Source organism: Oncorhynchus clarkii, chromosome 4 (genome assembly GCF_045791955.1).
Source record: "Oncorhynchus clarkii lewisi isolate Uvic-CL-2024 chromosome 4, UVic_Ocla_1.0, whole genome shotgun sequence".
Classification (NCBI taxonomy): domain Eukaryota; kingdom Metazoa; phylum Chordata; class Actinopteri; order Salmoniformes; family Salmonidae; genus Oncorhynchus; species Oncorhynchus clarkii.
Window position 1 is genome coordinate 61648561 of NC_092150.1, and position 114400 is coordinate 61762960.

The 114400-nt window shown below is 42.7% G+C and overlaps 1 protein-coding gene across 1 annotated transcript; it reads left to right on the forward strand.

The window, feature by feature from the left end:
- Positions 1-37637: 37637 nt before the first annotated feature.
- LOC139407764 (heparan sulfate glucosamine 3-O-sulfotransferase 5) lies at positions 37638-107871 on the forward strand. The gene is made up of 3 exons (XM_071151622.1): positions 37638-38163; positions 105369-105510; positions 105622-107871. The coding sequence occupies exons 2-3, from the start codon at positions 105404-105406 to the stop codon at positions 106553-106555; spliced, it is 1041 nt and encodes a 346-aa protein (XP_071007723.1). The 5' UTR covers positions 37638-38163; positions 105369-105403; the 3' UTR covers positions 106556-107871.
- The last annotated feature ends 6529 nt before the right edge of the window (positions 107872-114400 follow it).

A 114400-nucleotide genomic window follows, 5' to 3' on the forward strand; every position in this document is an offset into this window, starting at 1 on the left:
TCTATGTATGTCTTCCATTAGGACCCTTTAAATTGACAGTGCAGGGCATTTGAGAAGCTACCGGAAAGGATGTGTTTAACGATGAGCTTTACTTGAACCGAGGTGGCTCTGCCGAGTTTGCCTGCTGTGAAGACTAATCTCCAATCATCAGCTTCATTCGAAACCATTATACCCGTGGGCCTCGTTGGAAAAGCAAGGTGCCAATTTCTACATGAATCATTATACAATGTCCACATAAGGTTGGCCAAAGGGCCACGGAACTGATGTTTAACTTATCACATAAATTGTGCAGCAGCATTAGACGATGGAAGCATTGTTTTGTACTGAGTGGGTGGTGCCGGGGAGTAGATTCTGCTTTGAGGCACTAATTATGACCCATCCATTCTCCCCCCTCATACTCTACTCTATGGTGAGGAATTCATTTGCAACTTTAAAACGTGCCAAATGACCATCAGCAGGTTGCTTGAGAAAATATTTTGATACGATTTACACTTTTTTGTACTATTCCCACATTTGCATGAAACTCAATGCTTTTCAATGGACAGATGGACTTGGAATCTAAAATTGTAAACAGTGATCTCATCGTTTAAGCTCTCATGTTGAGATGTTCAGACCTCATCATACTTAGAATAAAAAAATCCTTTGATAAGCAATCTATGTATACTTTTTAAAATGAGCTTAAATTAAGAATAATAATTTGTTTTTAACTGACTTGCCTAGTTAAATAAAGCTTCAATATATATATATATATATATATATATATTTAAATAATACATTAACATGGGTTTAAATGAGAACCAGAGGAATACAGTGATCGCTATTCAAAATGATCCTAGTCCTTGGCCAATTAAGCTATAAAAAAATGACTTTAAAAAGTTCAGGCTATGATAACTTCACATTTTTTAAAATTATACACATTTGCATGAAATATACCCACAACAGTAACTCTTGAACTGTTCAAACTAGAGACACCAAACCAACTTACACATGTCCAGGTTATCCTATCAATCATACAACAAATAAACTTTAAACTTTAAAGCATGCAGACTGGCTGGCACTGGTACTGTTGCTCGAAAATACTATGTATACTTTTCATACTAAACTCAGCAGAAAAAGAAACGTCCCTTTTTCAGGACCCTGTCTTTCAAAGATAATTTGGAAAAATCCAAATAACTTCACAGATCTTCGTTGTAAAGGGTTTAAAAACGGTTTCCCATGCTTGTGCAATGAACCATAAACAATTAATGAACATGCACCTGTGGAACAGTTGTTAAGACACTGACAGCTTACAGTCGGTAGGCAATTAAGGTCACAGTTATGAAAACTTAGGACACTAAAGAGCCCTTTCTACTGACTCTGAAAAACACAAAAAGAAAGGTGCCCAGGGTCCCTGCTTATCTGCGTGAACGTGCCTTAGGCATGCTGCAAGGAGGCATGAGGACTGCAGATGTGGCAAGGGCAATAAATTGTGAGATGTCTAAGACAGCGCTACAGGGAGACAGGATGGACAGTTGATCATCCTCGCAGTGGCAAACCACGTGTAACAACACCTGCACAGGATCGGTACATCCGAACACCACACCTGGGGGACAGGTAGAGGATGGAAACAACAATTGCCAGAGTTACACCAGGAACGCACAATCCCTCCATCAGTGCTCAGACTGTCCACAATAGGCTGAGAGAGGCTGGACTGAGAGCTTGTAGGCCTGTTGTAAGGCAGGTCCTCACCAGACATCACCGACAACAACGTAGCCTATGGGCACAAACCCACCGTCGCTGGACCAGACAGGACTGGCAAAAAGTGCTCTTCTCTGACAAGTCGCAGTTTTGTCTCACCAGGGGAGATGGTCGGATTCAGGTTTATCGTCGAAGGAATGAGCGTTACACCGAGGCCTGTACTCTGGACCGGGATCGATTTGGAGGTGGAGGGTCTGTCATGGTCTGGGGAGGTGTGTCACAGCATCATCGGACTGAGCTTGTTGTAATTGCAGGCAATCTCAACGCTGTGCGTTACAGGGAATACATCCTCCTCCCTCATGTGGTACCCTTCCTGCAGGCTCATCCTGACATGACCCTCCAGCATGTAAATGCCACCAGCCATACTGCTCGTTCTGTGCGTGATTTCCTGCAAGAATGGGATGTCAGTGTTCTGCCATGGCCACCGGAGAGCCCGGATCTCAATCCTATTGAGCACGTCTGGGACCAGTTGGATCGGAGGGTGAGGGCTAGGGCCATTCCCCCCAGAAATGTCTGGGAACTTGCAGGTGCCTTGGTGGAAGAGTGGGGTAACATCTCACAGCAAGAAACGGCAAATCTGGCGCCGTCTATGAGGCGGAGATGCACTGCAGTACTTAATGCAGCTGGTGGCCACACCAGATACTGTTACTTCAGATTTTTACCCCCCCCCCCCCCTCCTTTGTTCAGGGACACATTCAATTTCTGTTAGTCACATATCTGTGGAACTTGTTCAGTTTGTCTCAGTTGTTGAATCTTGTAATGTTCATACAAATATTTACACATTTTAAGTTTGCTGAAAATAAACGCAGTTGACAGTGAGAGGACATTTCTTTTTTTGCTGAGTATACAATCATATTTTCATAAATCATATTTGCATTTCAGGTGCCATAGACTTGAATGGGAAACATTTGGATCACTACTAGTCTCCAACCGTTTCTGCTAGAATTGCTAAAATGTGGAGACCGGTCTAGAATGGTGTGCTTGTACACTGAATGCAACCACACAACCATCACTGAACTACTGACAACACAACCACTTAACCACAAATACTGACCACAACCACACAACTACTGATCACAACTACTGACCACACAACTACTGAACCACACTAATACTTACTACAACCACGCAACTATTGACCACAACTACTGACCACAACCACACAACTACTGACAACACAACTACTGAACCACGCCAATACTGACTACAACCACAAAACTATTGACCACAACTACTGACCACAACCACAACTACAGACCAAACAACTTCTGACCACAACCACACAACTGCTGACCACACAACTGCTGACCACAATAAAACAATCACTGACCACAACTACTGACCACATCTTAAGACCACAACCACACAACTACTGACCACAACTACTGACCACACAACTACTGACCACAACCACACAACTACTGATCACAACTACTGACCACGCAGGTACTGACCACAACCACACAACTACTGACCACAACCACTTAACAACACAACTACTGACCACACAACTACTGCCCACAACCACACAACTACTGACCACAACCACACAACCACTGAACCACACAACTACTGACCACACAACTGCTGACCACAATAAAACAATTACTGACCACATCTAAAGACCACAACCACACAACTACTGACCACAACTACTGACCACGCAGGTACTGACCACAACCACACAACTACTGACCACAACCACTTAATTACTGAACAACACAACTACTGACCACACAACTACTGCCCACAACCACACAAATACTGACCACAACCACACAACCACTGAACCACACAACTACTGACCACACAACTGCTGACCACAATAAAACAATTACTGACCATAACTACTGACCACATCTAAAGACCACAACCACACAACTGCTGACCACAACTACTGACCACACAACTATTGACCACAACCGCACAACTACTGACCACAACCACACAAGTACTCACCACAACTACTGACCACAACTATTGATCCCAACTACTGACCACAGCTAATGCCCTGGTCTGCACTAGCTCTGGTCCTGGGCATAGCTAGTAGCTAGCTAGTTCTGGTTCGCACTAGCTCTGGTCTAGCTCTGGTCTGTATTAACTAGCTCTGGTCCAGGGTGTAGAGAGTAGCTAGCAAGCTTTGTTCTGCAAAAGCTGTGGTCTAGCTCTGGTCCGCACTAACTAGCTCTGGTCCAGGGTGTAGCTAGTAGCTAGATAGCTAGCTCTGGTCTGCTCTAGCTCTGGTCCAGTTCTGGTCCAAGGCGTAGCTAGCATTGGTCTAGTTTTGGTACATATTAACTAGCTCTGGTCCAGGGAGTACAGAGTTATTTTTGTTGTTGTTGTTGATTGTTTCATAAAGCTTCTTGCTAGAATTTACCACAGTCACGACTAATACCACTACTATTGAAGTAACTACCACTACTAATACTACTAATACTACCGCCACCACCACTCCTGCCACAGTCCCCACTACTACCACTACCATTAGTACAAGCTATAACCCACTATAATAACTCTTCACCCACAAACCACCCCCAAGTAGGTCACTATAACTGTAGACTATGACAACCATATAACTACCATTACTACTTATACTATTGCCTTCACTGCCACTACCACTTATCCACATGAATACACTTAAACAGGAATGAGCACACCACATTTTCTTCCGGAAATGTCCTTTTCTAGTGTATTCATTGGAACGTAGTGGTGTAATATGTGAGTCACTCTCCTGCTGATTTGAGTGCTGTTAGTTTCTCCCCTCCGGAAGCTTGGAGCCCATCACTTGCAGAACACACCACCATCCAGTCCAACAGGGCTTGCAGGTTTTATTAAATCAACTACCAGGTTGGCCTTACCCAAACAAAGCCTGTGTGTCATCGAATGGAAGAGACAGGGAAGTAAAAAATGGAAAGCCTACATGCCCTCTCTCTTAGCTGTAATAAAGGGTAGAATTAACAGGCACATTGGAGGTATTTTGACTGTCGCCTTCTCTATGTTCATATTCCTGCCAACCCTAACTCGAGCCTCATGTCCACATCCCAGTTCAACCCTAACCTTCAACCACAACCCCAACCCTAACTCTAGCGCCCTTGTCCACATCCCGGTGCAACCCTAACCCTCAACCACAACCCCAACCCTAACTAGCCTCCTGTCCACATCCCGGTGCAACCCTAACCCTCAACCACAACCCCAACTCTAACCCTAGCTTCATGTCCACATCCCGGTGCAACCCTAACCCTCAACCACAACCCCAACCCTAACCCTCAACTACAACCCCAACTCTAACCCTAGCTTCATGTCCACATCCCAGTTCAACCCTAACCCTCAACCACAACCCCAACTCTAACCATAGCTTCATGTCCACATCCCGTTGCAACCCTAATCCTCAACCACAACCCCAACCCTAACCCTACCTTCATGTCCACATCCCGGTGCAACCCTAACCCTCAACCACAACCCCAACCCTAACCCTAGCTTCATGTCCACATCCCAGTTCAACCCTAACCCTAAACCACATCCCCAACCCTAACCCTAGCTTCATGTCCACATCCCGGTGCAACCCTAACCCTCAACCACAACCCCAACTCTAACCCTAGCGTCATGTCCACATCCCGGTGCAACCCTAACCCTCAACCCTAACCCTAGCTTCATGTCCACATCCCGGTGCAACCCTAACCCTCAACCACAACCCCAACTCTAACCCTAGCTTCATGTCCACATCCCGGTGCAACCCTAACCCTCAACCACAACCCTAACCCTAGCCTCATGTCCACATCCCGGTGCAACCCTAACCTTCAACCACAACCCCAACCCTAACCCTAGCTTCATGTCCACATCCCGGTTCAAGCTTAACCTTATGTAGAGGTCATGGTCACATGATGAGGTAGCCCCGCATGCGAACATCAAAACCAGTGTCAGCCCTCAGCCCAATAGGGAATTTTCTATTGGTCTAATGGTCTAAAATGTTGGTTGCGCCTGTGAGAAACCTGGGTTCATATCCCGCATGTTACACCTAGTCTCAACCACAACCTTAGCTTCATGTCCACTTCCTGATTCAACCCTAACCTGAGCTTAATGTCCCCACCCTGGTTCAAGCCTTAACCTAGCCTCGACCACAACCCTAACCCTCTCTGCAAGGACAACCCTCTCATTGTCCAATGTAAATGAGAGGGGACCAGGAAGTGTTGTGCAACTAGATCCCAGAGGGCCTGTATAGGGCCATCTAGGACCAGCTCTGCTGTTGACACAAAGTTGTTATGAACACAGTTATGTCATCTTAGTATTTAAAATGTATAAGTGTGACAGTGGCCAAAAGCGTTTAGGTATTATTACACATTATCTCATGACATAAACAGAGCAGTCCTAGCTGTCACTACGGTGGTAATGAGTTCATTAGAAGAAACATTATATATCATTGGAGTCACAACAGTCACTGGTCCAGATCCCAAACTGTGTTCCCACTGTGTTCCCAGTTTAAGGGCAATTTGGATTCCCGAAGTATGTCTGCTTTATTGTCATTTTTGTTTCTCTGGTCCACCAACATCTCTACACTTGCGGGCAAGCAGATGGTAAATTGGGCCATGTTCACTCACAGTGCCTAATCTATTTTGGCAAGATTAGTTTCACTTGCACGCCATTTGCAAAAGAACGTCTGACAGCGCTTCACCTTCACACCAGCTTTAAGAATTGAAATATGCAATAGGCTTTGCTGACGTAGCCCTGCAACCTAATGTCAACCACGTGTGGATTAGTAATACTCCCAAACGCTGTCTCATCAAAAAAGTCATTTATGCTCAGCCATACCTGAGAAGTATTTGCTGCGGCTACTAAAAGGGTTAAATAGGCCACATGGATAGTGTTTGTTCTTACTGAGTTTGACCCAAATTAAACATATAGTGAGTGATATGCTCTCTTTGAAAACTTTGGTTCCTAACCTTTCTCCCTGAGCTTAGAGTATAAAGTAGCTATGGTATGCAGAGGGAAAAGTACCTGTTTTTTATGGTATTATATGTTGTTGTTGTCCTTGTTGCTGTTGTTGTTGTTGATGTTTTGCATTGTTGTATCTCCCTGGTTCTTCTCTTCTACAGTACCCTGTTGGGGCAAGACGTTCTCCTCAGGGAACTCCACCCCCCCGTTCAGCTGAAAAGGTGGCGCAGGGAATTCAAAAATATTATTTAGAAATATTTAACTTTCACACATTAACAAGTCCAATAGCTCAAATGAAAGATAAACACCTTGTTCATCTACCCATCATGTCAGATTTTAAAAATGTTTTACAGCGAAAACACAACATATATTTATGTTAGACCACCACCAAACCAAAGAAAAAACGCAGCCATTTTTCCCAGCCAAAGATAAAATCACAAAGGCAGGATTAGAAATAAAATGAATAACTAACCTCTTGAAAATCTTCATCAGATGACAGTCATATGACATGTTACACAGTACATTTATGTTTTGTTCGATAATATGCATTTTTATATCCACAAATCTCGGTTTACATTGACGTCAATTTTCAGAAATTCCTCCATAATATCCGGAGGAATTATAGAAAGCTATGCCAGATAACAGAAATACTCATCATAAACTTTGACTAAAGATACATGTTCTACTTATAATTAAAGATACAATGGTTCTTAATGCAACCGCTGTGTCAGATTTTTTTTAAACGTTACAGAAAAAGCCTAACATTGCAATAATCTGAGACGGCGCTCAGACGTAACCGCCATGTTGGAGTCAACAGAAATACGAAATTACAACAGAAATATTCCCTTACCTTGGATGATCTTTCATCAGAATGTAGTGCAAGGAGTCCTAGTTCCACAATAAATCGTTGTTTTGTTCCATAATGTCCAATACTAGTGTCCAAGTAGCTGCATTTGCTATCACTTTCAGCTCACGTGCCCAAAAACTGACTGCTGGTCCAGGATAACTCGCACGAAAACTTCCAAAAGATATATTCCAGATCGAATAAACTGGTCAAACTAAGTACAGAATCAATCTTCAGGATGTTATATGTTTGGAAGATTGCCTTCCCTATGAGTTCTGTTATACTCACATACATAATTCAAACAGTTTTAGAAACTTCAGAGTGTTCTCTATCCAATAGTAATAATAATATGCATATATTAGCAATCTAGGACAGAGTTTGATGCAGTTCACTATGGGCACGCAATTCATTCAAAGTGAAAATACTGCCCCCTATCCCCAACAAGGTCTTTAGAGGCTGTTGGATCTAATTTCTGTGCTGGTGATTAAATGGACACTCATGGCTAGCTGGGCTGTGGTGAGGGGAAGGCCCATGGTTCACCTGTGCTGGATTAAGAGTTGCTGAGCACAGCAAATATTGGAAAAGTCAATCCATCACTAGGCCTCTACACAAAAGGGAACAACCCCCCCCCCCCCCCCCCTCTTTCTATCCTCTCAGTTTACTATCGGAGAACCGGGTCTGAACATGCCTTCTTGAGTGCCCATCCACCTTTCATAACTCCCCCCCCCCCCCCCCAGAGGCGATGGGTTTAATCCAGGGTCGATGGGTTTAATCCAGAATCTAAGGGTTTAATCACCAAAAGAGGGACACATTCTGCAAATTACAGCAGTGGTATGTTGACAGATGGAGATGAGGAAAGGAGGCCTTCCAGGGAAACCATACTCTCCGTTTACAGGAATGTCATGTATATCCTCACGAGCATGTGACTCCTTCCTCATCAAAATCCACTTGCTAAAGTCAGTTTGTCTCCCTGGAGTTCACCACAGGAGTCCGTGTAGCAATACGATGCACAATGAACCATTTTTTTGCTTTCGGGAAATGATTTACATATGCTGTAAGTGTATGTTTGCCACATCAGCACATACAGTTAACAACAACCTGAAGAACCATGGGAGCATTCTTAGAACAGTGTGCTTGAGGAGTGAATGACATATTTCTCCCTAGCGGTAAAACATTGACACATCCCTGCTCACACTTTCACTCATATTTCTCGCCAAATGGCGAGACAACAGACAAACATGACGGCAGTTTGTAAAAGAGATTCTCCATTAAGGTCGGCACTGAAAACCTGCCCGACGGGACACTTATAGAAAAGAGCCTAGTCAAGGGGCGGGAAATAGTCACACAGAGATGCTGACTGTAGCAGCCTGGTGAATGAGCCGTTCCATGGTTCCTGGTATGATTACATTTATGGAGATAACGATACGTGTTTTTAAAGACAGCACAAATGTTAATCTATGCCACCTCGCATTGAAATCAGGGGCAATCCATCATTTAGTACGTAGGCTCGTAGAGCAGAGCAGGAATGTGAGCACAGGTCTTTTTTTCCCCTCGTGATCCAATACTAATTCCAGAGGTCGTGTCCCAAATGTTACCCTATTCTCTATGTACTGCACTAGTTTTGACCAAGGCCCATACGGCTGTGGTCGAAAGTAGTGCACTATATAGGGAATAGGGTAACATTTGGGACACTGTCAGAAAAGGAAGCCCAGCTGTGGATAAATCACCTGCAGCCGCTTTCATTTGTTCTGTGCAATGGGACATGGATTCTGTAATATACAATTGATCAGGTTTTCTTCTCCATTTTATCAGCATATAATAAATCTGCATGACGTTTTGGGGACGAAATGTGCCTGTGAAGGGATGTGTTTATTATCCCGGAGTAAAGTGGGAGTAGATTTTAGGATGTGCAACGTCGCCTCCCGGTTCAACTTCATTTTTTACTCAGTGCTGCAGAGGAATTTATTTGATTTGATTGCCGTCTTTACAAAGTCCACCATTCTTGTATGATATTACGTTGGTGTTCACAGTGTAGGGGGGCTGACTACCTCCTGGGGGGTTTGTTTTACTGTCATCATGAAAATTAATTCATACATAACATGCAGAAATGAAATTGGTCTATAATGTGCCTTATCAATTTCTGTAGCACAATGAATAATGATGATGATAAACATATTCATCTCTCAAACGATTGCACACAATGAATGGACCAAAAGCATTCACAGCACACAGACAAATATTGGAATGATTTTTCATTTGGTGCTGCTCATCTGCTCTCCTACAGAGAAACCCAGATAGAGGGAGCATGACTTTCCCTCAAGCTGATGTCCCGGTTTCATTCATCACTTTATTACAGGCAATAACAGCACGACCAGATTGATGAAACAGAAGATGGTATCTTAATTGATAATTCAGATGCATTGCCAACTGTCCAGAATAAAATGAACTATCATTCATACATGTAGACATGTAGTAATTTCACAATGGAATCAAGAATCCTTGGCCTCACAATATGAGACAAGACCTCAGTATCTACAGTGCCTAGTGAAATTCTGCACACCCCTTACACAGTGTTCACATTTTGCTGCCTTAAAATGTTATCTAAATTGGGATTCAATTATATGTTTTTCATAGCGATCGACACAACCTACTTCATATTTTCAAAGCGAAGGAAAATGATGGACAATTTAAAGATGTCTTGCTTGGGTATGTCTTCACACCCCAGATGTAATACTTGGTGGAAGCTATTACAACTGTGAAACATTTTGAATAAGATTCTACCAACTTTCCATAACTTTTAGAGCATATATCCATTGTTTTTGTCAAAATCACTCAAGCTCAGTAAATTTGACCAACTGGCTTAATTCGGACTTATGTAGAAACATTTGAAAGGGTGTTTTTTACAGTGGATAAAAGTAGAGACTCGGAGCTAGAAAATGGTATATCATACAAAACAGTTGAGGAACAATGGGATAGTAATTCTGCTTTGAAAGTTGATAAACTTTTAACCCCACTTTTGAGAAAATGGCCCTTGAATGTTTTGGTACACCTACTGGAGAGCTCTTCTTTGTCTTAGCTCCACCCAGCTCTTTAAGGATTCACATGTGAGGCCATGTACTAAACAACCAACGTTATCAAGACTAAAGGCTGGTTTTTACTACGTCTATCGACAGCTGTCATGAACCTTCTATTGTCGTCCGACGACATCAAACTTGTTGTTGTCTTTATGAAAAACTATAAACAGACAAAAACTACAGGCTGCATGACATTAGCAGCCCGGTGATCCAAAACCCACCCATTTAAAAATGAATTTAGTATATGTCAATTTATCACGCCATGCAACTTCCTAAACAATGTTTTGGTTCATTTCTTATGTCATATGCTCATTTGACTTGGTGCAGGTCATGTTGTTTTTCACATTACCATCTCTGGTAAACACATACTGTATCAAATAAAATCTATGTTTATTTGTCACATGCACAGTATACAGAAGATGTAAACGGTACAGTGAAATGGTTACTTGGATAGCGTCCGTCTTTTGTTTAGATATGTAGCTAGCTACTTAGCTAGCTATCTAACTAGCTAAACAATGACTCATAATCCCAACTGATAACATTATTACCCTGCTTGAATCTGCAGGTAGCTAACCAGCCAGGTTCAACATTAGCTAACTAGCTAACAGTACACTTTAACTTGCAATGAAAATGACTTTTGGACAAAATTAGAAACACATAATAACTCTCTTACCCGTATACATGGATGAACGCTTCTCCCTCTCTGTCACGGATGCCATCCTTACCCTTAGTTTGAAGATGTAATCCGGAGACAGGTGTTTGACACAACAGCATTCTGAATCTTTTTGACTCCCTCTGCATATTTGCAATTAAATGCCAGAATACTCTCCATCTCCTTAGCAAATATATTTTTACTTCAACCGGGCATTCCACTGATTTCAAAACTCCATCCTCCAGAAAGTGGAGAGCAACACTTTTGCAGTTCTACTAGGTGATATACTTGAAAACAAAAGCTACATTAGAAAGGATTACCTACACCAGCTCATGTTAAAGACAGAAGCGCGCTACATGGCAGACCAATCCGAACTCATCTCTTGGCATGTCCAGCCCATATATTATCTCAGCCAATCATGACTAGCAGGATGGTTCCAGTCTTTTTCCGTGGCTAAACCAACTAGGCTCGTAATTTAACAATTGTATTCATATTTACAGATGGCATACAAGTTTGTTATTAAGGCACATAAAAGTTCACATTTTCCAGAAGGCATTAATGCCAAAAAACGCATTTTGATATGTTCAAATGCCTCTCCTGTGAAGTAGTGATGTGCCTAGTTTCCTGAAACGAGTCACAAATGTGGTTGGGAATCATTGATGAAAATCAATATTCAAACCTTGTCTCTGATTTGCAAGAAAATTTAAGTCAGGACTGACACTGGGCCATTCAGGAACACTCAACAGCTATTGGAAAGCAATTCTGGTGTGTCTTTGGCATTAACGTTTTTAAATGGTCCTGCTGAAAAATACAACTCTATCCCAGGGTTAGGTTTTCATAAGACTGATGCAGGTTTTCCTCTCACATTTTATCTGTGCTTTGTTCCTTTCATATTTATTTTGATCTTGACAAACTCCCCAGTCCTTGCCGGTGACAAGCAAACCCATAACATGATTCTGCCACCACAACACATGCAAATAAAGAGGATTTCACTCTGTGTTGTGTTGGATTTGACCCAAACCTGTAGTTTTTCATTTAGAACAAAAAGTTATTTTCTTTGCCATATTGTCTTGCAGTATTACTTAATGGCCTTGTTGTGAACAGAATGGATGATATGGAGTGGATTTTTTTGTTACACCGGCTTCCTTATTTTCCCCTCGTCATACAGGCCAGTAATGTGGAGTGAATTCAATGTTGTTAATCCTCTGTATTTTTTAAGTATTGTGGTGGCAGCCTCAAGTTATGGGTAGGCCTGTCACTGGCAGGAACTGTGGAGTTTTTCAGGATCAAAAAAATCTGAAAGGAACAAAGCCCATGTAAAAAGTTAGAGGAAAACCCTACTTAGTCTTCTGAAAACCTAACCCTGGGATACATTGGCATCTTTCAGCAGCACAATTAGACACATTTTGATGTCAAAGACATACCAGAATTGCTTTCCAATAGGTTTTGATTGTTCCTGAATGGTCCAGTCTCAGTCCTAACTTAAATCTGCTTGAACATCAGAGACACGGTTTGAATATTGTTGTTCATCAATGATTCCCAACCAAATTTACAGAGTTTGAGCAATTTAGACAAAAACAATGGATATATGATTTATATGCAAAGTTAATAGAATCCTATTATTCACAGCTGTAATGGCTGCCACAGTTGCATCCACCAAGTATTAACTCTGGGGTGAAGACATACGCAAAGAAAGACATCTTCGTTAAAAAAAAATAATAATCATTTGGAAAAGTGTCTATATATTTCTTTCACTTTGAAAATAGGTAGGTGTGTAAGATCGCTATGAAAAAATTAGAACGCAATCCCTTAAGGCAGTAAAGATGACATTTTAAGGCAGTAAAGATGACATTTTAAGGCAGTAAAATGTGTGGCGTGTGTAGACTTTCACTAGCGACTGTATTCTACCTCTTGGCCTGCCAATCACTGAGAACAAGCAGATCACATCCTTTATAAAAAAAAAAGCAGTGCCCATGCGGCTAACACAGCATTTCTTACAATCAGCCCAGGTCTGAGGACGTAATATACAGTAATTCCAATCAGTCCCCTGGACTATAAAAGTTCAACGAGAAATCCAGTCTTCTCAACACACAGAGGAATTGGAACCATTTATAGCGTAGGACCTGTATAAAAATGGTAATGACCATGATTTTAAAATGCCACTCTGTCAATCGTTCTCTTCTCTCTGTGGGAGAGCGGGGCACATTGGAGAATTGAGACCAGGGGGCTTTTTCACTATGCACCATCAAGAATCTGGATGGTGCATAGTGGATCTGCACTAGAGATGCATGTGGACAGAGAGAGCTGTCCCCTGGGCGGGCGGCTAGCTTTCATTAGCGGAGAGCACACACAGACTGTTGGCGTGATTGGATTCAGATCAGATGTCTGAGAGAATTCAGGCTCCACCGGTGGTAGGCAACTTCCTCAGAGACTGTAACTGTGCGCCTCCATCTCTCCCGGCAACCATCTGTGTGTATATAGACACACCCAGAGCAGAACAGACAGAAGAGACAGAGGTCTCGGAGTTGAGACTCTGACCCTCAGGCTTTCTCGGGGCATTAGAGTCACCTCTCTGGTCAACTCAGGCTCCCTGAGGAGATGTCAGGGCCACAGAGTTATGCTGTCCTTAACCATATGATAGGTAGGAATCAAAATATGGGAATTACATCAGGGAAAATATGCCAAATCAACAGGGCAGGGAATTTAGGGGATATGTAATTTTCCTGCTTGGCAGAAATCATTTCATACATACATTCATAGATTTCAGTCCAGGTATAAACATATTGCAATGGACATGAGGTATTACACTTTGTGTTCGTTGATACTCTCTTTATTCATAGGCTTCAATGAATGTTTCCATGTAGTTTATTTTCCTGAAACGTTTCAGCTTTGCCAATGCTGTGTATCTGTTTTAATTTACCTCTATAAAACCACACAGGAATATCAACAGTCCAGAGAATCCTAATCCTACAGCAGTCCAATTAGAAAGCTACTTTTCTTCCCTCTAATTAATCCAACTTCCTGTAGATTGAACTCAATTAGCCTTCCCTGTTTTATTGTTATCATTGATTCTCAATTTGAGACGATGCAGTCATTGTCTTTCTGATGATAACAGTACAACATTGCAGTTGCACACCACCATGAAGGATTCAACACAAATACCTCCAAGACATCTTCATATGCAGCTATCGCATCACATAAAAACAGAAAATGTGTTCTATTTTTGGAAAGTGCTTGTGTTTGCTTTTCCAGATAGGATCAGTATTCCTTCACAGTGTGACAGTTACGGTTCAGATAGCTTTCTCTCCTTCCCTCTGTAAACCCTGTCATTCCAGTGTCACCTAGGAGGTCAAATTAAATGACACGTGGGTCACTGTGGTGTTTTTAGGAGGGATACACCGTGCCCACACATAGTGACAATTCCATTAACCCCCCCCCTAAGAACGCTCACATCACTGTCAAAGCTGTCACAACGGATTCACATAATTTCGGAATCCACACGGCCATCATTCCTTTCTTTAAAGAAGGAGAATACTAGATGTACAGTCAGATCCAAAATGATTGGCAACCTTGATAACGATGAGGCAAAAAAACGGTACAAAATAAATAATACAACTATTGAGCTATATTGTATGCTACATTTTTATTCATACTCGCAAAATTGCTAAGATAAAAATATTTAACAAGATAGGGGTCAAAAGTATTGGCACCCCTGTTTTCAATACCTTTCAATACCTCACCTTGTGAGGATATAGACATTTAGTCTTTTTCTAACATGTTTTATGAGTTTTGAGATCTCAGACCATTCCTCCATACAGAATCTTTCCAGATCCTTGACGTCCTTCGTCTGCGCTTATAGACTGTCCTCTGCAATTCAAACTACAGGTTTTCAATGAGGTTGAAGTCCGGAGACTGAGATGTCCATCGCAAGATGTTGATTGTGTGGTCAATTAACCATTTCTTTGTGGATTTTGATGTGCGCTTGGTGTTATTGTCTTGCTGTAAGATCCACAATCAGTTTCAGCCTACTGGCAGAAGCAACCAGGTTTTTGGCTAAAATGTCCTGGTACTGGGTAAAGTTAATGAAGCCATTGACCTTAAGAAGGGCCCCAGGACCAGTGGAGACAAAATAGCCCCATGACATCAAAGATCCTCCACCATATTTTACAGTAGGTATGGGCTTCTTATGCATCCTTATTTCGATGCCAAACCCACCACCCACAAGCACACATGAAAATGGCCATCTCAGTCTCCGGACTTGAACCCCATTGAAAACCTGTGGTTTGAATTGAAGAGGGCAGTCCATAAGCACAGATGAAGGATATCAAGGATCTGGAAAGATTTAGTATGGAGGAATAATCTAAAATCCCAGCCAATGTGTTCTCCAAACTCATAAAACATTATAGAAAAAGGCTTAGTGCTGTTATCCTCCATACAGGTGACTTATTGAAAGGTATTGAAAACAGAGGTGCCAATACATTTTTACCCTTATCTTTTTGAGAGAAAAAAAGTATTACTTGATAAAACAAATATATTAAAAAAATCTGAGCAATTGTATTAGTATAACATAATGTAATCTCCCCCAAAAAATTAAGCATACAATATGCTCATCTTTTTTCAAGGGTGCCAATAATTTTGGACCTGACTGTATATGGCTGTTTGAATGGAAGTGGTAGGAATAAAATGCAACCATTCAATGACATTCAGTTATGACAATATCAATATACATATTGTTAGAGTGCTGCATTTTATATTTAGAGGAAGAGCAAAGTGAACCCTTACAAAGTTCCCGTTGAGGATAATGAAAGTGACTGAGATGTCAGAGTTGGGGAGAGGAGAGCGTAAGATGTGACAGCCAGGTCCAACGGAGTACCCTTTCAACAAAAAATAACTGACAAGCATGGCAGTCTGGGGAACAGAAGAGGAGAACAAATGTTTTCTGGAAAATGTATACTTTTATATACTGTACCATCTTTTGTTTTTGGAATATAATTTCTTGATATTCAGGTAGTTGTTTTTGATAGCATGGCATCATAGTTATTGGCATATTACAATAAAAAGTTATATCCACTTTATATAACAAAATGTGCCTTGGCATTCAGAAACCCAATGGTCCATCCACTTTGACTGCCAATAAAATCTCACGTTATCATTTCAGGAGCGTTTCTTAGCCAATCAGCATAAAGAACTGATTTCCGATCATAATATCTGTTTTGGATAATGGTTTATAATATCTTCTATCTGCGTTTATTAGCACTTTGGTTGATTGCCACATACAGTAGTTCCTCTTATTGAGTCATAATAATATTTAGACCCAAGTTTAAGATTCCTCAGCATGTTTCCTGGGAGAGGGTGCTTGTTAAGATTTACAGGCCATTTCCTGGTCCCATTTCCTTTAGTAGGTAATATGTGTCAGTTTTTTATAACATTGAGGAGTTGAAGTGTCGAGGTGAAATGTTAAGTGATGTTTCGGTGAAATGCAAATCGAAGATTGGCTGAGACTTAAGTGGATATTCCAACCCTCACAGTCGTAGTCCTCGGATGGTCAGGATCACAGCCCCTGGTCTAACTAGGACTAAACATGAGCATCATCTTTGTCCTTGAGGGGTCTGGGTGATGTACACATAGAATTACATATATAATTCCTATAGGGACGTCTAGGATCTCTATGGATATACAGTTTAGAAAAGGCATGTACCGGCAACTGAAATGCCATGTTCTCTTGCTGGTTTACCTTTTAAAATGGTCATTGCTTTACCATTTGTTCTGTGTTGGTTTATAAACTTGATTAGTTGATCATTTTCTTTGTATTGATTGGGATCCACCTGTGTGAAATCTTAAAATCATAGTAGCTTATCAGCATCCTTTTTATTGTTGCTACAACAATAGGAAGTATATTAGCGCCTGTTCATGTTAGCATCAACAACATTCAATCCTACATTATAAATGGCCCTAAAACACATCCACTTCTCATGGTGCCAGTTGGATGTTAATTATTTTTGATTGAACTAGATAGCCTGTGATGTTTTGATGAATGCACAATGGGGAACACTCTCAGCATTTTCTTCAGCTAATGATGCATTTTGACAACACTTAATGAGCATGGAGTCATAAGATTCACTTGCCATTTTCTTCCTTTAATAAAGAATTACCATTTGGAAATTCATCGTGCTACTTCCACTTCCACCGAGTGACAAAACAAAATCCATTAGTCTATTGCGCCTCGCCTTGCCAGCCAGTGTGTATGTGAATGTGAATACTAATGTCTCATCTTCAGCACGCTACATTCATTGATGTTTCAGTGTGCTGGTTGCCTTCTCCTGCATTACTATACAATAAATCCAATGGTATATATTTTTTCAATGACATCATATACTTCACTTCAAATATACACGTCATACTTGTCGTGACTTGACTTTAACATTAATCTGAAGACTGTTATTTATCTAATGACCTAAATATGTTTAATTGTTACCTGATTAAATTAATCATGTAACAATTAACTCATCAGGATCTTGGGCACCACGAGAGCGGTTCTTTAAAGAGTTACCATCTCCCGAATTAAACTCTAAAGGTATTTACCTATCACATCTATAAACAGTCAACTTATTAATCATAACCTCGTATCATATCATCATTAATTCATAACCTCCTTGCATCTGCAAAAACCAGAGCCTTACTTATGATTCAGTACTACACAAAGTACTATTATGGCAGCGTAGCCTAGTGGTTAGAGCGTTGGACTCGTAACCGAAAGGTTGCATGTTTGAATCCCTGAGCTGACAAGGTACAAATCTGTCATTCTGCCCCTGAACAAGGCAGTTAACCCACTGTTCCTAGGTTGTCATTGAAAATAAGAATTTGTTCTTAACTGACTTGCCTAGTTAAATAAAGGTAAAATAAATTAGTAAAATATTTATTCACTAGCTAATTAAATGGTAACACAGGATAAACATACACTATGGATAATATGGAAACTTTGTACATGTAGTGGGTATACTTCCAAGTTACAATATTTCCTTCATAACATTTTTAATGACATCACAAAATAACAAACAAAATGATATTAGTGTTCTATAGATCGCCTCTGACCATTCCCCACGTTCTATGTTAGAAATATTGTTCCAGTAGTTGCTTTTGAACATGTTAGAGTTTCAGCATGAAAAATAATCTTGAAACAAAGTGCATTTCTTTGGTGAATATTGGAGAGGGAGACGGAGGGAGAAGTTATTCATTGCAAACCTGAACTGACCTATTTAGATTCTCGTGGACAGTCATGACATGTTGGTTACCGGTGTATGGATGACCCAACACAGTTGTAACCTTAAATATTTTAACCAAATGAACGTAGTTACACTATCTTGCTATCTATACATCTTCAACATTTCAACATAGATAGCTAGTTTTAGTGTTAAATTACATTGTGTATGGGACAAGTTGAATGGAATCATTAGAAGGGTTCTATGACAACACTCTCATGTTTAGTTACTATTTCTATAAGTTTTACAGTACGATGAAACGTCTAGAAACTTGCCGGCATTTCAGCCATATGCCACTCTCAATGGGAGTCAGAATTTGCAGGCTCTTCCCTGAACTAACCTTTCCTTCTCTTAGCCAATTAAAAGCTGAGCCGAGTTTCTCCACCCCTTTGCTAATGAAAATGCAAATAAACTCATGAATTATGGAGATGGTTGACGACGCAGGTTAATTGGCTTACAATTTGAGGAGATGTTGTAACAGATGCAACACTCTCGGGAATGTGAATTCATTCCCGAGTGAGTGTGTCGGTGTGTACAAAATTGGGCATTCAACAACAATAGGTAGCTCTACAAATTACATTTTTCAACGTGTGTGCACTTGTGCATGTGCGTGTGTTGCATCTGTCCGTCATCACTGGCACTTAACTCATTTTTGTGGGGACTTTTCTAAGCTGTGTGGAGTCATCAGATGAATTTACAGCCGCTGATCAAGGACATCGTTCACAGGCTAATTGAACATCAAGTCAGACATCCCACTCATTTGATTTATGGGGATGGCCAGTGCCATCTATGTCTTTCATCTCATTTTAGATCCTAAGAGGAACCATGAACAAGGACTCTATGAACCTCAATGACTTACTGTACCTCTCCATCCTTTATTTTACAACTTTTACAGATTCCTTGTTAAAATATATGTATTGAGGGTGATCAGTCTCACACCCACTTAGACACAACAATCCCTATTTTGGTTTAAAGCTTGTTGATTGCTGTGGATTTTGCTTTTGCAAAACAAATCCAAGAAGCCGGAGTGTGGGCAGAAATTTGTTGGGTTGTTGAGGAGTATTTTTATAATAATAATGTATAATCTTTTGTTTTTTGCTCAATCTGATTGGGTACAACCCTGCCAAGAAGTCCAGCCTGAAAACGCAATTTAAAAAGAAATACATTTAATCGTGACATATCAGTTTGAGGCTGTTATCATTACAATGGCCTCTAGAATTTGCTTGATAAATGTGCATGAGGTGACCCCTGAACACATTACAGCTCCCTGCTATCAGATTGTCAAATGAGGGCTCCATGAAAGATGGAGTGTGCCTGCTACTACACACAGAGGCAAAGAGACAGCGAAGGGCTTCATCATTACTACCTGTCACCAGTATTTTTGTCTTGTATATTTCTGTGTAACCGGTGCATGTAGTACATGTACCTGCACCATTTATCAAGCCTCTCATATTGGTTCTGTTCTCAAGAAGGACATTCTACTGTTTCTCTCTCATGTCCCCACAGGGTAAGTATTTCCAGAACGTTGGTTATGACTGTTTGCACTCTCCTCCGGCCAATGTTCTGAACATTTATTTATTTGTAGCAAACTACACCACATCACCTCCAGCAACTGAAGTAGTTGGGCAGTATACAACACTAAAAGCACTGGTCAAACAAGGAGTGTGAACTCAACCCGGTCCTTAAGGTACAAATGCTTTGGTCTTGACACACTGTCAAATCTGATTCAGTTTTATGCTCATTTGAACTGTCCAGGTCAAAATGGAACATTATACCACACACGGCTCCCACTTTTCACAAGGTCGTGACGAGGCCCACCAGGCTACACCAGAGTGGCTGCTTGATATACAAGGCCACAGTAAAAGGAAATGGATCTTGATTGCCACGCTCCGTTGCCCCACTACCAATTTCCTAAGCCGTATTTCTCTTCAATATTGTTAAGAGCCAATAACTCGAGGGACAACTGACAGGGGCCGGCGGAGCGGAACATGATGCACCAAACATGATGGCACACAATACTGAAACAACTCATGCCTGTTATTTATTTCTATCTTTAAATTCGATAATATAATATTCAGATGGATGAGAGTGACAATGCTGAAAAACTGCGGTCATTGTCTCAGTGCAGATGTTACATAATGATACAACTTAAAGAGACCGTCAAGTACTGAAGGTCACTTCTGGCATTCATTAGCGAACATGTTCCTATAAGAATATATAATTATGATGTATTTAGTACATGTTTGGTCATAATCAATGATCCCTCTAAGCTGCGCACAGCTCCACTCACACTGCCACGCAGAAGAAATATCAGCCCGCCCAGAGAAGCACGAGATTGAACTTCACTCAACTTTCTAGAGTTTTCCCCTTTAGTTAGACTATCAACATTTTGCTCTACTGTGGGAATTGTTCTCAAATCAACGCAATATTTGCCACTTTCAATGTAACATATCAAAACAAAACTAACTGTGCAAGAGATTTTCTGGTAGGCAGAGCTCATTGGAGTAGGATTCTATTGCATTGACAGGAATGACTCAGGCCCATGCTCTACACAGACCGGTGCGCCATAACCAATCAGAACTGCAGTAGGCCTATATGCAAATAAACATTGCCATATATAGCTCTGTGCCATTCACTTTGAACAGGACTGTGTTTATAGCATTAGCGGTCAGTAGATGCACTTGAGAGCTGCATTTGCATTTGTTAATATTCTTTGCTAGTTAGTGAGTTAGTGAGTTATTAGCCCCGTTATAGCTATACTGAATAAAAATACAAACGCAACATGCAACAATTTCAAAGAGTTGACTGAGTTACAGTTCATATAAGGAAATCAGTCAATTGAAATACATTTGTTAGGCCCTAATCTATGAATTTCACATGACTGGGAATACAGATATGCATCTGTGGTCACAGATACTTTAAATAAAAGGTAGGGGCATGGATCAGAAAACCTGTCAGTATCCGGTGTGACCAACATTTGCCTCATGAAACGCTACACATCTCCTTTGCATAGAGTTGATCAGGCTGTTGATTGTGACCTGTGGAATGTTGTTCCACCCCTTTTCAATGGCTGTGCGAAGTTGCTGGATATTGGTGGGAACTGGAACACGCTGTTGTGCACGTCAATCCAGAGCATCCAAAACATGGAAGAACTGGGACATGTTCAGCTTCCAGGAAATATGTACAGATCTTTGCCAAATAGGGCCATGCATTATCATGCTGAAACATGAGGTGATAGCTGCAGATGAATGGCACGACAATTGGCCTCAGGATTTCATCATGTTATCTCTGTGCATTGAAATTGCCATTGATAAAATGAAATTGTGTTCATTGTCCATAGCTTATGCCTGCCCATACAATATCCCCACTGCAAGCATGGGGCACTTTGTTCACAACGTTGACATCAGCAAACCGCTCACCATATATGTGGTCTGCGGTTGTTAGGCTGGTTGGACGTACCTCCAAATTCTCTGGAGGCGGCTTATGGTAGAGAAATTAACATTACATTATCTGGCAACAGCTCTGGTGGACATTCCTGCAGTCAGCATGCAAATTGCAAAACTTGAGACATCTGTGGCATTGGGTTGTGTGACAAAACTGCACATTTTAGAGTGGCCGCCTTTTGTGTAATAATCATGCTCTTTAATCAGCTTCTTGATATGCCACAACTGTCAGTTGGGTGGATTATCTTGACAAAAAAGAAATGCTCACTAACAGGGATGTAAACAAATTTGTGCATATGTAACATTTCCAGGATATTTTATTTCAGCTCATGAAACATTGGACCAACACTTTACTTGTGTTTATATTTTTGTTCCGTGTAATTTCTAGTCAACAATGGGGGAGTGGTTGCTTCCTACCAGAGCACAAAATGTGTGCATTTCTAGCCATCTTTGAAAAGCAAGTCAGGTAAAGAGCTTTGTTTATGTCTTAAAGGGGCAGTGTTGTATTTTGAGATGGTCTTGAATAAGCTAGGTAGCCAATAGGCAGAGGGTAGCATAATTAGGCTGTTTCTCTTTAATAATGGCATGGAAATAATAATGATTTTTATTTAGTAAAGTGGTTTCTTGCATCAAATAACAACATTTTCAGTCACCTCCTTGTCTAAAGGATAAGTGGATAAACAGGTATAATGTCAACGTTTTTTTCAAAAGTCTCATGGAATGTAGGCCTACATTGAACTCCACACATTTGCTGCTACTGATAGAACAGCTATTTCCACATTAAAATGTTATGAGATGCATTTTTCTACATTGTTTTTGATAGTAGGCCGCTCTGGTAGGCCTACATTATGATCAAATAGTCACAGAAGCCTACTTGGCCACTGTTACAACTGTAACTTAAAGTCGGTACAGCCTCAGTGTTCACAGTAAACAGGCGCAGGAAGTGGCACAGAATTGTCACAAAGCTCAAGCTTGCGCTCAGCAGACCTGAAATTTGCTCAGTGCCAAAAATGTTTTGAGGAAACATTGCTCATAATGCTATTGAAATGTATCAACTGCAATCAACAGCCATTTTTCCAGTCTGAGCAGGAGTTACACTCAAGGCGTCCGCATACATATGTTCGGTTTGCTCCTAGCAGAACTCGGTTAGGTGAAGTGAAGGTCTGTGCTAGAGTAGTCCCTTAAAATACCTTCGCTTCAAAAACTGTTCGTAGCCAGCACACTTCCTCGAAATAGTCAGAATGAATCTAAGGAATCTCAAGAAAATGTATTTGTAATTCATTTGGACGTTTTTGCCGAGAAGTCCTTAGTCACGCAATTTTACATCGAGCTAAGATGTTTGGTACAGCATTTTTCAAGTGAAAAAATGTGCATGAAAACTAGTTGTCTGTCGTTGAATGACAACAAACACTTCATTGAAGAATCCCTACTGCTGACCAATCATAGACGAAGGGGCTTTTATACATTTTATTAGGTGTTTTACTTACAGACATTTACCATGCATAAGCTCCTAAAACCTAGTACTATGTGAACATGCTGGACCAAAGCACTCTGATCCACACAAGCACGCACTTGTTATCTCAATGGCTTCCTCAACTAGTGAAATCCTCTGAAGGTCCAATCATCTATTAAGCTAATTACCCTCCACCACTCATACACTACTGAAATGAGATCAGATGACATTAAGTCAGCCTACTTGAAAGATGGCAGGATCTTCAACATTAACTAGTGCTTGCACACCATTTCTCCCTTTGAACATCAATGTAATGACAACTGAATCCCCATCCATCCAGCCAATGGCCTCTAATAGTATCAATCCATGTTGTGACACCTAAATATATAATACTAACAATGTCCAATATGCTATCAAATGAACACGTGACACATACACTACATTTAATGCAATTGATATACTGAGAACTTCCAAGACATTAAGGTGAAATTATGCAAGTCAGCGGGTTTAAATGGCCTGCAGATCTGCAAACTATACTCTTTTCTCTGTGTGCGTGTCAAGGATCAAGTCTCTTTTCCAGGGTTAGAAGATCACTATCAACTCTATTGCTCCGCCACTGAAAAAACATCTGCACTGGCCCAGGCCATACTGAGCATATCCTCTCCCTACCAATGGCTCCTACAGTGCCTTCGGAAAGTATTCAGACCCCTTGACTTTTTCCACATTTTGTTAAGCTACAGCCGTATTCTAAAATGGGTTAAATAAAATAATGACAAAGCGAAAATAGGTTTTTAGATTTTTTTTTCTGATTTATTAAAAATTAAAAACAGAAATACCTTATTTACATAAGTATTCAGACCCATTTTTCTACGAGACTCAAAATTTTGCTCAGATGCATCCTGCTTCCATTGATCATCCTTGAGATGTTTCTACAACTTGATTGGAGTCCACCTGTGGTAAATTAAATTGATTGGACATGATTTGGAAAGGCACACACCTGTCTATATAAGGTCCCACAGTTGACCGTGCATGTCAGAGCAAAAACAAAGCCATGAGGTCAAAGGAATGGTCTGTAGAGCTCCAAGGCAGGATTGTCAAGGCACAGATCTGTGAAAGAGTACTGTACCAAAAAACGTCTGCAGCATTGAAGGTCCCCAAGAACACAGCGGCCTCCATCATTCTTAAATTGAAGATGTTTGGAACCACCAAGACTCTTCCTAGAGCTTTCAGCATAGGCCAAACTGAGCAATCGGGGGAGAAGGGCCTTGGTCAGGGAGGTGACCAAGGACTTGATGGTCACTCTGACAAACGTCTAGAGTTCCTCTGTGGAGATGGGAGAACCTTCCAGAAGGACAACCATCTCTGCAGCACTCCAACAATCAGGCCTTTATGGTAGAGTGGCCAGACGGAAGCCACTCCTCAGTAAAAGGCACATGACAGCCTGTTTGGAGTTTGCCAAAAGGCACCTAAAGACTCTCAAACCATGAGAAACAAGATTCTCTGGTCTGATGAAACCAAAAGGTGCAGGCCGTCATTGTAAAATAAGAACTTGTTCTTAACTAACTTGCCTAGTTAAATAAAGGTAAAACATTTTTTTAAAGATTTAACTCTTTGGCCTGAATGCCAAGTGTCACGTCTGGAGAAAACCTGGCACCATCCTTATGGTGAATCATGGTGGTGACAGCATCATGCCGTGGGGATGTTTTTCAGCGGCAGGGACATAGAGACTAGTCAGGAGCGAGGAAATGCTTGATTAAAATCATTTGATGAAAACCTGCTCCAGAGCGCTCAGGACCTCAGACTGGGGTGAAGGTTCACCTTCCAACAGGAAAACGACCCTAAGCAAACAGCCAAGACAACGCATGCGTGGCTTCAGGACAAGTCTCTGAATGTCCTTGAGTGGCCCAGCCAGAGCCCGGACTTGAACCCGATCAAACATCTCAGGAGAGACCTGAACATAGCTGTGCAGCAACGCTCCTCATCCAACCTGACAGAGCTTGAGAGGATCTGCAGAAAAGAGTGGGAGAAACTCCCCAAATAAAATACAGGTGTGCCCAGCTTATAGCATCATACCCAAGAAGACTCAATGCTGTAATCGCTGTCAAAGGTGCTTCAACAAAGTACTGAGTAAAGGGTCTGAATACTTATGTAAATGTAATATTTCAAATTTTTTATTTTAATAAATTAGCAGAAATGTCTAAAAAACTGTTTTTGCTTCGTCATTATGCTGTATCAGGTGTAGATTGCTGAGGGATTTAAAAAAAATACATTCTAGAATAAAGCTGTAACATAACAAAATGTGGAAAAAGTCAAGGGGTCTGAATACTTTCTGAATGTCCAATCATATAAAGTCATGTAAACACTCCTCTGTATCACTTCAGAGGATGTCTAAAACATAACATCAGCAACAGCACCATTGAACTTTACATAATGTGTTTGTATACTACAAACAAACATAAACGCAACATGCAACAATTTCAGAGATGTTACTGGAGTTACAGTTCATATAAGGAAATCAATTAAATAAATAAATTAGGCCCTAATCTATGGATTTCACATGGCTGGGCAGGGGTGGAATCATGGGTGGACCGGGGAGGGCATACTCATCTGGTAACCAGTCCCAGTCAACCAGAATGGTTTTTTCCCCTCAAAAGGGTTTTATTACAAACAGAAATACTCCAGGGATATATGGCACCAGGGACGGTGAGGGACAGGCAGTGGTTGGAGAAGACCAGCCGGAGCTTGCCGAGAAGTCTTGTTCTATGTGCAGACCGTGCAGGCGGCGACAAAGGCGGCAACATCCGGAACCATAGTAGGCCAGTAGGTTGTCGCATGAAGGCCAGGGTTCGACGAGAGCCTGAGTGACAGGCAAGCCTGGAGGAATGGGCCCACTCCAGGACCGCGGAGCGGACAGTGTCAGGCACAAACATCCGGTTATCTGAGCCACCCCAGGGTTCAGCTGGAGCCGCTGCACCTCCCGGAACCTGTTTCCCTATACCCCAGCTGAGTGCCCGTCGCCAGGCGCGAGGTGGGAATGATGGTCTCGGGCTCCGGGGTGGTAACTGCGGGGTTATAGCGGCGAGACAGGGCATCCGGCTTGACGTTCTTGGACCCCGGCCGCTAGGAGAGGTTAAAGTTGAACCGAATTAACAGCAGGGCCCATCTCGCTTGCCTAGAGTTGAGGCGCTTGGTGGTGAAGAAATACTCCAGGTTTTTGTGGTTGGTCCACACAATGAACGGATGTTCTGTCTCTAGCCAGTGCCTCCATTCCTCCAACGCCATCTTCACTGCGAGAAGCTCCCGATTCCCCACATCATAGTTCCTCTCCGTGGCATTGAGGCAGTAGGTTTAGAAGGCGCAGGGATGCAGCTTAAGGTCCAGGGCAGAACATCGGGACAGGACAGCCCCCACTCTGACATCCGAAGTATCGGCCTCCACCATGAACTGACTGGAAGGGTCAGGATGAACCAGGATAGGAGCAGTGGTGAAGCAGTGTTTAAGGTCCCGGAACACCCAGTCAGTGGCAGATGACCAAGTGAACAGAACCTTGGTAGAGATGAGTGCAGACAGGAGGGAGGCCAGGATGCTGTAACCCAGGATAAAGTGGCGATAAAAGTTGCCAAACCCCAGGAAGCGTTGCAGTTGCATCCTGGATGTAGGATGAGGCCAATCCAACACTGCTCTCACCTTCTCGGGATCCATCTGGACACTCCCAGCAGAGATTATGTAACCCAGAAAGGGAATGGTGGAGCGATGGAACTCGCACTTTTACACCTTAACAAACAACTGGTTCACCAGAAGGCACCAGAGTCAATGAGGACCCGGAGAGATTTGGACTGGTTTGCCCACAGCAGAATGACATGAAAAGGGGTGCAAGTGGGCCTCCCGGGTGGCGCAGTGGTCTAGGGCACTGTATCGCAGCGCTAGCTGTCCAACCAGAGACTCTGGTTTCGCGCCCAGGATCTGTCTCAGCCGGCCGCGACCGGGAGGTCCGTGGGGCGACGCACAATTGGCCTAGCGCTGTCTGGGTTAGGGAGCGTTTGGCCGGAGGGATATCCTTGTCTCATCGCGCACCAGCAACTCCTGTGGCGGGCCGGGCGCAGTGTGCGCTAACCAAGGTAGCCAGGTGCACGGTGTTTCGTCTGACACATTGGTGCGGCTGGCTTCAGGGTTGGAGGTGTGCTGTGTTAAGAAGCAGTGCGGCTTGGTTGGGTTTCGGAGGACGCATGGCTTTCAACCTTCGTCTCTCCCAAACCCGTACGCGAGTTGTAGCGATGAGACAAGATAGTAATTACTAACAATTGGTTAGAAAAGGGGGCAAATATTTTTTTTAAGGGAAGCAGAAAAGTTCTCCATATGGCCCACCAGAGTACTCACTCCTACCGGTGAGCCTGGTCTTTTACCAGACAAGAGGACACAAAATGACCAAAAGTCCTGCAATACAGACAGCTCCTTGTGTTGATCCTGTGGTACTGGACGGCAGGCAGGCTCAGGGTAGGCAGAGGTCAATAATCCAGAGGTGGGGCAAAGGTACCGGTGGCAGGCAAGCTCAGGGTCAGGGGCAGGCAGAGTGGTCACGCAGGTGGGCTCAGAGTTAGGACAGGCAAGGGTCAAAACCAGGAGGGCGAGATAAAGAGAGACTGGGAAAAGACTGGGAAAAGCAGGAGCTGAGACACAAAAACGTTGGTTGACTTGACAAACAAGACGGACTGGCAACAGACCAACAGTGAACACAGGTATAAATACACAGGGGATACTGGGGGAAATGGACCACACCTGGAGGGGGTGGAGACAATCACAAAGACAGGTGAAACAGATCAGGGTGTGACATATTGCATTGTTTGACAAAACTGCACATTTTAGAGTGGCCTATTAATGTCCCCAGCACAAGGTGCACCTGTGTAATGATCATGCTGTTTAATCAGCTTCTTGATATGCCACACCTGTCAGGTGGATGGATTGTTGTGGCAAAGGAGGAATGCTTACTAACAGGGTTATAAACACATTTGTGTACAAAATTTGAGGAAAATAAGCTTTTGTGCGAATGGACAATTTCTGAGATTTTTTATTTCAGCTCATAAAACATGGGACCAAAACTTTACATGTTGCATTTATATTTTTTTCAGTATAAATGCAAGTTATTTTGCACTTGAACACTCAATATTAGGAGTGGGTCTCCTTGAAAGGGTATAATTGTTGTCTGCATTCTACAAATGATGCATTCATAAGCAACATTAGGCAGTCTGCAAAGGCTCTTCCTGTGTCAATTACATTTTGAGCTGCTCTAAGCAGAAAGCTGCATCATTATCATTAGTCGCGAGGCATCATTCCTCAACAAACGTAAACACGTGTCAGCACCTTCTCACATAAACTGGTTTTATTAACAAATGACGTTGGGTGAAAGGAAATAAAAGAGAAGTCATAAAACAAAATGCTTGCAAAAGCAGAACGCTGCCAAAACAGAAGATGGGCACAAGGTGAAGGTAATAGAAGCGGATGAGTTTGGAGAGGATAGGGATAGAGACTCATTTGAAGTATGAGCACATTCTTTTAGTCTGGTAGCCAAGCCCTCTAAGCTAAGAAAGGATGGGTTTCAGGGTTGGTGCGTGACGTGTATGTTCCTCATGTAATCATAGAGGCAGTCACTCTCCTCACTGTCTTGTCCGGGGGAAGGGAAGACTGAACATCATTCCTGTGTGTGAGCAGCTTGTCATTCATGAGATCCCCTCCTCTCCAGGTTTATCTGCTCCCAGACTATTGATTCACCACCAAACCCTAACTCGATGAGGGAAAGGTACGGTCATCCATCAAGACGTTGGCTCAGGACAGGAGATGAAAAACACGGGCAACTCATCATGTCCTTCATTCCATCCCCAATCAGTCAGAGCGAGGGTCCATCCCTAAAGATGCAGAGCCTCTACTCAGCACCAGCACCAGCCCAAGGACATCAGCCTTTCACCGTCCTGACGCTTTCTACCTGGCCGCCTGAGGGATGACCCCAGGTGTCCCCGAAACAGTCCACATTAGTGCTCATCTGTCTTCATCAAGCACCGGTGGAGGCCTTTAGGTTGAGGACTACAGCTCGCCCACAAGACAAAGACCTGCACCATTAGTTTTGATTCCATTTCAGGTGCAGTGGTGACTTCAGGTGTCCTGCGGTGGTCAAGGACGGAGCCTCCTCTATGGCCTTCTCGCTCCCAGAGTACCTCCTCTGAGGGATGGAGCCACTGGTCTGCCTTCAATCTCTCTTCCTCATTGTCCACTCCCTGGAGGTTGGCTTGTCCATGAGGAACGTGGCCTACCATTCATCTTAGTCCCATTAGAGGTGTGTGACACCAGGTGAATGGATGAATTGTAATGGTACCTGTAGGAACCAAGGTTTAAGCCACAAACAGCACCAGTTCATTAGGGTTTAGTTAAGAGGTAGAACAGAGGTTTGAATGCTGTTGTGATTTTGAAGGGCTAAGGTTCTGCATTGGAAATAACTAACTAATCCTAAGCTGATTGATTCATTAATTTGGCAAATTGATTCATTAATTTAGCAAATATCTGATTGCTCATTCCACTGCAGTTTAAGATGTTATAAATAATAGACCTGCAACAGAGCAGAGAATCATCCAGAGGTCTCTGTCTGCAGCCCCTAAAGACCACTGCATTTTAGAGACACCTTTTAATTTGTCACTGCTTTAATGCTTGACTTAATTTCATGTCCAAATAATGGTTTTAATTACGCAATTAGGACAGATCTGTTTTCCCTCAGAAGAACCGCTCAGTCAATTTTCTCAGGAAGCTACATTCTGAGAGCCCTAAGAGAGCCCTAAATCCAAGTGATAACATAATGTAAATATAAATCGACATGAGAATTCCAAATTTGCCCATGGTCTCTGTCTTGTTGACTGATCTGGAGGCCGATCAGAATATTCATTTTGAGGACCTGCAAATATGTATTCTGGTCCCCTCTGGAGGCGTGATACCCTATGTTAGCAGCAGGAGGGGTTGGAGGGCAGACTCCATTGGGTGTGAGCATGCGGTTGTAATTAATCTCACCAATATGTACATTTCAATTACTTAATTACAAGCAGAATGGCAACACAGAATTGCCGACACCAAACCAAAAGCATTTTATAAAATATTTGATATTTAAATAGATTTTCCAATTCTAACAACACAACTGGTTTGAGTAAGACTAAGTTAAATGGTTTATAGATTGAGACAATCCCATTTTCAAGTTATTTTCCTCTTAATAAATGCCAAAAGGGGCCACATTTCCTGCAAAAAGGGCATTGCCAATTGCTGCTCTTTTCCTATTAAAGGAGAAGACAGAGCGGGTCATTTCATACTTGTCTATACCCCCACACGCCCCTCTCACATCAGGACAAATTGATTCACTGCTCAAATTGCTGAAATACTCTGGTTTTCTCCACTCCGTGCTGAAATGGAATAAGGGTAATGTTTCTTCAGTAACACTTAATTTGCATAGTCGATCTGTAGATGCTCCACGGGTTGGAACCAAAATTACTTTCCAATCGTTTCGTTTTTTGTTCCATTCCACCGTTCTGACCAGCAAAATAAAGTTCTGTACCGGTTTGAACCAAAAAAAGTACTGGTTCCAGTCTGTTCCTTTTTAACCTGTGAAATCAACAGTTTTTTTTTAAAATTACTTCACCAATCAGTGTGGAAAGAGCAGGCAAGCTAGTTGTTTAATGCGTGATGGACAGACAAGTGTAGCCTATAGCAGAAGATGCATTATCTGAATTAGGTCCCCAGAATTATACCTAGGAAGAACGGCTTCTATGGATGTCCTTTGAGCTAGCTGGCTAACAAGCTTGAACTAGCTAGCTAACACGATTGTGTGTGCAGAGTTGCACCAGAATTAAAAACACTTCTTACCTTTTTGTAGTTAATAAATCCAATGTGAAAAGTGATAACTACACTAGGCCTATAGTATCCTTAACTAGTTTTGAAAATGTTCAGTTTTTCTCTAGAAGAATGGAACTTGAAAAAGTTCCTTTCTTCTCTAGCTAACTAAAAATCTCTCTCCCTATCTTCTGAATTACGCTTGTAACATCAGTAGGTTAGCCTATGCTTCGAAGGGGGGAGGGGCAGGTTGCCTAAACACACACACACTTGCAAAGATTTGTAGCTTGCAGGCAGACACTGGAATACGTTTCTGAGTGACAGAGTGAGTGCTTTGCATAGGAGTTTGTTGCGTTTTTTTTGTGGGACAATAAAATCCTGATATGTTAAATTAACCATGCTTTTCAACGAACGGTTCTGTTCCCGGAACAGTTTGGATCACTTTTGTTCCCGGTTCCGTTTCTGTTCCATGAAAAATGTATTTATTTTTTCCTAGTTTTCAGTTGTGTTCCCTGAACCGGTTCCAACCCTTACTATCTACAGACTATAAGTAACATTTAACTAACTAATCACTAACCCTAATCCTAATCTTAACCCTTATCGTAAACCTAAATTCAACCCTTACCCTAACCTTCACCGTAACCTTAGCAAGCAATTCGCTTATCAACAGATATTTTGTTAATAGTATGACCATCTGTAGAGTATTTACAGATGAACTATCCAGACTATCCAAATAAAGTGTGACCGTTCCTTCTAAGTGAAAATAAAATAAAAGGTACACTGCCATACTGATCTAACTAATAATGGGGTATAAGTAAGGAGATGTGAAATCATTACTCAGCAAACATTATCTGTATTATTTGTACCCACTTCTCTGGTCCTTGTTGCATGGAAAGAGAAAATGTAGGGGCAGCCAAGGAGGAAGTTTGGGGCGGATACCTTGAAATGGTTCTGACTTTCAACAGGATCCTGAAGAAAAGCATTAAATAGGCAATTGGCCATTGATTGCTTGCTAATGCCAAGGGAGAAAGAAAAATCATTGCAACTATTTATTTCTTTAAGAAAGAAATGCCTGGCCACTCATGCATGTTATTAAAATCGTTGAACTGAAATCCCTGTTGAAAGATATGGGATATAGATGAGATCTTGGAAAGGAAACCTGAACTTGCCAGAGACTATGAATTAACATACAACTTATTGCATTCACGGCAACAATAAATGAAAATGACATGACACTAAAATCCCCACCAGTGATGTTAAGCAAATATCCCAGAAGAAAATACAGAGCACCTCCAGTCCTGCTAGGACCATGGCCAGCGCTGTGTGCATTAGAATTTCTCAATTGTTGATGCCTGCCTTTATGTACCATAGCTTGGTCTGTCCCTGTTCAGCAAATTATAATTAAAGGGGAAAAAATCATTATCGATAGCTAGTATACTGTATGTCTGTGCTATCTCAGCCCACATGGTACATGTGAGATAACACAGCACCATTTGGGAAATCATCCTATAAGAATGATTTCTATGAAGAAAAAAAAAGCCTAATTGTTTTGTGGCTCCACTGTAGCTAGTCCACAGACCTAACAGTGGACTAGTCAAACACAGTTTGGCAGTGTTTCTATTTGAATGGATTCTTTGGGGGCAATTATGAGTTGGATCTGGTGGAACGTAGGAAGAATCAGCCCGAGAGGATAATGACAAATTTCGGATTTTTCTCAGAAAACAGGCCTCGGCCCACGCCTGCCAGTACATCACTGACACACACATGCACATCTCAAGAGTTCATGACGCGTGACCAGTATCAGGGCTGGTGGAGCGGGGAAGGAGGAAGCAACATGAGCATTAGGGGTTAGAGCTGTCCTGATTTTTTAATATATTTTTTAACCTTTATTTAACCAGGCAAGTCAGTTAAGAACAAATTCTTATTTTCAATGACAGCCTAGGAACAGTGGGTTAACTGCCTGTTTAGGGGCAGAACGACAGACCTTGTCAGCTCGGGGGTTTGAACTTGCAACCTTCCGGTTACTAGTCCAACACACTAACCACTAGGCTACCCTGCCGCCCCAATTGAATTGATACCGGTTTCCGATACCATACAGACAACTGACACACACTACTGTATGATTATGCCCTGTTTAATTCGGGATACATACTATCTGTCCGTGGTCATTTCAGATAGCAATCGATTATGAATCTCATTATAAAAATAATACTGTATAGGACGTGTGCGTTCAAGTGCCAGTGTATACACACATTGGACATACAGCACATATAGACAGTATTTACAACAGTGTGTCGTTGTGGATTATTAAGGTATATCTATCACGTGGTCAAACTGATGACACACCACGGGAATTAAAGTGCCTATGGTGCGGTGTAGTGGTGTTGTGAAGAATAATGTCTCTCGAGGGGTTCATTTTGTTAGCGACAATAATAATGCTTTAAGGCAGTTAGGCATTCTAATCGGATTTAAGTTCCCCCGTGACAGTCTTTACCCAGAGGAGTAACGCTATTGTTAAATTTATACGATTAAAACAGATCAAATAAATTGCGCACGGAGGACTGAAATTAGACATCATGAGAGGTGACTCTGTCGCTGCAGGTTATTGGATCCCCCACATAAGAGTTTGGCTGATATTAAACATTAGGCAAAGACTTAAGTATAGATTTATATAATACCACATTACTTGAGATATGGTTCTACTTTGCAACAGGGGTAGTAGATGTGCTGACACTGTATGGAGTGTTTTTTTAAAACTTAATACTAGGTGCAGCAGCTTGTCCATAGGGCAGGATATAGATCGGGCATAGAACAGAATGGTTGTCGGTCTCGAGGTAGAAGTGGCCCTGCGCCACAAATCTACAGTAGAATCAGTCTATTCTCAATCCTGACCATTAGAGCATATGAACATACAGTATCTGATCCTATATCAGTGGTTAGGAGTAGCTTCTACCTTCTGTGGTTGTAGCGGTCAGATAGTTGTGGTCTCGGAGACAGACAACAGGCAGGTGGGAGTGTGAGCCCCTCTCCTCTCCTCACATGACTGAGGTTAGAGCAGTGCCAGTGCGGTCAGTCAAAGTGAATGTCATGTGTGGGAGATCAATGGCCTGACAAGAGCTGCTGTCGAGGTACACAACTGACAGCTAGTGAGCCACACATGAATATTTACAACTTGGTTGCCATTCTCTCTGTCTGTCGGTGTCTAACAGAGCTTGTCCTGGGGAATTTGACATGTAGCCTATATGGATTTCTATGCATGTGAGGAAGTCAATATGGCAACAACCATAGTATTCACAACAATTTGACCTCTTACATCTGTTTTGAAGTGCAAAAACGAATAAACTTTTGAAATATTATCTGAAATGTCATGATTTTCATTTTTGACTGAATTACAGTGCTGGTCTAATGCAGTGGTTCCCAACCCGGGGGTACTAGGACCGCTGGGGGTACTTGGCCTATCCACAGGGGGTACTAGGACTGCTGGGGGTACTTGGCCTATCCACAGGGGGTACTTGAGAAGACCCATGAGACCATAGGCTTACTGGTAAAATGAACATGGGGGGTAGTTCAGGGGTACTACGGGCAGAGCAAAAAACGGTTGGTGGTACAGTAACCGAAAAAGGTTTGGAACCACTGGTCAAATGTATAATTGAAAGGGTGATGTGAGAAAGCTAGCATCACATGTCACATCTGAGTCCATATTGAATCAAGATACATGGACCATTAATTCTAAAGTGTATAACTACCTTGTTTCCCCCTTGTTATAGGAAGCACTAATTTCAGGCACTTCAGATGATGATCATACATGGAAAATATAGCACATGAAATTAACCTGATATTTCAGCGCCATGTACAGTGTGATTAGCCTCTTGATTCAAGATGCAATATTACCCCATTCACACAAGATCTCTCCATTTTAATTTCAAGTCATTCCTAAACGACTGGAGGTTGAGAGCCACTGAGTGAGAAGAGAGCACCCCGCCCAACTGGATTAATGGGCCCTCCTTTCAGAGTGATTACAGCAAAGACACAGTTGTACAACACAGTACAACACCGCCGGTGTGTGTCCCAAATGTCACCCTATTCCCTATACAGTGCACTACCTGTGACCAGAGCTCTATGTAGAGCACTAGGAAAAGGGTGGCATTCGGGACACAACCCCGCCTCTCCACTGTGGCTTTCTTCATCCAGTTATAAAGGATTAACCAGCTGCAAGCAGACAAAGGAAATTACATCATCCTACACTGAATTCAGATCATTTCTGCACAAACAAAAATATGTATGTACAGTATGTGTACCGGTTGTCGTTGGTGGAAGAAGGAGAGGGCCAAGGTGCAGCGTGGTACATGTTCATGATATTTTAATTACACTGAACACTAGAACAAAACGAACAAAACGGAACAAACGAAACAGTCCTGTCTGGTACAGAGACAGAAAACAACTACCCACAACTCAAGGGTAGAAAACAGAGTGCCTAAGTATGGTTCTCAATCAGAGACAATGATTGACAGCTGCCTCTGATTGGGAACCATACCAGGCCAAACACATAGAAATACATAAACATAGAACATAGAATGCACACCCCAACTCACGCCCTGACCAACCTAAAATAGAGACATAAAAAAAGGATCTAAGATCAGGACGTGACAGTATGTGGATGTCCGCCTTATTGTAGATTTTAAACTGTTTTTAGTAGCTGATAAGGGAGGTGGGTATGGGAAAAATACTACATCTGAAATGATATACACTGAGGTGTACAAAACATTATGAACACCTGTCTTTCCATGACATAGGCTGGCCAGGTGAAAGCTATGATCCCTTATTGATGTCACTTGTTAAATCCACTTCAATCAGTGTAGATGGAGGGGAGGAGAGAAGTTAAAGAAGGATTTTTAAGCCTTTAGACAAATGAGACATGGATTATGTATGTGTGCCATTCAGAGGGCGAATTTTTGTACACTCAGTGTATATCACATAACAATATTTGGAGACTTATGTTCATAGTGTCAGTGGTTCTGTTAATGTGACAGGAGCAATCTTGTTAGTTTATGGGAATAATAATCATACCAGGCAATAAGTAAAACTTCAGTCTAATATCACTAATGGACAATATGGTAATTGTAGACCATTAAATGTCTTAAGCTTCACATGATGTCTCTTAGTGAATTTATGGCCAGATTTTGTTTTATGGCTTTTCACACATTCTTCAACTTTTGATAATTTCCATAATTGCATTTGACATAGCCTGACTTTATTTGGTGCATTAGTGAACGGACCAAACATTCCCGAACCTGTTAAAAGGAATAACATTATGTATTTATTTTATGTGCAAATAAGTGCTGTGTGGTTAGTCAAAGTTGAAACGGCTAAATAATTGATGGTTCTTCTCTGCAATGAAAACATAACACATGCTGCTCTCCAAAACAATTAACGTAGCTTAGCTAACAAACTCTTGAGCAGCGGCACCCGCATAAGCTTTATTAGTCAAACTTGGATCTGCAAAAAGTTGTTACCAACTCTCTAGTACATATCCCATGTTTCCCCAGCAGCACAGTAAGAAACCAGCCATGTTGTCTTACGCTTGACAGATGCAATCTGCTCTGGGATGACTGAATAATTTAAAGTTCTAATGCAGGACCAGCTGGCAGCTGTGACATCCAGACTATACATTCAAATAGCCTTTGTGACCAAACTAGGCTAACTGAGGAGCCTGGCTATCAATATAATCCTGAGTTAGGAGCTTGATCTTGCACTAATAAATGAATTGATGTTTGTGGCACTGTGCTGGTGTCAAAGTTACGCTGCCAATTTACACAACCCTATCTTGTCATTTGAGCCCAAGTATTATTGACATTGGTCCCCCCCCCCCCCCCCCCCCATCTTTCAATTAATCTTTATCGAATCTTGACTCCAGTGACAAATTAGTTAGGGCATTCTCTGCCTCTTATACGGGCTGTCAGCTAATTGCCCTATTATATAATGTCATTCGAGTGGCAAGCATAAAGCCCCTGGATAGTATTTAAAATATCAAGTGGTACAATTGGTTTTATGGAGGTTCAATGACCTCTCCTTGTCAACACACACACACACATGCTGTCCCAGTTATCAATTATGGGTAGTTGAAATGATTCCAAATAGTTAAAACCGAAATTTTACAAAGCTGGTGATTTTTATTTTAAAGGACCAAATCCTTTTATTTTTATGGTGGGCTAACGTGATTGACATTTGGACACAGAGGCTACAGTAGCCTACTTCACAAGAAACGTACGGCACTAGCTCCGACCATTACCTCTCTTGTCTGAGTTGAGCTGCATATCTTTTGCGCATCCACCTCTCTCCTCCAAGAAACGCCCAAACTCTCAAAATCAGTCGTCAGTCACAAGTCTGCTGCTACTGGTGGACGGCTGTGGTGGGCACTCCTACTGTATTTTGGAACTCAAAAGCTTGAACGCGCATATTCCAACTGCACAGTGCTTTGTCAAGGTGCCCTGAAAGCAGTGGGTACGCACTTACCGGTCTACAGTTTCCGCGGGCCAGCGCTGAGATTCACCATTCCCCACAGAGGTCCACGAGATGTCACAACCTACTTCATTACATTAGTAGCAGATTACCTACACCTGACTTCTTGGCGCCGACATTTGTGTGCACATGTGTTCCGTATGGAACCATCAGGATGACTGTTTAGAATAGTTTGATCGCATATAGAAACGTAGGTTACCAGAACATCTTCTCGACGAGTCGGTCCGGGACATCTCTTGCGGCAGTGCGTGTAGGTGCTTGAGACCGAGAAGCACCCGCTCTAGCCCGCAGGAGATTATGTGGGGGCGCTTTCTGACCTCTACTGCATCTTGTCGGTTCTTCTTGTGCATTTCGCCGCTGAGAGGATAGCCGTGTCCCGTTGAGGATGCCTAACAGGTAGGTTTACATTAACCTTTTGTTGGTTAAATTTTATTTTTTATGTACGTGTCATTCATTCCACCAACTAGGCACAGCGCTGTGTTCTGACTAGGCTGTGTTCTGCGGGCAGGTAGCCTAACTACGGAAGCAACGGCTGAATGGATACATTTTACGTTTTCATCCCAAAGTTTGAACAAGTCTCTATAACTTAGTTAACATAATGTATGTTTTTTTTTTTTACATGGGTAAACAATAAGCCTTTGCATTTCCCTCCATATTTTCACCTGTCAGGACAGAGCTAAAACTGACCCGCTAGGCGTCTTCTTTTTTTTGCCCATGTTTTTTTTGTTGACAAGTTTTGCATGCCAATCTTTCCCTCATGTCAGTCTTTAAGTTCACAGGTATGTTCTGTATTGCAGTGTTTCCCAACTCTGGTACTGGAGTACCCACAACAGTACACATTTCTTTGCTGTAACCCGGTGAAGCACACCTGATTCAACTTGTCAACTGATCATGAAGCCCTTGATGAGCTGAATGAGGTGTGTTTATCCAGGGCTACACCAAATGTGTGTACTGTTGGAGATACTCTAGGAATGGAGTTGGGAAACACTGCTGTATTGGATAAAGAGTATACTCTATTTACATCTAATAACTATGTAATAACCTACAGAATTTCAAGGATGTTTCCACAAAGTTCAATTGTAACTTTGTCACCTGTTTATAGGACATTATGTATTCTGAACCTGTGTTTATGCTGTTATTTGCTGCACATTGCTTTATGAATGCCTATAGCAAGTTGTACAGTATATTGTACTATGTAATATAGATGGAGGGCACTCAATGCATTACACAGGCAGCTCATAAAAAATGTTGATGGTACAAAAATTCATAAAGAGAGATTTTGAGATACATTAGTTTTGACATGCATCTTTGTTATAGCAAATCCAAATGGAATCTGATCTCTATGATGTGCAAATAGAGCTCTTAATGTCAGACATTTTCAGATCTTAAAACACATTTTTAATCTGGGCTCCTAGTGATTGGGTAGATGTTGCTCTAAGAGGGTCTGTGCTTTATACACACAAGCGTTAGTGTCCTATAATGTATCCCTCACAGATTTAGGTGGTTGTAGTGCGCCCTAGTTTCTTATCATATACTTCCTATGCCAATGGAATCCATGAGTTTAAAGTGATACCAAAATGCAACAAGCACCAAATCATGCATAACATCAACACTTGGTTTGCACCAAACTATTCTCTCTCTCTCTCTCTCTCTCTCTCTCTCTCTCTCTCTCTCTCTATCTCTCTCTCTCTCTCTCTCTCTCTCTCTCTCTCTCTCTCTCTCTCTCTCTCTCTCTCTCTCTCTCTCTCTCTCTCTCTCTCTCTCTCTCTCTCTCTCTCTCTCTCTCTCTCTCTCTCTCTCTCTCTCTCTCTCTCTCTCTCTCTCTCTCTCTCTCTGTGTGTGTGTAAGCTCTTCTTTGTTCTGTGTGTTCGTCTCTGTGTCTTCTCGTCTTCTGTGGTGATTTACTTTCATTACTGTCTACAGATGCTTTTTGCTGTGTAGATCAGCCTGTCACCATTACTCTGCATTTACTTTCTAATAGGGCTTTTGCAATTAGTTAAGTCTCCAACCTCATCTGTAAAAGTCAGTGGAAACAGACATAAACCACACGGAACAATACCACGTTAGAATCTACACATTGCAGCGCCATGTTGTTGAATGCACAACACGGGTAAAAAGACAACTGCATAACTTCCCTAAGCCATCTGCCTCTGTGTGTTTTCCAGCTCAGTCTTGCACGTACAATGTGGGCACCACTAGTCTTCACTAGAGAGCTCGATATCCTACTCCTCTGGTACTTCTTCAGAAAAACTGCAGAAACTTTAAATCAAGGACGGACCTCATAAAACGAGTGTCTCTCTCCACTCTGCACTCCATCCACTCACCCCCCCACATAGGCAACAGTGCACCACAGGGATGAGTTAGGGGCTGCTGTGTTGTCAAAAGCCTAATTTGGGATAATAAACGCCATGATGGCCGACATCAAGAGACAGCCAGGGCACTATATTGTTGCATTCATCTTAATGACTCCACTGGGTAGGGCTGCAGCAGGACTCCCAGGCAGGAGCTGAAAGCAGGACAGTCTCCGTTGACCTTCGGGAAGAAAAAAAATGGAGCATCCTGCTACTGGCTGATGAAACAACGTGGCTGGCTGGAGAGCTTGCCAAGCACTGTAAAAATCTCAAGAAAGAAAGAGAGCGAGAAATGGAGAATAGCCTTTCACTCAGAGTTTACAGTGTCCTTTACAGTGATTCTCTCAAAACCTCAAGCCAAAGTTAGCTATATTACATTTTATTTTGGCAACAAAAGGAGTACTTGAATGTACACTAGTGCTGAGCAATTATAGTGCTTTTTGAGGAAGTTTCGGTTAGGTTATAAAAAATAATTATGGTTTGCAATTTCGGCTTTTGAGTGTTTTAAAAAAAAAATTAAATGCAATATGTATTATGTGGGTTGAATGCTGCCACAGCACAGAATAAAAATCTGAATAAAAGTCCCATGATGGTAGTGACAGTCCATTACGGCTCATCACTTAACCATCATTTATTCACATTATTTGACTTTAATAAAATATTTTAGTTGTTGTGTATAGTACATTTGTTTAATTTGATGACTTTATTATTTCATTCCAAGTATCTCATCTCTGTAGAACTGCTGCATATGCTCTCAGACAAAATCAGTATTAGTAGTTCTTAAAAGTAAATAAGACATACTTTTAGGACTGCTGAATACTGACTATCAATCACTTAGATCATGTATTTTCAGGTAGAGCTCCCTCACTAAGCAACAGCTGCTCTCTATATAACCTCACAATCAGGCATTCTTTTGTCTCTTCTGTAGCAGGTATAAAATAAACACAGACTGGACAAGTGGATGTGCAATGGATTATGGTCATTGTAGTTAATTACCACATTTTATGCACTAAACTATGTATAATTTTGGCCTGTTGGAAACTACAACTCCTTGCTACATCACACAGTTCAGGCTGGATCTCACAGAAAAAAAAACGAACAAAGTGGAATTCATATAATTGAACTGCAGTTGGTCAATTAGTTGTTTTAAACTGAAAAATAACTGACATTTCTGTGAATTGCTCAGCACTAATGTACACTGAGTGTACAAAACATTAGGAACACCTTGAGTTGCACCCCCTTTTGCCATCAGAACAGCCTTAATTCGTCGGGGCATGGCCCCTACAAGGTGTCGAAAGCCTTCCAAAGGGATGCTGGCCCATGTTGACTCCAATGCCCACAGTTGTGTCAAGTTGGCCGGATGTCCTTTGGTTGGTGGACCATTCTTGATACACACAGGAAACTGTTGAGCATGAAAAACCCAGCAGTGTTGCAGTTCTTGACACACTCAAACTGGTGCGTCTGGCACGTACTACCATACCCTGATATCTTTTGTCTTGCCCATTCAGCCTAATGAATGGCACACATACACAATCCATGTCTCAATTGTCTCTAGGTTTAAAAATCCTTCTTTAACCTGTCTCCCCGCCTTCATCTACGCGGATTTGAAGTGGATTTAACAGGGGACATCAATAAGGGATCATAGCTTTCACCTGGATTCACCTGGTCAGTCTGTCATGGAAAGAGTTCCTGATGTTTTGTACACTCAGTGTATATAGTTTCCAAGCAATATCTAACTTGACCTTGACTACTGACTCTCATTAAGTAAACAAATATAACACACATACAGTAGTGGATATCTACCCCTATAAAGCACCGTGTCATCAATCCTGATCCTTAATAATGGTCAAATACCAACTAGCAGCGATGCCAATTTGAACAGACATGTTTGCTGAACAACAATCGAGATTAATTGCTTGCTTGCAATGCAATTAGGGAGAGAGAGAGAGAGAGAGAGAGGCAAAGGGGTGCTTTTTTTTATTGTATGCGATGGAAAGCTGCTGCGTATGGCGCGGGAATTTGTCACTCCTCTGTGCTGACACCCCTATCTAAGTCGTCTGCCTGTGGCTGGTGAGTTATAGCGAAGGTGACCGTGATCATTATTCACAGACCGATCTGCTCTTCCCTTGCACTCGGTTCCTCTTGGGTCTGATCAAGTGTGCTCTGTTACACCTCCCTGTAATGATTTGCGGAGGTCTGGCTGTGTAACATCTGAAGGACGGCGGCGCGTTTTAGCGCCTTTGAAAACAATATCGTAATCCACATCCATTAGCCATATGGGTTCGATTCTCAGGATGCGTCTGATGCCGTATAGACGCCCTTCCCGACGGTGTACCGCTGGAAACATTATGTTTGATTACATTAGATTTTGTACTTAGCTTTTTTTCCCCTTTTTTCCCTTAGCTTTTTTTTATTTTTATTGCTGAGCTTCCCTTTTAAATGTTCATTTCACATTTTGAAATAAACATGATTTAATTACAAACTGCACAAAATGCACACCATAGTATTGGTCATATGTTGTCGGGTAGCTTTTGCTTCAGGTTTCATAAACAATTGCACGGTATCAGATATTGTATCTATTTTCCTTTGTGTTCGGATGAAAAACAATGGAAGTTACAGCTCTCCCTCTGCGGTACTTGTGGTTTTCAAGCCGTTGAATGAAAATGCAGTATATTACCCCTAGCATGGATCCATATTTACTACCAGTGCTCTGTACTGTGTGTAATTGACTTTGGAATGCATAAATAATTACGCCGACTCGTCTCTGAGTGATGCCTACTCGCTTCCTCGCCATGTTCCTCCTCCCTGTTGCAAGCTCTCACTGCTCATTTGTTTTTCACTGCCTTAAGCCTTATCGTTCCACTAGTCTCTGTTGTAGGCTAAGCCATGATACTGCACCTCTAGCAGTGTTTCTGTAAAGAACAACAGATTTTCTGAGCTGTGGCATACAGTACAGTGAGTGACGAATAATGTGTGTACTGTACTGTACGCTCAGTGTAATGGAAGGTCCAATGCAGGTCAGTGTTTCCCCTAGGATTTTTTCCAGCAGTGGTTGCAAAGTTAGTGTAGGGAGAGCTTTGGCTTGGAAGTGGGCGTGGCCGACCATTTTAGAGGGCCTTCTACTGGCCACACAATAGCTAAATTCCTACAATTATACATATTTTGCCATGTAGCGGAGACAACATTTGACAGTTTTAAAGCATGCTTTAAAATTGTAAGGGCTCTACACCAACTTTTTCCACTTGTGGCACTGGTGCAACCAACTTCTTCAGTTGATGGCACCAGCACACGATGAGGTCGCTCCATTTCTTCCGAAGTTAATAACCTGACCTGTGTTCTATAATGTAGCTGCGTTCCATACAGAGCCAGGATGATAATGGCTAGCAATCTTTTAAATTAGCATGACCTTGCAGGGCTTGACATTCAGGTAAATTTGGGCCCACAAATGCTGATGCTCCAGATACTCAACTAGTCCAAAGAAGGCCAGTTTTATTGCTTCTTTAATCCGAACAACAGTTTTCAGCTGTGCTAACATAATTGCAAAAGGGTTTTCTAATGATCAATTAGCCTTTTAAAATGATAAAATTTGATTATTTTACACAATGTGCCATTGGAACACAGGAGTGATTTTTGCTGATAATGGGCCTGTGTACGCCTATGTAGATATTCCATATAAAAAAATATTCCATGTCCAGCTACAATAGTCATTTACAACAGTAACAATGTCTACACTGTATTTCTGATCAATTTGATCTTATTTCAATGGACAAAAAGGGGATAGCTAGTGTATCCCTCTTTCGACTCTTATTGGATGTACATAGATAATGTATTTTCACTTACTGCATCTGCATGCATGTTGCCTTCTCGCTGTTGCACAATTTCGTTCGTGTGCTGGTTGCTCGTTCTAAATAGTATAATCTAATCTGCGGTTTTGTAGTACTCAAGACTGGTCTCGAGTCCACATATTGAGTGTCTCGGTCTTGTGTCTGATACATTTGTACTCGGTCTTGACTCGGTCTCGGACAGTGAGGACTCGTCATTTCTTCCCTAGAGCAGCAGTGTAAAAAACTCAGAACTATCAGCTTCCATTTAGTCAGCGCATAAAACGGCTTCGCCAGGCCAAATATATACACTCTTTTCTTGAAACATTAATATGTCTGTAACTGATAAGGCTATTAAGGCCTTATCAGTTATAGACATGTTTGCGTAGTGGCGAACCTATAGGACTTCAGTGTGTGGCAGGTTGGTGATTCTGAAAGGACTGCAACCGTAATACCAGCGCACTCATGTAGGAGAATGCACTTTTTTTGTAAAACACAAAGAGCCAGTGTGTAGTGGAGGGTATACGCAGGTATAAACTGTATGCCCACTTTCTTTTCAGTGGATATTGCGTATATTCACTTCTTAATCATTACTAATGCATATCAAAGTAATGTAGTGGAGGTATACGACATCAATTATGTAGTACAATAGAGAAATTATGCACAAAGTAGGCTACACAATCGCAAAGCACGTGAAATATACACGCCTAGTTTCAGCGGAATATCCTCTACAGGCAGCAAGTGTTCAGCTCTCAACTGGTTTTGGCATGGAGCATGTAGCCGGTAGGGTAGGAAAGACCTTTCAATTTATTCTACCTACCAGTAAATGCTAACTAAGGCAACAATGGGTATTTAAACCAGGTATTGAAAAAGTTTAGTCCGAACTGTTGGTGAGTAGACGACTTGTGATGTGCAATTGTCATCATGTGCTGTTTGCATCAGGGGGGTAGACATGGATGGGCCTGGATGGACACAGGCCCACCCAGTGGAGAGCCACTATTACTTCCCATTGCAAAAAGCATTTCACATTTAGCACACAAAGTAAACGGTGACCTAAAGTTTAAACTGGAACTGATAGCATTTTAACTACTTTGTCTGTTTCATATCTACAATCATAATATCACTCAAAAATATCACATTTCCAGTTTCCGGTCCTGGACAAGACATATGTTTTAATTCTGTTTTATTTGCTGCAGTGTCTAACGATGCTGGGCCAAATGTGCACCGCCCTATGGGACTCCCAATCACGGCCGGCTGAAATACAGCCTGGAATCGAATCAGGGTCTGTAGTGACACCTCTAGCACTGAAATGCAGTGCCTTAGACCACTGTACCACTCGGGAGCATAAAGTGTCTCTTTTCAGCATTAGTTTTAAATAAAAGTTTAGATCTAGCAAAAAACTGTTGTGCATTTAAAAAATATATTTAAAGCCCTCCTTCCCCCTTCTAAGGCTCATGCTGTCTCATGCTTGTGAATTAACTGATAAACATCAAGTTCTATCTTCCTCTGCGGCTGAGTCCAGGGTATCAAGTCTCCAGCCTGACCTCTCTGTTGACAAAAATGATGAGAGCAGCGTCTGTTTGTTGTCTGTCAGAGCAGACAGACAGACAGACAGACAGACAGACAGACAGACAGACAGACAGACAGACAGACAGACAGACAGACAGACTATATGTGATGGGTTTTTCCCCCTCTGTGGCGTGTCGAGTTACATCAGGGTTCAGCAGTTTATATATATTTTTTGCATTACTGCGTCTCTGCCGAAGCTTGACTATAAAAAAGATAAAGGTTTATTGATGTGCTTGGAAATGATGCCATAGCGTAAAAGTTGATTTACTTAAGTCATTCTGACCAGAATTAGGGTAGACTAATGGCAGGCATAACTAAATGACAGTCAGGTTCATCAATTTCACGGAAAGCACTTTCCCCACCATGGCCACCGGGAATGAGGGCCGGGGAAAGGGACCACATTTCTCTTCTTCAACTCTGCTGTTTCATGCTTGTCAAATAATGCTGGCGAAGGAAAACCTAATGGAATACTGAAGGATTTCACCATCAACATATAAGAACTAACGTTACCTTACAAATGGCATCAAAAACAATACCAGCAAGTCATATGTCTGGATTAGTGTTTATTATATGGACTTGAGAGGATTTGTCTTGATTCATGCTACTGAAACAACATCCTATTCTTGGCAAAGATGACAGTTTTAAGGATGTCTGTCAGTTTCTTTTTTTATAAAGTGACAGAGTACACACGTAACTTGGGCCACACAGTCTGACAGCGGAATGCAAAACAAAGTGATAGAAAAGCGTGACTAATTTTGAGCTGCTATCCACCGCTATCATTTAGTGGTTGCATCTCCCTATAACATTTCTGTCTCTGGCAGGGCCTTGGCAACCACTGTCTCTGGTAGGGCCTTGGCAACCACTGGCAACCACTGTCTCTGGCGGGGCGTTGGCAACCACTGTCTCTGGCAGGGCTATGCATCCCCTGCAGGGCTGTGGATGGTGTGCTGCAAGATTTACTGCACTGTACCATTTTAAAGATTCAAAATCTTTAGCACCCAGGGACGGAGACAATAAGCATGAAATACTTAGCAGTGTTGGCAGAGCGTAGTGTGTGCCGTGGACCTTGTTTCTTTACCACTGGTTCCTCTCGGGTTCACCAGGATTGCTGAGGCTATTTCTTGTGAAAAGATCAGCGTTGACAATTTTCCGTTGAGTGTTTTCGGAGGCAGTCATACAGCGGAATTGGCTTCAAGCTCAAGTATGTTGAGTTTAATATTGCTATTCTGCAGCAGGAAATGACCTGCGATGGCATAGATGGATCCAGGCAAGTGAAAATGGAGGAGTTGACAACTTTATTAAAATCAAAAAGTATTGAGATACACAGCCAGTGAGATTCAAGTTTCTTGGGGGAGCAGTGTACTACAAATCTGCTCTGATTCAACCCTGAGTTTGCATCCACAGCCAAAGTCATCTAGGCATCTGCCTAGCTTATCGATCCATCTGGGAGACACTACTAGTGGCGGCCAGGAGAGGTCAACCTCAAACACGGAGAGACAGGGAGAGGGGCTTTGAGTGCTGGGTGTCAGTCAGTCTAGTGCGGCCTGGCTGAGCCACGGCGAATGACAGGGGTGAGGAGTAATCTGAATCGGTCCCCTGACAGAGAAAAACACACAGCAGCAGGACCTTCTCTTTCTCCAGTCTCTCTCCAGTCTCTCTCCAATCTCTCTCCACTGTGAGTTATAGGCGGCAGTTATCTGATGGAGCACTTAGTTGCTGGTGGAGCCTTGTTTTCAAGTATTCTTTTCACTCACGTTGTATCGATCCCTGTTGCCAAAGTGTTAATGATGAGTCATACTATTAAATGTTATGACCCACACCGTATTCAATTACCCCCCTTTCTTATAGAGATGGGCCCTTGTAATTAAGGTCTAAACAGCGGCACTTAGAAAAGAAGAACAGCAGGCAACACAAAATTACCCAGATAGCCTTCACACTGATACCAGAAGAGAATAAATTAGGCAGCAGAGCAGATCTAAGGCAGTGTAAGTTTATAGTTCTATTTTTCTTATTATCGGTTTCTTTCACTAAAAGAGACTAATGCTTTGGTGAAACTAGTGAAATAAAATACTGGTGTGAAACCGACAGGATAATCATTTACGGGATTTAATGAGAGGAGTATATACTTAAAAAATGTATACAGTGTGGCATTTGCTCAGTTGACTTTAGGTTGTGTAGGGAATGTGCAGTCACAGGGGTATATGTAATGCCCAGGGCCTCCGGTCAGACGAAGGGTTTTATTTACATGAATAATTGAATGTAACAAGGCGGTGTGGGACACAGTTGTGTAAAGGCAAAGTGCTGCTGTTATGAGCTTATCATCACTAGAGACACAGTGAAAAGATTGTAAAGGAGTTAGTTAGTTAGCGTCTTTTGGCTATACGTTTTTTTAAGTAAATGTAAAGAGTGTTAAAGTTCTATGTTGAATTCTAATGACTTGCTGTATGGAGGAATAAGACGATGAAGGCGATGGGATATTCTGTTCAGTGGGCTGGCCCACTACGTCTAGATTTGTTGTGTCAAGCTGGAGGCTGGGTTACGTTCATCTAATAATTCACAGGACCAGAGTCAACCAAGGGTGATTTTAGATTGAAATTGGCACGTTTGGATGTCTCTAGGGTAGTCTAACTTCTCACAGGAACAGAGTTGGAACGCCCTGCTACCCACTTAAATGATGTTTTCTGAGAAATGTATTATCTGTTGACCCAGGGTTGCTTCATCTAAACATGTTTTTCTAATTGCATAGGAACAGCCATCCTTTCAACCATGACAACATCTTGATGTTTGATCTGCGGTGTTTAAGTGGATCAACGATCGTAAGTGGGATTGATTTTGTTTGCAGGCAGCATCACGAACACAAGGACCTGGTCCACATGATTTGGGAATATTCTTCTGCTAGCGCCTCTGAAATTGATTCATTTGATAGCCAGTTTGCTCTCTGACTCTCTGAGTGAGGGCAGGCTTCTCTCCTCATAAGTGTATTAGATTCTCAGGACAGTCTTGTCTGATCGAGCATTCAGTCCACCCTGTAGCAGCCCGAGGGGCATTAATAGGAATTGTATCGGAGGCCATGAAGGCTGTGAAACTGGAAAGTTTCTGCTGTCAAAAGAGCAAAATCCCATGAATATTCTATTGGTCTCATGTAGCAGAGCGAGGGTGCTACAGCATTCCTTTAGTCATAAATTAGCCCACGGGGCATGGGCACATAGAGTGACAGTCAGAGCTAGCATCCACGTCACAGCCCTGAAACACTCAGTCAGAACATCGGCATTGGCTTTGGTTTGACGGACCTGACTCCAGTGCTACCGTGTCACCAGTATAAGAGAACTCTGCTGTTGAGGAAGCTGTTTTTGAATATACTATTGGACCTATTGCATGTATTTGAATAAGATATTCAACATTAGACTAATGCAATAGACTGCGGGCCTGTCTGAAGCCCGGCAGGGGAATGAGGTGCTCTTAGATCAGATATGTTAGAACAATGCCTTTGGGAGAGTCGGGATTTAAAATGGATAAAACCAGGATCCTAGATTTTAGTGATGTTTACAGTTCTGCGTGACAGGAAAAAAAAGGTAATGTCCAGTAGAGGTCGACCGATTAATCGGACTGGCTGATTAATTAGGGCCGATTTCAAGTTTTCATAACAATCGGGAATCGGTATTTTTGGACACCGATTTGGCCGATTTTTTAAAAACTTTTTTATTTTTACACCTTTATTTAATCTTTATTTAACTAGGCAAGTCAGTTAAGAACACATTCTTATTTTCAATGACGACCTAGGAACGGTGGATTAACTGCCTTGTTCAGGGGCAGAATGACAGATTTTTACCTTGTCAGCTCGGGGATTCAATCTTGCAACCTTACAGTTAACTAGTCCAACGCTCTAACCACCTGCCTCTCATTGCACTCCACGAGGAGCCTGCCTGTTTCGCGAATGCAGTAAGCCAAGGTAAGTTGCTAACTAGCATTAAACTTATCTTATAAAAAACAATCAATCAATCATAATCACTAGTTAACTACACATGGTTGATGATATTACTAGTTTATCTAGCGTGTCCTGCGTTGCATATAATCGATGCGGTGCGTATTCGCGAAAAAGGACTGTCCTTGCTCCAATGTGTACCTAACCATAAACATCAATGCCTTTCTTAAAATCAATACACAGAAGTATATATTTTTAAACCTGCATATTTAGCTAAAATAAATCCAGGTTAGCAGGCAATATTAACCAGGTGAAATTGTGTCACTTCTCTTGCGTTCATTGCACGCAGAGTCAGGGTATAAGCAACAGTTTGGGCTGTCTAATTTGCCAGAATTTTACGCAATTATGACATAACATTGAAGGTTGTGCAATGTAACAGGAATATTTAGACTTATGGATGCCACCCGTTAGATAAAATACGGAACGGTTCCGTATTTCACTGAAAGAATAAACGTTTTGTTTTCGAAATGATAGTTTCCGGATTCGACCATATTAATGACTAAGTCTATGATTTGATAGAGCAGTCTGACTGAGCGATGGTAGGCACGAGCAGGCTCGTAAGCATTCATTGAAAGAATAAACGTCTTGTTTTCGAGATGATCGTTTCCCGATTCGACCATATTAATGACCTAAGGTTCGTATTTCTGTGTGTTATTATGTTATAACTAAGATTATGATTTGATAGAGCAGTCTGACTGAGCGATGGTAGGCAGCAGCAGGCTCGTAAGCATTCATTCAAACAGCACTTTCGTGCATTTGCCAGCAGCTGTTTATGACTTCAAGCCTATCAACTCCCGAGATTAGGCTGGTGTAACCGATGTGAAATGGCTAGCTAGTTAGCGGGGTGCGCGCTAATGGCGTTTCAAACGTCACTCGCTCTGAGACTTGGAGTAGTTGTTCCCCTTGCTCTGCATGGGTATCACTGCTTCGAGGGTAGCTGTTGTCAATGTGTTCCTGGTTCAAGCCCAGGTAGGAGCGGGGAGAGGGACGGAAGCTATACTGTTACACTGGCAATACTAAAGTGCCTATAAGAACATCCAATAGTCAAAGGTATATGAAATACAAATCGTATAGAGAGAAATAGTGCTATAATTCCTATAATAACTACATCTTCTTACCTGGGAATATTGAAGACTCATGTTAAAAGGAACAACCAGCTTTTTCATATGTTCTCATGTTCTGAGCAAGGAACTTAAACGTTAGCTTTCTTACATGGCACATATTGCACTTTTACTTTCTTCTCCAACACTTTTGTTTTTGCATTATTTAAACCAAATTGAACATGTTTCATTATTTATTTGAGGCTAAATAGATTTTATTGATGTATTATATTAAGTTAAAATAAGTGTTCATTCAGTATTGTTGTAATTGTCATTATTACAAATATTTTTTTTATTTTTTAAATCGACCGATTAATCGGTATCGGCTTTTTTTGGTCCTCCAATAATCGGTATCGGCGTCGAAAAATCATAATCGGTCGACCTCTAATGTCTAGTGTCTCAGGCATAATCTCTTCAGAGCCAGAAAAATAAACGCTGCAGCAAACACTATTACTAGCAAAAGATCATAACCCTTGAGCAGAACTTTCAGGGACCTTGGCTTAAAGTACTCTGAGGCGAAAACTCTTGTTACTTTTGCTCAAACTCATGTTTCTCACTCGGCCAATTTGTGTCTGAACCCTCTCCAGGCCTGGATGTCGACTGATGTCAGAACGTGCAGTGCCCTCGCTCGACAAGAACACACTCACTTAATGTCTTTCACTGTCAGATCGCACAATTACAAATGCTCCCCTTTTCTCTACGTTTTGGAGCACCTGCTCAAGTATTAAGGTGCAAGGTCGTCTCGTGGTTATTCTCTTAATCGAATAAAGTGGAAACAAGCACTCTCAATGGCAGTGTTCAATTCCGGAATATTTCAGTGTAAAAACAGCTGAAACTGTTTCAGTGCACCTCTTGTACACCTCTGCTCTCTCAGATGCACACACAATGCATCATGACTTTTTTTTTTAGGATAGAATGAGGTGGGAGTTGGGCCTGGTACAAGTCACGCACGGTACAGTACATCCTCAGGGATGTAACCTACATCTTTTTTTATCCTCCCGGAGCTGCATAGAACAGCTTCTTCTTACCGTTGCCTCGGGTGTTACGTAAACATCTCCGAGTTTCCCCGTCATTGTTGTTTTGACATTTATACGTTTGCACATTGTAAGCACGTTTCCGCGAGGAAACTCAAAATGGGTATATAGTCCTTTCCTGGGTGCCACTGAATGGTTGTACCGGGTCTCTCTCTCTCTCTCTCTCTCAAATGGCGTTTTCCTGAAATGTGTCAAATCTCACAGGGCTCAATTATAAGTGTTGAAGGAAACAGAGGGACTGGTGTTTTCAGTCTTCAAAGCTGTTCTGCTGAGTTCCTGCTTTCTCTGTTTACTTCACTGCATGAGCCAACCCGTTTGCCCTTTCAGCAGCATACTATTGTGTTTTTATTCCCAAAAATGATATATCATCACATTTGCTGGGTTTTCTTTCAAAGCTACAATGCTAATTATTATTTCCCATCATAAGCAGAAATCTGACCTAATGCTAATGCGCCAAAACACGTGAATGCAACAACGAGCGCAGCGCTGTAACTATATAGTACAGAAAAGTCCACATTCAAGCACAACACTGTTTTTAATTGCTCCACAACTTACCCGTATTCTCCACAACTTACACATATTGTTCGTCTTAACACAATGCATGCACATAGATGTATATTATTCATTCTGTCATGTTTCTCTCTGTGTTTTGGGGTTTGGGGGGGGGGGGGGCAGCAGAAAGAAAGGCCTGTAGAATAACAGTTTGCTTTGAGCACCGGAGCTGATGACCTCAGGGTCAACAAATGCATTGACAGATTATAGGTGCTCTCCGTCTCCGACACCCACTCCCGTTGAGCAGCAGACAGCCGAGCATCTCCCATGATTAGGTGCAGCCTCAGCGTCGCGAGCACATTGGAGATGGAGGGGAGGAAGGTAGGGAGACGGACGAGGGTGGGGTGTGGGGGTTTGGGGGGAGTTGCAGCAAGCGAGGCCATCCATTCTGGAGATCCAGCTATCGCCTGGATCAGTAGATCTAGTGAATAGATGAGTGTCCTGACCTAGAGCAATGTCCTGCATACACCACTGACCTGGCACATCGGTCTCTGGAGTAACGCTATGCTTTTACATTGATATTAATGAGGTCCCACTGTATGCGTGCATATATATGCAGCAGGACATGTAGATATAGTAGTTCCTCTGTAAGCAGTCTCAATCCCCTTACTCAGCTGTCGTATGACTGTACTGATAGGAAAGCTAATCCACTGGTAACTCTGGGGATTGAATTTCTGGGACCTACACGCTCTCAGTTACCGTGTAATACCAGTTGTAGTGGGAGGGAGTATAATCTGTCGCTACACAGCATAACGTCTGAGTTTCCAATTATCTTGTTGCCTCTTCCTGGGTTGGACAGAGAATTATCTGTCCCTTTCCAATGGAGAGATCAGAGACTTTTGAATGATTTTTAAATGCAAATCTGAATTGTTGAGTAATATCGGTAACAGCGAGTAGACATATTGATATATCCTCTGGCTATTTGTCCAGAGGCAGGTAAAGCTCTTCTCTAAAGAGTTAGAGACTTATATTTAGCTTGTGATCCATGATGGTGAATATGTGGCCCGTGCAAACACACAGTCCCAGAGGTATGATCATTTCCCACTCGACTGATCCTGCCTTATGGGGCTCACACCTTCACGCTCCACATAATGAGCCCACCTGTGACATCATTAACTCGTGCAGCTCACCCTTTAGGCTACCTATCGGGGGTTTTCAATTTTGCTGCATCATCTACATACATTCATTACATCCTCTTCAAGCAATATGTATCGGTTTCATCAGCAGCCATATAATAGGGCATAGCCTTAAATACTATTGAATACATGTATTTACATTACAGTGTTAGACCATTGGCAGTTCAGTTAGTGGCGTGGATGGAGGAATGGATGAACAGACCTCCCTCCTGGACTGTGTAGGACAGGCTGCAGTATCCTCCGGGATCTATGGCTGAGTGAAGAAGTCTTTAGGGCTGCTGTCCGTGGTGCTGATTCAGCCCAAGGAGAGGAGCAGGGAAAGCAATCACTCCAGAACTCTGACTCAACTATAAACATTTCTACTAGTGGAGATACTTATTTGCTTTTTGTCAATATAAGTCAGTTTATGTATGAGGGGAACAGAGGTATGAGTTACTCAATGATGTCCTGTATTGATATTGAGATCTATGCCCTTTTTGTATTTTGGATATCAGGTGTTCTTTTACGCCAAATATTTCCCCGAGCAGCTCCCAAGTTGTTCATTCGTAGTGCTACTCATCTGCGCAAATAGATTGAGTTATTTTTCAAAGGCCTGCCGTTTGTATCAGAAAAACGCTGCATCACACTATTTGTTCAGCAGAATTAAATCCACCAGAGACGTGCCTCTGTGTCAAAATGGATTTGCTGCTCCGTGATTTGTGGGATCGGTAGCAGCCTCTTAACACAATTTCACGGAACAGGAGATTATTGATAACAAGCCATGAATATAATGGCCGGCTGCTGCGAGCGTGGTCAGTGAGGAGGGAAGTGTCATGCATTGGGAAGATTGATGCAGGCCACGCTGTGGGAGGTCAAACGCATTTCCAGAGCCGTGGCCAGGAAGCCACGGCCAAGGTAAAACTCTACATGTACGTATTGCATTTATAATATATCCTGTCAGGCAGTTCTGCACTGGGCGCCCAATGCAAGGAGAGAATGTTGTAAATAAACACATTGATATGAGATATGTGTTATACAGCTCTGTCTAGACACGATAAAGCCATGAAAAGTATACGCGATATTGTTGTACAGTATCTGCAACTCAAAGCAAATGGATGACTATCAACCGTCGGGTTATGAGGCAAAGTTTATATGAGCTCTGTTATCATTGGAATGCATGTTTATACCTCGCTGTAAATAAACCAATGGCAACAGTGGCCATGGTTAGATGAGCCGCCGTAAAAACCCGCAGAATCCTATTAAATTTTTTATAAAAGCAGCCATGTTTTATGAAGCCAACTCCACTCAATATTCAAGGTTCATAGCTTGGCATTGGGACTTGGGAGGGAGCAGCTGTCAGGCTCTTATTACAAAGGCTGTTGCACTGTACAATAACAATCCATATATCTCAGAGACCTCCACATTGAAGTCGACGTCTCGTGTATCCCATCTCACCGAAAACAAGTTTTCCTTTTGATGTCACTTGTTCCCATCAACAACCTCTCCTGTGATACCTGAAGAGCTAGATCCTTCTGTTGAGCTTTGATTGGATACTGTGTGGTGCCCTGCCTCAGAGACGACGTTCACCTTCCAGACAACACAATAACAACTGAAACAGAGCTGTCCACACTTCTAGCACTTCTAACCCACCTGAGCTTTCATTTTCTGCTGTGCTGGGTTCCTTAGCTAGTGATGCATCAGAGCACACAGCATGCACAAAAAGGCCTAGCTACTTCATGGGAATAGCTGTTGCCTTGGCTCTGGCGGTACGTTTGGCTGAGTGTGTGATTTGATGTACTCCGTGGCCCCAGCTGATGCACTCTTCATTATTTGTCAACACAGCAAAGCATGACTTATTAATGACTTCTTCACGGTTTATTAAGCTCACCGTCAAAACACTTCATTGGGGACTTTTTGGGTGAAAAGTTCCACTCTTCACATCCCACTGATTGACAAAACTCTTCCCAGCTGAAGGATCTAGAAATGAACTCTCGACGGGGTCCCTCCTTGAAAACAGTCGTGTTTGCTTTACTCGCAACACCTGAGTCACTGCCTCAACCCTGTGTAATCGAAACGATAATTCGGTGAGCTTGATCATCACATAAGAGGAAATGACTTCTTATGTGCAGTTTGCTTGCTGCATCTTGAGGCAGATTGTTTATGATATTGCAGTGCTGTGTTTGCTGTATCGATCAGGCTTGGTCACCCATTATGGTCACCCATCGCCATTCATCCTTTGGCCTGTAGATGTCCATTTGCAGGGCCTCCCAGTTGATGATTTAAACAACCTACAGTTATCACCGCCTCAACAGTGAGTGGCGGCCATGCCAAATGGGCCCACAGCTAGCCAGAAGAAGAAGTGCAGTGTGGCTCCCCTTCCCTGCCACCTCATAACAGGAGGCTTCCATTAAGAGGGCCTTCATATTTTAGGCATGGCTCCCCTCCTCTGCCCCTTCTATCCCCTCCAGTCTCTCCTGTAGGGTGGTTGTCAGCTTTATGGATGTCACTTGCTCTTGGAGCAGATCATCTGGAGGTGTGTGTCATGGTCGTCCTCCTCTTCATCTGAAGAGGAGAGGCGAGATGGATCGGAAGACCAAAATGCGGCGTGGTAAGTGTCCATGGTAAATCTTTAATCAAGAAAGTACTGAACACTGAAAACTATACAAAACAATAAACAAATGACGACCGTGAAGCTACAAAATAGACCTGTGCTGACACAAGCCACTAACATAGACAATCACCCACAAACAAACAGTGCAACCCAGGCTACCTAAGTATAATTCTCAATCAGAGACAACTAATGACACCTGCCTCTGATTGAGAACCATACTAGGCCGAAACATAGAAATACCCCAAAACATAGACTGCCCACCCAACTCACGCCCTGACCATACTAAATAAATACAAAACAAAGGAAATAAAGGTCAGAACGTGACAGTGTGAGACTATAGCTTTACTTAAGAGGAGTCTCTCTCTCTGCCCTCTCTCCTCTCTCTGCCCTCTCTGCACTGAGGTCTGACAGACAGATGTTCTTTTCTTGAACCTGTTTACTCGTTGGGCTCAGAGCCATTGAAGCCAAGTTTAGCACTTGCTTGTTACTTTGCCTGTGGCAATGTCTAGACCAGCTCCCTCCTCCAACACATTCACCAGTCTGCTTCCTCTGCTCATTAAGCTTGTCTGGTGTTCATAAAAAAAACAAAAAACAGAATACGTTTAAAGATAGTTGGCAGGCATAGATCTCCCGTTCAGAGTGATTCACTGTAAAACAAAGTTAGATGTCAAATCTGTGATCAGATGGATATGTGGAATTATCATGGGCCTAGTTATACAATGACAACCCAGAAGCTTTTCTGACGTTTTTTATTTTTGCGCTCAGAGACAAACAAGATCATCTCATCAATTGAGAATGACATCATGTTGCTACATCTCAGCTCAAGTGATCAAAGAGGAGAGAAAACAAGCTAATTGGATCTCGTCAGGGAAATCAGGTAGGGCGACAGATACGGTGTGGAATGCAGTTCAAAACATGGAAAATACTGTCTGGATGTATAGAGCTGGGTTTGTATCACTCAAACAGGCAAAAGAACGTGGGGAAAATGCAGACAGTGCTGCATTTCAAAGTCTTTGTGTCTGGGAAATAAATATGCAAAATGATGATGTTTAGGGTGCTTCATGAAGTGTTTTAGAAAAGTGATGTTACGTACAGGGAAATGAATGTGGGCTTGTGACATGCCAGTGACTCTGGTGCACTCGATCTGGAATGGGAAACTTTGTCGGGGGTGGGGGCCACAAAAACCTTAACTCATCATGAGGGGCAGGAGTGGTTCCCAGGTCTGCGTACCCACATCCATACCCACACATGCAGTCAGAGCCCTAGCCTTTTTGGCGGGCCCTAACCTCTCCCTCAACCAACCGCCTTTAGAGTTCTGCCACTGGTCTCTCGCTGAACTGCAGGGAACATAAGCTGTGGCAGAGAACATCTGACAGACTGTCACTTTAACTGGGAGGTGAGGCGCTATGAGTAAACCCCAGCAGCAGTTTTAGAGTTTATTTCCTGCTATTCTACACATTTTGCCACGGGACGGAGAGAAGATTTAGCAATTTGATGCACGTGATGATCTGTGGTTAGGCTAGCTTTAACTTCATTAAAGAGCACTTTATGTTGCCACTTTCTATAGGCTGGAAGAGCAAACCAAAAAGGAACCTATCGTTAGGCCGGCTTACTGCTGAGTCTTACGGAGTCTGAAATGTGTGAGAAACGGAGCATCCAGTGGCAGTGGACAATGCATGCCAAATGGCCAAAAAGCTCTCAGTCTCACTGAGGAATTAGACGCTCATCCACGTTCTCCAAACGGCAAATTGGAAGTTGCTCTAAAAAAATGTGTTACTACTGCTCCTCTGTATTGTTCCATTTCTCCAAACATCACATTTCAAAGTTACGGGTTATGTTTAGCCAGTCATTCCCGAATGGTTAAGAATTTGTTCTTAACTGACTTGCCTAGTTAAATAAAGGTTAAATAAAAAAAATAAAAAAGGGTTAAGTCATTTCAGATGGTTAAGGGTTAAGTTTAGCCAGTCATTTCAGATGGTTATGGGTTAAGTTTAGCCAGTCATTTCAGATGGTTAAGGGTTAAGTTTAGCCAGTCATTACAGATGGTTAAGGGTTAAGTTTAGCCAGTCATTACGAATGGTTAAGGGTTAAGTTTAGCCAGTCATTTCAGATGGTTAAGGGTTAAGTTTAGCCAGTCATTTCAGATGGTTAAGGGTTAAGTTTAGCCAGTCATTACAGATGGTTAAGGGTTAAGTTTAGCCAGTCATTACGAATGGTTAAGGGTTAAGTTTAGCCAGTCATTACGAATGGTTAAGGGTTAAGTTTAGCCAGTCATTTCAGATGGTTAAGGGTTAAGTTTAGCCAGTCATTACGAATGGTTAAGGGTTAAGTTTAGCCAGTCATTTCAGATGGTTAAGGGTTAAGTTTAGCCAGTCATTAAGAATGGTTAAGGGTTAAGTTTAGCCAGTCATTTCGAATGGTTAAGGGTTAAGTTTAGCCAGTCATTACGAATGAATGGCTAAACTAAAGGGTTAAGCTTTGGGATAGGGTTAAAAAAAAAAAACAGGGTTCACAACTGGGATCGAACACACAACCTTCTGACCTGAGGTCATGGTGTTACATCCATCCATCACCCCTGTCCACAGCACCCTAGCCTACTTGATTGTAATTGCGCTCACTGTTGCCCCTAGTGGCCTGTTTTGAAGGCATTTCCCGACGTCGTCAGGACATCTATCTTCAACGGCCTGGTGGAAATGGCACACTACTCCTTATATAGTCCTCTACTTTTGACCAGAGCCGTATGGGTCCCGGTGGAAAGTAGTGCACTATTCAGGGAATAGGGCGCCATTTGGGACACCCACGGAGTCTCCCTCCCAGCCTCCTTTCCTCTACTGTCAGTCTGCCTGTCAGTGAAAACTCCCTTATCTCTAATGAACACTTGCAGCTAGCGTTTTAAAAGCTTTCTCATCTGCCGTGGGAAAGAAGAAGAAGAAGAAGAAAGAGATGCTGCTACTCACTTACCGTCAAGCTTCCTGTGTGCCCTCATTCTTGTATCTTCTCTGAGGCTGCCCCATCCCCATTGTGGGTAAACATCAGATTTTATGCCGTTGGGTTGTGACTTCAAGTGGTGCATAACATTTGGATGATATGGGAGCCACGGTGCTGCTGACTACTGATGGCTTTGCTCTTTGCTGTAAATAGGGAATCATATTTACCAATAGCCCAAAATGTCTACACAAGACATATGCCGCAATATAGGAGCAGCTAATGCAGTGAGATTCACAGTGCTGGTTGATCCATAGCAGTTGCCCTAATGAATGTATTTTGGACACTGACACAGATTACTGACTGAATCACACAATGAGTGGGAGATCTCCCAGATCAGCTCTATCTAGGAGTAATTAACACGTAGACACCGAGGACTTGGCCTGACAATTTTATCAGCCACATCTCACACATTTATTGATTCATACTCTCCGGTGTTTGCCATTTCAACTGCATAAACTCTGCCTTGAATGCTGACATTTAGATGTAAAAAAAAAAAAAAGATTTCTTAAAACACATACCTGCTTTTAGTTTTTACCAGAAAACCGAATACTTTAACATAATCGACAAACAAACACGGGAGGCAGAATAGCATTTGCATAATTTGACTTTGATTGGCCACTTCTATGTCAGAGAAAATTCCTTGAGCTCAGATCATTAGCATAAATCACTTACAAAGCCTGATGCAGCAGAAATAAAAGGGAGAATGAAGGATGAAAATGGAATGATTATGGGTTTCTCAGAGTGAGGCTATCTCTGCTAGACAGACTGCCGGGTGTGAGTGCTGCTATCACAGATGTGTTGCTGCCAGCCAACTGAAGAACGAGTGGAGAATGGTAGAGGAAAGAGAGAGAGTCAGTCAGTCCGGGGTTGACACAGTGAACATGGTAGTCGGACTTTCAAAGCGGGGCATGGCAGCTCTCACGGCCCTGCCTCTGTCGTTGTGACAGTACCAGTGACAAGGCTGCAGCTGTAGTGTGGTTTGATTGACTCTACGCCATGTGGAAATGATCAATGCTATCGCATGTCACAGGTCCTGCTCTGAGAACACATCACCCACATCAGATGCCCCCGTGCTATACAACAGTCCCCTCGGAGACAGGACCCCCGGTTGTACTGTCTTTGGTTTCCGATGTCCTATCTATGGTATCTATCACAATGGATTTAAGGTATGTCAGTGGATTTAATCCCATTGACTAGTGCTGTGATGCCATTGAAGATACAGCCCCGATTGGGGTTTACTACTACCAAGTTTATAGTTTATTATATACCCAGTAAAATAAAACTGGTAAAGTATTTCCTGTTCCCATGAATATCTCTCATGAAGTACAGCATGCCACTGGAGGTAGACCAACCCAAGCTGAAGTTCAAAGCCACTTAGTCTTTATGATTCACAGCAGGCTATCCTTATGGGTCTGTACGCTGGCCACATAAAGAACTGCCCTGTGTTTTACTGCCCCAGTTTAAAGGCATCGGTATGAAACTATGTAGCTACTAAGAGCTACTCTTTTTGCTGGTCAGTAAGCGTGTGGCACTGGCAACAGCTGATAAACCGGGAGGCTGATGAGATGAAGCCTCGGCCAGCTGCTGCACTGTGTCCGTGCTGCTGTTTGAAGGCTGTCAGTTTTACAGCTGACCTTGAGCAGAGCTCCGCACAGTAATTTATGGCAAATAATGTTCTAAGGAGACCCATTTCCAAGATTCACTGTCACTTCACACTAAACGATCACTCTGCCTCCAAAGACAATCTTCACTCCTGACAGGGCAATCCCATAAAAAAATATTGACCGGTCACCTGGGTGTCCTATCCAATTATGTGGAGTAGAAATTAATACTTTTAAAAGCTGCTAGTTTTTGAAAGGTTATTGCAATTTATTCTAGCGCTTTCCCTGGTGCGTTATGATCTATTGGCTTATGGCATCATTGGTTTCTGGTGTGAGAGTCTTGTCTTGCAAGAGTGAGCTGCAATTGCCAACTCATTGATGTAATACTTATTCTGAATATTCAAATCCGAGAGCAATCTATGTCATGGCTTGGTAATGGTATCTGAAGAATCTCTGGCCTAAAAACGTATTTTTACTTTAATGTTTATAGCACAATAAATGATCAATCCAAGTTCATGTATTGATAATACACTCAGTGTACAAATCATTAGGAACACCTTCCTAATGTTGAGTTGCGCCACCTTTTTCCCTCAGAACAGCCTCATTTTTTGGGGGCATGAACTCTAGAAGGCATCGAAAGCATTCCACAGGTTTGCTGGCCCATGTTGACTCCAATGCTTCCCACAGTTGTGTCAAGTTGGCTGAATGTCCTTTGGGTGGTGGACCATTCTTGATACACACAGGAAACTGTTGAGCGTGAAAAACACAGCAGTGTTTTACCATATGTACCATATGCCGTTCAAAGGCACTTAAATATTTTGCCTTGCCCATTTGTCTTGCCCATACACAATCCATGTCTCAAAGTTCAAGGTTTAAAAATCCTTATTTAATGAACCTGTCTCCTCCCCTTCATCTACACTGATTGAGTGGATTTAACAAGTGACATCAATAAGGGATCATAGCTTTCACCTGGTCAGTCTATGTCATGGAAAGAACATGTTTTGTATACTCAAGTGTTTATTAAAATATTGATTATCAATTTGCAATGCATAAATACAATTTTCAAAATAATCACATTTCCTAGCTGTGTGTGTCCATACCTGTAGATTGTTGTTACAATGTGGTATGCTACATAAATGTTAGGTAATGGTGAGGGAAAAATGGGCTCCCCTGTGGCGCAGCGGGCGAAGGCACTGCATGTCAGTGCTATAGTCGTCACTACAGACACCCTGGTTTGAATCCAGGCTGTATCACAACCGGCTGTGATTGAGAGTCCCATAGGGCAGTGCACAATTGCCCCGCATTGTCTAGGTTTGGCCAGTGTAGGCTGTCATTGTAAATAAGAATTTGTTCTTAACTGACTTGCCTAGTTAAATAAAGGTTAAATGAAAAAAAAAATGAAAAAAATCACACCGGCAGTCATGAGTCATTACTGCAGTGAAATTCCACGTCACCTTTGAGTCATGCTAATCTCCTCCTACCACATATTACACATTATGCATGGCAGAAGAACCTAAAACACAAAACGGATTTAAGAGGTCTTTGGTACATAATTGGTCTAGCCTATACTCCCAAATTAAACACATTTTGAGTAATTACTTTTGAGTGTGGACTGTATTATTATTCATACTGGATGGAGAGGTTACCCTATGCTAGGCTCCAGACGTTCTATCCATGAGTCTGGGAGATAATGTATAGCCAGCCCTAGGCGATGCTGTTGGTTCATTGATTGTGCAGGGCGGCTTACAGTTAGCCTACAATTATAGTGAATTTATAATAGCCTAGTACTAGGGCGTGTTTTTATTGTCATAATTAATTGGGTGACACATTACCTTTAGCGATACGGAATATCTCGGCACCATGCGTTTCCATCTCCTCCTCTCTCTCCTTTATTCATTTCTCGAGCGCGCAGAGGGGCTTTCAACAGTTTAGTGGAATATCTCTCGTTGCGAAAACATGTTACTATCGATGTTGCCCAACAGACTTAACTTGGTTCCGCAAATTAAACACTGGGTAGCTTCAGGAACTGGGTTGGAGAGCCCATGGCACACAGAGTTTGAGCGGAATATCACCTGTCGCGCAGCTAGAGCATTGGAGTGAAATAAAGGTTCTTATATGTATTTCTCAGCTGCTCATGTTAAGCAGAGCTCTGCTATAAAACATAAGTAGCCTACTCCGCATCACTGAGAAACAGACCAGCGGGAAAGCGCGTGGCCTCCATTCGCTAGTCATATGGATGACATGTCTTTTTCCCGCTGCCCATTTGATAATGGGCCATTCCAAAATAATACAAATTTACATATTAGTAAAGACCAGATTAAATTGAGAATAGTCTGATGGGTGAAAATATGATCACTCGATGAGAGAACAGCTGTGCAGTCTGAGGTAAGGAACAAAGCGCCAAACTTTGTCAAATCATCAATAGGCTATTATCACCTCATGCAGCCCATATATGTTTTAATTTCTAAGACATTCTAAGGTTGAATCTAGCGGATAGGACCTGTTTCAAATGATCATTGTTGTGCTCAATATAGCCACTTCAAATGCACGCTCCGGATTGGGAAATATATACTATTTTATTCCGCTAAGATCAATTATATTCTTCTTACTATAGAATGGCATGAAACTTATAAGGATTTCTTGTCAGCTAAATGAACAAGCCTACAGCCTGTGGCGTGGAGCCTAGCCAGATAACATACAGTAGGCCAACTCATATTCTCTTCTTCTGAAATACATTTTCTTCTAATCATAACGTTTCTTTAGACCTGGCTAAAATAGCCAATGAATTATTGTGATGGTGTATATTAAATTGATTTATTAGACTTTTTAAATGTAGATGTTCCAAAGGCGTGCATCAGCTGCTTGTAATGCAGCTTGTATGAGTGGAGGCTTGGAGATGCTAAACTTATTTATGTTAATTATCGGTAAATTACCCTGCGACCAGCAGTCTTTTGCATGACAATAACTGGTTGACAAAATGTTATGACCGCATTATCGAATCGCAATTTAGAATTGTAAGAATGCAATACATATTTTAAATCTGCACCTACAGTAAGTATCATGATAATATCGTATGGTGAGGTCCCTAGCAATTCCCAGCCCTATTGTATGGCCATATTAATGACCTCAAAGCGGAGTTGATTTATGACTTATGTTGCTGTGGAGAGGTCCTTGGACCCTGCTCTGGCACAGGGTGATCAAGGCCCAGGCCCAGGTTGCATCCCAAATGGCACCCTATTCCCTATACAGTGGACGACTAATAAGTAGGAAATAGGCAGCCATTTGGGGCACATCCCCAGCGTGTGCTTCTAAGCAGCTCTGGCTGGGGGTTCCACCCCAAATGGCAACCTATTCCCTATATAGTGGACGACTTATAAGTAGGAAACAGGCAGCCATTTGGGGCACATCCCCAGCGTGTGCTTCTAAGCAGCTCTGGCTCGGATAAAGTGTGGAACTTCTCACCCATTAATAATTAGAGTCCGGCACTCAAGGACATTTCACCCGGCTGGATCAGCACATAAATACATTAACTTGATGCAGGAGGGCTAAAAGTGGACTCACGTGGTGACACTGCAGTTTCTCACCCAACCTTTCTTCGTCTCCATCTCGGCCTAACGCCAGATCATGTTCTAAATTAGCAGATTAGCATTTTGGGCTCAGGCAATTCCACAGTAACAGAGTGATGCTGGGACTCAGATTTTTCACTTTAAAATGTATGTCAAACAAAAAACCAACGCAAAGTGAATCCATACAACTCTTTGCAATCATTGGTTTTTGTTTGGCATACATTATAAAGTGAACAATCTGAGTGTCATCACTCTGTTACTGTGGAATTGCCCTCTCCCTTCCCTTTCCCTACCCTGATTTAAGACAACAGCCCGTATTAGAGCTCGTGTAAAAAAATCCTTAGCAGTTGTAAAGGATGGATAAGACCGGAGTGGATGCTAAGGCCATTTGTTATCATTAATAATTTGACTGCTGGGTCCCACAAAAGGCATTCAAACAAATAAGCAAACACCACTAAGAGACCAGAAGGGAACGTTTAGAGACAGTCCTGCAAATAGGATTGCTGCTGCTGGTGCGTTGATGGTGCTCTCTCAAATGAGCAGGAAGATGGATGAGAACGATAAAACCAAATGGGATGTTTTCTCAATTTGCACCACTGACAGAGTTGCTTTATAATGCAAATGTCTGATCAGCAGATCTAATGCCGGAGGCCATTAAACACTAGATCCCAAGTATTGGTGGTGAGAAAGGGGCTGGCTGTGCTACCAAAGCAAATGTATTTGTCAAATTAATCTTGGTAATGCTGCTGATAGTAACGATCCTGAATGGGAGTCTACATAAGTAAGCGTTTTGTTTCCCAGGCATTAGCAGGAAGAGGGCTGCTGCCCGTTGAGCTAGAGTCATCTCTCAGCACGCTCTCATCAACAGTGCAGCAATGGCATTACGCTGGACAGCAGTGCGGTCAGGTGCAATGTTCCCTCAAATGTTTTTCTGCACTGAGCAAATCTCAGGTCTGCTGAGATTTGTGGTTGTGAAAAACGTTGTGAAAATTCTGTGCAACTTCCAGTGCGTGTTTACTGTGAACACTGAGGCTGTACCGACTTTAAGTTACAGTTTTAACATTGGCCATATATCGTACTGTTATGACAGAGAATCAGATCAATTATGCTACCCTCTGCCTTTTGGCTATTTAGCTTATTCAAGCCTGTCTCAAAATACAACACTGCCCCTTTAAGACCAAAAAAAAAGCTCTTCACCTGACTTGCTTTTTCAAAGATGGATAGAAATGCACTCATTTTGTGCTCTTGTAGGAAGCAACCACTCCCCCATTTCTGACTACAAATGATCTATAACGGGGCTAATAACTCAATAACTAGCAAAGGATATGAACAAAATGTGCACCCGTGGCTACATGCAGCTCTCGCTTTGATCTCAAAACAAGTGCATCTACTAACGGCCATTCATGCTTTAAACACAGTCCAGTTCAAAGTAAATGGCACAGATACATATATGTCAATAGTCTATTCAGGCCTACTGCAGCTCTGATTGTTTACTCCACACCGGTCAAGATCACTTTGAGTCAAAATGCAAGCCGAGATCTACCTCTCAGATTTTTTTTTGTATGACTTAAAAAAAACATAAGCCTGTGCAACATTAACCTATGCAACATTAACCAATTATAAACCAATTATTATCCAGTGTATGTATGTATGTATGTATATATATATATATGATCACACAGGTAATATATCTGTTGTTGTGTTACTTGTGAAGCACAGCTGAGTGAGCATACATTTACATAATTGGTGCCTGCATCTGATAGTTAGTCTCAGCGGAGAGGGTCCCTCCGCTCTCCCTTACCACTAAGGGACACTGTCTTCCAGATGATGGTGAAACTCGAGTCACACCACATTATTTCCGCCTCATGCACAAGTTCCTGTTGTTAGTCCCATGTACAGAGAAAGTGAAATGTTCCCCAATATTAAAAAAGACCCAAGCCGCTAATAATAACAACAGCGCAAGCCTAGAGATACACTTTCCTACTCATTCATTACTGCTGCAGTGTTTGTTGTAGTGCTGAGTGGAAATAGGAAGAGGTGCTGAGTACAAAGTGTTGACAGTACTGAGTAAGAACATAAACATGAACTCACTCATAAAAACAGCGTATCTTTGTGTGCGCCTGTCGCATGGTTCGACTCCCACGGGGGACCCGATATGACAATATATGCACTTAATTCGCTCTGAGTAAGAGCGTCTGCGACATGACTAACATGTAAACGCTTCAGAGTGTTTGTGTATGACTGGGGTGAAGAAGAGTCCTGTTCACAAACACAGCAGCGGGGTTGAAAACTACACAGCCTCACCCCCTACAGACAGACAGACTCTTATCTCCTGTCCTCCTGTGTTACCTCTCCACTGGCCCTGCAGATAACCCCTCTCTACCCCTCTCCTCTTGGAGGAGACAGTAAAACCTACTGACAGGGAACTGCTCTGAGGAATACCACCTCCACTACCTCTAAGATGAGGAGGTGGGGGAGGGGGAGGGGGGGGGGGGGGGGTATGGAGGCGCACGGGGGGAAGAGATAAGGAGGTGAACGGATTGCCGTGTTTATTACCTCGGCGTAAAGCCCGCTGCCTGTGCACATGTTTTTGTGGCTCTACATTCAATTACATGTAATGGTATTGTATAGGGAGATAGTGTGGAAGTGGAGAGAGGGAAGAAGAAAGGGGAGGAGATGGAAATTGTTCACAGCAGAAATCAACGCTGCCCCAGTGAGCGGTGTGAAGATTGTTATCGTCTCTACGGGCGAACGTTGTGATCTACGGCGTATCCTGTATTGCAGTGCATGCTTCACAGGTTCTGTTCTACCTCATCAAAACACAAGACTGTGGTTCATAATTAGGGAGGGGCAAGACGCGGCGAGTTCACAAGCCCAGCAATCTGTTGCATGCAGAGCTGTCGCTTTTTTAATTATTAAAATGAATCTACTCTTTGTGCCTATTTGCATAAGTTAAATGAATATTTGTTCTGCGCCGCTTGGCAAACACATTCCCGTTTCTAACAGTGTATAAGCGCGGTTACTGGCAGGGTGTGAGGATCTTACAGGAGGAATATTCTCCATTGATACCAGAGGGAGGACACAGTTCAGTGGCCTTATACATGCCCTTATCATATATGACTATTTTAAGTGATTGAAGTACTGTGCATTCCTTGAGGGCAGACCAACAACAACCTCCCCCTCCTCCCCCCCAAGGGATTTGACCTTTTTACCCCGTGGCCTTCAGGGTCAGAGTATTCTATAATCACAACATTGGCTGCCTTCCTCCTATCTCCATTCTTCTGCTCCTACTCCATAAGGCTAGAGCGGAGCGAGACCAGCGTATGATTCTTATTGATTGTTATGAGCCCCCCTTTCCAAATGTATGTTATAATATTCTTGTGATTGAGTATAGTCCCGTTGCATCAGTCTGCATGGAATAAATTACGGACAGGCTCAAAGCCAGAGAGAATCAATACATAATATGAAGAGGGGGGGGGGGGGGATTTTATGTCTGTATTGAATTTCTCTCTGAGACTCGGGCTCCAAGCCAACAGACTCTTCCTATTGTCTGGGAGAATGGCTGTAGCTAGCAGGCCAGGCAAGCTTGTTGCTTTTGTTATGATCATTTGGGTTCAAGGTGAAGGCTACAGTAATCACAAGGTTGTTCACACTATGTGCAACACACTAGCGTGGCCCATTTGTTTACATAATGGTGTCTGAATGACAAATTTAATCATACTTAAAACCTCTTGTTTCCAGGGTGTCCAGATATTTGGTGGGCCGAGACTGTTTCAGAGGAGAGAGAAGTGGCATTTAAAGCATAGTAATTAAATTATGTAAGTATACTGGACAAAAATATAAATACAACATGCAAGAATTTCGAAGATTTTACTAAGTTACAGTTCATATAAGGAAATCAGTAAATTTAAATGAATTAATTAGTCCCTAATTTATGGATTTCACGACTGGGCAGCCAGAAATACTCCTCAGTTTCATCAGCTGCCTGGGTGGCTGGTCTCAGATGATCCCGCAGGTGAAGAAGCTGCAGGTGAAGGAACTGGATGTGGAGGTCCTAGGCTGGCGTGGTTACACGTGGTCTGCGGTTGTGAGGCCAGTTGGACGTACTGCCAAATTATCTAAAACGACATTGGAGGTGGCTTATGGTAAAGAAATGAGACCAACCCTTTACATGTTGCGTTAATATTTTGTTTAATATAAAAGTAGTGCAGTTATGAAAGGAATGATTTCCCCCTGAATCTTCCCTGCAAAAAGTGCTTGTGTTTATGCTAATGTCCAATGTTCTAGTGATGAGTTCTGTTTTATTCTTGTGTGCTGGGACACTTTTAACACAGTACAGATGTACAGTGCATTCGGAAAGTATTCAGACCCCTTGACCTTTTCCACATTTTGTTACGTTACAGCCTTATTCTAAAATGAATTAAATAGTTTTTTCCCCTCATCAATGTACACAGAATACCCCATAATGACAAAGCAAAAACAGTTTTTTTGGAAAACTGATATCACATTTACATAAGTATTCAGACCCTTTGCTCAGTACTTTGTTGAAGCACCGTTGGCAGCGATTACAGCCTTGAGTCTTCTTGGGTATGACGCTACAAGTTTGGCACACCTGTATTTGGGGAGTTTCTCCTATTCTTCTCTTCAGATCCACTCAAGCTCTGTCAGGTTGGATGGGGAGCGTCGCTGCACAGCTATTTTCAGGTCTCTCCAGAGATGTTTGATCAGGTTCATGTCCCGGCTCTGGCTGGGCCACTCAAGGACATTCAAAGACTTGTCCCAAAGCCATTCCTGTGTTGTTTTGGCTGTGTGTTTAGGGTCATTGTCCTCTTGGAAGGTGAACCTTCACCCCAGTCTGAGGTCCTGAGCTCTCTGGAGCAGGTTTTCATCAAGGATCTCTCTCTACTTTGCTCCGTTCATCTTTCCCTCAATCCTGACTTGTCTCCCAATACCTGCCACTGAAAACCATCCCCACAGCATGATGCTACCACCACCATGCTTCACCGTAGTGATGGTGCCAGGTTTCCTCCAGATGTGATGCTTGGCATTCAGGCCAAAGAGTACAATCTTGGTTTCATCAGACCAGAGAATATTTTTTCACCTGGTCTGAGAGTAATTTAGGGGGCTTTTGTCAAACTCCAAGCAGGCTGTCATGTGCCTTTTACTGAGGAGTGGCTTCCATCTGGCCATTCTACCATAAATACCTGATTGGTTGAGTGTTGCAGAGATGGCTGTCCTTCTGGAAGGTTCTCCCATCTCCACAGAGGAACTCTGGAGCTCTGTCAGAGTGACCATTGGGTTCTGGGCACCTCCCTGACCAAGGCCCTTCTCCCCCGATTGCTCAGTTTGGAAGAGTCTTGGTGGTTCAAAACTTCTTCAATTTAAGACTGACAGAAGCCACTGTGTTCTTGGGGACATTCAATGCTGCAGAAATTTATTGGTACCCTTCCCCAGATCTGTGCCTCGACACAATCCGTCTCGGACAATTCCTTCGACCTCATGGCTTGGTATTTGCTCTGACATGCACTGTCAACTGTGGGACCTTATATAGACAGGTATGTGCCTTTCCAGATCATGTCCAATCAATTGAATTTACCACAGGTGGACTCCAATCAAGTTGTAGAAACATCAAGGATGATCAATGGCAACAGGATGCACCTGAGCTCAATTTATATTCTCATAGAAAAGGGTCTGAATACTTATGTAAATATGGTATGTCTGTTTTTAATTTGTAATAAATTTGCTAAAATGTCTAAAGACCTGTTTTCGCTTTGTCATTGTGGGGTATTGTGTGTAGATTGCTGAGGATGTTTTTTATTTCATCCATTTTAGAATAAGGCTGTAGCGTAACAACATGTGGAAAAAGTGAAGGGATCTGAATACTTTCCGAATGCACTGTATGCCCTGGTGTATGCCGGTCAGGGCAGTAGCGACATATGAGGACAGAGGTCCGGATCGCTGTAATTTTTACATTTGTTAAAAATAAAACCAGTCGGGGTCTCAACTTACTGTTGAGAGTTAGAATAGTAGAATACACAAGGTGCAATTTAGAAACTTGGTTGTGTATCAGCACTTTTCCTCTAAAACGGCAACAACAAAAAGTTCTGTAAAGCAAACATATTTGTTTACCTTTTGTTAATAAAATGCTTTTTCTGCTAACAGATCCCTCTGTACATATTCAATTATATTTTTTAATCCCGGTTCTGAGTTAATGTGTAGCGGCTAATTGTATAGCTAATAGGTTATGCGTTTGTAGATCGACTGAGGTGAATGAAGCTACAGCAGCCAATGTGTTTTTTGCTTGTTTTTGCCGTTCTCCAAATAGCATTTTAGAGTTTTTAAATTGCATCGAAATGCTGTAAATGAGTTTCAACTTTATAAAAATCCCCCTCCGCACGTCACTAAAACTCAGAACCTGACTACGGCCCTGTTGCCGGCCTATTTGTTTATGCCTGCTAGAGGTGAATGAGCTTCTCCCTGAGTGTGAGGTAAACAGATGTGGCAGTCCTTTAATTCACACTCACAGACCTTTACTATGATGTGTTATCTTACAGTTCCACGTGTCAAAGGCTTCCCGTGGTTGGCGTCTCTGCTTAATTTAGCTCAAGCAAGGTTCCTTCATAATTACAAAAACAATATACCATTAATATTAGCTGTAGTCCTGAAAGAATCATGAAACTCCAAGCAGGTGACAGGATAGATGTATGTTCATGTTTGGTAATTGAATACTGCACATGTTTTGTAGGTGAAAGTTGTCTGGTCACAGGACATGTTTTGTTGCCTAACGTGTGTAGTGAACAGGAAGGAAGCAGGAATAGATGACCCCGTTGTCTGGTCTAGGTTACTTTTTATGTCGCAGCAGGTTACCTGTCCTTGGTGGTGACTTTGTCCTGTTCCGTGTTCACTTGTCAACAGTTGAGAAGGGAGATGGTTGGCAAGCCCTGCTGCTTGCCTTGGCGCACACACACACACACACACACACACACACACACACACACACACACACAGTGAGTGGTCGTGGGGTATGAGCATTGCCTGGGCTGGGGGGTGACAGGCCACTAAATCTCCCCCACACTCATCCGTCAATCTTCCCTTGTTACCGCTCTCTTTCCCCTCTCCCTCCCTTTCTCTACCCCCCCCCCCTCTCCTTCTCTCTTTTACACTCACTCTCTCTCTTTTTCTCACCTCCCCTACTCTCTTTTAGTATAGGATAAGAAATGTCTCTGTTTACACAATTCCTGGGCTGCACGATTAAGCCCACCTCTCATATCTCTGCTGATGTGTCAGCAACATTTCTGTTTTGTAGGCTTATTTTCAGATTAAGTGACACTAAAATAACAGCAAATTAAAACTGCTGGCATGTGGAAACAAAAAATATATTCATCTATTATCGTAAATAAAACTTTGCGCATATCAGCTTGCACGACTTGCCTTAACACTTTATTGGCCAGTAGTGTTGTTGTTGTTCACCAGATATCAAATAAAAGGTAGTGTATAATCAGTTTACTATTAGCCAGTGGTGACATGTTTATTGGCTACATGTCAAAACATGTGATACAGATGAGCTCTACAAAGTTTGTTTTGATGTGTTGAAAAAAAACTTCTGATCAGATTGTATTCAGTATATTTGTCAGTTTGGCCATAACTTTTGACTCATAAGTATTGTTCCATAACTTCAGTAATATCTTCAACCCACATCTTTATGCAGAGCGGATTTAGTTTGAGCTTTCATCAATTTGCAGGGAGCCTTCTGTTGTGTAACTACTTGAAAGTTTGAAGACAGGCTAAGTTTGACAACTTTAAGGAAGTGAGAAGCACTTTGATGGGAGGGAAGGAAGGCAGCTTCTCCCACTGGAGTCTAATCCAAGCAAGGCCCTGCAGCAGCCCTGCTGTGTAGCAGACAGCTGGGGAATGATTTCTACTGCGCGCGTTGTAGAGAAACGCTTACAGTCTGAGTTCTGACTTACCTGCATATGTATAAAGTTAATTTGCTAAGTGTGTGGAATCCGCCGAAAGAACGTGAGATAAGCTTCATCTCACAGACGCTCATTCGGCATAGCTCTGGAACCACATTTCCGACTGTTCAAGCATGTTTCAGTTATCACCCGTCACGTCGGATTTAGCCCCGCGACTGAAGGGGGCAGGAATTTAAATTCCCAGATCTACCGGAGAAATAATTTTCTCTCTTCCGTCCTCATGTCATCCGTCATAAAGTACAGGCATCTGTGAGACGGAGGCCTACCTATCAACACTCCTTATTTCTCTATGAAACTGGAGGGATTTATCTCACGTTTACCCAGAATGCTTTGCACAACAACTAAGAAGCAGGAAGGAAGGGATCTAAATGGAGTTCTGTAAGCTGTCCTGAGCGTGGTGACAGATGAGAGCAATTATGGGGGAAAGAATCAAATACACATGAAATTATTAGAACCTGAGCATTCCGATCCCCCCCCCCCCAAACCCCTCAGTCAAGTTATTTTCATGTGCCGTCTGTGCTAGGCCTACTAAACTGGGCGGAAATGTGACAACAGCTTGAGGCTAATTGTATTGACAGAGAAACATACATCATTTATTCAATTTTCATTAGCTGAATCATTATCACTTAGACAAGACCAGCTGAAGGACAATGGCATTATGAAGTCTGCATTTTCTGCTCTGTTTATGCTCAGCTGGCTGCTGAATCACGATCGAGGGATAAGATCGTTAGCTATCCTTTTGGAGCATTGGCTATGGCCAGGTCTGCTTCTTGTCCTTTCCTGCCCTCCCTAGGTCCATACAGGTGTACGGTGTCCATATTAGGACAGCCTCGGCATCTGCAGTTCATCCGCAGAGTCATCATTTTGGCCTTGTTTTAAGTGTATTACCTCCGGTGACCTCACTGACACCGCCACTCTCCGATGTAAGTGACTGGTCACAAGCAAATGGCACTAACACTAATTATGCAATTACCTCTAATTCTATGCAAATGGAAGACCCCAGACCTGAAGTGTTCAATTAGCGCTATCAAAGGCGGCCATTGGCCATCCTGTTGTGCCCTAAATGTCCCGGCAGAAATATGAAGGGTCTGCACTACTGCTGTGCCGCTCTCACGTTCAGGCGCTGCGGTGGTTCATCCAAACACAATAGAAGATATCGTTGGGCAGGCTTATTTGTGCATTGATGGTGTTTCCTTTTAGCTTGCAGGGCCACACTCTGTGAGTCATAAGACACGCTGAAATCAATAGCTGCTCCCGGTGCAATGCAACAAGAGCCGCGCCTCGGCAACACAGCTAGGACTTTAATCATTTCACCATGTATAACAGCAGACTGGTTAAAGGTTGGAGAACCAGAGAATTACTCTGTAGATGCTGCCTGCCTGTCGGAATGGAGGTTATTCTTTTGTTGGAGCCCATTTCCCACAAGGGCCTGGTGCTGAAGCATTTTTGCTTTGTAGGTTAGTGTACATTCAAGGCCTGTTAGTTGCCCCGTGCTTTCACTGTAGGAGAGTAGTTTGGCCCCTTTGTGAAAGCTTGACGTAGCACAAATGACTAACATAGGAGCCGCAGTACAGATTTGCTGGGTTGCTATCTGCTCACCTTCCTGTACAGCATGGAAATGTCAGTTGGTTCCCTTAAGAAGAAAAGAGAGTGGATATGAACCCCATTACTCCACACTTCAGGGGGAATCAAGGAGGATCAATCAGTCTCTGCTAATAAGCAAATGGAGTTGATCCCACCTAGACTGGGCTGGTCAGGGGGTTCTTCATGAAAATCCACACCTCCCCCTCAAACAATAAGATTTTCAGGTTGTTATAGACGCTAGTTATACAGTGCATTCGGAAAGTATTCAGACCCCTTCACTTTTTCCACATTTTGTTACATTACAGCCTAATTTTAAAATGGATAAAATAATTCTTCCCCTCCTCAATCTACACATAATACCCCAGAATGACAAAGCGAAAACACAATTTTTGAAATTTTTGCAAATGTATTAAAAATTTTAAACCCTTTATTCAGACCCTTTGCTCTGAGACTTGAAATCGATCTCAGGTGTATCCTGTTTCCATTGATCATCCTTGAGATCTTTCTACAACTTCATTGGAGTCAATTGATTCAATTGATTGGAAATACTTTTGAAAGGCACACACCTGTCTATATAAGGTCCCACAGTTGACAGGGCATGTCAGAGCAAAAACCAAGCCATGAGGTCGAAGGAATTATCGGTAGAGCTCTGAGACAGGATTGTGTTCGAGGCACAGATCTGGGGAAGTGTAGCAAAACATTTCTGCAGCATTGAAGGTCACCAAGAAATCTGTGGCCTCCATCATTCTTAAATGGAGGAAGTTTGGAACCACCAAGACTTTCTATAGCTGGCTGCCCGGCCAAACTGAGCAATCAGGGGGGGAAGGGCCTTGGTCAGAGAGGTGACAAAAAACCCGATGGTCAGACGGAAGCCACTCCTCAGTAAAAGGCACAGGACAGTCTGCTTGGAGTTTGCCAAAAGGCACCTAAAGGACTCTCAGACCATGAGAAACAAGATTCTCTGGTCTTATGAAACCAAGACTGTACTCTTTGGCCTGAATGCCAAGCGTCACAGCTGGAGGAAACCAGACACAGCTCATCACCTGGCCAATACCATCCCTATGGTGAAGCATGGTGGTGGCAGCGTCATGCTGTGGGGATGTTTTTCAGCGGCAGGTATTGGGAGACAAGTCAGGATTGAGGGAAAGATGAACGGAGCAAAGTAGAGAGAGATCCTTGATGAAAACCTGCTCCAGAGCGCTCAAGATCTCAGACTGGGTCGAAGGTTCACCTTCCAACAGGACAACGACACTAAGCACACAGCCAAGACAATGCAGTGGCTTTGGGACAAGTCTCTGAATGTCCTTGAGTGGCCCAGCTAGAGCCCGGCCTTGAACTCAATAACATCTCTGGAGAGACCTGAAAATAACTGTGCAGCGACGCTCCCCATCCAACCTGACAGAGCTTGAGTGGATCTGCAGAATGGAAGATACTCCCCAAATATAGGTGTTCCAAGCTTGTAGCGTCATACCCAAGAAGACTCGAGGCTGTAATTGCTTCCAAGGGTGCATTAATAAAGTACTGAGTAAAGGCTCTGAATACTTATGTAAATGTCATATTTCAATTTTTTATTTGTAATACAATTTCAAAAATGTTGAAAAAACTGTTTTTGCTTTGTCATTATGGGGTATTCTGTGTAGATTGAGGGGGGAAAAAAATTGAATCCATTTTATAATAAGGCTGTAACGTAACAAAATGTGGAAAAAGTGGTCTGAATACTTTCTGAATGCACTGTATGTATTATTTAACCTTACGTATTGCATTAATATGCCATATTGCCATATTACAAAATACATTAGATTCAACCAAACAATACTGAAAGAAGTGTTGCTACACCTCAGTAATTTCTATTGACACAAAGCATTACAATTAAAACGCCTGTAATCATCTCCATATTTCTGATAATTCGGATGTGTGTCAAATTGCAGTGGAATGGTGATGATGCAACCCAATTTCAGAGCAATATTAAGGGCCATTGCTTTGCTCTCTCCAGGCAATGTGGCTTTTGTATCCCGGTGCTAGGCAACCTGGCTGTATCGGGTAATAATTGAAGTTGATATTAAAAGACAGGAGCAATGCATAAATGATGAGGGGAACTGGGTGAGGTCATCGGAGAAACACATCCAGCGTGTGGCCAGATGACACGCTGGTGTTCCACAGTCACCTTCGCTGTATACATGATAAACTACCGCCACCAGGGCGAAGGTACAGTACACGGTGGCAAAATAGATACATAAACCACTGCCCTTCGAACACAGCCTTTGCCTTTAATACTTTGGCATAATTACATTGTGTGTAGAGGTTATTGTCATAATTTTGCTTGAGAGGTGTAGTGCTGTATAAGATTTTAAGAGAATGTATTGAAGGACAGCACAGATACCTGCGAAAGAGTTTTATGACTCTGTTCTTCTGACATAATATTATGACAGTGTTCTTCACATGCCATAGACCTACAATGCAAAAATGTTGATCTTGCCTAGATATCGCTTAACATTAGAATTAATTTGTATTTTTTAGTTAACTGACTTGCTTAGTTTAATACAGGTTAAGAAGAAATTCTTATTTACAGTGACGGCCTACACCGACCAAACCCGGACGACGCTGGGACAATTGTGTGCCACCCTATGGGACTCCCAATCACGGCTAGTTCTGATACAGCCTGGATTCAAACCAGGGTGTCTGTAGTGTCGCATCTAGCACTGAGATGCAGTGCCTTAGACCGCTGCGCCACTCGGGAGCACTGACTTGACGTCCTACCAAGATAAGTGATCTTAGGTACAAGTCAGAATATCTTTAAACAAGATGAATTATCTTAAGTAGAAATGTGTTGTTTTGAGTTGATCTCGCGCACCAAGAAAATGCATTTACTTGATTTGAGTTGATTTTACCTACCCAGAAAATGCATCAAGATCATCTGTCTCGTTTTAAGATACTCTGACTTGCAATATTATCTGCGAGGGCACGAAGATAATCAACTTTGTTCAGACGTCCAGTCAATGCATTCTAACGGCAAGAGTTATCTAGATAAGATGAACATTTTTGCATTGTGGTATCCAATTGTAGGAGACAGTATGATAGTAAGAGATTTTACACCAGGTTGTGTGTAAGAGACTAGCATTTGGCAGAAATAAAGTTTGAGTTGAAATAGATTTTTTTTCAGGTTCGAAAGTATATTACAGCATGTAGTGTTAACGGTATTCTTCTACAGGTGATTAATGAACAGGTTTGATGGCTTGCAGGCTCTGTACCCCAGATGGGAAATCACACGCTGCATGGTGTTTGTTTTCCATTCTCAGCCCAGAAATATTGTTTTTAATAATCCTCGTGTAGTTTTTACACACAGGATTATACTGTGCATCCTCTCACCCATGTAGGGAATTGGATACATACTAGGGAACGACCGATATATGGATTGTTTTAGGGCCGATGCCGATACCTGTTTTTGGGGGTCAAATGGCCGATATTTTAGGCCGATATTTAATATCATTAAATTTGTCCATTTTGATGACTTTCCCAGAGAGAGCCATGTATGCATTAATGCATACATTTTATAATCAAGCAATACATTTGACTGTTTTTACCGATATCACGTTTTTATTTAACTAGGCAAGTCAGTTAAGAACAAATTCTGATTTACAATGACTGCCTAGGAACAGTGGGTCAACTGCCTTTTTCAGGAATTTGATCTAGCAACCTTTCGGTTACTGGCCCAACACTCTAAACACTAGGCTACCTGCCGACCCTAATCATAATTATATTTGAATGGTAAATCTCTTGATAAACTGGGTAAAGGGGTAGGATTAAATGCAAAATAAATTAATTAAATTGTGTAACTGACTAGGTATCCCTTTCCCTTAATTAAAGGTGCTACACATAGGAGTTTTTTTGAATTTTTGCATTGTAATTTCAGAAAATGTCCATAATATATCTGTCTGTAATAGTGGAATTATAGTGTTTCACTGTATTAATTACCTGCCAGCTTTGTGATTGGCTGCGATATTCAACTATTGATTTCTCCCACCGGAGCGGCATCTGTCGTCAAAATGCGAAAGCTGTTCCGACTTAATGTCTGTGTTATCTAGTGGAAGTTACTCTGTCATTTCCTGGTTGCTAAAATTTGACACTGTTCGCTCAATTTCAGTTTGTGAGAAAACAAGCACTGAATAGTATAGGGAATCATTGTACCATCTAAATCGCTATGAAATATATTTTCAATTACAAAGAGTATTGTTTTTACACCTGTTTGATACCGACTCGGCCAATTATCGGTTGTTCTCTAATACATACTATAATTCATTGCACGCCAATACATGGAACATTCAGAGAGTTGATCTCCAATCTCTCCATAAGTTGGTAGACTGTATACACTGTAATCTCTCCTAATGGGCCACTAGTGTCATCTTCTAATTCAATTCAGAGCCTGTAATGTACAGTGATATGGTTTGTAAGATGGTCTTTATCTATGCTACACTAGAGTGCTTTGATGAGATATTCCTCAGACCAAACACAGTCAATGCATGGCTTAAATATGTTTAGAAAGCACTGGATTCACAGAGCACGTACACAAAATTATCGAGAGAGAGAGTGGAGGAGGGCCGTTATCATTCAGCAGCACAGCAACACACTGAATCCATTATTCATGGGCCGTGTACTCACTGCAGTCTTCATTTAATGTAAAAAAAAGGCGGCTTTTCGATCCCATCTGCCCGGGCTCTGGCTGAAGAGAACCCCTCTATATGAAATGGTGGGTTTTGCCTAGCTAATGTGGCCATATAAATAATGAATTGTAATAAGTGGAGCGTCCAAGCTTCTATGTTTTATTGCCTCCCTTCCTTCTGCACTCCACTGACATTCTTGAAATGGCAAATGTGTCTGGAAATGGACGGAGCATACTAATAATACGGAAGGCTTTAGTTATTTTGAGACTCTACACTTCTCTCCTCTCTCTAACATGGCTTTAGTGTCCCAGTGTACTGTGAAGGTTTATTATCACTTCCGTTGTGCAAATGTTATGGTGGATATTATTTGGGGAGTCAGGTAAGGTTTTTTTTCCCACAGTCATTCATAAAGTCACTGGAGTCAAATGCTGTGGAACCAACGTTAACCAGTACAAATGCTGTGGAACCAACGTTGACCAGTACAAACGGCAGGGCCAATTTGTGCAAGACTCTGCAGAGGAATACATGTACCTAGTATCTTCTCTCTTCACTCCCTTTTGTCTTCCACTGAGGTCCAAATCCTCTGCTCGAACAAGTGCATGGTCAAAGTGATCATCAGCGCCGTCTGTCTGCAAGAAAAAAGGATTGTTCTCCACGAATGAGATAAATCCACCTCTCCACACCGTGACAAATGGATTGACAATAGACTCTCCTGCTTTGAGCTTCTGGATAATACTTGTTCTCCGTGTGGCTTTGTCCTGACAGATTTATCTTGGTTGAGAAGGAGTTATAGGACAGAAGGTGCTCTTGCCCATGTCGTCGTCTGACGAAGGACTAGGGGGAGCACAGGTTAATGACACAGATTTAAGTTATTTTGTCTCTACTTTATTCTGTTTAACATTCCGCAAGTGAGCTGATTTTAATCATGCTGCTAATAGATTTTCATAGAGGAACAGAGGCTGCTCCATATTCACAAAAAGCGAGAGAGAAAAATCTCAATGTGCTAACACATTGATTTACCACAGAAACACGTAAACAAACAATGTTCTCACAAATCACAAACATCCCTCTTTATTAATATATGGGTGATTGGAAATTATGTAGATAATTACATTGATAGATCCCACAATCTATCCACACACACACACACACGAAAAGTGCCTTTGTAGATGGACATCATGTTTATTTCAGTTTGATTGCGTCAGACTAAAAATAGTCAGAAGTAGTGGAAACGACTTTCCAAACCCGAATCTATTTCAAAGCATGCATTGGCAGACCTGGACAGGAGCACAAATAAACATTTCATTCCTAGTTGAAAGGTATTCCAAGAAAAGAAAAACATTTTTAGTAGTAGCACGTCAGTTATTTCATGCATTAGTGTTCTCCGGGGACTCAGTTGGATTTGACTGCTTTACGGTCTTTATTGACACCATTGGTTGGGAACGAGGGGAGTTCCATTGGAAGCCATTTTTGTTTGGATCCCTCAGGTGATTCTGGGGGGGGGGGGGGGGGGGGGGGGGGCGCGCAACTCAATATTAGGAAGGTGTACTTAATGCTTTGTGCCCTCTGTGTATGTGGATTTCATTTAGCTATTGTCATCCAACATTTTAATGCATGTATGGAAGCATGTTATGTCAGTGATGTTGAATAGGCATTAAGGAAAGTTCCCAGTTTTACATTCGTTCATGATTAAGTCGTAATAGTGGCGAATAAACTGTAAAGGGTTCAAGGTTATAGTAGTGGTGATTAGACTGTAAAGAGACAGATAGCTTTAAATGTATTCTCACATCTCTTGTCTTTCACTATTGTAGACCAGATGAGGACTGGAATGGTGCACCCTAACAAGGAACCAATTACAGAGAGAACATGGTGCTCATCATCAGCTCATTACAGAGACTGGAGGAGTGTTCGCTTCAGTCCGTTTAAAGCAGGGGATAAGTATCTACAACCATTCAAGTATAGTGAACAGCAATGGGGATCTCACTCCAGTTTTCCACTGTGAATTTCCATTTAGATTCCCTGCTCGAACAAACTGCTCGTGTGATTGAAACTTGAGATTGAATCTATCGATCCGGGCATTTGATTCAATATCATTGTTGTCCACCCCAAATGAAAAAAAGTGTCAAATGCTAATATTAATTTGATTGTATGTGGCTGGTCCACTATCAAATATGTAGGCAATAAGACTATCCATCTTGAGGAAAGGGTTTACAGCATTAATGGGGGTGGCCTGCTGTGCTGTGGTGGGCTGTTTGCGGACGACCTGAGAATCCCGGGCACCAACAGGTCTCTGCGGAGCCGAGTGGATGAAATGATAAACAGATCGGTGGGGTGGATTCTTTATGCAAGTCAGAGCAGCAGACCTGTCACTGGGAATCAGAAGGAGCTTGATGGCTGTAAACAGCGAGGGTTCTGGGAAATATCCTGCTGCATATGCAGCACAAGGTGGGGTGGGTTAATTAGGTTCATGTGCATGTTGCTGTCTCTTGCCAGATGGGTGCCCTTCTTCCCCCCCCCCCAACTAAATGACTCCTGGGTCCATTACCCATGAGCACCCAAGAAGACCTCCCCCACTACTGAAAGGAAATAAGGAGCTGTGTGCACATACATTACCACAGTGGTAGTTACATTACTAGATTTACAAGCCGATACCTTGTCGTTTGCAATATGTCTGAAATGGATATCTTCATATAATGTGCTGACCCTCTTCTCAAGTATAGATACCCTTGGGTGTTGCACTGCGTGTGAAGCCGCCAGAAAGGAAGAAGCAGTGTGAGGAAACGCTGACCCAAAAGCCTGAGATGGACGGGAGATCTCAGGAGATCTCAGTCCCCAGTGTTTTTCACATGACTAAGAGAGCGAAAGCTCTGAATGGTACCCTATTTCGTATATAGTGCACTACTTTTACTACCAGTGAAGGCTCCTCAGAAGAGGAAGGGGAGGATCATCCTCCTCAGTGAATTTCCTAAAAATACAAATAGTGAAACCTAAAAAAATTATTGTGGAAAAAGGAGGAACAGGATGACCTGTGTCTTTTTCCAGTCATATAAGATAACAAATGAAATGTCCCTTTCCACAGTTGTAAACTTTAATTCATAGCCTAGGTTATGGTAACCTCATGATGGGTATAGGGAAAATGTTAGTATCATGTAGTAGCTTAAGCCTATCGATGTTACGGGGGGAGCTCTATTTTGGTGGTACATTCTAATGCCTTGAGTCCATCTGAAATGCACAGCTAAATGATTGAATACAGTGTTTTGGATATCGTCTAGGCCAGGGATGGCAACTAGCGGCCGTGGCCCCGCTTTTGCAAACATTTCTCTACACCCATGGCAAAATGTATAGAATTGCACGAAATGAAAATTCTCTCTCTGCTGTCAAGAGTGGGGTCACTAAGACCTTTTGCTAGCAATGTGGGTATGGATGTGGGTATGCAGACCTGCGAGCAACTGTGGCCCCTCGTGAGGAGTTCAGATTTTTTGTGGCCCCCACTCCCATCAAAGTTGCCCATCCCTAGACTAGGCCTAGACGATCAGGACTATTTTCTAAGTAAGAGAACCTTTAACATTAAACCTGCCTTCTCTTGAGATTAAAGTCATATTTACAGTTTTACTACAAAATATGAATTGCCACAATGATGTTTGTTCTTGAAATTATGTGTTTTGTTGGCTCCACTAGTGCGGACACTGTGTAATTTGGGTGAACTATCCCTTTAACCATTTGGTCTATCAATCAATGTGGGTGGGATTGTCAGAGGAGGGTGCAGGATGTTTGTGAGTCACAGAGTTGGTAGGATTTCAGACCTGTCAATCAATCACTTTGGGTGGGACTTTGAGGGAAGGCGGTAGATTAGTAGTCTAGTCAGGAAAACTAATCTGGTCAATTCTTTCAATTTAATTTATTGTGGCAAAAACCTAAGAAAAAAAAGGTTGTTCTGCCAAGTTATCATGAATTCCATTTTGAGAAATAATATGGAATAGCAGGGAAATCCTGGGGAGGACAGCCAGATCCCCAGACAGATTGTATAAAAGTGGGGGTGCACAAAGTCAGGCATCCATGAATTGACCTACATATATGACTGAAGAATGAAGCAGGTGTTAAACATGGGCTTTGCTCCACAGAAATCAGCAGTAGCCTATATCAATATCTTTAATAATACCATGTAAGTATCATGACATTAGTTTTTCTTAGTGGTGCAACTTTGGTTTTAGAAGTGGGGGGGCACTACTTGACTGCTCGGAGGAGTCCACAGTGTCCTAAAGCACACCATTGCCTTTGTTTTGTATCACATGCCAATGATAAAACTGGGGGGGACAAAAATGTAATTTCAGAATGTTGTGCCCCTAAAACCTTCAATCTGTTTTCTTTGATCATATTTTGGACCAGAATGAGGCTCTCTCTCCGCCACCTATTGTTCTTGTAGAGAGGATTCAACATCTTCATCAGATGTTTTCATAATTTATCTGCAGATAATCGCCAAAAAAACAGTAGTACTGTAGCCTAGCAATATGCAAATAAAGGAGACAGATGAACGGCTCTCTGATCGATACGATTCGGTTTGCTACGATTCGGGTTCACCTAAAAGATCAGTTCAAAAAGAGCCGTTTGTTCGTGACCAACCCATCACTAGGCTACACTGACGAGTCACTTTAGCGGTCACTGGCAAGTCTTGACATGGGCTTCGAATCCTAGGAAAATAGAAACAAGATATTTGGTTTACTTGTTCCAACGCGGTACCGTGGACATATAACTACGTTGTATGATTTATGAATAGCAAAAGGATATATGAGATTGACTTTATTCAATCAGTTTGACACCTTTTATAAACTAGTCTAGTAACTACACTTGTAGTAACTACACTTGTAGTAACTACACTAACTAGTAACTACACTTGCTGACTGTTCGGTTGTCAATCAAAGCACAGTAAATAGTCTATGCGCCTGACTCCGTTGCTGGCTGTACAGGCCTATAAAACACGCAAAAGAAAATAAATGAATATGCCACAAAACAATAAAAAAGTGGATTTCAACTCATCCTTACCAATTACATAACATGGGACGTGTAAATTCATTCATGGGAGACGGTGAAGAAATTTGACTGCAGCCAACCACAGCGCACAAAAATAACACCGGTATTGAGAGGTGGGACAGACAGCAGACTGACAGGGAAACACTGCTGGTTTGTCATCGGGCCCTATCGTAACTCCTTACCCATCCAAACAAAATATTGAAATATTGATCATTTATTTTACAGAGACACGCTCTGGCAGAAAGGTGCATCAATCTCAGCTAAAGCATCCAAGCGAGCAAAACTTTGCCCCTCTGTCTCAGTATGTAGAACATATATATATATATATATGATGCTGTCTGCACAGAAAGAGTAGCCTATGGCATGTCACTTTTTTTTTAGCCAGACAGCATCAGATACATATAGTAAGACAGAGGGGCGCCGTTTCGCTCACGCGGATGCTTTCTCCGGTGAGATAGATTCAGCAGAGAGGAAGAGGTGAAGCGAGAGGGCTCTCTCTCACCAAAATCTGTCCAGGATAAGCCCAATGCATTTCTATGTGATTAATATGCAGCCCTAAGCTTGTAGCCTGCCCTCCTGCCTTTGGGACAACGAATCTCATTGTTAGGGTGGAGATAATTAGCATCTCGTCATTATATACAGATCTCTTTTTTTCAGGCAGCGACTTGCGAATTGGAAAGGAAAGTTGACGTGTGCACAGTGCACTGTTTAGTTTTGTGAATTCCCTATTACTTATGTTACCAGTAGGCCTAGTAAATGTATCGTTAATCCCCATCATTTGGTAACATATATTTATGTTAATGCATGTGTTAATTACAGTTATTTACCGTTCTCATTCTTGACGTTGAAACATTGTTTGCATAGTTCACAACCTGCTAAACATGTGAGAAACAAGTTTTGGTTTGTTTCATAACCATCATTTATAGTGGCGATTTTAGCATCTAAATCTTGGCGGGGCAAATATTTTTTTGGGGGGGGGGATGTATGCCAGCAATGCCACTACACAACACAACACTAAACAATAGATTAATTGCACTTTAACGGTGACAAACGGTGCCCACAAACTGTTAGGGCCTACATAAATCTGTCCCAACACCTTACCACTGCTACACCTGGATATCAGCAGAGCCTCCACTGGCAGCGAAACAGTTCATTCAGCCTCATTTACTGCCTTTAAAAAAACATGGCTTACTTGCTTAAATAAATGTGGTTTATACTGACAATTGAGATGTACAAACTATGGCATAAGGGGACGACAAGCGGATAAGAGGCAATCCGTAATTTCAATTAAGACGTTAATGAGCGAGCTAGGACGGACATGGTCAATATAACCATTTGTTCAGCACTTTTGAAATGTACAGCGACAGAATTCAGAACATGGGCTGTTCTTACAGTTTTCTCCCCGTACACCAAGTCAGAACCATAGGATAATTAAAGGGAGATATAAGCAGACAATGAAAGCACTTACAATATTCAATGATTACATTTCTCTAAAACAGGCAATAGGCTACATGTGCACCATCAATTCAGAACAGTAGACTAAATCAAATCAAATGTATTTATATTGCCCTTCGTACATCAGCTGATATCTCAAAGTGCTATACAGAAACCCAGCCTAAAACCCCAAACAGCAAGCAATGCAGGTGTAGAAGCACGGTGGCTAGGAAAAACTCCCTAGAAAGGCCAAAACCTAGGTAGAAACCTAGAGAGGAACCAGGCTATGTGGGGTGGCCAGTCCTCTTCTGGCTGTGCCGGGTGGAGATTATAACAGAACATGGCCAAGATGTTCAAATGTTCATAAATGACCAGCATGGTCCAATAATAATAAGGCAGAACAGTTGAAACTGGAGCAGCAGCACGGCCAGGTGGACTGGGGACAGCAAGGAGTCATCATGTCAGGTAGTCCTGAGGCATGGTCCTAGGGCTCAGGTCCTCCGAGAGAGAAAGAAAGAGAGAATTAGAGAGAGCACACTTAAATTCACACAGGACACCGAATAGGACAGGAGAAGTACTCCAGATATAACAAACTGACCCTAGCCCCCCGACACAAACTACTGCAGCATAAATACTGGAGGCTGAGACAGGAGGGGTCAGGAGACACTGTGGCCCCATCCGAGGACACCCCCGGACAGGGCCAAAATTATGATGGAGGAAAGGGACCAACTGATTAGGGTGAGGCACATGGAATACTAAAAGCTTACTACACAACATACACTTAGTATTACTTTCTTGGCTCCAGTATGCATATCTCCTTGGCATATTACATCATTTATGCAGCAGCATACAATACATTTTTTGGACTCACCTTGTTGTGCTGTGCTCACTTGAACAGGAAGGTGGCACGGCGGTCTAGAAAGAGGCCCGAAATCCCGACATGGAATTCAGAGTTGGATGACCAATTATTAATCCGAGTTCCCAGTTGTCTTGAACTTTCTGAAGTCTGAGATTTCCCAGTTCCGAGTTTCCAGTTGTTTTGAACGCGGCAGAAATCATGCTGGATTGACAGCATGACCAATGTATTCACACTTTTCTGGCCCATGTCGTTACCCCTTTTTTCGTGATATCCAATTGGTAGTTACAATCTTGTCTCATTGCTGCAACTCCCCTACGGACTCGGCGAAGGTCAAAAGCCAAGCTGCACTACTTCTTGACACACTGCTCGCTTAACCCGGAAGCCAGCCGCACCAATGTGTCGGAGGAAACGTTGTCGAACTGACGATCGAAGTCAGCTTGCGGGAGCCAGGCCAGCCACAAGGAGTTGCTAGAGCACGATGAGACAAGGACATCCCGGCCGGCCGGCCAAACCCTCCCCTAATCCAGACAACGCTGGGCCAATTGTGCGCCGCCTCGTCAGTCTCCCGGTCACAGCCGGCTGTGATAGCCTGGGATCGAACCCAGGGCTGCAGTGGCGCTGTAGCACTCATTGTTGAATTTGCGATTTCCAACTTGTTGTGTAATATTTATGTCCAATAGCCCATTTATCTATAATTTCTCTTCATATGACACGGATTGAAAAGGATTTGCCGGTAGATTGTTGACTTGATGCATGATGGTGACTGCTTGTGTAGTGGACATTTCAGTTCTTTGAGAGACTTGGTCAATTATTCAAAACAATCGTCTTTATTCAGCGTCGATTAATTATAGCAATAATGAAACCGTCGACCGCACATCCTAGGTTGTGTTGCCGAGAGCTTAACTGATAATGCTCAGTCAGTCATTCCTACCTTTCCCATTAGCCACCTTGGTCCGTCTCCTGGTTATCTGCATGATGTTGACATGATCAGCCCAATCAAAGCTACGGTAGATATAACATGCAAAACAGGCAAACATGATTTTTTTTTATTATTATTATTCGCCCCACCATTATTTGCCCCACCTCTTCTGAATTACGCGTCGCCACTGATTGTCTCATCGCTACAACTCCCCAACACACTTCGAGAGGCGAAGGTCGAGTCATGCGTCCTCCGCCAAACGGCTCTTCTTACCACCCGCCCTCTTAACTCGGAAGCCAGCCGCACCATGTGTATCATTTGTATATGACACAATGAACTTGCTAGGCTTCCTCTATTAGGCAGTGTGTGGATGGCAGAGATTATTTACCCAGGTGTGCATCCATAAGCCCCTGATAAGATCTGGTCCTGTCATCGCTAGGCTAATGGCGACTGTCCCTTCATATTTGGATAAAACACCCTGCTTGATTCATGGCTATTTTGTCTCTCTCTTGTGCCATATCATGGGCAATCTGCAAGATGATCAAGTGTTTGCTGACTGGAAAAATATTAAAATACCACAAAGGTGTGCGTGTGTGCATTATAAAGGCCCTCTCTATGTACCTTGAAACACGGCATATGAAGGCCTGTCCCCTATTACATCCCGCCAACAAAAAAGCCCTCTAGTATAAACCTGTGCCAGCGTGCCTTGTTTAGATGACGTATCTGCCTAGAAATCATGCAGTCACGACACTGTTCTACAGAACTAAGCTCGTCTCCCCTGGATATCTGGATATCTGGATTAAGTTGTTTCCACTTGACAGCCTCTGCTTTAGCAGTGGCTGCCCAGTCTCTTAACTTGCTATAGTAGTGGGGGAGCAGAGCCCAGTACATCTAAGAAACAGCATGTAGCGATAATGGAACTGAATTAGGGGGGTTGACGCAGCAGCAGTGGCTACCCTGGGGAGGTTGTGATTGTGCAGCACTGCTCATCTGGTGGTGTACCAGACAGACCATCCTGCCGATGGTACGCTTTGCTTTACTGAGCACAGACTCAGCACAGAGCCAGCATGGCACAGCCGGGCCTCAAACCTTCCAGGCTCCAGAGCTGGAGAGGAGAGGGTGTATGGGCTAGTTAGATGTAAAGACAGCAGACTCTCCTCTTTGGGGAGTGGGTTGGGAGGCACATCTGTTGGGGGAGCCAGCTGCTCCAGAGCCCTCTCTCTTAGCAGGTGTTTCTGTCTGATGTGGCCCAGGTTCCCCCATGAGGTAGAGAGGCAGCCAGAGATCACATGCCCCCCCCCAAAAAAATATCACAGGCCTTCTTCTATTAGCGTAACTACAAAGGTAAATCAGTCCTTCATACCTAATCTAGTTAGTTGTAGTGTTTATAATGATGCAGGGTATCTAGTTCAAATACATCAAGGGAAAACATGGTGGATGCGAATGCAGTTGGCTGTAGTTTGCCGAGATTTGTAAAAGCAAACAGACGCCTTTAATTGGAGGTGTGGCGCTCTCCTGTGCCTCGTTTGTAAAGGACATCTCAGTCCCCTGTGGGATAGGCTAAGTCACAGGAATAGAACGAGACAATCCTTTGTCTTACCTCAGATGTGCGACGACTCTAATCTCAGTTGAGGGACGAGCGTCCGTAGGGGTGACGCCATCTCTCGGATAACAATGAGAGAGAAATGCATTTGAATGTTTTGTGCGATATCTACCGTTTACATCGATAGACAAAATCGGGATGTGTGCACGTCTCTTTGTAATATTGTGCACATAAGGTGTACTTCATCAGGGTCTGGGATCTATAGTGTCATTCATATCACATCTTCAGAAGGCGTGGGGAGATAAACAATGCAGAGATGGAGTGTAAATGCCACACTATACTGACTTTGCCTTGAGGGGAGAAGGCATAAACCTTGGTATCTCTCTCCCGCTCTGTCTCTAGGCTGTGAGTTTATTGCATCGGAGTTCTGTCTTATTTGTTGCTTCAAGGTCGCACCATAGTCAGCAGTAAAGCAGATATTGTCTTTTGAGTTCAGTGCAGTGATGCTGTTTATTATTTCATCCCACTGCTTCATTCCTTCCCTCATGTCTGGCCTTCATATGGAATATTCTAAAGGGATAGAATACACTCAGGGGAACTTCTACCAATTAGTGCCTTTATTATTGGTTAAGTCTCATAAAAGCTTTGCATACCTGTATTGTGCAATATTTTCCCATCATTATTTTATTCAAGCTCTGTCAAGGTGTTGGATCATGGCTAAATAGCCATTTTCAAGTCTTGCCATAGATTGTTAAGCAGATTTAATCAAACCTGTAACTTTGCCACTAATTCACTTTGGCTTTGTGTTGTAGGTTATTGTCATGACTTGACTTTAACATTAATCTGAAGACTGTTATTTATCTAATTAACTAAGTTGAATTGTTACCCGATTAACTTAATCATGTAACAATTAACTCATTAGGATCTGGGGCACCACGAGAGCCATCTCCTGAATTCAACTCTAAAAGGTCTTTACCCATCACATCTATAAACAGTCAACTTATTAATAATAACCTCATATCATATCATCATTCTGAACAGTCGTAGCCTCCTTGCAAAAACCAGAGCCGTAGTTATGATTCAGTACTATACAAATGTGTTTATTTTTTACTAGCTCATTAAATGGGAACACAGGATAAACATACACACTGTAACGGCTTTCTTCGGTAGAAGGAGAGTCGGACCAAAATGCAGCGTGGCTATTGCGATCCATGTTTATTTAACAACGTAAACACGAATCAATACAAAAACAATAAACGTAATGTGAAAACCGAAACAGCCTAACCTGGTGCAAACTGACACAGAGGACACAAAGGACAATCACCCACGACAAACTCAAAGAATATGGCTGCCTAAATATGGTTCCCAATCAGAGACAACGATAAACACCTGCCTCTGATTGAGAACCACTCCAGACAGCCATAGACTTTGCTAGATAACCCCACTAGCTACAATCCCAATACATACACACCAAAACCCCAAGACAAAACACACCACAATACAAAAACCCCATGCCACACCCTGGCCTGACCAAATACATGAAGAAAAACACAAAATACTTAGACCAGGGCGTGACAGAACCCCCCCCCCCTAAGGTGCGGACTCCCGAACGCACCTCAAAACAATGGGGAGGGTTCGGGTGGGCGTCTGTCCATGGTGGCGGCTCCGGCGCGGGACGTGGACCCCACTCAGTCAATGTCTTAGTCCCCTCTCCTCGCGTCCCTGGATAGTCCACCCTCGCCGCCGACCATGGCCTAGTAGTCCTCACCCAGAACCCCACTGGACTGAGGAGCAAATCGGGACTGAGGGGAAGCTCGGGAGTGAGAGAAAGCTCGGGAGTGAGAGAAAGCTCGGGAGTGAGAGAAAGCTCGGGAGTGAGAGAAAGCTCGGGAGTGAGAGAAAGCTCGGGAGTGAGAGAAAGCTCGGGAGTGAGAGAAAGCTCGGGAGTGAGAGAAAGCTCGGGAGTGAGAGAAAGCTCGGGAGTGAGAGAAAGCTCAGGCAGGTAGGTAGATCTACCAGATCCCGGCTGGCTGGTGGTTTCAGCAGATCCCAGCTGACTGGCAGATCCCGGCCGACTGGCAGTTCTGGCAGATCCCGTCCGACTGGCGGATCTGGAAGAGTCTGGCTGACTGGCGGATCTGGAAGAGTCTGGCTGACTGGCGGATCTGGAAGAGTCTGGCTGACTGGCGGATCTGGAAGAGTCTGGCTGACTGGCGGATCTGGAAGAGTCTGGCTGACTGGCGGATCTGGAAGAGTCTGGCGGATCTGGAAGAGTCTGGCGGATCTGGAAGAGTCTGGCGGATCTGGAAGAGTCTGGCGGATCTGGAAGAGTCTGGCTGACTGGCGGATCTGGAAGAGTCTGGCTGACTGGCGGATCTGGAAGAGTCTGGCTGACTGGCGGATCTGGAAGAGTCTGGCGGATCTGGAAGAGTCTGGCGGATCTGGAAGAGTCTGGCTGACTGGCGGATCTGGAAGAGTCTGGCTGACTGGCGGATCTGGAAGAGTCTGGCTGACTGGCGGATCTGGAAGAGTCTGGCTGACTGGCGGATCTGGAAGAGTCTGGCTGACTGGCGGATCTGGAAGAGTCTGGCTGACTGGCGGATCCTGGCAGACTGAAAGATCTGGCTGCTCCATGCTGACTGGCGGCTCTGGCTGCTCCACGCTGACTGGCGGCTCTGGCTGCTCCATGTAGGCTGACAGCTCTGGCGGCTTCTTACAGACTGGCAGCTCTGGCAGCTCCTTGCAGACTGGCAGCTCCTTGCAGACTGGCAGCTCCGTGCAGACTGGCAGCTCCGTGCAGACTGGCAGCTCCGTGCAGACTGGCAGCTCCGTGCAGACTGGCAGCTCGGGCTGCTTCATGCAGACTGACAGCTCTGGCTGCTCCATGCAGACTGACATCTCTGGCTGCTCCATGCAGACTGACAGCTCTGGCTGCTCCATGCAGACTGACAGCTATGGCTGCTCCATGCAGACTGACAGCTCTGGCTGCTCCATGCAGGCTGACAGCTCTGGCTGCTCCATGCAGGCTGACAGCTCTGGCTGCTCCATGCAGGCTGACAGCTCTGGCTGCTCCATGCAGGCTGACAGCTCTGGCTGCTCCATGCAGGCTGACAGCTCTGGCTGCTCCATGCAGGCTGACAGCTCTGGCTGCTCCATGCAGGCTGACAGCTCTGGCTGATCCATGCAGGCTGACAGCTCTGGCTGATCCATGCAGGCTGACAGCTCTGGCTGCTCCATGCAGGCTGACAGCTCTGGCTGCTCCATGCAGGCTGACAGCTCTGGCTGCTCCATGCAGGCTGACAGCTCTGGCTGCTCCATGCAGGCTGACAGCTCTGGCTGCTCCATGCAGGCTGGCATCTCTGGCTGCGCTGAATAGGCGGGAGACTCCGGCAGCGCAGGAGAGGAGAAAGGCTCTGGCTGCGCTGAACAGGCGGGAGACTCCGGCAGCGCTGTAGAGGAGAAAGGCTCTGGCTGCGCTGAACAGGCAGGAGACTCCGGCAGCGCTGAAGAGGAGGAAGGCTCTGGCAGCGCTGAACAGGCGACGCGCACTGTAGGCCTGATGCGTGGTGCTGACACTGGTGGTACTGGGCCGAGGACACGCACAGGAAGCCTGGTGCGTGGAGCTGCTACCGGAGGGCTGGGGTGTGGAGGTGGCACAGGATGGGCTAGACCGTGAAGGCGTACTGGAGATCTTGAGAGCAGTGCTGGCACAGGACGTGCAAGGCTAGGGAGGTGCACAGGAGGCCTGGTGCGTGAGGCTGGAACCAACTTCACCAGCCGACTAACACGCACCTCAGGACGAGTATGGAGCGCTAACCCAGGTGCCATCAAATCCCGACACGTTCCGTCGGGCGAATTCCATGCAAAAAGCACCAACACAGCAACTCCCTCATTTCTCTCTCCTCCAATTTCCCCATTAACTCCTTCACAGTCTCTGCTTCGCTCACCTCCAACACCGGCTCTGGTTCTGGTCTCCTCCTTGGCTCCTCACGATAAACAGGGGGAGTTGGCTCAGGTCTGAACCCTGACTCTGCCACACACTCTGCCACAATAAATTTTGGGGGCTGACTCTCGGGCCTCCGTCCACGCCGCCTTGCTTTGCTTCGCAAACTCCATTCTCCTATATCCTTCCGCGCACTGCTCCATTGAATCCCAGGCGGGCTCCGGCACTCTCCCTGGGTCGACCGCCCACCTGTCTATCTCCTCCCAAGAAGTATAGTCCATACTGTACTCCTCTTTGGGCTGCTCCTGTTGCCCAAAGGTGCAGCAGGAGAAGAGGCGGCTACACTCCCCTGGTTTAGCCCAGGGTCCTCTCCCGTCGAGGATTTCCTCCCATGTCCAGAAATCCTTATTGCGCATCTCCTCTTTGGGCTGCTCCTGCCTGTTGACACGCTGCTTGGTCCTTTTGTGGTGGGTGATTCTGTAACGGCTTTCTTCGGTAGAAGGAGAGTCGGACCAAAATGCAGCGTGGCTATTGCGATCCATGTTTATTTAACAACGTAAACACGAATCAATACAAAAACCATAAACGTAATGCGAAAACCGAAACAGCCTAACCTGGTGCAAACTGACACAAAGGACAATCACCCACGACAAACTCAAAGAATATGGCTGCCTAAATATGGTTCCCAATCAGAGACAACGATAAACACCTGCCTCTGATTGAGAACCACTCCAGACAGCCATAGACTTTGCTAGATAACCCCACTAGCTACAATCCCAATACATACACACCAAAACCCCAAGACAAAACACACCACAATACAAAAACCCCATGCCACACCCTGGCCTGACCCAATACATGAAGAAAAACACAAAATACTTAGACCAGGGCGTGACACACACTCTGCACTGGTTATTGACTGGAGACGTAATACGCTGAAAACAGGTCCCTAGTGGAATGACATTGATGCTTGTGAAAGAAGAGATGGAGGGAGAGAGAGGGACAGAGACACTTAACATTGGTACATTCAGAAACTCCTCTCACTTACAGTAACCATAAACTTTGCACACGAAAATAAATCATGAATCTATTCGCCGGGGGTCTCTCGGTGAACAGGGCAGCCTTGGAAAGGGGATTGGGCCTTTTCGGGGCACGCTAGTAAGACTCTGATTGTCTGAAATGGTTCCAACAAGTCTTCTATTGTTGTCCTTCTTTGTAGTTGTCCGGTATCCGGTGACTTGTCGTAAAATCCTGAACAGAACTACAGACTTTCCTTTCATTCACTTTTGAAAAGGCTTCTTTGAAGATAGGCTAGCCAGACGTATCGATGGTTTGAGCAGAGTAATAGGATGGTCCTAATTTATATTCACTTTAGAAGAAACTTTACTTAGGACAGCTAATCATTCGTACCAGTGATTGTCCAGGAGTTGAGTTTATCATCTCCACCTTGTGATGAGATTCAAAGTTCAAAGCTGCAGCTTCACATCTTTCTGGTCTGGTATTTTCATTTCTTAACCCATAATTATACAGTTTGCAGGAAAGGGGCTGTTCCGGCAGGCTGACACGCTCTTTGACCTCACTCAGGGACAGTGACTACTCATCTCTTATAGCTTCTCAAAACACATCCCTCTTAACAAAAACACTTTTATAATTGTTCATATTACATGCACAACGCATAGTATGGAAACTTCATACATGTAGTGGGGTATACTTTCCAAGTTACAATATTTACTTTATAAAAATGTTTATTACATCACAAAATAACAAATTGACATTAGTGTTCTATAAATCACCTCTGACCATTCCTCACGTTCTATGTTAGAAATATTGTTCCAGTATTCACTTTTGAACGTGTTAAGAGTTTCAGCGAGAAAAGGTTAGTTTTGGAATATTTTTATTCAGTATATTTAGTATTCTTCTTTTCACTCTGCCATTTAAGTCATTATTGTGGACTCACTATAATGTTGGTGATCCATCCTCAGTTTTCTGCCATCACAGCCATGGAACTCTGTAGCTGTTTTAAAAATAACCAATGGCATCATGGTGACATCCTTAAGCAATTTTCTTCTTGTCCTGCAGTTCAGTTCAGAAAGACGACTGCATCTTTGATGTCTGGGTAGTTTAGTACATCATCCACAGCATAATTATTAACTTGACCGTGCTTAAATATATATTCAATGTCTGATTTGTTATTGCTACCAATCTACCAAATACTGCCCTTTGAGGCTTCCGAAAAGCTCCCTGCTCTTTGTAGTTGTATCTGTACTTGAAATGTAATACTTGACTGAGGGACTTTACAGATGTTGTATGTATGGGGGACAGAGGAAGGGGTAGTCATTCGAAAGTATTGCCAACATCTATTATTTCACACAGAGTGAGTCCATGTAACTTATTATGTGATTTGTTTAGCCATAGTTTACTTCTGAACTAATTTAGGCTTGCCTAAACAAAGGGGGTGAATACTTATGCAACAATGGTTTTCACAGACTAAGTCAAATTATATAAATGACTTTGCTCATGATGAACGCCCCTCAAATGATACAAATACAACAGCCTGAGCCCACTGGACTTGAAACAACGATACAGATGGAACCACGTGCCATATGATGTATTTATCTGCAACACACTATTACAGCTGATTGTGAAATAGACACAAATTACTTATTCGAAATTCGTGACAGGCACACCAAAGAAATTCACTTTTTGTGTGTATTACATGATCTTCTTTCTTCATAAAGCATTAATGTACATTACACAAATTCCAATTTGTTATGGCTAACATTAGCTAGGCTAGCTAGGTGGCCAACGTTAGCTAGGCTATGGGATAAGGTTAGGGTTAGGTAACATGCTAGCTAAGTAGTTAAATTAAGGTTAGGGTTAACATTAGGGTTAGGAGTTAGGTTAAAGGGTTCAAGTTAGGGGAAGGGTTAGCTAACATGCTAAGTAGTTGCACAGTAGCAAGCAGTTGTAAAGTTACTAAAGCTGTCCGTGATGAAATTCAAACACGCAACCTTTGGATTGCTAGATGTTCACATTATACACCCCACCCGTCCTCCCCAACCAACCTCCCTCCTATCGTTTCTGTCTTAAGTAACCTACCATACCCCGTTCAAAGTCACTTAAATATTTTGTCTTGCCCATTCACCCTCTGAATGGCACACATACACAATGGCACACATACACTCAGCTGTCTCGAGGCTTAAAAATCCTTCTTTAACCAATCTCCTACCCTTCATCTACACTGATTTGAAATGGATTTAACAAGTGACATCAATAAGGGATCATTGCTTTCACCTGGACATTCGGTCATGGAAAGAGCAGGTGTTCCTATTGTTTTGTACACTGTGTATAATTCTGATATTAGCTTTCCATTGTGGGCTTAGGTCTTTACAGTATGTGAACAAAGCAGCCACAGACAGATTCTTTTGATCTGTAAATCATAACATCCCAGTGTTGAAGGCTTCTCTGGTGTCTCTTTCCCAGGTCATGGTCGTTCTCTCACCGCTGTGCCCATCACATGCAGCTGGAGTGTGAAGAGTGGGATCCTCTCTAAGGACACGAACAGCACTTTTAAGTTGACTTTGATGTTGAGATAAGCACCCTGACAGAATGCAGCACTGAGTAGACATACAGTATATGGTCTTTCACTGTCAGTGCTGTATGGGGCGCCAGAGCTGACACACTGGACGCGGTGTGTGTGTGTGTGTGTGTGAGAGAGAGAGGGGGCGTGTCTACTCTGTGTACAGTGAGGGCTGGCTGCAGCCAGGGGCAGACAGAGGCATGCAGACACGCTGGTGCCAGAGGAGAGTTCAGGACAAAGGCACTGCAGCGTGCTGGTGATAAATAAAGTAGGTGTATGTCACAAAATTGACAAATGGCTAAAAGGATGGGATGGAGGTTGGCTGCAGACAGAAGAGCAGAATCATTCCCCGGTGCATAAGAATACAGATCAATACAGATAATATTAATTATAATTATAATAAACCCCCCCCCCCCCCCCATCTCTTCCATCCCTCCACGTTGTCCTCAAATGACATTACTGGGCATTACGGGGAACAATGGTGCCTCGGTCTGTCTCCATTAAACTTTATTGGGATTTTTTAATTAACAGACAGACACTTAGAAATGTGAGAGAATGCAATAAAGTTTTTTACATGAATGTGTACCGAATCAGATGAATAGGAATGGAATTTGTTTTGGCCTAAATCACTAGTCTTTTGCACCAGTTCATAGTAGCCGTCAGTCTACTGCACAATACCAGTCGTCTGTCCACTATGGAAGAACGACGTGACTATGTCTGTGTCCAGTAGACTGTGTCATTTCTTGTGGTAGTTACTCGGCTGCTCGGCACCTCGTCAGCAATAGTGACACAAATAAATGGCGGGAGGTAAATCACCCAACGCAATGTAATCGCCCCAAATGTAAGTGGATTTGGGGTCTAATATTCAGCTGTCACATTACATGAGCGTAACTCAAGATGGGACATGATTCAGAATATAATATACCAATTTGCTGCATGCCTCATGGGCGCGAACAATGACTTGTTTGAGGAAAAATGTGCCTACTGGAAATAGTTCCCCAGATCACTTCTCTGTGTGCACCATTACCATTTCTTAATGTTCCTCTCCATCCCATAGACATTCTGTTCCCCCATTTCATTCTGTTGAGTTAGAAGGTTGTGGAAATAAGAGAGTAGTTAGTCATAGGCTATATATTAACAAATGGATGATTTGAATTTGAGAAAATGGTATTGGTCTGATGTTTTGGATCTGGGACAATGTGTCTCTCTAGACAGTTCCTATGGCTTCCATGTGATGTGACGCTCCACAGCTGCTGACGACCAAAAGCACTGTTGGTCAGAAGAGGCTGGTGGGAAGAGCTATGGGAGGACAGGCTCAATGTAACAGCTGGAATGGAATCAATGGAACGGATTCAAACCCGTTGTGTCCAGGTAGTAGTAACTAGAGGTCGATCGATTATGATTTTTCAACCCCGATACCGATACCGATTATTGGAGGACCAAAAAAAAGCCGATACCGATTAATTGGCCGATTTTTATTTACTTATTTGTAATAATGACAATTACAACAATACTGAATGAACACTTATTTTAACTTAATATAATACATCAATAAAATCAATTTAGCCTCAAATAAATAATGAAACATGTTCAATTTGGTTTAAATAATGCAAAAACAAAGTGTTGAAGAAGAAAGTAAAAGTGCAATATGTGCCATGTAAGAAAGCTAACGATTAAGTTCCTTGCTCAGAACATGAGAACATATGAAAACTGGTGGTTCCTTTTAACATGAGTCTTCAATATTCCCAGGTAAGAAGTTTTAGGTTGTGGTTATTATAGGAATTATAGGACTATTTCTCTTTATACCATTTGTATTTCATTAACCTTTGACTATTGGATGTTCTTATAGGCACTTTAGTATTGCCAGTGTAACAGTATAGCTCCCATCCCTCTCCTCGCTCCTACCTGGGCTCGAAGCAGCGTTACCCATGCAGAGCAAGGGGAACAACCACTCCAAGTCTCAGAGCGAGTGACGTTTGAAACGCTATTAGCGCGCACCCCGCTAACTAGCTAGCCATTTCACATCGGTTACACCAGCCTAATCTCGGGAGTTGATAGGCTTGAAGTCATAAAGAGCTGCTGGCAAACGCACGAAAGTGCTGTTTGAATGAATGCTTACGAGCCTGCTGGTGCCTACCATCGCTCAGTCAGACTGCTCTATCAAATCATAGACTTGGTCATTAGTATGGTCGAATCCGGAAACTATCATTTCGAAAACAAAACGTTTATTCTTTCAGTGAAATACGGAACCGTATTTTTACCGTATTTTATCTAACGGGTGGCATCCATAAGTCTAAATATTGCTGTTACATTGTACAACCTTCAATGTTATGTCATAATTATGTAAAATTCTGGCAAATTAGGCGGCCCAAACTGTTGCATATACACTGACTCTGCATGCAATGAACGCAAGAGAAGTGAGACAATTTCACCTGGTTAATATTGCCTGGATTTAACCTGGATTTCTTTTAGCTAAATATGCAGGTTTAAAAATATATACTTCTGTGTATTGATTTTAAGAAATGCATTGATGTTTATGGTTAGGTACACATTGGAGCAACAATACGCACCGCATCGATTATATGCAACGCAGGACACGCTAGATAAACTAGTAATATCATCAACCATGTGTAGTTAACTAGTGATTATGATTGATTGATTGTTTTTTATAAGATAAGTTTAATGCTAGCTAGCAACTTACCTTGGCTTACTGCATTCGCGAAACAGGCAGGCTCCTCGTGGAGTGCAATGAGAGGCAGGTGGTTAGAGCGTTGGACTAGTTAACTGTAAGGTTGCAAGATTGAATCCCTGAGCTGACAAGGTAAAAATCTGTCGTTCTGCCCCTGAACAAGGCAGTTAACCCACCGTTCGTTCCTAGGCCATCATTGAAAATAAGAATGTGTTCTTAACTGACTTGCCTAGTTAAATAAAGATTAAATAAAGGTGTAAAAAAAAAAAAAATCAGATTGTTATAAACTTGAAATCGGCCCTAATTAATCGGCCATTCCGATTAATCGGTCGACCTCTAGTAGTAACCAGCCTGGTCAAAGGTAGTGCACTATACAGGGAATAGGGTGGCATTTGGGACAGAACCAGCAGCTTTGTGGTCATGCTCTGTGGGGCTCATGGGGTGGGGAGGGGGGGGCAGGACCAGAGAGGGGTTGAGAGGAGACGCCGGCTTGTCTAACAACGGCCAATCAGGTGTTCTACTATGAGCTCACGGAACTCCACTGAGACCAACTGCAGCACTGATCTATTTCTGGCACACCACCACAGCGCAATGTTCTGAGAATTAGAACAGCAGCATAGCAGAGTACATATCACGAGCAGAACCTAGCGGGCACCTTAATAAGTCAACAGGATTATGCGTAGTATCCATGTCTATAAGCACATGCTACAGTAACAAATATGAGGGCTTTTTCATTCATAGGATGCAATAGGCTATATGGAAATGGGTGTTATTATCAAGCCTTTGGATAGCAAACATTTACTTGGTTCAAATGTGCTTGGGGAAATATAATGTAAGCTTCTCCATGCTATTTACAATTGTAGAGGACAAATTGTAGTAATAACATATGATAGGCTTAATTTACAGCCTACGGGTATGGTATGTTCAGAACTCATGTCAGTCAAAATAAATGTGAGAAAAAAAATTGCATGCTCTCCAGCTTTTTGCATAAGCATTCAAGAGGTAAGATGCGCCGAGACAGTTAAGGTCAGGAGCAGAGATGAGAGAAAATGGAAAAATGACTGAATAAAAGGTTATTTAGCTGAGAACTGAAACATCAGAGTGCATTATTATGGATATCCATGCTTTGATGTAAAGTCTGACAGATTACTTTCACAAAGACTAGACTTCCCTGCATTAATGTCAATGCCTTGTGTTGTCTGGTAAACTGCATATTGACTCGGAGTCAGAGCATGACCTTTTGCTAAAAGTAAACTTGAGAAACTTTAAAAAAAAAAAATTGTTGTCATAAACTTGCTTCCAGAATCTAGAAAAAACTCCAGGTGAAAGTGATTCCTTCTCAAACTTTCTATTGATGCTGCTGTTTATGTGTAGACAATTCCAATTTACTCTCGAAGGACCTGCCTGCTCACAAAGGCATCGAACATATGTCAGTCTTTGTTTCCCTCTGTCACTGGTACCTGTACTCTCTCTACACGCCGATTGTTCAAACTTTTCTCTTTGTCTTCCAAGCCCTTCAAAAATAATATCTCTGAGGCTCATCTTGGTTTATTTAGGTCACATTGTGTGAGTCTTCTACCCGATTGGCTTGAGACTATTGAGCTCCTAATTTAGCTTATGAAGGCTATAGGCTATATATTATAATAAATTGTTGATTGTTTATGCTGATGCGGGGGGCTTGATAGAAAAAACACCATGTGGCCTCTTGATGACCAAAATGTAAATGTAACATGCCTTGATAAGCGCAAACACGATTCTGTAGCGGAGTCAAGAAAACTTGTCTGAAAGGCAATTTACTATACATTACCCTAATCTGAAACTAATTTGACCAGAAGTCTCTCAGACATCTTTTCAGTGCTAAAATGAGTCTGGGTTCATGTGAAAAAGGCAATTAATTCAGACATGATAATCTCACACTGTGGATTCAACAGCCAGGGCGATTAGAAGGAATTAAAATATGTCAGTATTTAGGTAGAGTACTAGAGATGGGAGTAGTAGAGATATGTTTCCCATAGAATTCCTACATAGAGTCAAATGTACGTTCAACTTTGCCGTCTCTTACCAGGCAAGACGTAGAAGATAGTTGGGAGAGAAGGGACGTCCTTAATTCTAAGGGAGTACATTAAATGTACTCTAAAAGTAGAGGTCGGGACTTTTAAAAACAGTACATTGATTAGGACCGAGTCTACTTCAGCATTGTAAGTACCCGGCATTGTTCTGCCAATGACACCCTGTATAAATCAAAGAGCCATTGAAATGAAAGCACTCTAGGAGATCTGTGAATCGCTCCCTAGCCTCACAGAGATACCGCCTTTAATGAAAAACATTTCATTTCCAAATGGGAATCCACAAACAAGGGGACTGGACTGGCCCTCTGGCTAAATGGGTTTGTTCTCCTGTATTGTTAGACTGCTAAAATTTCAATTGCTTGGCTAGCATCCATTTAGAGGCCAGGGAAAGGCAACATTACTTATTTTCTAGTTACAGCAAGAGTAAAAGGCCCACTCCACATGCCTGTTATATGTTATATTACCTTCTTTGTATTGTATTCGGGATGATATCAGCCACATACTAATAGGTTTTTGGTGTCTTGGATCTCTCTCGGTTCACGGGGCCAGGGGAAGTATTCAAGGCTATGGATGGGGTCAGTTAGTGGTTATTCATTAGGGAGAAACTGGGCTTCCATTTGCTGATCTTAACAGTAGTTGCAAATACGTTCTATTGTAAAGCCTACCTACAAGCAGAAGCATGATGCAGTCCTGCAAAACTGCATCTCTCGCTCTCTAGATTCAAATGACAATAGCCTGCCCACCTTTGAATAGCAGTGCTCTACTACTCCCCCATATAACTTGTGTTTAATGACACGTCTGACAACCAATGACAGCCACTAGTATGCTTAACCTGGGCCAGAATGAAAGAACTGAACTGATGAGGGGGAAAAAACTCCAGTCATGTCAGTGAGTAGATTGATGTCATTCTTACATAATGAAACACTGCCCCCTCTTGGTTTAACAGAGGAACAGGTTTTTAATTTTCCTTCATTGAAGGTCAAACGAATGATGTCGTACGTGATGAAGATAGGGTATTTTTCTTTTGTATGCTGATCACAACAAGGGAAATGCCCTGAGACAGATTAGGTTGTTAATGATCTTACACAATTAGCATCAACAGTAAGATCTCTGGTGATTGGCTGCTCAGTGCCGGTCATGGAAGCTCTACACTGGACTGGACAGAGAAAGGGAAAGGGGGGTACCTACTAGTCAGTTGTACAACTGAATGCATTCAACTGAACTGTGTCTTCCGCATTTAACCCAACTTCTTTAAAGACCATAGAGACACCTTGCTTACATTTCTTTCCTTTCTGAAATAAAAACCACACACGTTGTAATTACTTGGAATTGTGGTAGGGGATTGAGGTCAGGTTGTTCTGTTTCCTTTGATCATTATTGTTTTGTTCAAATGCAGCAGCTTCATACGGAGATGCTTTATTTTCATACATGATTTTCTTATCTTTAATTTATTTTTGTACTTTTTCCCCCCTCTTTTCTCTCCCATTGGTAGTTACAGTCTTGTCCATTCGCTGCAACTCCCGTGTGTCCTCCCCGAAACACGACGCTGCCAACCCGCACTGCTTCTTGACACACTGCTCGCTTAACCCGGAAGCCAGCCGCACCAATGTGTCGGAGGAAACACCGTACAACTGGCAACCGAAGTCAGCGTGCATGCGCCCGGCCCACCACAAGGAGTCGCAAGAGTGCGAAGGGACAAGGACATCCCTGCCGGCCAAACCCTCACCTAACCCGGACGACGCTGGGTCAATTGTGAACCGCCTCATGGGTCTCCCGGTCACGGCCGGCTGCGACACAGCCCGGTGTCGAACCCGGGTCTGTAGTGATGCCTCTAGGACTGCGATGCAGTGCCTTAGACCGTTGCACCCCTCGGGAGGCCACAACATGATTTTCACACAGCACACGTTATGAACGGAGTTGAAAATTGAGATTGCAACATCAAAGGAGGTCATTTCTATCCTGTTTGAACAAAAATATAAATGCAACATAAACGTGAAGTGTTGGTCCCATGTTTCATGATCTGAAATAAAAGATCCCAGAAATTGATCATAAGCACAATTAAAGTATATCACATTGGGCCACACCAACCCTGCGCAATTGCTGTAACCACACACCTCCAGAACCCAATCGCCCCATTCAAAGCTTTAAATAACTCTACGTTTGCAGGCTTTGCAACTCTCTTGTAATCCAATATCTACTGTACGATATTTACTGACAGTGAGCTGTGAAAATATAACACTGTGCAGACATGCATGCAACAGTCTGCATACAGTGGAATTCACTATTTGATGCCAGACTGATCCCCTCTATAAGACATGTGCTAAAGGCCATCTTTGTCATTTTAATGGTACAATTCTTGAACGGAAAATTCTCTTAACAATAATGAATAACTTAAAATAAATACGTTAAATATACATTAACCTCTTCAATTAAAATAAATTAGCATTATCATCTATAGAATGATATGACAAACAAAATAATAAAATCCGTAGCAGATTTTTGAACTAAGTACACATACCAACTAGACAATAAGCAGCTGTAAAAGTGGAAATGAAAAGGCCTGATGGTGGCGCTAGAGGAAAGGTCAAGAGGTCACCAAATCAATAGGTTTCTTCCACTCGGGGTCTTGATTGTGCACAACATATTGTACGACAATTCAGCCATTGCTTTGAGATATATCTTGTTCTCAAGTCTGTTCTCAGTCTTGTTCTCAGCCTGTGGGCATCATGTGTGTAGTGATCCAATATCCATATCCATGCCATTTAACAGTTATCACTGGCCCTTGCTTAGCCTTACTTACCAAGAGCCCAGCGCCGAGCCTTCTTGCTAGCAAAGTCACTGATCAAGTCTTTGAAGTCCAGCTTTCGAGCTAACTGACTTTCAATGGACAACATGGCAAGACTGCAAAGTCTGTCCTCAGTTTTAGCTCACTGAAAGCTCTCTCACCACCAGCAACAGTCACAGGCAGTGTGCAAAACATACGTAAAGCAATGCACACTTCTCCAAAAATGCTTTGCAGCAGCATCTTACAAGTTGCATTCAGGAGACAAGGGGACAAGTTAGGGGGGAAAGTGGCAGCATATACAGTGTTCAGGTGTCTTACTTCATGTTGAAACTCAGGTGTAAGACCTCTGGAATACTTCATGATCAGTGGTTGGCACACAGAAGGGACTTTATCCTCACTAATCTTCCCAACTTTCAGAACAGAAGAAAATTATTCTACAATTTTTGCAGTGGTGTGGAACCTGGTGTCCAAGTCACTTATGATGTTGTCCATAGCAGTTCCGAAACGCCGTCGCTGCACTGTCCTGAGCTGTCTCCTCTTGAGAGATCTCATCATAGTATCTCTTCCTTTTCCTCGGGCGGCTGTGTTCCTTGCTAAATTGAGGTGCAACATCCATTTGCGTAGCAATCAGTGTTGCCTCAGACAGGAGTGACTCCCATCCATCTCTAAGGGACTGGGTAGCTGAGCCTGAAGCTGCATCTGTTGGGCCTGGCACCAGACAGGGGCAGGGACAACTGATTTAGTATGAATAGCTTGCTAAAAGTTTGCCTGCATTGATTAAATGCCAGCTAAAATAGGAGCAAAATGTAAACACACTGAATTTTCTGTGAATATATTAAGTAACTAATGTTAGGGGAGCAAACGTAGCCTATTTCACTGTGGACTAAGCTAACAGGTTCATTTCCACCACTCGCGAACTACACCCACCTACTTTAATGAAAAATTGGGTGACATTACCGCCCTTTGTTTTCTCTCTCCTGTCTTTCTTTTTGTTTTTGGAAGCCAGATTTTTCTTTAGGAAGCTGAGACACGATGCACAAATGTGTTTACATCCCTTTTAGTGAGCGTTTCTCCTTTGCCAAAATAATCCATCCATCTGACAGGTGTGGCATATTAAAAAAAAGGCTAATTAATCAGCATGATTGATCATTACAGTAAAAGTTGACTCTAAAACGTGCAGTTTTGTCACACAACACAATGCCACAGAAGTCTCAAGTTTTGAGGGAGAATGTAATTGGCATTCTGACTGCAGGAATGTTCACCAGAGCTGTTGCCAGAGAAGTGAATGCTAATTTCTCTACCATAAGCTGTCTCCAACGTCGTTTTAGAGAATTTGGCAGTACGTCCAACCGGCCTCAAAACCGCAGACCATGTTTATGCCGTCGTGTGGGCGAGCTGTGTTATGGTATGGGCAGGCATAAACTATGGACAACGAACACAATTGCATTTTATCAATGGCAATTTGAATACACAGAGATACCGTGATGATATATGTGGTGTCTGTGACCAACAGATGCATATCTGTATTCCCAGTCATGTGAAATTCATAGATTAGGGCTTAATTTATTTATTTAAATTGACTGATTTCCTCATCCGAACTGTAACTCCGTAAAAATCAATTAAATTGTTGCATGTTGAGTTTATATATAATTTTGTGTATATTTTCATGAGGCACCAACTCGTGTATTCTAGACTGTGGGTTTTCCTTCGCAAAAGGCTACATACAGCACCTCAGAAACGTTATGATTGAATTGGATCCACAGTAATCTAGAGACCGAATCATGATCTAGGCCCGATCTAATTAATATATATTCCTTAATTAACAGCTGAGGGGTTGTCTGGGACCAAACTATGCCGTCATCCTTTTTGTGAGAATAAAAGGTGGAAGAATGGTGTATTCTGCATTTACACTTGACTCAATGAAAATGATACCATTATAACAGATTAAACCGTTTTCCCCCCCAAAAAAAGAAAGAGAATGATACCGTGACGAGGCTCTCACCGAGTGGGTCTGCCTGTCATACATTTGATCAAATCAGATCCGAGTTAGCTGGCAGAAACAATGAAATAAATAAAGGGTGGGTATGACTGAGGAAGGCAGACGTCTGCTCTAATGACAATGCAGCACTTTACAGGATCCTGTGAGGGTGGCTTAATCACTTGTAAGGCTTGATTGAGTGTATGTTAATAAACATTAGACTGCCAGTGATTAGTGGTTTATGTGCTCTGCTCTCCCATCCCCAGGCTGAAGACGCAGTCCTGAAGATTGATGGAGGGCCATGCTATTCAAACAGCAGGCGTTGCTGAGACAGAAGCTCTTTGTGCTGGGCAGCCTTGCTATCGGGAGTCTCCTCTATCTAGTGGCCAGGGTTGGGAGCTTGGATAGGTATGTTGGTTGGTGTCCATAGTAGCTAACACATTTTGCTTTCGGTCTGAAAGCAAGGCCTGTTGAATGTTAAGTACAGAATGTATCTTTCTGTGTTTTTCCCTCCTCCAGGCTGCAGCCTATTTGCCCCATAGAGAGCAGACTGGGCCCTCTTCACCTGCCGGAGCAGATCCCTCTCCGGACCCTGCAGTATAAGCGTGGTCTGCTCCACGAGCTCCGCAAGGGCAATGCCACCAAAGAGCAGATCCGCCTGCACAACCTGGTGCAGCAGCTGCCCCGGGCCATCATTATCGGGGTGCGCAAGGGGGGCACGCGCGCCCTGCTGGAGATGCTCAACCTGCACCCGGCGGTGGTCAAGGCCTCGCAGGAGATCCACTTCTTTGACAACGACCAGAACTACGCCCGTGGCATCGACTGGTACCGGGAGAAGATGCCATTCTCCTTCCCCCATCAGATCACCATTGAGAAGAGCCCCGCCTACTTCATCACAGAGGAGGTCCCTGAACGCATCTTCAAGATGAACTCCTCCATCAAGCTGTTGATTATTGTGCGCGAGCCCACCACCAGAGCTGTGTCCGACTACACACAGGTGCTGGAGGGCAAGGAGCGCAAGAACAAGACCTACCACAAGTTTGAGAAGCTGGCCATTGACGGAAACACGTGTGAGGTGAACACAAAGTATAAGGCGGTACGGACCAGCATTTACACCAAGCACTTGGAGCGCTGGCTGAAGTACTTCCCCGTGGAACAATTCCACATTGTGGACGGGGACCGTCTGATCACGGACCCGTTGCCGGAGCTGCAGCTCGTCGAGCGCTTCCTCAACCTACCATCCAGGATCAGCCACTATAATCTGTACTTCAATGCCACCAGGGGATTCTACTGCCTGCGATTTAACATTGTCTTCAACAAGTGCCTGGCAGGCAGCAAGGGGCGCATCCACCCTGAGGTGGACCCTTCGGTCGTGGCCAAACTGAGGAAGTTCTTCCACCCCTTCAATCAGAAGTTTTATCAGATCACTGGCAGGACATTCAACTGGCCCTGAGAAACGAAGGGAAGGTCTATATAAATGTGTTAACTAATGTTGTTCTGTTGACATTTTTAAGATGTCAACCTCAAACATATTAAAGGATATTAAAAAGCACTTTGATTGAATTTAACACCTATGAGAATGACAATGTGACCAAATATGTAACAGAATCAATGTATGTTTGTTTGTAAATATGTAAGGGGGGGCGGAGGAAAAATGGTTTGTGAGTTACAAAACAATTCAGTTTATTGCGCCTGATCTTCATGTGTAATAGTTCACCTGTTTGACACTTTCCCCATTTATAAACTCATAATTTTGCCATCCTCGCTCACAGTTTGACATTTATTGGGGTGAGTCTTGTCCTTGAGGCAGAACTGAACGATTTCCGCTAGATGGGCCAGTTGCAAAGTCAAAATTCGCTATATTATAAGAATTATTTATTTAAGATTAGGATTAGCAGTGTGGTTAGGGTTAAGGTTAGATTTAAAATCTGATTTTATGGCTGTGCCAGCTAGTGACCACTCTGCAGAGCTGCCTCCAGAACAGGTGTCATGACAAAAAAACACTGACCCACTCATCTCTCAGCCAATATTGAATGAAGGGTATACTCTCAAATGTGAGATAGACATGAGATTATTTTAAGAACGGTGTGGCTTTTAAAAGGAGACTTGTCAGTCATCGACACACATATTTTACAGATTGAAAAGCGTTCATAAACCTATATGTGTGACAATGTTTCATATTAAAACAACCTTGACGAAGACGTAAGCCAACATGTTCTTACCGTTTTGAATGTGATAGTCATGCATTTATTTCCCTCTCATTTAGATGTTGTTTCATATGTGCAATGAACATTGTTTTTTTTAATGTATTCCAGTATCATTCTTTAAACATTATTCCAGTATCATTCTTTAAACCTTTATTTGTTACTATGTTGTTTTTAGATTTATTCATGTTCTCCACTACCATGAAGCGCTTGTATCTGCAATATAACTCAGAAATCTAGATTGTCAAGAGGGAATAGGAGCATAGCATTTCTCACCAAATTCTGACTCAGATAAAAAAAAAATTGGTATTGTATGTCAAGCATTTAAATGTTGCATAAGGGATTTGAGTGGTAACTTTGTCCCCCCCAGTATTGAAATTGTTTGTCATTGCCCTTGGCCAAAAGCCATTGTAAAAAGTTATTTGTTAGTTACTGTCAAACCATCTAATGCTTATTCTATTACAATTAGCAGATTTGTTTTATGTGCAAATAGCCACTCTGTATCATAAGTGTATTGTTCTGTAACAAAAAAAAAAGGATTTCATTAAAATAACATTTAAACATGTGTCATCTGAGTATTTTATTTCTGTTTTGTCTCGTAATTTATCTTGGGGTTTAAAGACACTTCCTGGATGTGTTCATTTTCAGTAAGTACTGAGTCATTCTATTGAGTCTGTCATTTGAATTAAATCACAATTGGAGACATATTTCCTGGTACCTTCATTAATTGCCCACAGCTCAGCAAATACATATTTCCATGTATCTTATTATTAGAGGGTCAATGTAAAATAAAAGGTGGTATTCTCTGATCTGTTGCATTGCAGGAACAGCTGCTCACAGACTAGCTGCTGAGATGGTTCAATGTCTACTTTCCACGCTTCAGTGCTGACTTGTTTCGACTGCATTTGAGTCAGGCTGTGCTTAGAGTCTAATCTAAGTAAATAATGGCACCTGCTGTGCAGTTGAATGTGATGTGAATCTTATAGGAATGCAGTGGCAATAGACTCAATACCCTGTCTCTCACAAAAGTCTGAGCAGGTTGCTCATCCTCAGTGCAATAACGAAGATGCTTATAATTTGGAGACATATAGTCCATGTAATAGTGCCACTTCTGCCGATCTTCAGCCTTTTTGGGGATGCTTTTCCATGACATGCCACGGTCCTTCATCTCCTCACCTCCTCCACGGTTCTTGAGCAAGTTTCATTTGGAGAGACAACCGTGATAAATGATTAGTGTCTTCTCAACGCCTCTGTAAGAAGAGAGACTAGAAAATAATCTGGATGGACAATGACAGTCGGGTGAGTTATATAATCATTTAGTGACTGGAGGAATGTGATGTGACAAATGCTAGCCTACTTTATCAACTTAATACACAGCGTAGACTAGCATCAACAAACATTGAATTAAGTGCGGGAACCAAAAAAACATTCAAAGGCTCTATTTTCTATAATGTATTATCATTGCCAGATTGTTCAGTGTAAAGATTATCTGCATCACATGGTTTAGAGGCCCAAGACTCATGAGTTTTATACACATCCACAAGGTCAGGCAATAAGGAAAACGTCTATATTATATACCTAGCTACATGGAGAGAAAGACTAGGGTTTTGCATGATGATTACCGATTGATCAACTAAATACAGAATGAGCAGCAACATAGTTTTCAATGAGGGGATTCGATTAATTCCCCCGGTGAACCGGGTTAACGTTGGTTGCATTAGTTTTGGAAACGACCTGTGCCTGATGGCCCATTTTGGCCGACGAATTTAGGTCAAAACAGGTGATGTACAGTAGGTTAAACACGCAGATTAATAAGGATTCTGTGTTCTTGCATGCAAAAGTGTTTGCTTTTGATAAAATAGTTGTTCATTGCCTTCTCAAATGAAAACTAGTTAGAACATTCTAACATATTTTATAGAAAAGAGATGTATGTTTCTGAACGATGCATCATGCTGCTTTGTTGACAACATGATCGAGTGGTGCAGATTTCTGTTTGCTTTGACAAGGGCGCTCCTCCTTCACTGCTTTTCCAGTTCATGTCATGGGTATTACAGTTTGCCTCACAACATCACTTGCAGCATTTACGGCGAAACGGCCTCTGCAGAAGTCACGGCAGTCATACATCTTGCGCTTTGGGCAGAGCTGTTCTGAAGGAAGTTGTCAAGGAAGTGAGTTTGTGTTCATCAGTAGTGGTGCTTAGTTACATTTATTGGGGAAACTGCAGAATAAATTCAACCACACCTTTGTTTTATCACAAAACCGGATAGCAACCAATGCCCAGTGAAGTCCACAAAGCATATTTCATGTACAGTAACATACAGTTAGTTATATGACCTACAGCATGGTCAAGCAAGTTAATGTTTCCGACATTTTTGGACTACTAAACATCTATGGATTTAGAACCACAGAGAGTTACCACAAGTCGCAAAGAAAACAGACGCTGCCTCCATTATTCAAGAACAATTTCAAATTCAAAATAATCCAATTTCCTCTGCTTAGTCTAATACAGTGACAACTAAAAGATACCAAAACAATTTAGTCCACGCTAAATATGATGTGGATGTCCATGGTTTTGATTTCTGAGTGTGTGTGTGCGTTCAAGTAGAAAAACATGTTGACTCACTCTACTTGTAGAGAAACTCCAATACCATCCTCCTCACTTTCATGTTTACGAAACGGTCTATCATTGTGCTATAAAGTACACGGCTTTCGTTTTTTGTTGTCCTAGGCTACCTGGCTAAAATGCATGCTCGCTAGCCTAACTTCCATTCATGGGCAATGTTAGCTAATTAATGCTAGCCTTCTACATCTAGCTACATATTGAACTTCCATTATCTCAGGCCAGGGGCACAACAATGTATTAATTAATGGATGGATCAGAATCGCAGTTATAATCATTGGCCATTATGGAGAATTAAGTAAAACCAGAAGTCCATTATCCCTATCTCCATCCATGGCTAATTTAGGAAAGGGGCCATTTTAGCTAGCTAGCCACCGCTGGACAACAGCACGAGATGCAACAATTCACGTTTTTCTGTTAATGACATATACTCTCAATGGGATTTGATAGGAGTGACGCCAAATCCAAGTTAGCTTCCCTTTACACTTTTTTTTTGGTGCGCCAGAACCTTTCACAGTTGAGCTCGCTCAGTTTAGCTCAACGCTGATTGCCAATTTTTTTCATATAGATTTTTGTCAAGGGAGGCCAGGCTTTCTCTGCACGCTGCCTTCCTTTGCCTTCAATGTTACAGGCGGCAACAATGTCATACTCGTTTAGACCAGACAGCACAGGAGGGCGTTGTTTTGCTCGCTCTGATGTTTTCTCCAGTGAAATTCATTCAGCCTCTTGGGAAGGACATTTATGAAACGCAGAGACGAAAGAAAACGTATTTGATGTTTTTAATTGTTCTCTTGGTAAACATTTTTGGGGAAGCCTGGCATCCCTTGCCATCCATGAATACACGGCAATAGTGTTTATACAGGACCTCCCGGCCCCACCTACCGTCAACCAATCATGTCAATGTGGCGCTATACGGTGCTATTTGGAGCCCCTCCACATTGTTAAAACATTTGAGAGGCGCACAGCGACGCAGTACAGAGCTCGATTTGGCCTTTGCATGCTTCCGGAGGCTCTGCAGTTGCATCACATCCTCCATACCAAGCCTTCCGACCACATTTTCCCTATCACGCATAAATTGGCGTAACCGTGGGGTTGCCCATAGTGTGGGAGTTATTCAGTGATGAAAAGACAGGTGGAAGTGCAGCAGGTGAGGAGTGAGCGGAAAATCTTATACGGAAGCAGTGAAAAGTAGCTCACCCAGAAACAATCGAGGCACCTAGAGGAGCAGGCATTCCAGGGCAGATTGGACATGATGTGGGGAGCAGAATGGGGGCGAAGACAAGAATGGTAGTAGACACCAGGAGGGTTGTTACATTTGTGACAGCAGCAATCAATTGCACAGGAAAAAGTACACTCGAAGACTAAGAAGATACAGATCATAGTGAAGCAGGCAGTGAGGTGTCTTGGGATCACTGGACTGACAATGGGGAAATGCAGAGGATGACCTCAATAAGAATGAGAATCAGTCCAGCCAGGAATCATGTATTGGTTCATTTAATTTTGATGATGGTGTTAATCCTTCAATGGAATGCCAGAGGTGTGATGGTGCTAAGTTTTAAACAAACAGAGTAAAAACTCAAACGGATGACTAGGAAAAGCTCCACCCAAGTTTATTCCCCCACTAGGTCATACAGCTGCAAAGACAAAGGCATGTTTGCACAAGCGCATACAGTACCAGTCAAAAGTTTGGACACACCTACTCATTCAAGGGTTTTTCTTTATTTGTACTATTTTCAACATTATAGAATAATAGTGAAGACATAAAAACTATGAAATAACACATATAGAATCATGTAGTAACCAAAGAAGTGTCAAACAAATTCAAGTATATTTTATATTTGAGATTCTTCAAAGTAGCCACCTTTTGCCTTGATGACAGCTTTGCACAGTATTGGCATTCTCTCAACCAGCTTTACCTGGAATGCTTTTCCAACAGTCTTGAAGGAGTTCCCAAATATGATGAGCACTTGTTTGCTGCTTTTCTTTCAATCTGCGGTCCAACTCATCCCAAACCATAACAATTGGGTTGAGGTCGGGTGATTGGGGAGGCCAGGTCATCTGATGCAGCACTCCATCACTCTCCTTCTTGATCAAATAGCCCTTACACAGCCTTTAGGTGTGTTGGGTCATTCTCCTTTTGAAAAACAAATTGTAGTCCCACTAATCGCAAACCAGGTGGGATGGCGTATCGCTGCAGAATGCTGTGGTAGCCATGCTAGTTAAGTGTGCCTTGAATTCTAAATAAATCACAGTGTCACCAGCAAAGCACCCCCACACCATCACACCTCCTCCCCCATGCTTCAAGGTGGGAACCACACATGCAGAGATTATCCGTTCACCTACTCTGCGTCTCACAAAGACATGGCGGTTGGATCCAAAAATATCAAATTTGAACTCATCACACAAAAGGACAAGGTCCAGTTTTGGGAATCTTTGAGGCCTTTGCTCTCTAGCCAAGCAGTAGAGTACTTGGATGCATGTGATGGAGCATTGTCCTGCATGAAGATCATGACCTTATTGAATGCTGAGGACTTCTTCCTGTACCACTGATTGAAGAAATAATCTTCCAGAAGCTGGCACTAGGTTTGGAAGTTGAGTTTCAGTCCATCTTCAACCCGAAAATGTCCAACTACCTCATCCTTAATGATAGCAGCCCATACCAGTACCCCTCCTCCACCTTGCTGGCGCCTGACTCAAAGTGGTGCCCTGTGTCCATTACAGATCCAGCCACGGGCCCATCCATCTGGTCCATCAAGAGTCACTCTCATTTCATCTGTCCATAAAACCTTTGAAAAATCTGTTATCAGGTATTTCTTTGCCCAATCTTGATGCTTCAACTTGTGAATCTTATTCAGCGTTGGTCGTGTTTCAACCTTCTTGACCTTGGCCATGTCTCTGAGCACTTGACACCTTGTACTTCTGGACACACCAGGTAGGTTGCAGTTCTGGAATATGGTGGCAATGGAGGATAATGGGATAATGGGTTCCTCTCAAGTCCTTTGCAGTTTATTTGCGGCTTTTCGTCCACATGCGTTTTTTTGTTGACTATTCGCAACAAAACGGTTTAATTGTCCGGTGGTCACACCTCAATAGTTTAGCTCTTTCAAGAATGTTGCATCCGTCTGAAAGGCATTTTTAAAATTTTTGACTTTTCAGTGTAAGTGAAATCTCTTTTTTGGCCCATTTTACCTGAGATAATGAAGCACCCTAATCATTATGCACACCTTGATAAAAGGTGTTATTCACTTTCACGACACCCTCCCCCATTACACAGATACATATCACCTGAAAATGATTTAATCCAATAAGCATTCAAATTTATATGGTTTGGAGTTGGAAAATGTGCATAGAAATAATGATAAGATCAGAATACTCACCTAATAACTGCGCTTGCGGTGTATTTTCAAAAATCTTGTGTATCTTAATAATCATCATTAACAATTAATATGCGTAATAATGTTGACTGTTCATGCAAAGGATTGTTACCTATAACTATAACCAGGATTGCCATTGCATTACATTTTTGTCAAGCTATTTTTATTTTAGAAAACAATTATTGTGATTCATCCTATAGTGTCCCAAACATCCTTACCCCCTAGCAACAGATGTGGGACACACACACACGCACGCACACCATTTCCCCAAGCATCTCTGTGCAGTCAGACCCACTAGGGTCACAATAATATGCCCCCTTTCTGATTGTCCGAGTGTGACCCCTTCCCCATGGGTTACTGCAGCCAGTGTTGCCAGCCCTGCCACTACCTGGGTGGGGGTACCCCACCGGAATCCCCACTGGATAGGTACACGGTCGTCAAGGTTCTCATTAGCAGCTTTGACAATTTCCTTGTATATTATGGTCTCCCATCAGGGTGCTTTGGCTTTGTAAGACTAACCCTGCCAGGCAGGCTCAGAATCTTGAGGGGGCTGTGCTGCTCTAGTAGATCTCTGTCCACATTCCTCTTTCTGTTTTCGCTGCATTTAGGAAATTTACAGTAAGCCCATAAAACAGATAAGGTATTTTCTTTAGTGTACAGTTCGCATAGGTGGGTGTATAGGGTTGGGAACCGTTTCATCATGAGATGTATAATTTATTTTCCAATGTATATCCCTCATCTGCACAAAATTGAAAGCTCTCTCTCGCAAACCCAGCCAGGTGGATTCTTTTTGCAAAGGAGAAATACTCACTAATAAGGATGGAAACAAATTTGTGCAAAACATTTCAGAGAAACAAGCTTTTTCTGTGTATGGAACATTTCTGGGATTTTTCATTTGAACTCATGAAATGTGTGGCCAACACTTTACATGTTGCATTTATATTTTTGTTCAGTGTTGCTAGAGAGATGATGTCACCTCTCTGGAGAAGTGAGTTGGTATGGCCCAATCCAGGTAGGAGGGTTTAACAACTGGGGTCTAGGAACCAAACAAACCAAATAGAAGCCAACAGAAGCAAACAGAATGGTTTGTTAGGGACCTA

Excerpts from the sequence above, each read along its gene's own strand:
- LOC139407764 (XM_071151622.1), top strand. The coding sequence starts at position 105,404 with ATGCTATTCAAACAGCAGGCGTTGCTGAGACAGAAGCTCTTTGTGCTG. Across the intron at positions 105,511-105,621 it reads AGGGTTGGGAGCTTGGATAG|GCTGCAGCCTATTTGCCCCA; the intron begins GTATGTTGGTTG and ends TCCCTCCTCCAG.